General features: G+C 40.7%; 4 protein-coding genes across 4 annotated transcripts; all 4 read right to left on the minus strand.

Moving 5' to 3' along the window:
- Positions 1–12,909: 12,909 nt before the first annotated feature.
- On the minus strand, positions 12,910–38,682 carry CENPC (centromere protein C). Its single transcript, XM_030450321.1, has 19 exons — positions 38,608–38,682; positions 37,596–37,645; positions 36,404–36,462; positions 35,978–36,069; positions 34,878–34,947; positions 34,554–34,767; positions 33,530–33,733; positions 32,575–32,954; positions 31,195–32,035; positions 30,550–30,588; positions 29,943–30,016; positions 29,330–29,395; positions 28,046–28,150; positions 27,341–27,439; positions 25,922–26,017; positions 25,473–25,627; positions 24,895–24,985; positions 23,370–23,489; positions 12,910–13,122 (listed from the first exon to the last, which is right to left on the minus strand). Exons 1-18 carry the CDS (start codon positions 38,650–38,652, stop codon positions 23,413–23,415), a joined length of 2,757 nt encoding a protein of 918 aa, XP_030306181.1. The 5' UTR covers positions 38,653–38,682; the 3' UTR covers positions 12,910–13,122; positions 23,370–23,412.
- A 3,849-nt stretch (positions 38,683–42,531) lies between these two features.
- On the minus strand, positions 42,532–70,384 carry UBA6 (ubiquitin like modifier activating enzyme 6). Its single transcript, XM_030450120.1, has 34 exons — positions 70,263–70,384; positions 69,868–70,008; positions 67,395–67,457; positions 65,908–66,002; positions 65,038–65,066; positions 64,168–64,262; positions 63,571–63,682; positions 62,483–62,563; positions 61,754–61,876; positions 61,406–61,529; positions 60,077–60,180; positions 58,832–58,894; positions 57,828–57,904; positions 56,805–56,871; positions 56,229–56,372; positions 55,527–55,594; positions 55,167–55,245; positions 54,859–54,939; positions 54,416–54,493; positions 53,962–54,143; positions 53,273–53,378; positions 52,184–52,273; positions 51,999–52,079; positions 51,246–51,374; positions 50,283–50,334; positions 50,114–50,177; positions 49,364–49,433; positions 48,716–48,787; positions 48,167–48,284; positions 47,051–47,244; positions 46,284–46,411; positions 45,398–45,485; positions 45,023–45,117; positions 42,532–44,008 (listed from the first exon to the last, which is right to left on the minus strand). Exons 3-34 carry the CDS (start codon positions 67,433–67,435, stop codon positions 43,873–43,875), a joined length of 3,066 nt encoding a protein of 1,021 aa, XP_030305980.1. The 5' UTR covers positions 67,436–67,457; positions 69,868–70,008; positions 70,263–70,384; the 3' UTR covers positions 42,532–43,872.
- Positions 70,385–75,749: 5,365 nt separating this feature from the next.
- LOC103533726 (transmembrane protease serine 11E-like) lies at positions 75,750–113,223 on the minus strand. The gene is made up of 10 exons (XM_008499620.1): positions 113,060–113,223; positions 105,879–106,000; positions 105,081–105,199; positions 93,602–93,669; positions 90,184–90,347; positions 80,514–80,552; positions 79,257–79,452; positions 78,073–78,332; positions 77,188–77,330; positions 75,750–75,911 (listed from the first exon to the last, which is right to left on the minus strand). Exons 1-10 carry the CDS (start codon positions 113,221–113,223, stop codon positions 75,750–75,752), a joined length of 1,437 nt encoding a protein of 478 aa, XP_008497842.1.
- Positions 113,224–123,556: 10,333 nt separating this feature from the next.
- Positions 123,557–141,191, minus strand: LOC103533703 (transmembrane protease serine 11E-like). The gene is made up of 12 exons (XM_030449866.1): positions 141,099–141,191; positions 140,860–140,881; positions 140,713–140,759; positions 132,731–132,854; positions 130,651–130,766; positions 130,167–130,234; positions 128,812–128,975; positions 127,608–127,646; positions 125,715–125,895; positions 125,262–125,527; positions 124,117–124,259; positions 123,557–123,718 (listed from the first exon to the last, which is right to left on the minus strand). Exons 1-12 carry the CDS (start codon positions 141,189–141,191, stop codon positions 123,557–123,559), a joined length of 1,425 nt encoding a protein of 474 aa, XP_030305726.1.
- Between the last annotated feature and the right edge of the window lie 2,988 nt (positions 141,192–144,179).

Raw genomic sequence — 144,179 nt, forward strand, 5'->3', positions numbered from 1 at the left:
AACTTTTTTCTTTAATTTTTCTGCCTGCTAGAAGACAAAAGTCCTGTTTGCTTCTGTCATCCCCCATTTTGCATTACCCTTTGTCTGCACAGGAATAAGCAAAGGTGATGAGCATCACCTACCATTTGTAGTCTAAAAGCTTACCCAATAAGATAATGCTATTCTGCCAGTATCTGGCTCTGGTCATCATTTTCCAAATGCCAGGCAAAGTGTTGGCCATGAGCTGACACCCAGAACTGTTAAGTAGAAGGATGGAGTTTAAATAAGCATATGGAGTTTAAATAAGCATTTTCCATATGCCACAGAATTGTCACCAGGTAGAAACTTGTTTTCCCCATTTAATTAAAAACTTTAAAGCATGACCAGAAAAGAAGTCTTGTAATTTTTTTTACAACTTTCTGTTTGTACATCTCCTCCTTCAGCATTTCCTAGAATTGGGAGAGAGCTTACAAGGGGAATGGAGGCAGCCAGCATCCCAGGGAGAGGATGGTGATGCCATCCAGCCCTCAGCCCTGGAGGATCACACAGCAAATAGCTGAGTGCTGCTGCAAAAAGCTTACCTATTTTCCAGTAAAATGTCATTAAAACCTTTGAGGGTGTTTGGTTCCATTTGAGCCAAAGAAGCATTTAACCCGAAGGCAGGGAGGAATTTTACTGGAAAATTCACAGCTGGGTTTAGTGCTTCAGTAACACAACACTCCTCTCACCACAGAGCCACAGTTTGTTTGCTTTTCCAGACATGACTGTTTTCCCACCCCTTTTCCCTTACGTTCTCTCACATTCAATTTATCAGTTATGCTCAGAAATAAAACTGTTCTACAGAGAATCCCCTCATTAATGTGCTTTAAACACTCTTGACTTTAAAATGATCCACTCCAAAGCTCTAAAGGCATTTTCGAGATTAAAAGTATTATTCCCCTTTTAGTGCAAACAATGTGAAGTCACCAGGTAGAAGGCAGAGATAGGGGAATCCATTTCCAAAGCTGAAAGGGATTCAGGAGACTTATCTACAGCCTATCCAGCTTAAAATAAAGTTACAGCCCTGTCCTTTCCTAGGGGTCATGTCTCTGACAGCAGACATCATTAAAGCCATACAAAGAAACATTGCTGCTTGCTCTGAATCACTTAAAATTGAAAACCAAGAAAATAATGCCAGGTAATGTATCCTCCCAAATCCTTCAGTGGATTGAATCCTGCTAAAGGGAAGCAGTGCTGGAGGAGGAGATGGCTCTGGGCACTGGGTACACAACCAGGCAGTGTTGTCAAAATTAGAAGCTTGGTCTTGCTCTGAGGATTCAGGTAGTTTTTCTAAAGGTGCTAAATGTCATTTTAAGCTTTCAGGTGGTTTAGATCAAGTTCCTAACATGTACCAGAATCCTACCTCATCCACTTGCAATGAGCCTTAAACCTCCTTCTGTACCCAAACTGCCTTTGGCTTCAAGTTCAGCTTCCCCCTTACTAGAAAAAATAAGGTAAATAATTAATTTCTGCCTCAGACCACACAAGGTGACTTCCAGCTTTGTTGCATGAAAGCGTCCTTTCTTTTTCTGTTTGCAGAGGAAACCAGTCCATGGTCCTCCCTGCAAGCCAGCGTGCTCCAGCCTCACAGTAACTCACCTCCACTTCTCTGCAGCACTCAAAATACTGCACTTTTTAGAACCCCTCACATAAATGTTTCTGATGTTACCTCCGAGCAGGTGGGACCCAAATCAAAGGTCTCCAATCCCTCTGGCTTCTCCCTGCTCCCAGCCTGTGGTGTTGGCCATGTATCTTCAGAGCAGTGATGAAGCTGTCAGCTGCAAACAGCCTTTGAGGATTACAAATATACATTTTTTTCTTTTTTTTTATTCCTGCAAAGCCTCTGTTAAGGATGCCATTCCGTGATACATATTTAAGTCAGTATTTCACCACTGCCTGCGTGAAAGAAACTGAGAAACTATTACTGTGAAATTGCCTGCAGCTCTTGAGCACAGGAGGTAGCAACTGGCTAATAGTTTCCTAGACAGTCCTGGCAGATGTGTCAGGTTGCTTCACAACTGCACACCTCGTGGGAGAGCAATGCACAAAACCTCCCTCCTCCCAGTGTCCCCAGCTGTAATTAATCCATAGCATCATTTCTATGGTGTCAGCAGCACCATATGGACCAAGCACTCTTTTGCAGGACTAACCACAGAGGAGGAAGATGGCAATTATGTGCCTGATTATTCTCCAGGGCAGGCACAGGGCTGTTTTACAGAAGGCATTGAAAGTGGTGGCATTGCCACAGATCTGACAAAGAGGAGGATGACCAACAGAAGATGAAACAGCAGGAAAAAAAACCTGCCTCTCACCTTCTGTACTGCCACCATCTGACATGGCACTGCTTCCAGCCCCTCCTGCAACATAAATCCAAGAAGGGCAGCTCCAAAGTAAAGCATCTGTTTGGCATTCAACTCATCAGATTGCCCACTGCATGGTATCTGTTGGGTGAGCAGCTAAGAAGGGTGTGAGGACACATTAGTTTGATACCAACAGAACAACCTCTTCTTCCCAAAGCTTATAAAGGGCTCCAGGCAGTTCCCAATCCGAGCTGAGTGGCTGCTTTCCCACAGTGTATTTAAATCAATAGTAGCTATGAACTTCTACAGGCCTAGGTGCAAAATTCCTAATTGTCTTTGAAATCTAGACTAGAAAGAAATAAACCTTTTTAAAGACCAAACAGCCTCCCTAACCCTGTATTAAAATAAATCTGATGCCAATGCTATTATTTACCAATTATCTACTTAATTTATATGTCTATATTATATCCATAATTAGATCACACATAAGATGACTTACTCAAGGAGACAACTGAGAAAGATTAAACACTGTGTTTCCAAGTGGCATCAGCATTGCAAGAGCAAAACTCACTCCAGGACCCTACAGAAGAGCTCCTGGTGCTCCTATCAGCATCCCCAGACTGACCCCTCAAGGGGGAGTTGCTGCATTACCAAGTGGTTGCATTGGGCAATGCATGTCAGCTGCCTCCAAGGCAGCAAGAAAACTGTACCAAAACAAGCAAATGAGAACGATCCCTTCTTTCCTGCCTTCCTTCCTTTGATAGGTACCAGGAATGCTTTTGCCATCCATTCAACACAGGGGAAAAAAGAGGAGATACTCAAAAAATAATCACAATTGCATTTGTTTGAATGCACCTTATAGCAGCAGTTGAAATAAAGCAGTTATGATCTCTGTGACAGTCACTACTGCTAATGCAGATCATAAAAGCCAGTAAGGAGGCAGATAAGTTGATTTATCATGCATTGCTGCTCCCATATATCTACTTTCTAATAAAAATCTGTGGAATTATTGCTTACGCTGAGCTTCATGTGCCCGTATTTGTATCGCTAACCTCTCCTGGAAGATTTCAAAGCTTTATTTATGGGAGGCTTTTATCTACCCTAGGAAAAGCTCTTGCAACAGGAGCATGCCTTCTCCTGAGATTCAAACCCGTTAAGAGTAGAGATTTATGCCATCCCAGATTCCCCAGTGGGGAAACATGCTCTTTATCTAAACTCTCGATTAAAGAGAGCTCATGCTTGCTGGCACTGAGGGTTCTGCTGACTGGGGATTTTTATATCAGCTCCAGATAAGTCCTCCAGCACCAGCTCTTCAGGCACAACCACATGGATCACCTAAGATCAAGCCATTCTTCTAAAGCACTTCAGGTTTGTTTCACAAATTCCCCATTGCTTTGCTTTCCTACCTGCTTTTCAACCATATCATATAAAGATGTGGGGGTTTTTAGATACTATAATTTTTTGGTTGGTTGATTGGATTTTTTTGTGGGTTTTTTTTAGCTTTTACTACCTATACACAGGAGAGAAGTGATACGATATTTTGAGCCAAACTATGTTAAGTATATTCCTCAGGACAAAGTGGTTCCCTATCTTTTCTCTATGGTTCTTGTAGATTATAATGAATTTTTCCAGATTTAAGAACAAAAGAAAGTGCTCTGTAGCTGTTAAAGCTATGAAGTAGTGAGATGAAAAACAAAAAGGTTGATGGTTTGGAGAAAAAAAAAAAGGTTCAGTATTTCACAGAGTCACAGAATTATCCTTTCTTGAAAAGACCTTCAAGATCATCCAGTCCAACCATAACCTAACCTCTACCAAGTCCAATGCTTAAATTATGTTCTCAAGCAATGCATTTCCCACTCATGAATTGCTTGAAGGTGGAGGTGGATTTAACAAGACTTAAATTTCTCTTTCCAGCAACAGTTTGGAGCTGTGTCCATCCTACCATGCCCCTCTCAAGCCACCAAATTGGGAGCACCTATGTCCATCTCCAACCTTGTCAATCGTGTGTGCTGAGCCAAAATGGCTTCATTTGGGACAACTATCCTGAACCAGAGCAACATCTCTGGACGTTTCTCTACACTGTTATTCTTCCCCAGCTTCAGGGCCCCACATCCTGTCCATGATTTTGCAAAATCTCAGTAAGAATTCATGCAATATGTTCCCCCAGGGGCAGAGCACAGAAGGGGACATGCAGAGGACAACATGCTTGATGCACAGCATTACTTACAGGGCAGATTTACACAGCACCCAGAGTTATCCTCTGAAAATCAACTGCTCCTCCATTTCTTGCCTGGAAACCAAACTGCAGCTTCCTGGTAGCTGTTTAATCACAGCCAAAAAGCAGAGATCACTATAAGCTGGGGATGAAGCACAGCTCTGACTCAAAAGTAATTAGCACTGGCTGATTAATCAAACAACCTATATGGGTGGATTTTCTAAACCACAGGTAACAAGTGGCCACAGAAAAGCAAATGCTGGTGGCCTTCTTGGCCACCTGAACTCACTGCTGGCTCATATTCAGCCATGTGTCATCCAACACCCCAAGGTTCTTTTCCTGTGGGCTGCTTTCCATCCACTATTCCCCAAACCTGTAGCATTTCCTGGTGTTGTTGTGACCAAAATGCAGGATCTAACACTTGGTCTTTTTGGACCTCATGCACTTGGCCTTAGCCCATCAATCCAGCTGCTCCAGATCCATCTCCAGAACCTTCCGGTCCTCAGGCAGATCAGGAGTCCCATTCAACCTGGTATCATCTGCAAACTTGCTGAGGAATCACTCAATCCTCTTGTCTAGATGATTGATAAAGATATTTAACAAGCCAGCCCCCAAAACTAAGCCTTGGGGAACACCAGTGGCTGCCAACTGGAGTTAATGGAGGAGCTATTTGGGTGGCAGCTGTTACAAATCTTTTGAGGAATGGGAAGGAAGAGCTGCTATTCCACAGCCTCTTCTCCACTGCTCTGCCCTGAAACACTGGCAGGATCACTGATTAGGTCCATTCAACTGGACCTGCAACCCTAGAGTAGAACAGAGCTGTGGGTACAGGCTGGGAGGGCTCAGACCTCTCCATGATCCCAGTGAGGCAATCAGAGGGAGGACTGGTACTAAACCAGTATCAGCCACACCAAGTGAAAGAGTGGGCACATAACTCCAGGTGAGATTCCCCATTTTGCACAGCTCTCTGGTCTGATGTAACATTTTGATGAGCAAGTGTGAAGAGGTGAACTAAGAGAAAGCACCCATCTTGGCTCTTTCCATGAAAAACTCAGAACTTGTAAGCAACTTCACACAGGAAAATATAAACCAAATAAATCTTGAGGAATGAGATGTTCTTGCTCAGTAATGCCAACAGCAGGATGTCCTGGCTTCCCTGAACAAAACATACCTTTTGCTATTGACTTCAATGAGATCCTGAGCTTTCTCATTATCATTTTATACACACTTTGCTGATGCTGGCTGCATCTCTTAAAGATTACAGTTAGGTAAGGAGTGAATTCTTGACAGTCTCCCCTGCTAAGAAAAAAAAAATAAATGGAAATTTTTACAAGAAGAATAACTTTATTCCACTTCATCTCTCCAAATCAAAATGAAAAACAGTTTGAATTCCAGGAAGTTTTATGTATTTGTCAAAAACACTTTTTACTTGGGGGGGAAAACAAAAATCAACCCAAAAGCAGAAAGAATCACCAACAGTTTCTCCCAGACAAATTTTCATTTTGATTAAATCAGCTTCTGATGTACTCGAGGATGAAACATATCAAGTCAAGGAAATAAGTGTGTGAGCAACTTCCAAGAATAATCAGGATTTACAGTGACCTTTTATTCAAGACAAGCAAAGGCAAGCAGTAGGATACAGGACAAAATTACTGAGAAACAAGGAAATTTGCATCCAGCAGCAGGGAAATGGGTCACTGAAATGTGCTCATTTTGCACAGAGAGCTGTGTTATTGCAGACAAATGAATTGCTTGTATTAAAAATGCACAATTTAATCAAGAGGAAGGCTGCTAATCAGATGACAATATGCAGAGTGATATTGTTTTTTAATATTAGTTTTATTAAATTCTGCTATAGTTTCTTGCAGAACCACAGAAAGGCAAATTAATATAAAGAAAAACAGTTAAGAAAACCCGATAGGACCTGATCAAACATTCCTGCCCATTTGTAAGCAATCTGATTATGTATGATATCAGAGATGGCATAAAAAGCTTAATATAAAATACTAGATATGCTAACTAATAGCATTTTCCCCCATCAGAGTAGCTAGAAATGAGCATCAGGCAGTTGTTGGTGCCAGGTAAATGGGAACTGAAGTTTGGTGCCAGTGTAATCCTCTGCCTTGGCCCAGTGCATAAACTGGGCATGGCCAGAGGGCAGAGCCCATGCTATGAGGAGAAGGAACTTATTTCCCAGACATAATCAGCCTCCAGAATTAATACCTGCCCTGAGAAAGCAGGGCTGAACATTAATTTAATACATTAAAAAGCTTTAGAAATAGCCTCCATTTGTGTATGCACAAGTGATGGGAGAGCCATTGCCTCTGCTCAGCATCTCTTGGGCTTTTGACACCTCTGCCCTTTCCTAGGGTTCTTCCAGCACTGGTGCCAAAATGCAAGGTTCCAATTTGCCCATTTTACCTGATGGCAAGAAAAGGGACTATTGCTTGCCAAGGAAAAGGCTTGGAAAAGACCAGACCACAGCTCTTTTTCTCATTTGAGCATTTCTGATGTGGCAAACCTCAAGAGAGAGAATAGTGCTTGGCTTGAAACTCCGTGAAGGAAGCTGGGGCTCACATTTCAGATGATGAGCCTGTCTCATCTGCTCAAGTTACAGCAAGAAAGTCACTCTTCAACACCATTCTTCCAGAAAATGAAGAATTATTAATATTGACTTATTCTACTAGAGTGGCGAGTGGCCTTGGCCCTACTGTTCCAAGCAATGTAGAAACATCAGAAAAATGACACTTTTTAATTTTTTCCCCTTGTCAATTAGAACATAAACATTAAATAAACATGGACAGAGATTCTTTTCATTTCCGCAGCGCCTTGTAGCACAAGGTCCTAATCTATTGGGCATATCTGAATACACGTGAAGAGGATCAAAACAGGTACTGAGTATTGAACACTAACACCAATTCCCACTGACACTTTATTTGCTATCCATGAGAGAAAGAGGAGATGCACAGTGAGAAAGCAAGGAAAATTAAACAGCACGTGTGACTGGTAAGACAAAAAATTGATTATTTTTCAAAAATAGCTTTAGTCTCTTTTAGATTAGAAGGTGATATGTTAGCCTCACTTCTTTTTTTTTTTAACTGCTATTTACAGTATGAGTGTTTGTGATGCTACTCGCACCAGTGGCTAAATAAACCCAAGCCAGATTCTCTCTGTTTCCTTTTTTTCCCCCATTTTTCCTGCCTGGTACCTCCCACTGATTGCAGGACCCCCATGTGCCTGTAACTCAGCATCACTGCACACATGGAACCAGCAGCAGCATCAGGTAACAGCCAGGAATTCCCTGTTATGTTACACCAGTGTTAATGAGGAGTAGATAATAATAATAATAATGAATCACCTTTCTCCAACTGACAGTAATGCATTCAGTATTTGCTGAAGTTACTGGCAGTTCAGGGTCAGTTTCCAGAGGCCTATCAAACTACAGTACTGCTAACACCAAATATTCTGGAAATGTAACCCTGGTATAAACTTCAGGGCACCCTGTCCTGCCAGATTAGGAAATCCTTTGCAGATGGCAAAGATGAATGAAGCTGGAGGGGATCCTTACATACAGTTACACACAGCCTGAGCCTGAGCTTGGTGTCACTTGTTAAACCAAAGAAATGCTGCAGCATGGCCCTTCTGGGTGTGTCAGGACCTTGCAGATGGAGCTGAATCCTCGGGGAGTCATGGGCACCCCAGCTAAAAGGGTTGCATTAAGCCATGCCCCACACCATAAAAGCTGTCTCCAGCCAAATCCATGTGAGTTGCAATCCCACCTCAGTTTTGCTTCCCACCACAGCAGCAAATCCTCCAAAAGGAGAACCCCAGCTCCCTCTGAAGCCAGGTTCCCCACAGCCATCAGAGAATTCTCACAGATTTGGGAGCAGCCAAAGCACAGCGCCAGAACCAGAGCCAGCAGTGTGACAACAGGGGAGGTGACACACGTGCTGCTCACACAAGACCCCTGCTAGACAGCAGCAAATTCCTAAAAAATCTTCCAAGCTAATGCACTGCACAGTGCCTTTGTCTTGCTGTGAACATTCCTGCCCTTAACCAACATTTTAGGCCAAGTTATTCCTCACAGATTTGAGCCACGAAGCATGGGGTAGTTCCCAGTCCAACAAGCCTTGTCCCAGGTGGTTTCTCCTCTCTCTGTGACACAGAGGACTTCTGCTGTCCTGACCCTAGTCTTAGCTGTGCAATAGAGTGACACTGCTATCCAGCACTGAGACCTGAGCCAAGGTGGTAAAAGCACTCAGGCAGACTGACAAGGGTACAGACAGGACCCAACCTCTTCAGCTGGAATCAGGTGTCATTGGCTTGGTCACTGGTAAGCACAAAATTTAGGAAAGTCCCCAGTAAAATGCAGCAGCTAAAGGCATTTCCTGAAACTCTTAAAAGACCAAAGCACTCGTATTACCCACTCTGTTCACATCACCTTTTTGATGTCCCCTTTATTCCGTGGAGCCTGCTACACAGTTAAGAGCCAGGAATTGAAAACGTGGAAGGAATAAGTATGAGCAAATCAAGAGGGTAATTCTTTAACTCCTTGAAGGCTTTTGGGGGAAAAAAACACTGGAAGTAAGACCTGGCAATTGAATTCCACTTCACTGGAGGGAGAACCATTTCTAAAAGAAGAAATAATCATCGAGATGGAAATACCACAGCTGAGCAACAGGTTTTGGAGGGGAAAAAAGATGGGGCTTTTTGCTGAAAGCCTTGCAGCACCTTTCTCCTACACTTTATTGACCTCTAGTGGAAAACAGAAGCTATGTCTTGCAATCACAAAACTTCATTCACAGTGCACAGGGGGAAATATACCCCTCTCTGGCTCATGTCACATGCAAGCCAAGTAACTCAATATCACGCCAGCAACAGGGCCTCAGTATAACCAACAAGCATCTTTGCTGGGTTCTGGGCAACTGAATAACCTGGCTCCTCCTGCTGTGCAGTGGGAGGAAACCAGCTGATTGGGATAATTTTTAAGACCAGGACTTTGATTTTTATGCACTATCATAAAAAAAATAAAAAAAAAATAATAAAAAAAAATATTGAATTCTTTTACACATGAGAAATTCAGGCTCAGCCTTTGTTGTGCCCCTTATGAGATGTGCCCCTAACTGTTTATCTTACAACTCCTGAAACTTTTCAGACCTTCCTTTGACACAGCAAACTTGAAATACTGCATCTATGAACACTGTAGGAACACCATCAACCCTGCCTAAAAAAAAACAAAAAAAAAAAAAAGAAGAAATGATACAAAGATACAAGATAAAGAAGAAGCTCCTTGATTCCTAGAAGTTGATTTTGGGTCATCATCCAGAGTTACTGGAACTGCCCACCTTCTGTGAAGTTATGAGCCTAATTGGCACAGGAAGGGCACATGTTCTGCTTCTTTCAGGTTAAGGCAGGTTAAAGAAAAAGCTGTATTAACGATCTTCCTGCTGGTCAAAAATACAGTACGTGATATATGTGGTTATTGCTCAGTTTCTGTCTAGTGCATTGATTTGATCCAATTAACAAGAAACTGTGATGGACCACTCTGGATGAAAGCATCTCCAAAACTCTGCAGTAAAGAAAAGCAGTAACAATTCCTCATGTCAGACTGCAAGCACAAGAGAGCATGACCCCATCTGAACAGTCAGGATGAAGAAAGAGAGTCCCCAGGTCCACATCCTGCTGCAGGGATTAATCCTACAAAGCAACCTGCCTCAGCAGCTGACCAGAACAGAACAGAGCTCAGGTCAAGCCAGTTTTGGGGAGGATGCAGCTCCAGGTGCCCATTCCTGTTTGCCACAGCCGAGGAACAGCTATGTTGTGGATGCCATACACGTACCCAGAAGGCAGAAGAAGCAGCAGATGAGTGTTAGTTCTCCACTGCTTTATTTAATGGTAAATACTTACTGGAATTGAGACAGGGCTTCAAGAACCATGAGAACTGCAGGTTGGAAGCCTGCACTTCAGCAAGGTTCTCACCAGTAAAATGCCAACAAGTGCTGCTTGGGAAGGGATGAGGGGAGTGAATGAGATAAACGGAGTTTAAAGAACCTTCCAGGAGTGAAAAACTCCTCTTTCTCCCTTCACTGAAACATTAAATAACTTAGTTCACTATCATTCATTGCACAGCACAGTGTTGTTCAGGAGAAGATGTTCCCTCACCATTTCACCTTCAAAAATAACTTCAATTCTATAATTGTTTTAAAACCAATACAGGCCCCCAAGTTTTAAATCTGGACAGCACTTAACTTACAACAAAAACAGTGAGTTTGCAGAGGCAAAGATACTCTAAAAAAAGACAATCACCACCAAAAAGAAACCCACACCAACCTGGAACGGTGTGTAGTATACCTGAATCCAATTTGGATTTTAAATCATTCCTAGGGAGACCTACTTTTACTACTCACATTAAAGATTTTTTTAGAAAATGAACTCATTGCTGTAGAATCAATAATAAATCCATGAAGACTGATATTCCCAGAAGGGGAAAAGGAAAAATATTAAAGCCAGATACTCCTGGTGAATGAAAAACTAATGGACCATAATTTCCTAAAGGGGTGGGAGGTGCTTTGATATTATTTCACTCTAATGACTATGTGAGGCTGGCTGTAATAGGTAACTTGCAGGGAGAATCATGAGATTCTCTTGTGTGGCAGGGATGGGGCCTGGGGAAACTGCTCTGGTGTCCTTTGCAAGGCTTTTCATGGGGCAGAGCCCAGCTGGGGGGTGACCATCAGGGCAGCTAGGGCAGGCTGGGCACCCCACTATGTTGCAGAGCTGTCTCCAGCTCTGCAGCCCCTTTAATCCTGTGGACACCAGCACCCAAATGTTTCCCCACAACAGCCCTTGGCTCCCATCCATGTAGTGCTCCCAAACACTGCCCTTGCTCCCTCCCACCTCCCTCAGCCCCTCTCCTCCTATCCCCCAGTTCCAGGCAGCCCCTGCTCCTCTCCCCAAGCCCCGTGCTCCCTCCCACCCATCACCTCTTTTCTCCAACCTCCTCCAGGGCATGGCTGTGGCAATCACTCTTCTCCTCCTGGACATCGAGCATGGGCTGAAGCACAAGCAGGAGACTGATGTGACCATGGCCAAGAGGATGCAGCAGCATGAGGAGTATCTGTGTTAGGAGACGACTTGGTTGCTGCAAGAGATGGAGCAGAGCAGGGAAGCCATGCTGCTCACTATCTTGCACCAGTTTCCCTTTTGGATTGCTGCTGGAGTCATGGTCCTGCTTGCTGTGCTTTGCTGTCTGGCCAGAAAAGAGCAGCTTTCCTCTGACAGCTGCAGTCACAGCTCCAGCAGTGAGGTAGACGAGGACAAGTTTTGTTGTCAGGTCTTGGGCTGTGTCCACCCCATTGCCAGTGCAGGATTTTTCTGACACAGGCAAGGCCATAGTCATGGAGCTGATGGGTGACCTCCCTGGTGCTTTGATAGAGGATTTTAATGCCTCAGGTGCACCCAGCCAATGGATGGACAACACCTCTGAATTCTGAAGTGTCCAGAACACCATCACCTACCCCCTGCCTGTGTTCCTGGGCACTCCTTCAGCTGGACATTCACCACTGTTGGTGACACAAGTGTTACTGGGGGGGACAGTATGATAGTGGCTTTATATCTCTTTGTGTATAGTTTGTTATTTTCCTTTTCATCATTACCATTTCTTAAAGCTGCGCAGCTGTTTCCAGCCCATGAGCCTCTCTCCTTTATTCTCCTTTTCCTACACGGGAGAGGAGAGGGGTTAATAGAGTCATTAGTTCATTAGTTTCATTGCCAGCCCAGCACTAAATCATGACACAGGCTTTTCCACCCATGCCTGTGAGATCTTGCTTTCCTCTGACACTGGTGGGGTCGGGGCCACAATTTCAGACACCAGCACTGAGAATCTGCTCTTCCCAGAGGCTGCCTGGGAATCCTGCACAGATCTGAGTAAACAAGGCATGGAGAAGAACCTGGGCAGGACCCTGCACTTGGTCTTGTTGAACCTCATGAGATTCACCTGGGAGATGGGAATCAGAACAAAGTCCTATAGTCCAGGGGTGACTTGGCACTGTGAGGGTTCTATTTGTGCTTTATGATCTAAAAGTTCTTTTTTCAACCTGATTCTACAATTCTATTCTATGAGAAATATTTTCATTTCAAACTCTTTTTAAGCAGTTCAACAACTCCAGCTGTCAGTTAAGGGACTTCGCTGTTGGTGACATCCTTGAAGCCACTCAAGGTAACTTGCATTATTTATAAATATTTACACAAACTCATGCAATTAATCTGCATTTTCAAATCCCCATGGACTACTAGAAAATTAATTCCTAAAGGAAAGAAAAGAAACCAAATAAATCAAAACTGATTTGCATTATTTAATATTTACTGATACAAAAGAAAAACCACTTTGTAACAGACCATGTATTTACAATTTATACTGGAGAAAGATCTTTTGAGATCAGTGAAACAACATGTCCTGAAGACTGGGGTGTACTTCCAGTGGGATGGCAGTTACAGTGTCCTTTAGAACTCCTTGGCATTAGATCATCTTCAATTTGCCCACAAAGTTATGGGGAATAGGTCTCCAACAATATGCTTCATGCTTTTGATCTGAATTATAAGAAGAGCAGAGATTAGTTCAAAATAACAGTTTTAAAAAGGGGCATCTCACTGTGCCTTATTAGGGAGTTACTAGACCAAAAAGTGGCAGAACTTCCACTTGTACTCACAGGAGCAAGGACATCAGAGCATTAACCTACTGCAGCAACAAATCAGGAACAATATGAATGTGATTTCAATTATGCTCAAAAGAGTACATTAGCCTAACTTAATTAGCAGTGGTGTCTGACAAATGTGTTCCTCTGTGTAAAGTTTGGAGTCATGAAAGCTGCATCTGGTTGTGACACTGACACTTGCTCTGCATCTGTTTTCGTAGAATCACAGAATAATTTGGGTTGGAAGGGAGCTCTAAAGCTCATCCTGTCCAACCCCCCTGCAGTCAGCAGGGACACACTCAGCTAGATCAGGTTGCTGAGAACCTCCTTAAGCCTTACCTTGAATATCTCCAGGGATGAGGCCTCAACCACCTCCCTGGGCAACCAGTTCCTTTTTTCCACTACCTTAATGGTAAAGAGCTTTTTCTAACATCCATCCAATCTAAATCCAATATTCTCCAATTTAAAACCATTGCCCCTTGTCCTATCACTCCAGGTCTTTCCAAACAGTTCCTCTCCAGCCTTCCATGTACTGGAAGGTCACTATTAGGTCTCCCCAGAGCCTTCTTTTCCCTAACCTCTCTCAGTCTGTCTTTACAGGAGAGGTGTTCCAGCCTCCTGACCATTTCTGTAGCCCTGCTCAGGACCTGCTCCATCAGGTCCATGTCCTTCCTGTGTTGAGGGCTGCAGAGCTGGATGCAGTGGATGCAGTACTCCAGGTGAGGTCTTAATGCAGCAGAGTAAAATGGCAGAATCACCTCTCTCAACCTGCTGGCCAGCAGATGCAGCACCCAGCCAATCCCTTATCCCTTGAAAAGTCCACCCATGAAATACATATCTCTCCAACTTGGTATGATGCTCCGGGGGGCCATGTCAAAGGCCTTGCAGAAGTCCAGACAGATCACATCAATAGGTCATCCCTTGTCCACTGATGTAGTTACCCTACTGTAGAAAGCCACTGGATTCATCAGGCAGGATTTGTCCCAGCTGTGCTGGCTGTCTTAGATCACCTTCCAGTTCTCCATGTGGTTTATCAGTCCTAGGAGAATCTGCTCCATGATCTTCCCAGGCACAGAGGTGAGGATGACAGGATGCTAGTTCCCAGGGTCCTCCTTGCTACCCTTTTTAAAAATGGGTGTAATGTGTCCCTTCTTCCAGGGACTTCACTTGACTGCCATTACTTTTCAAATATGATGGAGAGTGGCTTGGTGACTACATCTGCCAATTCTTTCAGACTCTGGGATGTATTTCCTCAGGTCCCACAGACTTATCTATGTTCAGGTTCCTCAGCTGGTCACAAACCTGATCTTCACAAAGTGAGAGGGACTCTGCTGCCCTCGTCCCCTCCTTGTGGTTTTTTAACTTGGTAGGTGCTGGAAGAGAGGTTGCCTGTAAAGACTGAGGGAAAAAAAGTTGTTGAGGACTTCAGCCTTTTCATCTGTTGTTACTAGCTCACCAGACTTCAGAGGTTCACTTCAGGGGGTTATGTTTTCTTTAACCTTCCTTTTTTCATTAATGTACCTGTAGAATCACTTCTTATTATTCTTCACATCCCTTGCCAAGTTCAGCTCCAACTGTGCCCTGGTATTTCTGACCTTGTCTTTGCACAGTATGAAATGCTGCATTTTGTGCAGGACTAAGAGGTCTCAGCAGTTAAAGTGTATGTGAGTTTCATGCTATTTTTGTAAAAATCTAGTGTGTATGCAAGTCACCAACTCAAGTGACAGCTGAGGACTATTACTCCAGATACAGAATTTTGTGGAAATAGCAGCCTGGATACAGACTGAAGGCTGCTCTTAAGATTTGCAACTGAAAATAACAGCTCACTATCAAAATTTCTAAATTAAAATGTTTTGGGTTTTATCTGCAGGAAATTGATAGCCAGTTCCCCAAAACTGATCAGTGGGCTTCTCATCAAACCCAGGTCTGTGTCTTTCTCAGAGCAAAATTAAAGCTGACAGTTCTAATATAACTTAGTATGCACATTTCATCTTTTACCATAGAGAAAGGGAGAACAGTGGCTGTTCACCAGTGGCCAAGCACTGTGGCACACTTTACACTTTTCTGGTTGGTTTACCCATGGCCTGCTGTGTGACATGGGAGAGGCCCTCCACTTGAGTTGTACAACATCAAGAGCCCTCCCAACTAAAGCCTGAGCTAAACTTACAGGAGAGCAGCTTCTGTAGCATGGGAGTCTCTGATTCCACAGAACAGCTGAGGCTGGAAGAAACCTCTGAAAGTCATCTGGTCCAATGCCCCTGCTCAAGCAGAACCACCTAAAGCTGTTTGCCCTGGATTCAGATAACCTTTTTCCCACATACAACCTCTTCTCTCCTGCTTTCTTCTATAATTCTTGACTTCTCCACAGCAACTGCAGTGGTAACCATGATGCCAAGCATGTACACAAACCACTCCTTTGCAAACACACACTCCCACCCACTGGCAGTAAGTAGGGTAGAATGGAAATAGCAGATTCTGAATTGTGTGGGCAGAGCTGCTCCACACAGAAGCAAAATTAGTTTGGTCAGGCCTCAGCTCTGTCTCTAAGAGAAATGCATGAAGGTCATCCTGAAGGGCCACCCAGTTCTTCGAGATTATTCAGTCCAGACTCCTCTGTTGACACCACAGAAGCATCAAAACCCAGGAAGATTTTTTTCTCCTAATATTTTCTAGAAAAGTCAGGCAGCAACAAGGTGTGAGTGGGCATATACATCCACATCTGTAGCTGCAGCAATGAGCACACACTGCCACACCAGATCTCTAGGCCAAACCCATCTGGTTTGCCAAGCAGCATTCCCACTGGCAAGAGGAATGAAGAATCTAAGCACAGGTGAATGCAACAGAAAATCAGAAAATATGGAGTGGTGCCTAAGTGATGGCAGAGCCATGGCAAGAGTGTGTCAAGGCAAAGGAAGTCAACAGCACACTGCACAGAAGCAAAAAGCACAGTGCCATGATCCCTGGGATACGTCTGTCCAGAGGGAATGGTGCTGGGATGGATTCTCTTGGCACTGCAGAGCCAGCCTCAACAGATGGATGAGACTCAAGGTCAACCATGCAGGCATGAAGCAGGCTCTGTTCTGCTTCTGTGGTCTGGAATACAGCAGATGATGACAAGAACAAATGCCTCACCAGTGACATCCTAAACTGACCTTCTCAGGATTAAATCTACACAAAAGTCTTTCAAAGAATGGAGGCCAAAGGACACTTTGCATCACTTTTCTCTGCAAGCAAACTGGGAGCTTTGCCAGGCCCTGTAATGTTCAGGCACAAGAACAACTTTGAAATAATTAAAATACCTGTAACTGACTTTGAAAAATGATACAATGCTGGCGAGCAGCACAAAAAGGAAACTTCAGAAGAGAAATGCAAGAAAGGCAAGAAATTAGTTTAGGCAGCAAGAAAATGAAGGAGCAGCTGAAACAGTGGTAAGTGAATGTCATCCTGCAGCCTGCTCCCAAGGGAAAGAAAACCAAAAGAAAAGCCAAAAGCACACTTTTGACAGATATTTCAAAATGCTAACTTGCATAGCAGGACACTGGCAGCACATGCACAGGACAGTTCATGAAGAAAATTAAGGTTTTTTAATGTGAGAAGACCCCTTCTTTGTTACTTCTGAAATAAATTAAGTTCCAGAAAAGGGCACAAAATATAAAGGTGGACATCTAAGCAAATTTTTAGCCCATGTATGAGTCCAATTAAGACAGGTTTTGTATTTTATCAGCACCACAGTTCCATTGAAAGAGGAAAAGAGAGGCACAGAAGGACTGGGGAATGCACTTCATTTGCAGTCCTCAGCATCTCAACAGAGATGATATTTGCAAGCTTGAGAACTTCAGAAGAGGAGCTGAATTATTTTAGTTGCCCCCCCCTCTCTCTCTCTTTTTTTTTTTTTTTACCATTAAGCAACAAGTATGTCATGCTGCATGGGGTGCAGAATGTAACAAGAGACCATTTCAAGACAAGGTAATGATTTCTGTGAACTTTAGTGGGGTTAGCAACTGAACAAAATGAAGCTATTAAAAATACTGCTAAAATAATTCACTGAATGTAATTTGTTTAAAAGGTTAAAATAGGATGCTAAGATGGATTTGGTATAGCACAAAATGAAGAGGCAAACAAAGCAAACATTTAGAGTTGTCTTTAAAACACAGTTGGGCTTTTTTGCTAGCTAAAATACTGTGAAAGTCTGGCAACTAATTTACCCCTGCAGCAACCCCTGTGCTTTACCTATAAATTACCTTAAAAGTGCACAGTAAAGCTTAGTTGCTCACAAGGCAAATATCTGCTTCTACTAATATGGAGAAAATTAGCCATAATAAAAGTCAGAGAGCATTTGCTAGATGCAAAAAGGCCTCTGAAATTATCATTTAATTGTCCTTCATGGGCCAATACTGAGAGTCTCATGATTTCCCCTCAAGGCTGATCCCTCCTTCAGCACTTTTTCTTAACTGGCTACTTAATTAGTCTTCTTTTCTGGGCTTAATTGTAAATTTGTTTTGATTCATTAACCTCAGAGCTGACTTGGCACTAACTGAAATAAAGAAGTGCTTAATTTCTTTAGCATATAGGCTACTTCTTCCTAGGGGAGGCCCCTCTTTGTCAGCAATAATATTTCAAGTTCATATTGTGTTTGGGAAAAAAAACCCAACTTCATAATTAATTTTCATTTATTGTAATTGCCCCCCTGTACTACTACACAAAAGTTGTGATAACAGAAAGGATAAAATTCAGTAAGCTTTGGCTTCTTGCTCTGTGAATTATACAGCATGTTCATTAGGTGAAACCTGCAGTTTCAGATAAGATGGCTCTTAAATGGAAGTGATCATAGCTCTACTAGAACTCAAAACCAAAAGTCTGTGTGTTCTCACAGTTGTGTTCTCAAGGCAATGACAAAGAAAAGGCTTCCCTTTGGAATAGTCAGGTTCTCTTCTTCCAAAAGTTACTGAATTTGAAAACCCTTTGCCCAAGGTAGACAATCCAGTTTGCAACACCTTTGGACACTATAGCTGCTCTTTGTTATGTTTACACCTCATATAATTCCTTTCCTCTCCCTCTTTACAGCACATTGATCCCAGAAGACATCCACACAGCACTGCCATGCAGCTGTCATCTTGATCTATTCTCATTTCAGCTGTTACTGAAGATACAGGAAAAGGCAACTTCAAACACCATGATCATAGAAGAATTTAATAAGCAAACCAGAACAATGTTTGTGAACAGCTATAGTACCCATATAATAAACTTCCTAAACAGCTGTCAAAAGTATTGCAACTCTTCATTTTTCAAATTTAAAAGTCTTTGAGCTGCAAAGAGAAGTTCTTGCTAGGGACATGAATATATTTCTGTGAACACTGTTACAACTCAACTGAACAGCCAGACTGAGAAAGTAAACATTTTGCTTCTTTCAGTTCTTTGTTTCAATTATTGCTGCTTTTGTGCACCAAACAAGAAAGGATTGCAGAAGTGCAAAGTAATTGTGGTTTTATGGCCTTCTGTGTGTGCCTTTACTTGGCCACAGGAGTTTAAATGAAGCAAACCACAACTAGAGCTTTGTGGGTGGCCTTAAGATCAGAGCAGGGACTCCTTTTAACATTAATTCCCAAGTAATCTGCAGCTAACTGTTTTGACACTGTTCAACTAACTGTTCAACACCAGTTTTCATCTTAGAACTGGACCACAGGAATCACCTGTGTTGTCAAATCCTAAGTGAAGCTTTTCCATGCAACCTGAGAAACACTTGGCTCTGCAATTTCTTCTGACTACATTTGTGAACATCCATGGAGTGACACTGTATTCCAAAGGAAAAACATGCCAGCTTGGAAAGACTAAGATATTCAGTTAAACAGCTGTCAATACCATTAAAGAGGCACATTCCATACTCTCCATATAGATGTGTTATCTGCAAACTATCACCACTTAAAGTAAACTGTGTGTTACAAAAGATACCATGCAACAGAGTCTATGTATCAGTAGAAACGTAGGGTGCCTTCCTTCATGCTTAGATGCCTTTTCAGCTGTTATGAAATGAGGAAATAGCTCTTTAGGTTTATTGCATTCTCCAAATGTTAATTTAAAATCACCTGCAGATCACCAATTCAGCTGTGTACTCAAATAACAGAAGAAATTGTACGTGCGCCTCAGGTGTTTTTATTGGCGCTGTTTATTTTTTCATAATTACTCAGCTTACATTCTCCAATTTTATGCTCAGAAAGTTGTACAAAGATGGATGTGTACATATATGACAGCTTTGCAATCATTCTTCTGTTGCTTTAAACTGTAAAAAAGCTTTGTTTACTAAAACAGGAACAGCTTTCTAACCAAATGAAACTACAACACTTCCAAAGAACCAGTTAACAGGTAATTTTTCTTGGAGGGATCTAAAGCCTTCACAAATCTTTTTGTTGTGATGGGATAATGTCAGTTAAACTCCTTAAAACATGCCTCTAGTTGCTAACACAGTACCTACCACAGAACATATGTACCTACTAACATGAAGCTGATGGAAAAAAAAAGCCAAGTCACATTCTCCAGCTCTCCCAGTTACTGTTGACAGAAAACAATCCATTAATACGCTATTAATACAGTGATATTCTCCACGAATGTGTAACACACAAACAACAGAAAAGTCCATATCTCTTTCACAACAATGATCCCAGCTTCACTCCTCAGCAGCTAACACTGGAACTGACTTGGGCCCAGCTTAGAACAAACCTGGCTCAGATCTCTACTATTAGAGGTGATGTTCTGTGTGTATGTAAAAATTTGTGCTGTCTGAGCTGAATATATAAGGGGTTGTCTAGGAAAAAATCTAAAAGCTATAAAAGGCAAATAACATTATAGAAACCATAGAAATTTTGCTATGTATCTGTTTGAAACCATCACAATAGTCAATGGAAGCTAGATTACTCAACAGAATAGAAAATATGCTGACAAAAAGAATTGCACATATGTATGAAGAATGTTAACTTCTCACATTTCAGAGAAGGCACTTTTTTTCCTCTCCAATATCCCATTTGGAAAAGACAAAAAAAAAAAAAACCAGACCAAAGGTACTCACAACTAACAGTAGCATGATACACACAAAGATTTAGGAAGCATGAGTCAAAGCAAGACCAGGTGAAAACATCAGCTGCTGCTTCTGACTAATGACAAATTCTCATTTGCCACACTGCACAACTCAGCATCCATAGGAGTCCTGGAACTCAGAGCATTCTCCTGCACTCCTCAAACTATAGACAGGCTAATGACATGGAAACTAGTTTTTTAACAAGTGTCAAGTTGAAGAAAGAAATTTAAATGCAATCCAGAGAAACAGTAAACAACCTGGCTCAACTCAACTCTTACTGTCCACTGAAATGTCAATAAACAATTTGGAACAAGTGGCTGCAACTAGTACAACATACATGCTAACAGAATTAACTTAGTAAAGTTCAGTGTCAAATATAAATGTTAATGGCAACTGATTTAGATGTCCTTGCAACAGAATTCAACCAAATTTATCTCTATCTGTAACACACCCTTCTTCCTTCCTTTCAAAAACCAAATCCTACTGAAAACAGAAGCCATTAAGGGCAAGCAGCTGTGCTTGAAGCTCCATCTAGTGAAAAATAGTAGAATCGTTAGTAAAGTAGCATCCTTGATAAACCAGCACACCTGGCACAATTGTTTTTGCTACTTAAAAGCAACACAACAAACCCACAAAGATTTTCTGATATAGTCCAACAAAAAAATGCTCTCTACAAACTATATAGGATTTTTTTTTCTCAAGGAACTTGCTACTCAGGAAGCAACAAAACCACCCAACCTAAAAACCTGTATATTTGACCAATTCTACCCCAACCTGTTGACACTCCTAACCACAGAATTAGGAAAATACAGACAGGAATTCTCAGCATCCTGACCCTGAATCTACACTTGAACACCTACCCCTTTCCAGACTGTGAGGAAAAGGTCTCCACACTTGTTTTTTCTGCTTAGTGAAGCATCCTGAAGCATGGATTTCTCAAAGTTTACTCATGACCCAAAAGAAAATTAACTCAAAACCATGCTGCCAAGTTGCAGTATAGTGCAGCAGGGAAGACCCAGTGGTGCCCCATGTAACACACACAATGTATCACCTCTCATCTGAACCCCTCATCCACAACACATTCCTGGAAAGCAACAGGCTGCCTTCAGCTCTGTTACAACTATTTCCACCAGAGATACGAGCTCCATGGTCCACATATTCCAATGAGCTTCCCTTAAGGAAGAATCTTTCTGCTACCTAACCTGCAGACAGGTAATGCAGAAGAAAATTCACAGGGTATCTTCCTTCTGAACTCCTTGGCCTGTCAGACAACTCAAAAGTAGTCTTGTTCTGACTTTCAGGTGGAACTAAAGAGCTGCTGGGCTCAGACATCCATGGCCTGACCACTGGGACACATGCCTGGGAGAGAATCAGAGACTCTTTGGTCTAATATGAGCTCTGTACAGTTTTCAGGTGGCAAATTTCCAGAGCTCTGCAGGCCTGAGGAGTTGAAAGACTTACAAACTGAACATTTTAGTCAGTGGGATGCCCTCAAGCAGTGAAGACACTATGTGTGCCCATCTGAGAGCTGGCATGACTCCAGCACAGAAGGGACAATATTTGAATCTCACTGACCTTGGAGAGACCAAGCCCAAAATTTAGAAAAGCTGCCAACATCAAATTATTATAATCTGTAAATTACTTTTTTTTTTTTAATTTTAACTCCTTACAAAAGTGAAGGCTGAGGAAAAAAAAGAAAAAGCTGTTCTGTGTAACCTAAACTTTGAAGAGAAAATAGTTCAGATCCAGACAGAGGAAAAACTAAATGGTCATAGGCATGTTCCAGTGTTTTATTTTCTCAGTTAACCATGACCTATCCATGAATTCAAAGATGTCACAACTTCTACCATGTCAGTCTATACATGCAATAATTGTAGGAACTACTGCTTAAACACCATTTATTTAAATAATTTAAGTTAAATTATTTTTAAAATATCATCTCAAGTTCCCCAATCTAAACAGTATTTCACAGATACATGGTGATGTTGGTGTCAAAGTCCTTTCACAGACACACAAAGTTAGCTGAAAATTTAAAGGGAAGCACTGAGGGCAAATCATCTTTCCTAGTTTAAGTTATACTCTGTATTCAACATGGTCAAGACTATTTATCAGGTCAATACTGAATCTTCAAGCCCTGAATATACCTTATAACATCCAATAATAGCCTTATAACTCCAATTCAATTTTTCCCATCTCCTTCTCTTCTAGAATAGCTGTGACCACAGAGAGAAAGCACTCTGCCAGAATAGCTGTAGTTTACCCTGATCTTGAGGGAGAAGAAACCTTTAAGAGCTTGGGAGATAAATGCTATGTATACCATCTGCTGTCTAGACTTGGCTTCTGGAGTATACAGTATAATTACAGCTTTCCCAAAGGTCCTCATTATAATCCAGGAACACAGCAAGCAAACCAAAAGGAGGTATTAAAGTAATAAATTTGGCAATGACCTATTGCTGTTACACAAAATAAAGCTATCCACAATGTTTGGAGCCAATCATGCCATAGCTTCCATAGAAAAGATCCAACAGAAAAGCTCCTACTCAAGAGCTCCCTTTTTACAATTTCAGGTTCTAATCATTTATCTGCTAGACATTAACACAGAAGTCATTAACACAGAAGGCTGGACCCCAGCACACAAGCATTCCCACAGCCCATCTCCTAGACAACCATTACTGGAATGAGATCAGCAAGGCCCTACATTTAAACAGAGCTTATTCTAAAACAGTTTGTACCAGGCAGACATTAAGACTATCAGATGTTAGCTGAAGAGGACAACATTTCAAGTACTATGCATCTTTAGGGAGATCTGGTATATAAACACAATTTGGAACAACATTGTGCTTAACCCACAACTTTTACATATATATCTGTATTTGCACACTGCAAGAACCATAAGTGATGTACAGTGAGGCCCTTCAGTGTGGCATTTCAGTTTGACAGCAAGCTACTGACCATTTTTTGGTTTCATTTTTAACTCTTCTTATGTTGAGTTTCAACTGCTCTGTATTAATTTGTAACATCAAGCTGGGCACATGCAAACACTTTTTGTATATAAAAAGAACTTGAAAACATACAAAAGGTTGAAGTGTTTCAGCCAACTTTTCTGAAGGAAGTTCTTCAGGTGCATCTTTTGAGTTGTGTGAAGAGAAGAACACTTTCTTCGTTCACTAGATTATATAAGTTATATACATTTCCTACAAAGAAAAACAGAAAATTTTCTTTAGAAGCAACTAGCAATTTTTGAAGTCCTGTCTTCAACCAAGTGTATATTTATGTCAGATATATTAACTGAAGGGATGTTAGCTCATAATCTAGGATGCCACTCTTACAAAGGCACATCATTGCAATTTGGAGAGGTAACAAGAACACAGCTATTGTTTATTTTAGCCTGTGGTCAGAAGAACTTATTTCTTTGCTGAGAAGACTTTTACTGAAAAGAATGTAAAGGCTTGAGCTCTCTGGCCTTATATTCCAGTGGAAAACTTGAAGGTGACTAAAACTACTTTAATTTATTCCTATAGAAAAATCTCAATAAAAATTGCACATGGAAACTTACCTGCAGATCTCCACTTGTGGTCATACAAACATGACTATAACATGTAAAAGGCACTGAATGTCAGGAATAAGCAATAATACAACCACACTTGATGAATGACAGACAACCCACCACAACCACTGTACTGCCCATCCAGGCATACTCAGGCAATCAAGAAGCAGGGAAGAATGGAAAAGAAGTACAGATCCTTATGGCCATACTGAACTTCCAGGAGTTTATATAATCTGCTTTCTGAAAAAGCAAACACCAAAGTTGTCTCTGCAGACCCCTAAACTTTTCAAGGTTAAAACACAAGAACCCCACCAACTTCAGAGTATCAAGCATTAACTGCATGATGACTGTTCAGTCAGGACATTGTGGTAGAAAGTCAACAGAAAAATAAGAGGGAGATTGTTATTGCATCAACATGAGCCTCTTCACAAGAACGTGGTACAAAGGTTCTCTACAGCTTCATGAACAGCCTGTTTTAGTTACTACAAACTGTCCTGACTAATGTCTTAGCCACTGAAGGACAGCTTCCCATATGGAATTCATTCCACTTTTACCTCAGAAGGCCAAAATTAGAGGTGTCTAAATTCTCAACAACCCACTCAAAGTTACAACCTGCTTTCAACAAGACATTCTGCACTTTCATGTATCAAATATGAGCTGCAAAATAAGGTGAACTTCTCCAAATGGAATTTTGTAATTTTATGTAGAAAAGTAACAGCAAACATGGTGACTAAAACAACTGTATTAACTACCACTACATTATTATTAGGGACAGAACCAGAATACCAAAAGAAATTCACTCTTAGAACAGGCAGTGTCATGAAAAAACTTTGAGGCCAACTCACATAAGCAAGAAAGTGTTTCTAACACTGCACTCAAAGGTTATCAACCCACATCCAATATTGGGTCAGCCTCCTTTCTTCATAACCCTATACTTTCCCACTCTCTACTCAAACTTCTCTCTTCCCATCATTCAGCTTGGTTTTGCTTCCTAGCATTCTAATTCAGGCTCATCCTTCCCCAACAAATTCATTTTAAAAACATTTATTTACCTGCTGGAACATAGAAGAAGTCCCCTGTAGCCAGACAGTAGGATGTCTTATGTAAGGTAACAATAATTTTGCCATGAATAACATAAAAAGCCTGAATGAAAGAGAAAGGGTTCTAAGTTTAACAATGTTTCCTTTGTAAACATTTAGCCAAGTTATCTAAGAAAACATACTCTTTGTTTTACACAGGTGTTTTAATAAAGATAAAACCCCCCAAATAAGCAAGTAGAGCTGCGATCCCTTTTTCCCCACCATTCTGAAAAATCAGATGCACATTTAAAAGGGGGGTAGGGGCCAATTTTATTTATTTATTTGGTACTCCTATCTTGCTTGCAAGATCCAGACACTAAGTGTACAGGGGCACAGAGATTTAATGTGAAGCAAACCAGGGCAACATGCATGCAAAGCACCACTAGGAAGTTTCCTTGGTTATAACTGATTTAACATCTGGAATATATTTATTTGCATTATACGGGAAAAAAACCTGGCAAACTTGTCAACTTGCTATATGGCTTCTAATCATTCTAAGATTTTCTCTTTACATAGACTATTTTATAAAAGCAGAAAAAAAGCATACTTACTATTGTATCCATGTGGACAAACTGGTATCCCTTTTCTTTCAATGGCTTCAAAACCAATGTACCAGTGGCAAAATCTGATGTATTCAAATTTTTATATATTTCTACTGCTTCATCTCTGAAGAAGCATGAGTGTCGGCTTTCAGTGTTAACACATTCTACAAAAATAGCCCAGGAGATTAACATTAATGCTAACACAGTCTTGCTTGCTCACTATCTACTTATTAAACCACATGCATAACATTGTTTCACTTTTACACCCCCAAAAGCAAGACTCAATATTTAGATGAAAAATCAGGACACTTATTCTATCTCTCCCACAGTTTTCTCCAGAAGAGCAATGAATATTTCAATAGCTCATCTTTTTATACCTGATATGGCATGAAGAATTTTTTTTGTTATCACTTGCTACATAACTCAGAAAGCCCCTTGATTATAGTCCCTCAACTCACTTAGGAGTATCTCCTCATTTGTTTCTATATCCACTATTAGGGCCGGCTTAGAACTGTCAACCAGTGTATCATCCAATTTTTCAGGTATTCCACCTTCTGAGGAGACACAAAAAAAAGGAACAAACTAGAAAAACAAATACTCTACATTTAAAAAAACTTAATTATTTAACTATAACTTTTCTATAGTTTTAGATTTCACACAGAGGCATTTACATTTAAGTAACTAAACAGAGCGAATGCACTTTCTACATGTAAAAGGAAAACATCATTAAAGAATTCTTTGAAAGTTTAATTTTTGTTGGAACTATTTCTATATGAAATAGATAAAGGGATTCTAAATCCTTAAGAATGTGAGGGGAACACCACCTATTTATCCTATGCTATTTGTGACAGTATTTACTCAAAAGTATGTGTTTTAAGAAACGTGCTTTTCTAGCAACAGATGCTGAGAGGTTATTACTAAAACATACATGAAGTATGAAGAACAAGTTTTTTCCTTTACCTACTGCTGACGGGCATCAGGAGACTTAAGAGAAAGTATTTAAAAAAATAAGCACGTTAGGTTTTCCTTTTCTCAAGAAAAATCTCACTGTAAGCTGTAAATCAGAGAACTATTTCTACAACAGAAAGGACTTTTCCACAGAATGAAATAGCCTAAGAATTGATGACAACCTTATGCTTTTCAAACAGAATAGAGATGCTGGAGAACATTCACAACAGCTCTCTTGTAGAACTCTATTAAGCAGACAATTTTAGCTTCACAGTGCACAGGAAAATTTCTTTAAATGCAGTCAGAACAAGGATGTTGAAGCAAGTTATAGCACTTAATAGGCACTTGGGGCTGCTTAAGTACTTCTACGCCAAGAGAGTCAGGAGTAGGAAGAAAGTCACTGTGTTTGAAATAGCTTTGTTGCAACATAACTCTCTGTAAAGAGAAGCTGGAACAGGTGGAACTATACCTGTAAGAGAAATTTTATAGTATCAATAACATTTAGGACTTTGTTCTAGAAATTCTGCTCTGATGATGGTCCTAATTTGCATGACTTAGACCTACAAGTGAATATGACAAGGATGCTAGCAAAAGATTCTCTAAGGATCAATATCTATTAAAGAAGAAATGCATCACAGTTTAAATGCACCTAAAGCAACCAATAATACTTTTAAAATACAGTACAGTCACTACCAGCTCAGGTTTACATGGACAGCAAATGACATATAAGCTGCACTTAAAACAAAGGTTGATCTAGACCAGGATCCTGTCTCCTATCAATGGCCAAAAGCCGTTCCATCCCCCAAAATGCTTTCACCTAGAGAGACAATCAGGTTTCTACAGGAGAAAAATCTTACAGAAATAGAGTACTTCACTATAGACTTCTTTTGTGTGTTAGGAATTAAAAAAACAAAGGTCTGTATTCATACTTGTTTTGTGACTTTTTTCTTTGTGACCATCTTTCCTCTGTTTTAACTTCCCCTGAGTTTTCATTTCAGGACACACTATTTCACTCATCACAAGCTGTCCTGAAAGAAAAGAAAGTTGAACAAAGTTTACTAACTTATAATAATTTACAAGATACGAAGTTCAATTTTTAAGACAAAATACCAATTTTAGGGACACAAATATTATTTTCAAGCACATTAGTTAACTAGGAAAGGATCACGTTAGGCTGAACTGTCAGAAAAATATCCTTCCAGAACAAGATATATTCTATCACTTAGGCAATTTAACACAGACTGGATAAACTACTATAGCATTTGGTCTAGAGAACAATCCCCCCCACAAAGAAATGCTCCAATGCATGATCTAGCAGATGATCTCCTTTTCTGGTATCATATTGAATCGTTGATGTAAAAACATATGAGTACAGAGAAAATGTTTTGTTCTACCCTAAACATCTACCTAAACAGTTAAAGCAAGTGAATGTAAGACTGTTGTGCTGATACTGTTTCTAGCTGACACAAGGTGCACAGAAGACAACACATGGAAAGATGACAAAATAGCTGATTTTTTTTTTTATATTACCAAATTGTAAGCATCTCAAAGCTGTCATGGCACAAGAACCCATAGATTTTTCTTTACAGCCCAACCAGGAGAAAGCAAGCCAATAGGTATTTTGGAACCAATACCTGAAGGCAGCATGGTGTAATTCACACGCTCGCCTCGCCAGTATTCCAGAGGCTTCAGTCGTATCCTTTTTGTCCGACGAACGTTGGGTGTGTTGGAAGGCATTACTAACATAAAGAATGAAATCATTTGTGTTAGTTACAAAAGGAAAATTCAGACATGGAAAACACTAAATAAACTTTCCTGTTGATACGTATTAGGGGGTCAGCACTTCCCAGCTGGTGGCCAGTAGGTCAAGGGAGGTCATTCTCCCCCTCTATTCTGCCTGGTGAGGCCACAGCTGGAATACTGCATCCAGATCTGGGCTCCCCAGTTCAAGAGAGACAGAAAACCACTGGAGAGAGTCCAGTGGAGGGCAGCAAAGATAACTGGGGGATTGGAGCATCTCCTCTGAGGAAAGGCTGAGAGAGCTGGGGAAGAGAAGGCTGAGGGGAGACCTTGTTAATGTCTACAAGTATCTAAAGGGTGGGTGCAAGGAAGATGGAGCCAGATTCTTCTCAGGAGTTCCCAGTGACAGGACGAGGGGCAATGGGTACAAGCTGGACATAGAATGTTCCATCTAAACATAAAAAAACCCCTTTACTATGAGGGGGACAAGGCACTGGAACAGGCTGCCCAGGGAGGTTGCAGAGTCCCCTTTTCTGGAAATATTTAACACCTGCCCAGATGCAGTCCTGTGCAATGTGCTTTAGGTGATCCTGCTCCAGTGGGAGAGTTGGACTGGGTGATCTCTAGAGGACCCTTCCAACTCTGACAATTCTGTGATTTATATCACATTGCTATCCTGACAGGAAAAGGGAACATATTATTGCCAAAAGTCTTCTTTTCTATACATCAGTATGTCAGCCCCGTTTTTCTTAGTCATCGTGCTGACTTTACATTAAATGTCTTTATATATATCTTAGTAAATTATTTAGATACAGACATTTTGGGCTCAAGCACAAGGACCAGGAAACTTGCTACAGCTGTGAAGACAAAGTTCTTGTCAGAGACTAAGTACCCTGTCCAAATCTGAGCAGTTAATATTAAACGAAAAAAAGGAAGTGTGACAGTTATAGTTATTGAATATAGTAATAAAAAAGAAACAACAGAAGTGTTAAAAGCAGCTTACAAATTAGAGCACTGTTATAGTACCTTGAAGAACTAACAAGCCTCATGTGTAAACACTTTTCAACACAGGAACGTATTTTTAGGTGCTCTCCTCTGCCTCCTTCAGCAGTCAGCATCCAGACAGAAATACATTTGTATTTATGCACTTACATTAAGATATATTTAAATAATCTTACCTATTTTATGCTTTGGCATGCTGTTTAAGAACACATCTCTTGCATGAGTCAGGTCTTCAGAATTATCTAAAAATACATTAAAAAGTCACCACAATAGCCATTTACTCTTCCTGACTTTGTCTGCCCACTAAATGCAACCAAAGGTCTCACAAGCAGATGTCCCACTGTTAGTGTTCCCTCTTTTTTCTTTAACATATATGAAATCCAGGGCTCATATTAATTATGATAGTAAGTACAACTTGTGTAGGGAAAAAAAACAGAAAGTATTTCTACATGAACAGGCCACAGTTCCATAAAGCTGTAAAATTTGGTCTAGGGTGGCCTGAAGTGATCATCTATGCTACAATCATATGAGAACACAAACTGAGTCTGAAGAACTTGTTCAAAGTATTCTGGAATAATAATGTCATCCTGGTAAGCTTGATGCCAAGTCACATAGATGTCCCTCCAAAGCTAACACAATGTAAAGCTGGCATACTCTATAATGTCTGGGCAGAAATGGGATCAATACAATCTGAATTTCTTATTCTGGACCAGCAGAATACAACAGAAAATACCATACTATCAATTACAGTTTAGTAAAATGCAAGAAAATACCAACTTTAAACATTACCTGAAGACATACTATTTTGTTCACAATACTTTCTCCTGGAAGCACATTCGTCACAGTGTTCTAGAACAGGTCCACTTCAAAGAAAAAAAAAAATAGATCTGCTTGACTATGTTAAGAGAACAACAGAACATTACAGCAGTACCAAGAATAGCAAATTTAAGTCTTTTTCAGATCATGTGGGGTGGTTTTTGTTGTTTGTTTTGCTGTTGTGTTTTTTTTTCTTTCTAAACATCTGTCTGTGCCAACAACACTGAAGCAAATGACTCCTAGTTAGGAATCAAGAGATATGAAATTCACCAATTGCTCCCCAACTTGGTCATCAGGCAGTCACTAATACGGAAGCCAAGCCTCAACAGGGAAAAAAAAGTAAGTATCTCCAAAGACAGGAAAGTTACTATGAACCCTTATTCATGTCAGAAAAAAAATCTGTGTTAGTTTATTAACTGTGTTAGCATGGTATATAAACACTTCAGTCATTAATCACCCTTTTCTACTAGGTTCTTTCCTAGGAGTACACAGAACAGAGTAGTAGTACCAAACTGGAGCTCTGTCTTCATAGGGCAGAAGTGGAATTAAATGCAAGGTTTACAGACAAATCAAGAATTACCTTTCATGAGTCCTAGTCTCCTGGGCTGCAAAGGAATCTCTAGAAGAGAAAGCATAATCAATCATTATTATTGTTGTTGTTATTATGTTTACTATTAAGTCACTTTTACTTACTGAAAGGAACCTGTAGGTCATTCATTTTATGTAGAATTATGTAAAACCACAAGAAAGATACTTTAAAAAATTAAAACACAATGCAAATAACGGATTAAAACCTCAATTTGACTGGTTAAAGGAATTTCCTCTTCTGATTACCTATCATTAGTAAAGTTACTCCCACATAAATAAATACAGCTGAAGAATTAAACACCCTTTTCTCAATCTATAAGCACAGTAACAAACCTGACAGTGAAAGTGGTTTACAAGTGGTGGGGTTGTATCTTCATTTTGTTTGTTTTCAAACTGGATCTGCTACTCAAGTATCAAAAGAACACTTGAAAAATTCCAGCACAAGTTTCCTATGTAAAAGCACATACTAGATCTGGCCTTCACCTTTCATAATAGGATTACACCTCTTGGTTTCTGTAACAGCCATTCCATCAGTCTGAAACTGTCACACATGTTGATTGGGCCAATAAAATTTAAAATGTTTTTAATTATTTACCACGTTATACCCCAGTTATAAGGAATTACATAAAAAGCTTACTGTAGTCCATGTTGTGTGTTACATTTTCTTTTTTTACTTTTTATTTTTGCATCTGGTAACTTCTGTTTTTTTCTTGCTGTGTCCTGTTGAGAAGTGATGAGAGAATCCACTCGAGGCTCACTGTCCTCAGGGTCTGAGCAAACACCTTTACTGGTTCTGTGATTAACCTTGTTGGGTATCTTCTCTGAAGATTTAGCTGACAATTGTTTCCTTTCAGATTTCTTCACACCATCTGTGAGATGCTGCAGTGCTTTTACAGGAGTTCTGTTATTTGCAACACCAAGTGATTCCAATGTGTGCAATGAATTTTTAGGCTTTTCAGACTTTGACATCTTGTGATTCACAGGAGTCTGCAATTTCTGCTGCAGCAGTGAGTTAAACCCTTCATTTGAGTTTCCAGGCTCTCTTTCAAGATCTTTATCAGGTTCACTGTCAGAACTCTCCAATCTCTGTAACCGAGGCCTTTTATTACTACTTTTCTTGCCAGATTTTTTAAGTTTCTTCCTCGGACTTTTTACCTCTCTCTTAGCTACTGTATCTTTTGGAAGTTTCTGCTGAGCAATTTCTTTCTTGTTAACTAAATGCTGAGGAGTTGTTGAAACTGACTGCCTGGAAGAATTAAGATTCTTTTTTTGAGACACAGTCTGCTCTTGCAGATGCCCAGCTGACAAGTCAGGCAAATCCTCACTTGGCTTCATCATAGTTTCATGTTGTTGTGTATCAGATAGTTTTGTTTCCAAATCAGACCACGACAACATCAGTTCTGCAGCTTTTGGTTTCCAGGATGTGTCCTTTTTCTGGTTGGGAGAGCATTGCTTAAGTGCCTCCTTTTTAGTCTTTCCTAACAACACAAAAAACACTTGGACATCAACTTTCTTTTCACATTAAGCCTGAAGAGACACAGTGACATCTGAATCCATAAACATAAATTTAAGAATTAAATAGTAATGTTACATTCAGTCTGCTTTCCATTTCCAATGCTTCCTGACACAAGACCATTCTCAAATAATTCCTAAAAGCTTATGCTGTCCAGTTCAAAGAATGGATCTTAAACTTTCTACATAGAGAGAAGCAACAGCTTGTGGGTAACTACCTTCTTCATCTGTCCATAAGAAAAGGCAACACTGCTAACTTAATTTTTAATGTCCTAACAGTAAGGCTAAAGGAAGAGAAAAAAAGAGAGGCAAAACAGAGTTAAGACCTGTCTTAAGACTCACTACCTTACATACACCCAAACCTAACTGCACAACTGATACATCAATTAGGAATCCATTAGTGTCTCTCATTTATTTTATCCTTATTTTCCAATGAACAACCACAAAAGAAAAAAAATTGAATAATATGACCTAAAGCAGCCTGAAGACCTGTCAAATAACTTACCCATACGAGTACTGCCTTGCCTCTGAGACTTACGGATCTTTCCTTCATGGTCAGAGGCTGAATCCAATTCTGATGCTTCACTGAAGTCAAGTAATCTGACATGCAAATCATCCATTTTCTGTTTAGTAAGTGCTTCACCCTGCATTTTTGTTTTCTTCCTTTTCTTACTGCCTGTCTTCTCCTTTCCAGAGGGCTGAGATTTAGGAACAGGAGTTGGAGAGCCCTCTTTTTTTGACTTTTTGTTCTTACTGGGTATTGAAAACCAAGAATTAAAAGGTTGACTATCTGATTCATCAATTAAAAATTCACAGTAATTTTCTACTTCTATATCTTGATTTTTCAAAGGAGGAAGTGATGGCAGTGATGTTGAGGCTGAGTACCTAAAGAAAGGAGGGAGAAAATATAAACATAACTTTGTAAGGGAGGAATTTCAGTCTTGCAAATCTAGTGGTGACTCTAGGGGACCTGAACACACTACAGGACATTCCTCAGAATTATCATAAAGTTCATCATTCATTGCAACTAGGGTTCCAAAAAGAACACAAGGCCTGTTTCTCTTTGCTTTGGCCTTATCATTATTTCTCAGATGCTAAATGTCAACTTCCTATCCTGTGAACTGTGAAAGACTGCTTGATTATTGTTAACTTCAGAATCACACAAGGCTTTCCTGAATCCTCCAAACTACTTATGAAAACGTTTTGGGCTCAACACAAAACTATTAATCAGCTATACACTATTCTACTGGAGGACAAAAGCAGCAGCACTGTTAAGCCCTAACAGCGCAAACCTTAGAAACAACTACTCAAACCCTTTCTCAAGTGGCTTTTTTCAGTAACAATGGACTATCTGAAAACAAAAAAAGACCAGGTTCACAGATAAAAGGATGTTGCTGCAGTACTCAGGATTGGGTTATTTCACTAGCAAATTATGTTCCATATTAAGCCTCAAAACAAACCTTTTCCCAAGTGCTCCTGTTGCTACAGCTTCTAAGACAACTGAAGAGAAAGACTTTTCTCTCTGTACAGAAGATGGAGCAGCCTGTTCTGTTCTTTGCCCAAGAACAACCTGCTCATCTCTCCCAGTCTGAGGTCCTTCCAAATTTTCAACTTCCACAGGGCTCTTCGCTGCAGGAGGAGTATTTTGGTCATCCAAAAGGAATCTACATATGAAAACAGCATTCAGATATGATGCTATTAATCCTGAGTGCACATTAAAGTGTAGTGCAGATGGACAGATGCTCTCATTTTCTCCTGCTGACAGTGTCTCACTTCTTATGAATAATTACCAAATTGAAGCTCAGGAAACACAGGTTTTGTTACTACTTCCCAGCACAGTAGCAAGTGTCCAAATCAGAGGCAACATGGGGTCACCTTGTGACTCTTGATCAAAGTGAAGGCTGCTCAGCAAGACAAAAGTCCTAATTTTAGGAGAATATGCTTGAGAAATTGTCAGATTTCTTAGGGCCTAGGTGCATTGTCTGCACAATCTGACCTATCAAATGGAATCAGTTAGATTGGCATCAGCCCCTGGTCTATCATCCACCCTGGAAAGCAGAACTGTCACACTGGACACTATTGCAGCTCAGCTTCAAATTTTCCAAAGAAAAGATAACAATCACAACTGAAGTTGTTCAGAAGAACAAATACTGCTCATCTCTTCTTTAACAAATTGTTAACTTTTAAGTCAAAATGACTCAAAAATTCTAGACTACCTGAGAAGCTGGCACTTCCCTGAGAAAAAGGAGTTCAGATTTATTCTGACAGGCTTCCTGCATTTGGATACTGCACTTCTACAAATTAATCCTTATCACCAGAATATTTAATAAAATACAATTCTGCCTTTTCAAAACCCAGATATGGAAATTTTTTAAAGAGCTTGGAATTATGGGTTTGCAATCCAAACTCATAAATTACTGAAACTACCATTTGTCCTAAGGGTGGGGAGGACACAACAACATTGCCACATTCAGCTCAACTTACACATGTACAGAATCATTCATTTCCTCCACAAGAGGTGATCCAACTGACTTGTGATCATCCTCACAATCTGAAAACACAGGAGGAGTTTTGCATAGTGCTTCGACATGTTTTAATATATTATTTATTTTCCTTTCACACACAGGAGACTTTGTTTTTTCAGAATCAGCTACGCAGTCATTTATTGCAGGCTTCTTGGGTGATTCATGGGACGATCCTGCCAGATATGCAGAATAGGTTTAATTCTTCTATTCAAAAACCTTTAAAAATCCCCAAAAAAGTTACCCCCCTCAAAAAAAAAAAAAAATCTGTATTAGTGATACCAACCTTTGGTGCTCTCTGGTTTTAGTGGTGATATAGGTAAAGACTCTCTAGAATCTCTTTTTGCTGCCTTGAGCTGTCACAGTCAATGATGAAGACAAAGTAAAGTAAAGACAAAGTAAAATATTTGAAAAAGCAACAGTATTTTGAAAGGAATACAAATTTCTAGAAACATGACATACTTTCCTTCTCTTATTACCCACTGGAAGCACAGTTCTATTTTAACTAAACACCTCAATTACCTATCATGTAAGCCTAAATCGAACTGTACATCTTAAAAAGCAGGTAAAACAGTGTGCATAATAAAACTCAGTTTGAACAGACATCTTGCTAGTCCATGGGCATGCTATTTTCTCTTTCACTAGAATGGATTAATTTAAACAATTTAATTCACCCTGACCAACTCAGGCTGGGATTTTGCAAGAATTACTCTAAGACTATACAATACTCTAACATCAGACTAAAGGAACCAAACACCACTATAAAGCATGCCTGTTCCCAACACTACAACTTTTACAAAAAAATAAAGTCAAAATATTAAATTAAATAAAGATTATTGGCATCATTCTCTCAGAAACCACATTGACAAGTCCTTTGATTTGTTTCCATTCTTCAAAGTTACAGATATACAAAGCTATTGTACAGATAACTGTTTGTCAAGAATTGAGAAGCTGCTTCTATACAAGAATCATCTTCCAATTTTACTGTCCATCAGAAAGCTCAGAAATAGGTCTATATATTTGGCAAAGCAATTGCAGTCAACACCAATGGAGTCCAAGACAGCCACATCCACCACCACTTATAAGGACACATACTTCAAGCTGAGACCATGAGAAATATAACTGTCCTGGACAAAAATCTAAAAAATCAGCAAAAACTCAAGAAAATAAGCTATTTAATAAATCTAGTTACAGAATATTTACTACTAGAGCACAAAAAACTGGAAAAAAACTTTACCAACAACTGTTACAAAGTGCTAAATTATAGGCTGTGTACCAACTCACGGGACATATGGAGTTTATTCATTCAACAGGCACACAGAACTACATCTTCCAGAATGAAACTTGTACCAATACCACACTGTGACACTGCCATAGCTAATTTACCCTTTGCACTGAGGCCTTCTGATAACTTCTGACAAAAGGAGTTGAGCAACAGGTTGTACTTGGAGAGTTTATTGTAAGATCATTGCCATAGCCTATAGAAAAAAATATGTATATATAAATTAGGAATTCTTGCAGTTTTCCAGGTTGCATTTATTTTAACAAGTTGCTAAGATTCGTTAAGGTCAGGTAAATCCAAAAAAGAAAGGAACTGGAAAGATTACCTTCAAAAGACAGCAAAGACACAGTTTTAAGTAGTTTTAAGATTGGGAAGGGAGTGCTTTTAAAGACTGTGAGAAAGAATTTATTTTTATCCATTTTATATCTATTTTTTAATTTCTATTTAATTACCACTAAATATAATACAAGGAAGAAATTCATCTTTTTCTATAACCAGCAGATTAAGGAAAACAACAAATACAAGCTTGCCTTCAAAACAATCCTGTACGACTTTCAGTATATTTTGACCTGGCTGTACATCAATCTTACTTCTAGAAAGAAGGGGGAAAATATTTCAGTTAAAAACAGTAAATGTTCCTATCTCAGCAACATAAAAGTAGTTAAGGTCTTATGACTTTATGTACTATTCACTAGTCACAATTCCAGTATGTTTGACCTATCTTTTCCATGCACTGATATAAGCAAAGAAACTTTCCTGAATAAGGATTCCAAGAGAAAAAGCCTCACTGTCACCACATGTGATGAGAATGAAATCTCCCAACATGGAAGAAAATATACAGCTATTGCAATAGTCTCAGGTAAAAGAGCTTTGGGATGAAGAAATACTTCAAATAAATTCTTAAAAAAAAATCAGTACTCAATGCTGCCTGCACAGTGATCCAGTCCCAGAAGACCCAGAAATGAAATGTGTAGGTTGGACATCTACCCCTTCACACCAGGAGTCACCCTCTACTTCTGCTTTGACAACTTTATCCAGTTATTCTGTGCATCTGCAAAAGTTCCATCAGCAAGAACAGGCTTAAGACACCAAATATCCATAAGTAAGTAAACAGCTCAGCTGCTTGGATTAGTATTTCAAATCTCCCCAGAAGAAATGAAAATGGCAGAAGTGATAAACTAGCCAGATGATGTTAAACAAAAGAAAAGCCACAGAGAATTTCTCCCATAATGATTTCTGTATGATTTTAAAACCAGGTAATTTGTTAGATTTGGTGAGTTAAAGAAATGCATGTCTAAAAACTGATCCCAGTAATAAAAAGCTGATGGACTTCTGACATGCCTTTGAAAAAAGCTACAGCACTGTGAATACCTCATCTGCATTTACCAGCAAGGGCCAAATAAGCTAGAACTCTGCATAATTTCTTCTACCTCTTGAAAAGCACAATGTTTGCATGGATGACTCCTTTCCTACTCAGGTAGCCTAGTTAGGCAAGACTTAGGTATGGTTACACCATAGTCTGCTGCCTCAGCAAAGGAATACAGAGGAAATCAAATCCTTGGTGCTTTGCCACCCACCACTAAGAAACAGAAGTACAGGAAACACCATAGGATCAGTTTAATAAGATACATCCAATAGTTTTGATATTAAGTTCTCCGACAAAAACGAACACAAGTTTTCCAGACAATTGTACCTAAGAGTAAAATGTTAAACATAAATTACCCTCCTCCTCCCTGGCAGAATCTTGCTCTGTAGTTCTTTTTAAGATGATTCTGTGAAAAAAATAAATTTTTACTAAGCATAGTGATACTGTACTGGAAAGCAAATGAGAAACCAACCTCCTGACACTCACATAAGCAAGTCCTAGGGATTCTCAACCCATCTCAAACTAGTGGGAAGTTACTGCACCCATGTTTTTCTTAGAATGCACCAGTAATTACAAGTCTTGTAACAACTGCCAGAAGTTAAACTTCTCTCAAAAATTACCAAGCATTTGTTGCATTTAAAGTCAGAGGCCCTTGCAGAAGCCTTACATGGCAGAAATCACTTCTTCATTTGTGCAATCTGGAATAAAGTATGCATGCATAATACTGAGATTACCTAACACAACAGAATTCTGCACATTTTTTGTATCTTTGGCATATTGACATTACTTCCACGTGCTTTCTCTTTGGCTGTTACTTCTAGTAATAAAAATAACCAAAACAAGATTTATTGCATTGCAAATTTTTAGCAGACGCTTATAAAGGCAGGAAGAAGCTCTTAGTTCACACGGGAAAACGACTGACCAAAAGTCATCCCTTCAGAAACAGAGCAAAAACCACACTCCACAGCAAATCTGTTGCTCAGGCTTAAACTTTAAAACTCCCTATAACCGAAGAGGGGAGGAGGAAGATGAGCACGTCTTTGACAAGAGTCACTGCTTCTCACACTAACGTGTTTAAGGAAGTTCTCCAGAGACAACCCACAGACGCAGCTCCGGACAGCCTAAGGGAAGGGGTCTCCCGGAAGACCACCCAAAACTAGCAAAAATGTTGATGCCAGCCACCGGGGGGAAGAGCCCGGACAGATTACTAACATTGGCCCAATTTATATCAGGGGGGAAGCGAGGGACCAACCCCCCCTCAGCCCCCCCCCCGAGGCCCAACGCGCCGTGAGGGGCGGAAGGACAGCCCCGCCTCAGCAACCCCCAACAAACCCCCGCCTCCGCGCCGCTTCCCTCCCGCTCACTTACTAACGTCCCCGCCACCCGGGACCCCCGAGGAGAAGACAAAGACATCGCGGTTCCGGGTGGGTTCGGTGCGGTTCCGGGTGGGTTCGGTGCGGTTCGGGTGGGTTCAGTCCCCCCGTCCCAGCTCCGAGCGCCGCTTTTCAAGCTTTGGGCGCCTTTCTCGCCGCGCGCGCCAGCCACGCCCCCTCGGCCCCGCTCCATTGGTCGGCGGCCGCCGCGCGCCGCCCAAGGCGGTTGGTTCGTGCGCGCGACCGGCGGCGGCCGTTGCGGCGGCTGCGCAGCAGTGGAAGGCTCCGTCCTCCCCCTTCACCTTCCCCCGGCCACTCCCTCTTCCCCCTTCACCTTCCCCGGCGGATTCCTCCTCCCCTTTCACCTTCAGCTGATTCTTCCTTCCCCTTCACCTTTCCCGTTGGTTTCCCTCTTACCCCTTGACCTTCCCCGACCGCTCCACCGCCTGGGAGCAGGTTTCCTTCCCTCAGTCATCCCCTCAGGAGAGGTGCGTCTCTTCCCTCAGGGGTTTCCGAACGCTGCCTTCAGTCACAGCGCAGGAGGCTGCAACTTCTTGAAAACTTCGCTGAAGGATTCAACAAGGAGCTGAAACAAATGCTTGAGGACATAGCGCCGCAGTACAAGCAAAGGACAGCCCCAAGACGATTTAAAATGACGCTTTTGAACCACACGCTGGCAAACAGTGGACTGAGGACCGACTCGGCAGCAGTAGAGGCAAAAAATGCAGGTACCCGTGTTCATTAGCAACATTTCACAGCAAAGTCGAATTCTGCCATTTAAACGATCAACAGAGAACATGTACTGAAATCTGCAAATCTAGCAAAAAATAAACATACCTGACTGCAGCCGTGTTTAGAGATGACACAGGGAATTTACTTCTATCTGTAGAGCTGAACATCTCCTTTGCTAGTTGGTGGCTTTTATCCATCACAGGTCACCTTCCTGGCTCATTATGTACCCGACCTACACCTACAGACAGCTAAGAAACAGGAAAGGCAGACCAAGAACAAGCCTTTTAAAATTATTATTATTATTATTATATGTAATGTTTGCATTTAGGAGCAGTGAGCACTGAACCACATCTTTTCATTCCTATTATTTCTGGATGCAAAGGTCAGAAAATACATTATACATAGTTCTGTGAAATTGATGACAATTTCACCACTCATTTCATCAGGACCAGCATTTTGTTCCTGAACTACCATATCCTGTCAGAATTTCTTTAAAAGCTTTGGTGTATTTAGCTCTTTCACAATTAAAAGTCTTCAACGTGAAGGAGTCTCCTTGACAGTTACAACTGTAGGTAGATTTATTTCCAGTATTACTTTTAGTGTCTTGGAGTCAGTCCCTCTAGCCATTTGCTAAAGCAAGTTCAATTCTGATAGTCTCAAAGCTAAACCACACTCCCAGTGAAAACTTTAAATATTATTTCAGGGGCATGAGAGAGCAGTTTCCCCTCTGGGAGCAGTCCATGCACAGTCCATGTAAGCCACCGTGACCTCCAGGTGACAACCTTGACAGGAATTACACACTTTTGTACCACTGTGCTCATCATTTTGATGTCTCCCTTGAGATAACCAAGGAAATCCTTTTAATCTGTTTCCCCCAAAGTCACATGGTAAGCAAAGAGTTGGTGGCATGTGCTTACCTAAAAGCAAGTGCAGAGACTTCCTCTTTGAGGTGCTGCTTTTTCCTCCTCTGGGTGAAGGTGATAATGAGCAGACTGAGAACAGGAGAGGTGTGTGTGCATGGGGGGTGGGAAAAGCACAGCAACAGAGGTTATCCAAATGGTCTCACATCCTGTGGAGGTACCCAAAGTATGCTGAGAGGCATTAGGGATCAGCCTCAAGTAACTCCTCAGCCAGCCCCATGGCAAATATGTCAGGAGAGGCAGAGGATGACAGGTCTGCCTTTGTACTTCCAAGGTTTCCTGTCTGTCTGTCCGGCACCCAAGAGGCCAGGTAAGCCATGGAGGCCTGGGAAATGGATGTGTTGAAATATTTCTTCAAATATGTATTGCTGGGAAATACAGGTCTGTGTGGGGGAAATGATTCTGAGCACTTAATGACACAATGCATGCACTGAAATAAGATACTTAGTTATTTCTGTTCATATTGCTTGGGAAAAGGGGAATTAAAATAAATTGTGTGACATAACCATGAATATCTCCAAGATCCCACTATAATTTACTATTACATACTGAAATGTGTGTTGAATTTGACCGATTTCATAGCTAACACCCTGGTGAAAAGTCAATGCAGTGTTTTTAATACCAAGAGCAGTGTTTGATATGGCATTATTGCTCTGATGCATCCTGTATTTACATGGCATCCATCCTGAAGTCTTCAGGAACATGCCACCTCAAGTATATATATATATATATATATATGTATATATTTATATGTGAGATTCTCTACATCTTTTATTTTCTTGTTAGTAAGGCTGATGATTCAACACACGTGGACTAACTGGGAAAATGAGAGTAATTTTTTTGACTCGAGGTACTATTTAAGTCACAAATCTGAAAAGGCTTAGTTGCTTGTGTATGTTATAATAATATCATTTATGTTCAAAGCAAGTCCCTTATCAAGCTGATTGCCCTTTTTTAGCACTTGAGTGACACTCCCCATAGTAAGGGTTACAAAATAATTTTTACCTTACCTACACTCACACCTCTGTAGATGCAGAAGCCCAGACAGAGTAAAGAAAATTAGTCATGCAGTGCTAGAGGTAGATATAATCAAAAGACCATGGTAGTTGACAAACACAGGAACAATCAGGTACCATGGAAAACAGGAACTGCAAGAAACAAAAAGTCTGCTAATAATCCTTCTGCAGAACTAGAAATTCAAATACACACATTGCTTTGTTGTATCTAGCAGGAAAACACCTGTGAGTTTAATAAAGCTCTCTGTTACATTCCTCTCTTTATAACATCTTATGTATAACTTTTCCTTTTTTTTTTTTTTCCCCCTGAACAATCCCTTCTGCTGAAATTCAGTAAATACCATACTGGAATAACAAAAGCTAACAGGGCCAAACAATAACATGCAGCCCATCTGACTGGACAAGGGGAAAACATATTAATGGCTGTGAAACAGTACAAGTCCTCCTGGGCAACTACTGTTAATACATTTCTATAGAGCAGAAAGCTGAAGTCATCTGTATAGAGATACAGCCATGTATATAAATTCTGGCACAAATCCTTTCCAACCTCAACCTGGACTTCTTGACAAGGGCTAATAAAGCTCTGTGTATTGTCATTATTAAAATCCAGACCATTAATTATACCTGAAAATTTACTTTAAACCCTGAGGATCATCAAATAATATTCTAGCTAATTACTTTACTACTTTTATATTCTACACTGCTTGAAAAGCATAAGCATGATTTTAACACAACACTGAAGTACCAGAGCATACTTAAAGTTTCATTTGTTTCCAATCTCCAACCATGAGAGGTGATGGCTTTCAACTTGACCTAAATCTTTAATGATCCTTAGCACTAATTAGTGATTTTGATTAAGAGCTCAGATTCTAATCCTGTCATAGTGAAAGACATTTCAGTTATTACTAAAAAGTGGAAACTTACTGTCTGCCTGCACATTCTCTGCACTCTAAATGTAGTAATTTTTAATCTTCTCAAAAAGCTTCTCTAAAAGAAGTTCTTAAAAAATGAAATAAGTTAGGCAGTTTAAAAAAGAGTACTATTCATTTGGAAAATTAAATCTATAAGCTAGACTGACTTTAAAACTATATACACCTTCCAGAAGACATCCCACATGTTAGACTAGATCCCGAATATTGGAATAATTGTGTTGTTTCCAGCTCTTCAGTTCCATACATTGTGGTGTTCAAGTTCCCAGCTTAATAGCTGTTTTTCCTCACTACAAGTAACCAAGAAGAAGAAAAAGGAGATACAATTCCTGATCAGTAATGTTCATTAAATGTGAAGATATCCCTAAAGCTTAATAATTAATGACTGAGGTTAAACGACTTTGCAACAGCTGCAGGACATACCGTGCAATCACAATCTCTAAAGTTTAAACACATTACGAGCTTTTCCAGTTCATAGGTTTTTATTCTAAACTCACTTCACTCCATCATCATTGGGAGAAAAAAAAAAAAAGTACCAGCTCAACTATCCAGTACTTAAATGACAGAGAAAATGAGGTAGTGTCACAGATGTTTCTGTAACACACCTCTGCCTCACCACAGCAGCAAAGCTACTCCTGCATTATTTCCATTAAGCAGATTTATATTTAGATATCCTAATAACTGACTGATGATGAAAAAACTTGTGCAACTTGTGCTGTGGACAGGTGTGCAGCATAACCATTTTCTATAAGGAAATAGTACCAAAAGGAGCAGCTGAGGAAACAGTGTTTGCTATGACATACAGAGCCATTTGCCTTTCTCCTTTCAAAGTCATCATTTGCTACAGCATTTTTAATTTGGGGAGGGCAGAGAGGCTCAACCACACCATTTTCTTGAAGCCAGTTTTATTGGAAGTGCTAACTCAGCTCTCCTATAGGCTTCCACTTACCCCATATTGCAGTATTCCCTGAAGAACAGTCATAGTGAAGATAACAATTCCAGCTCTCCTGACTTCAGGTGAGCTGTGACAATTTACACCTACTCAAGACCTGCCTCCCCATGTTTCCATGTTGAGACTGACATAAGATAGCTGCATCACTAGCTGTTCAGAAGAGAGCACCAACAATACAATAAATCAGTGAATTTGCTTTTAGGTGGGAGTTTAAACCTTTTGGATTAATTAAATCTTGCCTTTAGATGGCAAGAATGAAATTCTTGTTTGAGAATTAAGTAACATATGAAATGGATCCGAGATTTTCTTAGAACACCTGGAGTATCATAAAAAGGCATTTTCCTCATTTTTTGCACTCTTCTCTAAGCAGAACTTAATTTGCACATGTGAACTGTCTGTTAGGTTCACCATTCTTCTTGCTTTCTTCAGCTCCCCACAAATTAATACAAAACTTGTCTCTCACTTATGGGCTGTATTGGATATTCCATCTCATGGAGTTACCAATCCTCTCTTGGAGCAAAAAGGTCTGAAGAAAATGGGAGCAGATGTAACATAAATCCAGTCTGTCTTCAGTGCAAAGCCACTTCTTTCATCATTTGTTTTAATTAAGGCTTCACCAAAAAGAAATATATAGTACCATCTTTAATAGTTGAAAATTAGCACACTCCTTTCAAAATAAATGGTCCAGGAGTGACTTTTGTGTCTTTACCATCAATTGTCTTCCTGAACAAAGTAGTATCTCACTGGTGGCCCTGGCAAGTCTTCCTCTCCATCAGTCTCTGGAGCAAATGATACTGTCAAATCCACATACTTCTTGTCAGCTGATGGTTTTACAAGCTTTTGCATCCTACAAGGAAATGAAGAACAGTTTGTTAACATTACAGAAGGAGGATTTACAACGGGAATTCAGAGCCAGACTAGGATGAATTTCACTGCCAGCAATGAAGCCCAACATATTAGAAGCCACATTAAAATGGAGAACAAGCTGCCTCTTAATTTTGGCACTAAAGCTGTTACTCTGAGGTACAGCAAACAGTATTCCATTTTCTTGATAGATTTAGCCCATTAGTGAGTTACTACACTGTTCACTAACAAATGCTCTGTACAAAAAATCAAGGACAAAATGGCCTGTTTCAGATGAGATGCATTACCAGCATTTCACAGAATCACAGAATTGTCACAGTTGGAAAGGGCCTCTAAAATCACCACATCCAACTATCAACATTTGCCCCCCCCAAATAAAATGTTTCTCATTATCTGTATTACCCACTAGAGCAAGTCCTGAAGTGCATCATCTACACTGTTTTGAAATACTTCCAGGCATGATGATTCCACCACTTCCATGGGCAGCCCATTCCAGTGCCTAACTGCTCTCAGTAAACAAATTCTTCCTCAATCCTTGATTCCCTTCTCTGAACTCACTCAAATTACAACAAACTGAACAGACTTCTAGAAATCTCCATCTGTAAGAAATACATTAACTCCTTCCTGGATAAGTATTCTCATTTTTTCAGAGCTAAGATGCAAAATACCAGTAGTAGTTTTAAGCCAGTTGAAAAACACTCGATGAGTCTTGTTCTGCTTGAACAAAAAGTATGTTCTTTCCCCTCAAAAAATCTTACTGTCAGACTTCTTCAGGTTTCTCATTCTGGCATCAGATTGAGTAGCATTTTGTAATTCACTTTCTTCTTCTTCTTCTTTTGTCTTTTTTAAGAAATTACCTTTCTTTCTTTTCCAAATATTAGTGACTAGCAACCACTTAGAGATGACACTGCTGTCAGACATGTCCTTGTGATACAACCAATGAACAAAATTTATATGTGCACTCACATCCCTCAGTCCATTTTCCAGTTATACTTACGTCAGCTTTAATCTTTTAATATGACCTGGCATGACAGGAACGTACAGCATTTTGACTCCCTGCACAACCATAGTTGGTTCAATTCCATATTTCTCCTGGAATACACAGATTAGAATTTATTAAAAACTAGAAGAGCTTCACAAGCCAGCAGATACTACTACTGCTAATACTACAACTACTTATGCAAAACCATAGGATCCAAACCAGAAAACTTCCTAGCGCACAGATGCTGACAGAAGTTTTATTAAGATACATTTGAGCCAACTGAATTAACAGCAAATTTGAAAACAGGCTTGGAAGCTTTTTCTTAAAGAGACATTCCCATTGACATTAGTTCTGTCTTGAATTAACCCAGTATAATAGATGGTAACTTACTCTGACAGCATTTATGAAATCCAATAGAGTAAAATCCTCTTTCCCATAAATTGTCCACCTGTCCCAGATTGTAAATGATATCCCATTTCTGTTTTTAAAAGAAGAAAGGTTGCTTTTTACTTTAGAATGTGAATTCAGGCACTTCCTTAAAATGTGTATTGAAGGACTGCTATCTCTTCTAGAGACTTACTAATTTATCTTGAGCAAAAAAATCTCTTTCCTCTCTGCTGCCATTTCTCCATCCCTTTGACCTGGCTAAGCACAAGACACAGTAAGAACTCTGAGTAAACATGGTATCTGGCAATGAACTTACTGAGTGTTCAGACCTAATGAAAAATTGTATTGACTAAGATGCAGAAGTGTGTCCAGTCTGTGCAGACAGGATATTTATTAATAACCAGGCCACACATCTAACTCATCTTAATTTTTAAAGCCTAACTAGCAACAGCTTCCACTAAAAACAAAACTAGACCTGTAACACAACTGTTTTTAAAATTAAAAAGGAAAGAAATGTATGTGCTGCATTTTCCAAACACTGACTTATTGAGCAATATATTATGGGACACCCTTGGCAATACTAAAAATATCACATCTTCAGCAGTATGTAGTAAATGGATAGTAGAGTTTGACAGCAAGCAGTAAATGATTCATGATCTTCCAAGTTTAAATTACAACAAAAAATAACCCTGAATATCTATAAGATTTAACTGAAGTATGACCATAGTCTGTGGTACCCTTACAGTTCTGCTGTGTGAGAACACAAGACCTTTATCTCATCATCTGGATTTAATAACTATACAAACTTCACACTTGCTGTAACGTCTCACCAGGTTTTAAGCATCAATTCCCAAATTTGCACATACTGGATTTGCATTGTCCTTCCTACCTGATTTCTGTTCTTCTTACTTCAGCAGTTTCTGTAAAGACCATTATGGGGATGGCTAGGTTCAGAAAACAGTTCTTGTATGCACCAGCTGAGTAGCCACCAACAACTTTGATGAGTTCCAGTGCAACCTGCAGTAAATAATCCCATACTAACATGAGACCAAACACAGGTTTTTAGGTACTGTGTTATCAACACCAGTTTAGTTAAGAGGTCAGCAACTGCAAGGGAACTTCTCAATGCAATCAACTCTTGTCCAACTGGCAGAGCTTGTCATATCTGCATATGCAGCCCAATATGCCACAGAAATCAATCCTGCTGCTAATATAAATATTTATAATGTTCAAAAGTGTTCCTAATTAGAACTCTTCCAAAGTTATTTAATTCAAGACATCTCCACAAAACATGCAGTTCTGTCGAGGTGCATGGATATGAACTACGACTCCACAAGAATGGATCCTCTCCACTCCTGGCAGTGGCACTCTGATGGAAGTGAGTATTATTGCAAGAATGAAACCAAAATGCTGATCTCCAACTCCTCTTTCCAGTCAGCAAATCAGAATAAAAGCACAAAGGGCTTATGAAACCTAAAACCAAGAGCAACTTTTTGTATTACAGGATAAAAAAAAGACTTAAGTTTCAAATAAACCCCTTTCTTTGTCAAGGTTCTGCCAGGGTAGTGTTAATCAACATCCAGACAACAGTGGACTTAGGCAAGGAAGAGTAAAAGAAAGAAATCTGCATTTATGTATTTTAAAAAGCATACTCACCAGCCCTGACACTGCAGCAGTAGCTGTTGCAATTGCAGGAATAATCTTCCCAGCAATGCGTTTTGTTTTGAACCGATCTGCTGGCTCTATGTTGTACATCTTGGCTCTTAAGTTTGATGCTGCTGTAATGAAATCTATATGGCCATTACTATCATCATCTTTTTCAAAGGAGATGGGCTTCATTCGCAAGTCACCTGCTCATGAGGGAAAAAAAGAGCAAAAATTCTTATTGGAAAATTGGAGCCATTCTAAATAGAAGTTATTGATTAGCCAGTTGAAATGTCACATTCTGGAACATGATAAATCAACTTTCTTTCCCATGATAGAAGTAGAAATGCCCCTATCAATACCAGTAGTTAAAAGTGAGTAATGAAAGAAGTATCAGCAGAGCTCCAAAATCTTATTTTCCTTGCAACATGAGGAATAGATTTTAGACAGCCCTACGGATGTTTCTTATACCATAGCTCCATCCTGTGAGAATTCCCTCTATAAGCTTTGTTCATCTGTAGCCATTTCGCTCTGGACTTTGAAGCACAGGAGACAGAGGTTAGAGTTGGCACCCCATGGGATGGGTTAGAGCTAACCAAATCTTTCTCCCTTGTGCTCACAGGCTAAAAATGCATGCATGTATTTACTGTTGCCTAGTGACTTCTCCATGTGGCCAGACACAAAAAAAGGGATTTGAGCATCCTCATTTTAGCACATTAAAAGATGCTGAAGAAGACTCTAATTGCCTGCACAAAATAGGATCATTTCTGATTGAGTCCTCAACCTTCTCATACCCATATCACTTTCAGACCATTTAGGATCCAGCTGTCACCTTTCTACTCCTTACAGTTTCATTCCTAGCTGCCTGCTTGCTGTCATTAGGGTTGTATTTAAATGCAACCATAACAGAGAACCCTAAAACTTGTTGGAATCTCAAGCACAGAAGCATAGTGTAATATCAAGCAACAAGGACAGCACTTCAGAAAACTTCAGACATCAGGTATCTGCTTTCAGAATTACAGAACTGCATTATTCCAAGACACGAACGTCATGCTACCAGCAGTGCAATTGCAAGATGTTACCAAGCTATGAAACTACTCAGTTCACTGCCCACTACTAACTACTCACTTTCCAGAGCTTCATTGGATAGTATAGACTTCTCCAGCTGGAAAATAGCATTTCTTTCATCTTCACTGCTGACTGGAATATGATCTGGTTTTCTTGCAGTTTCATCAGTCTGTACAACCTGCAAGGGTGTGAAGTCCTTGAGTAATAAAATACATGAGCTGTGTACAGTGCAATGTACTAGATTTCTTGTCTTTCCTCCCCAGTTCAAGAAAGATGTCACACTTACTGGAGTAAGTCCAGCCAAGGGACACAAAGATCATTAAAGGACTGAAGCACTTCTCATACAATGAAAAACTGAATGCTGGGACAGTTCAGCCTGGAGAAGAGAAGGCTCAGTGGGATCTTATCAATGTGCATAAGTATCTTCACTAGTGCCCACTGACAGGACAAGGGGGTATTGACACAAACTGAACTGCACAGAATTCCACAGGAAACATTAAAAAAACCCCAAACTTTAAAGCAAAAAGAAGCAGAAATGCAAGAATTACTTGGAGATGTAGGACACTGCTTCTGGATTATTTTTTTCTTTAAACTAACTACCACACTTACTTTGTTTGAAGGTCTGAACTCTGGTACCTTCACAGCTGAAACAATCTTCAAAATAGTCTCCTCTGACAGATCCTGTTACAGTTTTAAAGAAAATTAATTTAAATTCACATCTAATCTAAAGGGTCCCCAACAAAAAGACTGTATATACAGTAGCACAGAGTGGTGTGAAGTGCCTAGCACTTGGAAACTGAACAGAGCTTAAGTATAAACATGCTTTACAAGAAGATCCAGTTAGAAAGAAAAGGGGTAACAAGAAAACCAATGAATAAGTAGCACAGAGACTGTGAATAGTAAAAAGTAAACTCCCAGATCATAGCTAAGACACTTAATTAAAGAAATGCCTTACAAAGGTGTTCTTTCAGCTCAGCTATTATATTGCACAGGCAATAGGTCCATCAAAATAAGAATTCCCCAAGTTCAGTGCTAACTGAAAATACCCAATACACTGTTCACTCATGTCTGCCTTAGGCTAGAGATTTAAATAAAGGCTACACATAAGCAGTTGCTGAACAGCCAGTGCTGAATGACAGATTACCTTAAGAATCACCTTTATCAATTCTTGGAAAGAATTAGCAACTGCACATCAGGCCAAAACTGAACAGGTACATCCAAGTTATACGATGGGAACATTGTTGCAGTATGGATTACCTTTTCTGTGAAAGGAACACAGTATACTGTTGCAAAGAGTTTTGCTGCGCTCACAATGAAACCATAGTGCCTGAAGAAAAGAGGAAGATCAGTTATTTGTTTTTTCACTTGCCTGAAGGTTTGCAATCATATTCAAAGACCTTTTGAAAACACACAGAGAGAAACAGAATTTCCACCTGCCAGAGTACACAGTCCAAAACAGATAATAGATTGAGGGACACAGAAGTGAAGAGTTATTTAATGGAAATCATATTTCCTTAACGTCTGTAGTCAAGAAAATGACTAGTCACAAAACATCAGTATGATAATAAAACCTCAGAAATACTTTGTTATTTGCCATGATCTCAGTTTTCACCCAAACTAAAAATAGCACTCCAGAGTTTCTCAAAACAGGTGTAGATATGCTTCAGATAAAAGCTTTTTAATACTTCAACCACATCAAATTTTTAAGTTATCTAATATCCAAGCCAGATCAGTCCCAAACTGTGAAGAAGAAAAGGGTTGCCTCCACATGGTCATCTTATGTAGTAAACTTAATTTGGCACATCCTGCATTTCCAGAGAGAGTCAAATTAACTGCAGTGAAAGTATGAGACAGCTCATCAGATATGCTACAGTGTAAGACTATGCACTAGTACCTATCAAGTACCAGTCCAACTGCTAGTGCTATGAAGCCATTTCCTTGCACTTTCTGCTCTAGATGAGTTTTATAGGATGCTATAAAATACAAAAGTGGCAGTAACAAACTTACAAAGGATCATTAAGTTCAAACTTCACTGGGAAAGGTGGCCTCTTGGGTGACTGCCAAAACAAACCTGGTAAGAAGACAGACTTAAGATGAAATCCTACAGAATCAGGAACAGCAATGCATGATGTATGCTGTGAATTCACAAGAGGCCCAGAGGAGCATTTGTACTTACTTCCATCTTTTAATCGTGTATCAAGGGGAAATGAATGAAGAAGCTGAAGAGCCTAGAGGAAAATCCAGACCAGCTTTAACAAGTTGTCATGAAAAGATGGACATGACTACACTAAATCAAGCTTTTTTAGTAATGATGTCAATTATTTATAAAGATTTAAAGACACTTCAGTACATAGTTAAAGTGATATAAAGAGTTAAGAAAATCTAAGTCACCTGTGTCAAGATGGAGAGCTTGAAAACACAAGAACTGTTAGAGTGACTTGCCCATTTATACACAAGACAAAGATGACAATGTCACCACACCTCTCCTAAGCCCAAGCAAGACATTTAATCCATCAAGCAAAGTGTTCCCCCCAACCCTGTTGTCACTTTAGGTTTCTTGCATAACAATTCACAGTTGGGAATGCAATGTTTTCTTAATGTGTCTGCTACCACCAGGGCTTTCGTACACACAGATATGTGTTATGTTCATTAATATGCAACCTCATGATTACATCTTTCCTAAAAAATTACACACACTCAAAATTAAAGCAACACTGTGGACAAGATTCTCAGAATGACTGGCTCTTATTTCAGCCAAACTTTCTGTGACATCTTCAGAAAAATCAGGGATATGAAGATTAGTTCAGTAACAAAGTTCACTGAGGGAAAAAAACAAAAGCCACATCTGCTAATGCTGCTGCTCTGGAAAAACACAATACCTGGCAGCTTTACAGTTGATCAAGAAAACTGCATGGACACTACTGAACAGAGCCATTTGGAGTGAGTTAATAAACCAGACTTTAAAAGTGCTACAGTAGAAAGAGGAAAGGATGCAGCATTTAATAAGTTTCAAGTACAGTTTATTTATAAAGAAGGGATGGAAGTGAATGCAAAGACTTGGGATTTTATTCATTAGGGCAATCAAGTTTTCTATAATCCTTATCAGTCTAGAGCCACCTAATTTCCTGGTCTTACCTACCTTATGGCTAAAATATTTCTCAAATTTTACTCTTGCTAGTTCCACACACTGAGTCCAACTTCGGGGTCTTCTACTGAGTGTTTTAATTACATGAAAACAGCCTTCTAAGCTCTCCCCTGCTTTTATTCTCTAGATAGAGAAGAAAATATGAAAATATTAAAATATTAAAACAGACAAGATTCCTCCCAATCAATAATAGTATGTACATTTTTAGAAAGTTATAGGCAAAAGGAAACCAAGGGTCATTTTGTGAAACCCTATCCATTAAGTGATCTTCAGTGGGCTTTTGCCCAGGTGCTGTGGCCTACTCTATTAATTTCTACCCAGTCCTATAGGCCAGAAGCCACCATAGACTGACAAGAAAAGGTATTAAAAAATTGAATCTAATTTATTACACAGCTGAATTCACTAGAAAATAAGTATTGCCTTCGTATTTCCCAGCTGACTGCAGATCAGTGTGACATCTACTGTACAATCACTGGCAGTACCTCAGTATTTCTGGTATTTCTACATCATGTACAGTGCACAAATGAGCTAGAGAAGCAAACCATGCATAAGACTGGCCTTTAATTATGAGGCAAAACAAAAATAGAGTGTGCCCATAAAAGATCAGCTAATGACTTGGCCAAATAAGCCTTCAGGTTTTCTGAATAAAATCAGAAAAAAACCCAAATATCACTGAACTTAAATAGAATTAAAATCCATAAAGCATGAGTTTAAACTCTGTATTTTACCCTGTCAGCATTCCCCTACCTGTAAAACTTCTTCTGCAGATGGATAGATTTGCCAGAATTTGTTAAACAATGAAGGCTTGTGAGAAAATGAGCTTTCAAACTAGAAAATAAAAAGAACAAATATGGTATTTTGCAAGAAGTATATCAGATCCTTTCCAAAACCACATTAAGTTATGCTGAACACTTGTAAGCTTATTACCTTACCTTATCTCTTGCCCACTGTATGGTATGCTCAATGGCAGCTGGGAAAGACTTCAAGGTGCAAAAAGGTATTTCTTCTTCTGGTGGATCCCTCTGTAATTACAGAGTTATTTGTAAAAGCAAGCTTATTATAGTATATTGCTAGTAACAGCACCAAGAATTTCTAGATTATGTAAATTTAAAACTCTATAAAATACAAGGTAGCTTATTTATGTTTAGAACACAATTTGTTTTATGAACCCTAACATACCACTTCCTCTTTATGAAGAATAGCCTAAACTCAGCACTGGAAAGCAAAACCAAGCTAACAAATAACAGAGTAAATTGCCAGGCAGCTTTTCCAGGAAGTGTAGTTTGCATTCACATACACTCTCAACATGAAATACTTCACTTGAGGCCAGAAAGACTTCTTTCTGGACCTGAGCAAGACTGATAGGATGCTCAGAATCATCTGTATCCACATGCCACCATTTCATGGTGTTCTCAACCACCAAGTTCCTATCTTGCAATGGCAGTTTCCCAAACACTTAACCAAGGGATACTGCAAGGAGTTTGAACATTAATTTCCCCCTTCCCCATTCAAACAGAATTGTCATGAATGCCTGTAGAAACTGGCAGAGTAATTCCTACTATAGAGGCTTGTTTCTCCTACCTGCCTGAGGAGGTGGCAGTCACCAACAACAGAATGAACAGGCAGAAAGCAGTTCTAAGGAAGAAACTTTCAAGTACAAAACAGTTTCCAATGCAATTGTGGGATGAGATTCTTATTTGTAAAGGAAGTTTCAAGAGAGAAGGAAAGCCAGTCCCTTGGAAACACCTCGAAATTGAGACTTTTTCCAAAGCCTTTGTTTCAGGATTTGTATGGTTTGGTTTTAATTACTGGCCTAGATGTAATCATCAGCTAGGGAGCAGACATTATGTATAACTCCAGTCTGCTCAGATTTTATTTCCCATGAACTTTTCCTCAGAAATCAAGAAGGAAATTCTTCCCTAAGAGTTCAGATCTTCAGCAACTCAAAACAATTCAAACAACTGAAGAAACAGAGGGCACAATGTGACTGGATACAGAAGTGGTGGTCCTAAAACACTTACATGACTATTATAGGACTCTGTCAGATGGGGCACAATAACTTCTGTATGTCCTTTTGTTCCCATAGTTCCAGAGTCGATAAGAGGCCGCAGGTTTGCTACACAACGACTGACATGGAAAGAATACACATTAGAATGCAGTGTGATCGCAATACTCTTGCCTTGCAGACATTGCCAGAGTGCAACCAGAACTGACTGACTTTAGGCAGTTTCAGAAAAGTGGAAGCTTACACCAAACTCAGGAAAAGAAGAGCTTAAACAAGAGCAGCTACTTCACATTAGATCAGGATACCATAAGCCTGAGCCTACCTGGATTAGGAGCATTAGTGATTATTTTTACATGTAAACGTCCCTACTTATAAATGTAAAGCATATTCTTATGCATAAATAATTCAACCTGAAGACTGCAACAGTATTCTCTCCCTTCTCAGACTCTGGCAGCAATTAATTTCCAAAAACTCACTCCAAGGCTCTCTGCCACGTAAACAGTAGTAAGTGGGCAACAGCATTTCCACCACAAGTATAAACCCCTTCCTCCTTCCCCAGCCAGTATCCCTATAAAGGAGCAAAATAAATCTGAATAACTTGCTACCAGGTCTTAAAAGCAGCTGCAAATCAGGAAGATTATAAATAACAAAGCAGAGTTCACAAAAGAACATGAAAAGAAGTCCCTGCTTTGTTTCCACACTTACCTATCAATGTATCTCCTTGCCTCAACATTGTCCAAAGCTGTCACAATCACATCTTGCTTGGTATAGAACTCATCACTGTAAGTGTTCTCAGTGGCTGGACAAACTTTATTGATATATGAGTCAATCTTTAAGCAAGGATTGATGCTCAGAGTTGCTTCTGCTGCAGTATAGCTTTTAGGTTTCTGAAAGTATAAATACATATAAATATATCAATAATATTCAGATAAGGAACACCTGGGACACACAAATATTGACATCATTTGATGATTAAACAACAATTCCCATTGAGGTACCAATGTAGTTTTAGGTATTGTTTTAGAAGACACTGGACTTCATTACTCCCTTAAAGTCTTTTCTGGCCAAAAGTACACACACTCAGTTCATCTACTGGTGAAAACACAGGACAGGGAAACACAACAATAGCCCAGGAAGTTTATTGAGCAAGAAATCCTACCTGAATGTGATGAGGTCGAAAAAGAAACTGCCTGTTCAGGTTGGATTTCTCTATCAAGTCTGGATCTGTAATTGTAACCTAAGTCAGAAGGGGCAAAAGGAACATCTGAAGTTACAACTTAAGTGTAGTATTGAGCAATTATCTTGATTAAATCTCTACAGAAACTTGTCAAAACAAAGCACTCCTGTTGGCATCCATTCTGGTTAACAGCTCTGTCTGACTGATTAAATTTAGTTTAAAAATCAAAATATAGCAAGACTGCTCCAGGTGTGCTCAGCTTCTAATCTCCCTCTGCTTCTACTATGTACTAAAGCCATTTTACTCTCCACATAGAGAATGACCTTGAAAAAATGCTTAAGAATTTTCACATTATAAGTAGTCTAATAATTTAATTATTTCTTGTCCTGTTACTTTTTAATACTGAAAGTGAAGAGGTGAGTTACCAATCCTTTGTCTTGTCCAGTACCGACACCAAGAAGTGCAAAGTTCTTTAGCATTTCACAGCCTATTGCCCCACAGCCAACCTAAACAAAAATGATATTTTGAGAGTTAGAAATGTAAGAGAAAACCATGAAATCACTTCACTATAAGTGAAAACCACAAATGTAATAGACAAGTCCCGTTACAGTTTTGGACTATTTATTCTGCAGTGGCCCACATCCTCAGGGCAGCTCTCATTTTTAACACAGTGGATGTTTACTGTATTAACAAAGCATTTGCAAGAAGTGTTAACAGTGTCAGTCCAACTCACCAAGAAAACATTCAAATCACGCAGCTTCTGGCACAGAGTTTCTCCAATGCAAGCCCTCAAGGCATCATATCTATCTCCCCTATGCAGACACAGGTGACAAAAACAGAAAATTACTATGTTGCCATTTATCACACCAGTATCAGTGATGCCCAACTGCACTTTGACATAACTGAGGAAATCAGACTGAGCCTGCTATAATTCCTATTCCCCCCATGCTCAAACAGGACACACACACTCAAGCCCAAACCCATCCCTTCAGCAAACAGCATTGAACTGACTTTGAAAGACATTTTCTGTGTCTCTCACACTGAGACTCAGATGTGACCAGCACATAAACCAGGAGATTGTAGTTATATTTACCGTGGAAGAAATTCTTCAGAGCTCATCTTTTCTAGAGGTGTTAAAATGTCTAACATATCTATATAGAGCTGCAAAAAAACCCAAACCAAACCAATTAAAAAAATCTGTGAAAAACATTGTCATTTTGCTTAAAAAACTAAAGTATTTTCAATGTATAATGTAGAAATTTAGAAGCACAAAGTTTCTACTGTCAGTGGAAGACTACAGCATTCAGTTCCCTACAGTTCACAATTTCAGTTGACAAGAAAAAGCACTTAGATGAAGAAGGGAAAAAAGCTCACTGAAACGTGAGCTGCAAGGTTTCAACTTCTTCCCAGCAGATTACTCCTCCAAATTAGGCTGTGAAGTTTTTAAATCCAACTTTATTCTGACACTTACTCCAAGAGCCTGAAAACACTGCTCTTATGTACAGTAGCTTAAGTTGACATCTGCCCTATATCCCCCATTTGCAGTCATGCACTGACAGGCCAATGCTCTCTTTGCTTGTGGGGAAAAAAGAATGTGTTGTCTAAACCCTAAATATGAAAATTTTAACTAAAATCAGCTATTCCACACATAAAAATCTTTTTTTTCCTAAATTCAGTCTCAAATATATAACACAGGGGTTGCTCAGGTTATTTTCATCATAGAGCATATACACACAACCATACAACATACATATCACTGTACAAAATGAAGATCCAAAAGCAAAAACAGCCTTACCCACTGCTGCAGTGGAGAAAACTTTCCTGTTACTGCTTTCAAGACTTCCTGGCTAGCAACACCACCCACTGCTGCAGCCAGAGGAGCCAGAAATCCCTGAGCAGTCCTAGACAGCCATTTCACTACATCTCCATTCACCTGAGGCTGAAAAATAAGATGTAGTAACAACAGGTTTATGCTTTCAATTGAGCAAGTCAGTGCTTGACAGTGTCATGCATGTTTGTTCTTCAGTAAAACACAAATTATTTCATTCTGATGAGCAAAAATATTTCCAGCTATTACAGACCACTGCAATACCCTGTATTTGTAATCAAGCATAAAAAGCAGATTCACATAGCCAGAGGATTCAGCCTTCATGTCAGGTGAGCATGTGGTTGAACCCATGCTGAAACACCATTCTGTTTCCTCACAAGACCTTCAGAAATCCACCTGATCCATCTAAAGATGGATACAAAGACCAGAACAAGGTCTTTGAACAAGGTCTTTAGAACAAGGGTGAGCAACTAAAGCACGACCTTTAGGCAAGTAAATCAAAGAATAAAAAATGACTCATAATTATGATGATTTCTTACTTACTTTGTTTTCCAATGTTTCACTTATAGACACAGCTATTTTCAGCATTTCCTCAGCATCTTGAATGCATCTAGACACCAGGGGACAAAAAATAATGATAACTTAAACATTTCAGAGTCCTTCTAGAAACACAATGCACAGAGAAGAATGCACTAGATACAGTAGGAAGAGTGTGAAAATTTATACTGGCTTTAAAAGTGAGCATTAAAGATGCATTTCTAAATGTTATGGTTAGGGCTCAAGCACAGGAGTCTCAGGGGACTAGCAACTCCAGTCATAAGATTTATACATTTTAAATAATATTTTTTCAGCTTTTCTCAGTGATGACCAGTGATAGGACAAGGGGTAATGGGTGTAAATTGGAGCACAGGAGGTTCAAGTTGAATATTCGAGGGAATTTTTTTACTGTAAGGGTGACAGAGCCCTGGAACAGGCTGCCCAGGGGGGTCGTGGAGTCTCCTTCACTGGAGACATTCAAAACCCGCTTGGACACGTTCCTGCACGATGTACTCTAGGTGGCCCTGCTCTGGCAGGGGGGGTTGGACTAGATGATCTTTCGAGGTCCCTTCTAACCCCTACCTAATTCTATGATTCTATGATTCTATGATTTTTTCTTGTTCAACTAAAACTTAGGTGAGAAAATTACAGCTGAAAAAAATACTAAAAATGAGAAACAAAGCCTTCAGATCATTAAATTTAATCAATAAGCTACAATAAAGTTCAGGAATCCCTGGAACAACTTTTCCTTATTAAGCTCACAATGTGGAAAAACTGGAACAGAGGAGGACTTCCTTCTGAAGGATTTTCTGTCTACCTGGGCTTGAAAAGTGCTACTGCTGTATTGGAAAAGCCTTATTCCCAACCTAGACATGAAGATGGTAACATTTTTCATCTGGATTTCAACTTTTCCTTTCTGTTAAGTACCAGACAAACCAGGTATAACCTGCAGCACATCAAACCACTAAGTACAGTAACAGGAGAGACCTCTCTGATTCAAGGCTTAGCAACACAAGGCTCCTGCATTACCCAATGTTCGGTCCACGACCAAAGCTCTCTTGGAAGTGGTTCAAGGCAAGCATGGCAACATGGATCTGCAAAGGTGCCTGTTAATGTAACAAGAGTTGTTGATGAGTTACAAACTCAAGAAAACTGAAGGAAACCAAAGAAACTATTTGAACTCTTCTGTTATCATTTCACTTCCTTAACTCTCTTAATCATAGAGCTGCAAAAAAGTATAAATAGCATTAAAAAGTGAATTTGAAATCCTTTCACTACAGTTTTGACAAAATGGGACTACTAAATATTATTCAGTTGTAACGCAATACCCTTCACACATCCAGTATCAACTTCAATAAAATTCAACTTAAAAGTCCTAAAAAGACTTTAATTCTAAAATTAAATGCTGTCATCTTCTTTTAACTGGACACTAAAATGCATTCCATTTTGTGAAGCATCAATAACAAAGCCCAGTATTAAGCATCAAAGGTAGAAAATTAAGCTTAATCAGGACCTTGCATTATCAAATAAACGTAACTAGGATTAACATGTTTTAGTTTCAGATTTTGACGAGCCAGTTTGACATGCCTCACATGTCCATAATACTTAACTAAAACTGTGTTAGAAATAAATACTGCCAGCTTCCTCTCAGATTTTAAAAATACCCCTGAAACATCTTTTCAAAGAAAAAAGAATTTATACTGTTAACTCTGTTAACTCCAGTTTCCAACCAATCTGTGATCAGCTTCCTGTGATTATCCCAGCTTTGATCCCAGTGTGATTTGTTTCAACCAAACAACATTAATTACAGGAAAAATCACTGCCTCACTTTCATAAATTAAATATTTATCAAACCCTGAGATTTTAAACAGCAGGATGAGCTATACATTTACAGTATACAGGTAAATGCTATTATTTCACACAGAGCACAGTTAGGAAATTATATTGTTCTCCACAGAAAGCTGCAGATTACATTCCATGTAGTTTAAACATGAAAGAATTAATGAATGCCCAAATCCCCACATCCCAATTACCTCAGGCTTGCTAAAATCCGCAACAAGGCAAAGTGGATTTTTTATCTGCTTCTCCAACCGTTCCTGGAAAATTAGAATTCCTTATAAAAACACACCCACTTAAGAACAGTCACTGCTACCTGACAAAACAATACTCTTCCTGGAGAGATTAAGAACCAAATAGCTTTTCTTAACAGCACTGCTATTACTCTCTACCTTACCAATGCCACAAAAGATGCATAAAATAATAATCTGCTGCAAGTTTTGTCAATCAAAAATGGTCAGGGAGATGTTTTACATCCTAGTGGTGAGACCCATCTCAGACTGCCTTGAGGTTAGAGAACAAGTCCTATAGGAGAGGCTGAGGGAACTGGGATTTAGTTTGGAGTACAGAAGGCTGAGGGCAGACTTTGTTGCTCTCTACAACCACCTGAAAAGAAGTTGCAGCGAGGTGGGTGCTGACCTCTTCTCCCAGGTCCTAACAATAGGACTAGAGGAAATGCCCTGAAGTTATACCAGGGGAGGTTTAGACTAGGAAGAATATTAGGAGGGTTTTCTTCACTGAAAGAGTAGTCAGGCACTGGAATGGGCTGCCCAGGGAGGCGGTGGAATCACCATCTCTAGACATATTCATGAAATGTGTAGATGAGGCACTTGAGGACAGGGTCTAGTGGGCATTGTGGATTCTGTGATCTTAGAGAACTTTTCCAACCGTGACAACTCTGTGATCCTGTGAGGATGGCTGCTGGAGATATTACAGGCAATTGGCTCTTTGCTTGTAAAACTTCCTCACTCAGGAAGACCAGGAAGCTATGGCTTCACAGAGACAAAATACTGCACTGTGCATTCTCAGATCAGAAGCAGCTGAGCCTCACACAGTTTTTTAGAAGAACGTTTGAGGGCAGACAGGGTCTATTTTCTGCAGGCCCAAAAAAGGCACACAGTACCATGAAACTTTCACCCCTTCTTACACAAACTCATCCAATTGTTTCTTTTCAGAGGCCACCAAGAAACCTCATATTCATAGGACTTCATGGTGTCCCCAGCAGATATGCTGCCTATATTTTTTTTTCCTTTACACTGGCAGGTAACTTTAAAGTATTTCCTAGTCTTTATGGTTTAGTAAAGCAGTATCACTATTCTTCCCCAATAAAAGTAGTGTAAACCAAAATTGCAGGTAACCAAATCACTTATCTGATGAACTTTTTTTTCCAGTACTCAGACCATTAACATTCAAGAACTTCATAATTGCAAGCACACACTTACAAAGTAAAATATTTTGGGTGTCTTCACTTGGACAGCTATGCCTCCATGTAAGTAAGGCTCCATATGTGATGTATCACCAATGCTGAAGGAATAAGGTGACACCACTGAAAAAGACAAACAGTGACTTGCAATTAAAAGTGTCATTAGATAATATAATTCTATATACAATAAAGTGGGGTATTGCTGATGTTTTTTATGCTGCACTTCTGACTGTGCAAACTTGCTTTAAAAATATAAACATAACTGATCCTCCTCACTAAAAGGATTGTCCCTCTCTGCCAGTTTCTGGGCCAAAGTATTAGTTCCACATGATCTGTTACAAAATAAACTTTTTAAAGAGGCAGCAGATTTAATAAGAATTCTGATGACCACAGCTCTGTAGCAAAAATTAAATCACTCTCAGTTTTGTTTTGACTGTGTCCAGTATACTGCTCAGAGCAGGATTTTAACCCTGTGAGTAGAGCACAGGCAAACAAAAAGAGCAGCTGGAGCACTGCTGTCACATCTCTGCTCTCATACCACTGCAGCATAATTCAAATAGAATAAAAAGGCACAAAAAATGTTAACTCATGGAAAACTGAAACAAAAAGGTAGATCATGATTGAGAGGAATGAACCAAACACAGCACCAATATTAGCAAAACATCAGGGTCCAGAGAAAACACCATGTTTCAACCACGTTTCAAAGGTGCTGTTTTTGTCTCAGGCTACAAGATAGTTCAAACCAAACAGCCAACCCCCAACCTCCCTCTCTCTTCTGCTGCAGACAAACAGGTATTCAGATCTGGGAATGGGGCAACTTCCCAGCATCCAAAAGGAACCAAATAGTATGCCTTGAGACATGCACAATGCAGACCAAAGCAGGATAAACATAAACATGAGAATCACTTCAAAAGCATGCTTAGAAACAAAGTGATGTCAGTTCATCCCTGTACACTTAAAACCCAAAAACCTAGAAGGCAAAACAGCAACACACAAAGTGGTGTTAATTTAGTCCAAAACTATGAAGGAAGCACAGGCATTACAGAGCCCTCCAAAAGGCAAAACAATTTAATCAGCAAACCAGTAACTAATCAGAGAGGCTTCCAAATAGTTTTCATCCACTGAGAGCTCCCACTGCTCCTCAAGCAGCAAGATGACTTTGGAAAAGACTTGACCAAATGGAAATGGAACCAGGAAGACCTTTGCACCAGAATGATTTTTTTCTGCAAGCTCACTGGAGGTCTGAACAACTCAGCACTCTCTCAGCTACAGTAAATGACACTGGAGTGAGCTAAAAAATAACAGGCCAAAAATTAAATACCTTGCAAATGAGTTAGAAACAGTCTACCTGTTATTTGGTGTGTGGATCCATTTAAGCATGACATTCCATTGACTTCCCGAAAGGTTAAGAACTGTCCTGTTTCAAGCCTGTGGGGATGATTTTCAAGGCAAGTGACAACACCAGGATTTGACTGAAAGCAAAAACTGCAAAGTTAGTGTAATGTCATGGAGACAGCAGTACATTGAAAATAAAAGATTGCCATTTAACTCCCCAGTTTGGCCCATAAGAAAACCAAACAGGAACACCTTCCACTAGATCAGAAGGCTCAAGACCCCAGCGTAGTCATGCTTTACCACAGACATAGTCATTATTAAAAAAAAAAAAAAAAAAAGCACAAAGATTTCTATCCCTTACTTGTGTTATATTTGAAATGAAGATCTCCTTTGGCTCCTCTCCTGTTGTATCCAGCACTTCAAATTCATCACCAAAGTCACAGAACAAACGTGAACATATTCCATACACATCTGCACTGATGAACTATGAGAGAGAGTAAAAATCATGAGCATCTCTAAAACACCACAAGCCCAAGGAATGATTCACCTCTTACTTTCAATCTTGTCCAGGCTTAACTTCTACAGTGGAAACTTGTCACATGTACCCAGACCACTGACCTATATAGCACAGCATTCAGGACAGACTTTGAACCTGCAAGAGCATTTCAGAATCCCTAGGCTAAAACCAGGAATTGCATCAAAACACAGGGGAGTGCAGCCATTTCCACCTAATTTACATTTGGTTTAAATATGTTCTTCTGAAACAGTTACAAGTTAATGGTGAAAACTGTTTGTTTAACAGAGCTTTTGCTTCTTTTTGTTTTGGTTTTTGGTGTTTGTTTGGTTTGTTGATTCTTTTGTTTGTTTTTTTAACAACCAAGCTATAGTTACCTGGGCTGGTATCCAGATAACACCAGACACAGGTAGAGAGTAGCAGCAGTGTACTCACAAAGCTCCTACTGCTCCATCAACATGCTGTGAGAACTACAGAACTACACAGAACTACATTCCTCATAACCATCTGTTTCTATTTCTGGGTAGAACATGTTGCTCACTGTACAGATCACTTTGTATTTAATTTTTCTCTTACCTTAATAGGTGGCTGCTGAGCATGACAGAAGTCATTAATCTTCTTCTGCAGCAACAGACTTACTTCAGTCAATATGACACACTGAACAAGAACAGAAATAAATCTTAAAGACACTGAAAGCAATGAAGAGGCTATGGAAAAAAGTACTAACAGTGAGTTACTCAAGTGTTCCATTCCTTTCCCACACACATAACAGAGAAAGCAGTCTTGAGCCAGTTTTCTCATTGCACATTAGAACAGATGGGTGACTGCTCCACAAATACTGGAAATAAGATGAGCAAGAGAAGAACAGCAAATCCCCATTCTTTTTTGTTGCTGTTGTTTGGCTGGGTTTTTTTTAAAACAATTATGAATCATCTCATGGAAAATGTTGATCTTGAATTTTAGATTAAAGTTATCAAAACAAACACACATGATACATATCAGTGTACACCAGAAAGTCTGCTCAAGCTTCAAGTACTGGTGATTATTATATTGCAGCCATACAATTTCTGCAAGAATCCTTTGATTAGGATACTACTAGGCTACAAGGCACTGTGTCCCACTCAGATACACATGGCATATTAGAGCTGACACATTCAGAAATTTGGTGAGCTTGGGTATAACTGATAAAAGTTCTCAGCTCAGACTGAGACACACACACACAGCCAGGAAACAGCTGACTAAACAACTGAAAACATTCTCACTCCATCAGAGGAGCTTATGTTTCATTAGGTAAATACATACACACATACATAAATGATAACTTTAATTATATAGCCTCACTTTCTAACTGCCACAGAACATCTGTGCTATGTAGCTGCAAAAAGTAGTCAGATTCACTTAAGAACGAAGAAAAAATAACAACCTGCCTGGTAATCTCAGCTATTTATTGTCACAGTAAACTCCTTAAGTATCTAGGAACACAAAACCACTGTTGCAGCCTTGCAAAAATACATAATAGTCCAAATACAAATCCTGCTGCTTTCTTTACATCATCTCACAATGCCCTTTAAAATCTTTTTTTAATTTTATTTACTGATCTAAAAAAGTCAAAGTTGTTTGCTCTGAGCAAAACTTCACACACAACTGCTTTAAGAGTGACATACCTGGTACTGCTTTAGAAAAGACAGATCTGTGGTTTCACAGAGTGGCACAGTTGATGCTGCTACATGGACATATGGATTGAGTTCTGCAATACGAGGAAGTGTGGCCTCAGCCCTGAAAGAACAGTGACCTTCATAATTTTATACCAAATTGTATTTTCAGTACAGAATTCCACACCACTCATGCCCTACAAAAGCTCCTCAGGCAATCTCCTGGCAACAATCACCAGCTCATTAATTCACACTTAAATTCCTAGCAGCTCTGAGATAAAACAGCTCTGTCCAATAAACAAGAGGATTCACTGATGGTCTGGGGCCATGGCTGTCTGGCACAGATGGCTGAGAAAGCCCAAGGAAGAAATACACCCTGGTGCCCATTTAAATTAAACTTACATTACAAGCTCCCAGCTGTGAGAAGCAAGATGTTTGACTGGGACAGGACTCCAGCTCCAAGATAGGGTTGTTAGATTCCAGAAGAAGGGCTTAACAAGTATTTGACATGAATTAGCATCTCTTGGACAGTGAGCTGTTATTGTTGCTGCTCATGAACTCGTTACTCCTAAAAGTTCAGTCCTCCCTCACTCCAAAGACTACACCAACCTGTTTCTTTGACTGGTAATATCATCCTCATGGATAAAGAAGTTGATCCCCAAATCCTGTTTCGTGCACTGCTTGGTGTCATGAACTGTAAGAGCCTAAGAAAGTTGGACAAAAAGCATTGGAAGAAGTGTACATGGTCAGAACATCCAAAAGGATAAAATGGAGGACTAGCACTGCAGAAGGTTAATTGTACCATGTATAAGAACAAGTTTCTCCAACCTCTTATCCAAGAAAATTCTTACTGCTTGAGAGACAGAATCAATCTGGAATATGCAGTGTATTAATATTTTCCTCCCAGTTTGCGCTGATGAAAGCATTTAAATATCAAAGATGATTTTTGCCACACTGCAATTAAGGGACAACTGCAATCTGCATATTGATGGACTCCCAAAACTATAAATTCTCTTTTTTCATTAGAAGAAAGAGTTTTAAAAGACTTCTCTCCAGTAAACTTAATCCCAGAACGAAAAAAAGCAGTTGTTGGATTAAAACACCCATCCATCCTAAAATCCACACAGAAGGACTCTGATGGATGACAGAACAGGTTAACATATTTTTAATAGCTTGCCTTTATAGAGTTTATACCACTCCATTTAGGAGAGGCCACTTTATACAAAAGGATTCAGTGTCTGATCAGCAGCTGGCTGAAGTATTATATGAGGTATTTCTGAGTGCAGTGGACATTAACTTAAGACTCAGACTGTATCACTAGAACATCAAGATTATAAAAGTTTTCACCTCCAGGTTCTAAAATGTTTTGCAGCCCTTCAATGAGAGAAGAGTTTCAGAAATTTAAGATTAACTATCAAGTAGTGTTTTCCCCTTCTCTCCAGCTCACACAAGAACACCCAACAAAACTGTTTTACATACCTTTACCCCAGCCAGAATGATATTTTTAGCTGAAAAAAAAAAGAGAAAGATACTGTTACAGATTTCTTGCAAATCTGTAATCGAATAGTTAGGTGGGTGGACAAGAACACCATTAAATTGCTAAGAACTTCACAGCTTAAGGGTTTGTTCTTTTTTAGGTTTGGCTGAAGAATTCTACACCACCACTGAAAGCAGAACAACATGGGCAAGGTTAAAAAAGCTCTCTGCATTTGTCATTTGTCAGCTGTTCATCCCACAAGTGTGATTACAGAGACAATAATGACAATATACTGCAAAACCCCATGACTCTGTTGTGGCATCTGGTGCTGGGTAGCATTAAAGCCAACTGAAAAGGAATTAACCCCAATAAGAACCAGCCAAGACAAGTGTTGCTCATAAAGAGCAACAGAAATTGTTAAGGAGTCTCTTGCACCAGAGTAGTTACTTATTTTTCACCAAATCCAACGTGCTCTTCTATCTCCCACCATGTCATTTGCTCCCTCTCACCCTGTCATTTCCTCCCTGAGGATAATTCAGGCTATCCCTGTTACTGTATTATATTCATTGATATTGATGCCTAAAGGAGTAACTTGGATGATCTACCCTCCCAAGACATGAGATTCTGGGTACAGGGATTGGGTCCTCAGAGGCACATTTTTCAGTCAACATTGTAATGTTGTTCTAAGAAAAAGCAAACCAGAGAAAAGTCCAGAATCTGTCCTGCATCTGCTGTGTTATTCATCTGCATCATGAACATGAAAATTCCCAGTTCAGGCATGGCTTTTATATGTAAATTAAGCTTTACAAGCATTCTGGGACAGTATGGTGGCATATACTTGTGTCTGCTTAAATAAATGCTACCTAACTTACCAATCTCCACACCAAGCCCACCCACACCACTCAGGAATACGTGGGACTGAGCCATCTTCTGCATTGCTGTGTCTCCCAGAACATACCTCTGACGACTGCAGAGAAGATAAATTCAGATCAAAACAACACAGAAATAAAGTCAAGAGCATAAGAAAGCAAGTCAAGAATTCCCAGTCACTTCCAAAAAAAGTACAAATACTTTCAGTTACTCTGTCATCCCAACCAGTTGCTAATTCAGTGTCAAACTGCACAGATGAGTGTGTCACTGGTGACACATGCACAGCCCTCTGTTTAACAAGCAACTGTACAGGGCTTTGGGAAATAAATATGTCTCAAAAGTTATATAGGCACTCACAGCCCAGACAGTGAAATGCATTTGATACAGAACTTTTCAGTGCTAAGTGTTAGAAAAGAGAAACAACTTCTAATTTTAAATCAGTGTAAAAGCTATTCAGTAGAGCAGGCTTTTAGAATTAACTGCTGAAGACAAGCAAGCCAAAGAATTTGCTATCAAAAAATCTTCAAACCAGAAGGTGCTGCAGCTTTGGTAGTGATATCCTGAGCTCTGAAAGACTCTTGGTTACCAACCATACAATTAAGCTATTCTAAATACCACCTTTTCCACCAAGGAAAAGTCTGACTTCCAGAAGATCCATGTCAAAAAGTAAAATGACACAACACAGGAAGCATAACACTGATTTAAAAAGAAGCCTTGTTTGCTCAGCCTTTCATCCCACCATGTTTTTCTAGGGATACCATTTGTGTCAGTACAGACTCTCTGAACTATTGCTGTGCCAAGTGATCTCAAGCTGCACCCAGCTAACAAATTAAATTAAAAATAATTTTGTAATCAACCAAAAAAAAAGTAAGACCCAATACTCTTAAGTCTGGAGGATAACAGAAATACTGATGATGTACATGAGGACAGAGAAGTATAGTAAAGATTGAGGAATAAATGAAATTATGGAGGAGATAAATTACCTAATGTCAAAGACAGAGGTGAAAAGACAGTGAAGGAGGATAAGGAACAAGAAAGACAAAAGTATCTACTTTGTCAAAGAGGAAACACGCTAAGGACAGGAAGAAAATTCAACATCTGCATTACAAATAAAAGGTATTATTTCTGTTTCCCAAAAAGCACACATTAGTGATGCCACTGGAACTTGGTAGAGCTTTTTTTACTGGTCAAATACTAATAATGGTCAGAAAATAGCTGTTCTGAGTCCAGTACAGGAACAGTTTTATAGAAAGAAGGACTATATCTTCAATTCACCCATTTTTCCAGCTGACTTTGCAAGAAGTGGGTTCTGTTTCACTTGCCAAACACTTTGCTTCTTTTGCCTTACAACAGGAGGGACACAGCAGCACAAGTACAGACATCTTTACCTAATCAGCAGTAGACAGTGCATAGTGTTTTCAAGTCTTGCCTTTCACAGTATATATAGTACTGAAAGGTCACAAGCAACACTTAAAAAACAGGTACTTACCTATACAAAGCATCATCAATTTCCATAGAGTCTGCTGCCATGATGCACTGTGATTTGTTTACACTACAAGGGTTACAGAAAGAAAATTCTGATTACATTGATTTCACAGTTGCCCCCCTACACCACCCCACTCAATTCTTCTGTTCAAGAACTGAAAACACAAAAGTGCTGTTACACATGAATTACTTTTAACATTAAGAAACCTACAGAATACCAGAGCATCTATGTAATTAAAATGCACAGAAGCCAGAAGAACCCACGAACCTTCAATAAATAATTGAAAATCATGGATAAACATACTGATTTCCCCACTGAGAAGATGCAAGACTTCTTGTATTTCCCACAGTTAAGATTTACTAAAAGTAGGATTTCATTTTATATTAACAGTTCCTAGCTGTTTACCTTGGATCTGCCTGACTGGTGATTTGCTTTGAAGACAGAAGATCCCTGAATGACTAGGAATAGTTATTAGTGCTGGATGATTTCTGTGTTAATTGGTAATCCTTAGGAAGCAAGTTACTGTTTTGGCTAGCTGAAGAAATCAGTACCCAAAGATCTGAAACACAACATTTAACTAAGACATCAAGTTAAACAGTTCATTGAGACTTTAAGAAAAAAGATCATTTGTGTTCTTAAGGCCTTCAGTCATTAGCAAAGAGTTTTTAATTGTTAAGTTACCTTAGTGATAAGTGAGCACAACGATAAGAAAAACTGGGTAGCTTTTTACTTAAGTTATACAGCTGGGAACTGGTGCTTCTTGAATGCCACCAAATACAGGATGAGGAAAACAGATCCCACGTTTGGCTAAGAACTTAGGCTCCTCTCACTGTTGGGAAGGTGCACATCTTACTTTAACTCTATACCCACAGTCTTGGACATCAGAGATGGCTGACAACCCTTTCTTCTACAAGACTAAAATATAAAGGCCCAAACATGGTAAGGAGTGTTTTCTCTGAGACCACAGGTATATCCTGAAAAAGCTTTCAAGGCAATCCTGAACAGAGGTTAACTCCTATTTACTATTCAGATGCTCTTGGAAAGCATTTTACCATTTCTGAAGTGTGGCATGTGCAGTCTGTCACTTGGAGACTACAACATTCTGACCTGAAATGTGTCCTTTGGATTGTTTATAGGAGGAATTAGAAAGTGCTGAATTAGTAATGGGCTGGTGTGGCACAGCAAGGGACACTGAAAGGCAGCCACAAACCTCACCAGTTAAGCTCTTTACACGGTGTGGATACCAACTCCTACGTGTAAGATATCACACAAGAAAGTCAACATGAGGCACCACCATCACAATCTACACCACCAGTGACTTCAGGGCAGCTCCCATGCCCATACACAACCAAGCAATACCAATATTAATGGATCAACCTAGGAAGCAGACCTCAGGCCAGAGAGCAACACACCTCATCTCATATGCACTGCCTTCAGTCTCTGCTTAGGTGAAAGCCTTGCTTTCAGCCACTGCCTGGGGCATCAGAATGGAAGTTCCTCTCAAAACAAGCCAGCACCCTCTCATAATGCCCCAGAGCAAACATCCTTTAACTGTCCCACTCCCCCACAAAAAGCAGAGGCACTCTTGGCTGCCCAATGTAAACAGATCATAGCACTAAGATGAGGAAGGTGATCCTCCCCTGCATAAAAACACCAAAAACACGCAGCTTCCTCTGCTGTGGTTGCTGACATCTTGATCATTGTGCCCTCCCGGACAGCCTCTTGTAAATGCAGATGTGTGATCAACGCACAAGAGAAGCTTCTCCACCTGTATTGTGCAGATCCATTTGGCAGTGGCTTTTCCGATATATTTATCAATTTCCAGTTCTCCTGAATTTTTTGTTACAACACTGAGCTGCTGTCAGTGTACCTATCAGGTACGGCAAAATCACAGAATCACAGAATGTTTATGTTGGAAGAGACCTCTGAGATCATCCAAGTCCAACCTTTGACTAACACCACAGTCAACTACTAAACCATCTCCTTAAAGACCAGGTCCAAACACTTTTTAAATGCCTGCAGGGATGGTGACTCCACCACTGTCCTGGGCCATTCCAATGCCTTCTAAATGGCTCCTTCCAGAAGGGCACTTAGTGGTACTAATATCAAGTGGCTCTAGGACAAAGTTTTCTCAATATATTCCTACATCCAAGCTGTATTTATCTTTTAATTTAACTGGTGCTGGATCTGCCTCAAAAATGGCACGTAATGGGGGAAGGAAGAAGCCATTCTAACATTATGTCCTAGTTCTTACCAGATACTCTACATTCACACACTTGCCCGTTTGCTTTTAAAAGCCAACTCCATCAGTTTTATGCCAGACTCTGTAAGAAACATCATTTCTCAAAGCCTCAGCTGCTGCTGGGACATAACGCAGGCACACAGTGAGAAGGTTACCAAGGGCCAAGATGCTCTGGAGGGCAGAGGAAAAGCAGAGGAGCTGGAGCTGTAAGGCCGTTTTAACAGCGTTTCTTACCTTCAAGTCAAGGCAGGCAGCAGAAGTATCAATTCCTTGTTTTTCAGCAGGCTGGGATGGCAGGGAGGCCTGGATGCATCCCACCTATCCAGGGTTTTCCAGAGGCGATCTCAGTCGGCGCAGTCTCTCCCCGTTCAGTCGCTGGAGAGAGAGAAGGCGCTCAGGCTCACAGCGGGGGATAATGGAGTCAGACCCACACCTCCCATCCAAAGAGGGACACCGAGACACAGCCGAAACCAAACCAACCCCGGTCCCAGCAGACCCAGAGCGCCCGGAACCCCCACCCATCTCGACGTCCCGGCTGCCGGGGTGCTGGGAACCGAACCGCCCTAACCCCGGACTCGGGGCCGCCCTTCTCGGGGGTCCCTTTCCTTGTCCCCGCTGCCCGCGCTCACCACGGCGGCGGCCTGGAACGGAGAATGGAGGCCCGGAGGCTGCCGGGGGAAGAGGCAGGAAGGGGATGGGAAACAGCAGCACCGGGGCCACGACACTTCCCCGCCTGCGCCGACATGAGGGGCCGGGCTAAGGCCGCCCGCCTCCGGAGGGGAGGGGTTGGGCAGCGACATGGCGGCGGGAGGCGTGCGTCTCCTTAGTGACCGGAGCGAGATGCATAAACCATTGAGAAAACGACCCCTTTCTGCCCCCAAAATAACACAGCACGGTGCTAAATAAGTAAATAAATGAATAAGAGGTTTTTTTTTAAAGTCCTTATGAGGGTCAAGCGTTACCAGGTTAAAGGAGCAAGCGCACGGTCCAGAGTCTTGCTCCTGAGGTCAATGCCCCCTTCCCCATCAGGCTGTTTGACCTTCCTTAAACATAAACCCTTCCTTCGACATAAACCCTGCCTTCCCTTTCGTGGCCACTGGGTGAGACGGAGTTTAAATATTAAATTTTAAAATAAGTAAATCTTTCTTAATACCATTAGCACATCTTGGACAAAATGGGAGGGATCTATGGTGCTGCGCAAGCAACAGCTGGAAAACGTCACAGCAGCCAGCGCAGGGGCAAGACCCAAGTTTTGACCTCTTCGTTTTGCATTTATCTCCAACTAACAGAGTTCTAACAACCCTGCACGCCTTCCTCAAGATTTACACCTCGGCCCAACTCACCATGCAGGTTTTTTACTGAATTAGTAATGAATTCTAAGAGAATCTGGACAACACTGTGCTCGTTCAAGCAAGGGCTGCTCTTTGATCAGGATAAAGGCATTTGCTGCACAGTTTTTTTGTGACACAGTAGACAGATGTAGGAAAGATCAAAGAACCAGTAGAGGTCACTAGAAGACTGAAAGATCTGAAGGATAGCATCAAGTGGATTCTTCCCAGTAAAGGAATTTATATTAAGACAGGTGTTTGCTTTGTATTTTCACTTAATACAGAAAAGGCAAGAATGAAATCGTTTTCTTATTTCAATAATTTCAAAGAGCGGTGCATATATCTTATAAAGAGGATTAACAGGAGTTCCAGCTATAAAGAGAAGGAAAAAAGAAAAAAAAGTTTAATGATAGAAAAATATACCAGCTTCATTTTTGTCTCATTGCAAATTTTTAGTTCTGTCAGTGATTTTCACCTTTAAGTTTTGTGGTTTCTTTCCATAAAAATGAATCTGATTAAAGTTTTTTCTTTTAAGGTTACACTAACAATTCTTATTATTTTTTTTTTTTTTAAAAAATCTGCTACATACCATATTCTTGTCCTGGTTATTGCATTTTTTAAGGTACCAGTCACTCTGATGTGCTGTCATCCTACACGAAACAGATTTTGCATAGTAACAGTGAATGCTGAAAAGCCATTTCCCTAAACAGAGAAACAGCAACATCCAGTTTATTCCCACTTAACAGTTTACCTGTAATTAAGCAAACAATAACCATCAGTGAAACCATGAATGTGGGCACTCTAAGATAAACTGGCAAATATAAATGTTTCTATTTAATCCAGAAGCCAAAGAAACTGGTTCCCAAATGCATCAATTATTAGGTGTACCCAGGAGCTCTTTAGGTTGATGGTACCAAACCAAAGCCTGCAAATTTTGAGAAGTTTGACTTTTCTTTTTCCCCATAGCCTCCCCTTTTAAAAATACACATAACCCAAAAAGCTTAGTGAATTTGGTTAAATTCAAAAGAAATCTCAACTCCTTAATCTTACCTTGTTAAAGTCAGGTACAGCTTTTGTGATTGGCAGAAGGGATGAAGGAAGGCTGTCAGTTTGCTGACTTACTGAATCAATGAGCAGCTGATTGCAGGAGAACAGCATCACCTCTGGACTTCTGAGTCTTTTCATGCCCAAGATCCCTGTGACCTCAGGCTATGTGCACTCCTGCAGATTCGTTCTGCACACAGGTGTTGAATACATCTTTAGAGCCAGTATTTTCAAAAGGAGCTGAAACTGAGACAGCTGCATATTTCCTTTCCATCTCCTGGGAAAGTCCTAGTTGCCTGCACTTTGGTTTTTTTCCCAGTGTATTAATTTCTCAATTTTCAGACATGATTTCACATTATTAAGGGGGACTCCAAAATGGGAATTTGGGGTTGGGCTCTGTGTGTACATTTGTTTACTTTTTACTTATTTTACTAATTTACTATTTACTTATTTACAATTTATTTACTTAATAAGGAAATTAGCAGACAAAACTACATCATTTTCTCACTAAAAATGTTATTTGAAAGCACTAAGGCCACTATAATTCATTTCAGTGCACAGGCCAGTGCAGAAATGGCTATAAATTCCACACCAATGCCCTTCAATGGGTGTCCAAACATTCTGCCATCAGCTCTTGCAGGAGCTGGCAAGGCTTTGTTTCCTCTTTTTGGCACAAGATGCAGTGCAGTTTTGCTGGCACGTTTAAAAGGACTCCCAGTGGGGAGATCCAAAGGAACTTCTTGTCACTTAAGGCTGCTCTATGAAGTGCCACCTTCCTAGAAATGACGTTAACAATGTTCTTAAAATCCTGGTCCAGATAAACAAGGGCACCAATTACCTGAGCTGATTTCACACTGAGATGCGGACGAATCCATTTCCAAAAGCAAGACTTGGCTTTTCCACACACAAGCAACCCTAACACAGGCTGTGATTTCCCAGATAAATACTCATTGGGTTTAATAATAACTTCTGGTTCTCAGCTTTTGGAAACTGTTAGCAGGATACAGAATTTCTGCAAGTTTTACTTACATAAGGAATCTCAGTGACAGATTAATGTTATCCAACCCGACCTTCCCACATGCTTAGGCCTTGTGCAATCAGCTTCTTATTTCTTTCCTGCTTGTGCTCCAGGCTGAAAATGAATATTAGGCAAACCTCAAACAACCCAATTTGAATCACCAGAAGTTTGGAACTTGTTTCTTGGTGCTTTAAATCTGCCTGGGAAACCTCAGGAGCAGCCAATTTCCAGGAATGTCACATTACCAGGATAAGCTTTTTCAAGGTCCCAAGAAAGGTGGTGGATTCTTGTATGAAGCTTCAAATCCATTCTCAAATTTGCATAGCATTTGCTGAACTGAAATTCACCTTTGAGTATTCTGGAAAAGCAGATATCCCACTTTGTCTTGGCTGAAAACATCTGTAAAGGTCCTGCCAAAGCTAAAGACAAACAATTCCTTGGATAGGGAATTAGCAGAGAGAGCTGCAGATTATTAGAATAATCTTTTCTCAAAATAAGGAGGATTAGTCTATCCTGAATCAATTGTCAGCTTGGTTATTATTAAGCAAAAAAAAAAAAAACCAAAAAAAGAGCAATTGTTTTTAAATACATTTAATGTTATGAAATACATTACCTTTACTCACTTAAATCCTTGCTAAATCTTAACATCAACAATAATAAAAGGCTTTTAAAAATATTTTATTTAATGACACAGTTCTAGGGCAGAAAACAGAGTCATCATAAATAAAACACTGACATGGACTATAAGACAAACCCAGGCCAGACAGTTTGTGAAAAAATTAGTGAAAAGTGCATCTGGCTGGCTCAGGACTCCCTGAGTAAGGTAGACATTCTCCCACACACCTCTTGGCTTTTTGGCCTCTCACAAGAAAATCTGAACTACAGGCTGCCTTCCCCATTTTTAAGGTATTGTATTTACATATCACTTGCAGTGTGAGGTAGGAACCAGTTTATAGGGGTTGTATCTAATTTGGGCCTCACCTCCTTCTTGTTGCCCCTCCATCTGATAGGCAAAAAGATAGTGCAAAAAAAGCCTCAGCTATCTGTGAAAATGAACTACTGTTTCCTTTCAATTGCAATCAATCAGTTGATTTTAAAGAACACTTGCCATGATTTTCACCATCAAAGACATAAGAGGCACAAAAAAATAGATTTTTTTTCCAAAGGATGCCTTCAAAAAAAGGGGACCTTAACACTAGAACAGTGTTTCCAGGTGACCTAATCCAAAACTCCATGAAGCTTCTGTTTTTGTAACTGAACACGGCCCAGAGTAAATTCTTAGTTGAAAAATAGCAGCAACTCAAAAGTGCATAAATTACAAACTTCATCAATAAATTAAGGAAACAAATTTGCTGCATCTAACTATCATTCTAACTGTCCCAAGATCCTTTTCATTTTAGAATGGACATGGAGAATCAGGACAAATATACAACTATTTCAAACACAGAAGTAATCTAAAACCTGCAATAGGTTTCTTTCTGAGATAAGGCATCTTGTCTTCTAGGAAATTCAAAAGAAAGACTGGAAGAAGCCTAATAATTGAACAATCCCCCTTCACCACCACCAAGGCTTAAACATAGGCTTTTACATCCATATGTAGACTTGCAATTTAGGGTGTGAGTTTTCAAGAAATGCTGAGCATCAGATTCCCAGGGTGCTGATTATTGGAGAGCTTGCACAGTAGCAAGGCTGAGGAGAGACCCAGTGCTAAGCTGAAGGGGAGGCAGGTGCTTCAGGGAAATTTTCAGCTGTAGCAGGTTCAGCTGTGGGGCTTTCAGCTTCTTTCATGTCTCTGGTACAGACATTTTGGATTTTCATAATGAAGGCCTGGATAGAAAAGTGCTTAAACTGTGTAAAAAGATGGAATTTACTCTGAAGTTCTTATCAGGACTGTTCTTACACAGGAATTACTCTTCAGCCTCCAGGATCGTATTCAGTCATGGCAGAGATGAACCCATCAGTGAAAAAAGACAGCATCACCAATTGCTTTCTGTGCAGTCAGATGGTTTCCACGAGCTGGCATGCCCTTGAAAAAGCACACTATTTGTTGAAAAAGGTAGTTCCCAGTTAATTTGTGATAAATATTTTTTCTTCTTTTAGCACTATCATAAATACTGAGTTTCCTTCCAGGGAGGTTGTTCACAGGACACACTTGTTTTAATAAATTTGGGTAGAGTTTGTGTTTCTGTGGCTTAAGCATATTGTGAGCTGAACACAGAGGAGATCTAGAAGGCAACTGGTACAGAGGTAGCAGCACAGTACTGTGATAAAGCACTTCCACAACAGTGCTTTCAAGTAACTTGAACTTCATAGAATTCACATAGAATTGGGGCATTTGCTTCACTGGAGGAAGAAGGTTCAGTTTCAGTCCTAGGCCATGGCTGAAGAAAAAAGTCTTCTTTTTTTCTTTTTTTTCCCTGGAAACTGCTTGTTTTTATTAAGCAGGTAAATGGGTAGCTTTTAAATGTTTAATTATGGCATGTCAAGATTTCTTAGAAGTGAGAATGTTTCAAGGCTGAAAGATGAGGCAGGCAATCTCATATATTTAGTATAAATTCACAAGGGGTTAGGATCTCTGACAGCAAAAATAGCCCTTCCTGCAGGCAAAGGTTGCTTCAACCAAATCTACATAGGAATAGATATACTAAGAAAGTAACCTTTTAGAATTATAGACAAGGATGAGTTACATGTGGTCCATGTAGCTGAATCTATTTTTGATTTTGGAACTAGATGTCAGTTTTTGAGGTAATCCAGTCACGGAAATAAGTCACTCGTGTGTAAACTCCAGGTTTATTTGGTTTAGCACATTCATCTCCCCAGCTCACTATTCCCACGAGGTACCACATCAGTCTGGAGTCTGGAGTAACTAATGGTCCCCCAGAGTCCCCCTGGAGAAAGAGGAGGGGGAAAAAGAGAAAGATTTAATTGATTAGAAGGGAAAATATAATTCCATGGATAGGAGGGTGTGTCCAACAAGAGAAGAAATATTCTTTTTCTTTTTACAATAACCACTATCTGTTCAACAAACTCTTCTAGTCACTTGCAACAATTACATTTCAAAAGGTTATCACTGGAAACTTGATCTACTAATTAGACAATATGTCCTTAAGATATGAGCCACTTTCAAATGCTGAATTCAGATAATAGCATGATATGGTGATCAGAAACAGGAAACCTTACAGGCTGAAAGGCAATCCTCACACAACAGTCCAATTCCCCATCTCCCACCAAAATGCTTTACTGAACTAAGCAGCAGCTCCACCCTTCTGTTCAGGTCTCTTCACTACTGAGCTAGACAGGAACAGAAGAATTGAGCCTCCCAGACTTACTCTGCAGAGAGTTTTGACCATAAATCTGGGATTCTGGAAAGGGTTTGTTTTGAAGCAGCACTAAGGTGCACATTCTTTGGTAATAATACAAGTAGAAATTACCTTTTTTAAAGTTATGGTTTTTTTAAACATAATCATTTCCTTGCAAAATTTGCAAACCAGCACCACACATGTATCCTTACCATTCCATTTAAACCTAGTTTCTTATAGTTTTTGCCTCAGACAGTTTTCCTTCCACTGATCCACATCTGTTAAGATCTTATCACAACAGATCTATCACAAAATGATCCAGAATTTAATGGCAATGAGTGACAGTGCAGTTTCTGCTGGCAACTTAATTGCTACTTTTTAAACTTCTTCCTTCCCAGCTGCACAGATGTCCCTTCTTGGCTACTTGACACATTTCATTCATAGCTCATATTTAGTATTTCAGGATTTAGTATCTCTGTTATGTCTTGTCAGATCACTTTGCAAGCAAATTGTTAGTTAGATTTCACACAGAAGGAATTATGAGAAGCAAATGGGCTCGCAGCAGCTATTTGGAGTTACAGAGTAAGAATTTAATTTCATGCTTTGAGAGGTTTAATTTCTGAATTATACTAATTTAGCTCTTAGTATGGGTTTTATGTGGTAAATTATGTATACTAAATATATAGTATGTATACTTAGTATGTATACTAAGCATTTTATAACATATTTAAGCATTTTATAACTTAAATCATGTTTGAATTGAGCCTATTTAAAGGACTAATTCACTGTCAGTTAAGATTTGATCAACCAGATACCAGAGTCAGCATTAAAATAGTTTTCACTGCTGATTTTCAGCTATGGTTACCTGACAAGCATCTACTCCTCCTTCCAAGTACCCAGCACACAACATTCTGGGTGTGATGTCCCCATCATACACTTCTTTTCTGTTGCAAGTGTTGGAGTCGATAAGTTTCACTGTCGCTTCCTGAAGAGCATTTGGAGTTGGACCTGAAAGAACAGAGTTTTGATGTTTATCAACAGAATTATTTTGCAGTAGTTAAGATGCAGGAAGAACATTTAATGTTCTCTTACAGAGTACCAGCTTGACTTGCTGGTCAAGATGCTTTGGGGTTTTTTGCTTGTTTTGCTTGTTGATTTTTTGCTTGTTGATCTGTCCAGGCTAAAGAATATGTAAATACTCATAGTCTCACTTAGGAACTGTACCATTAAGACAGAAATAAAAATTGCATGATACTATAGTGCCTTTAAGTGTAAAACCATATGTTTTATACATGTTCCACAGAATATACCTAGCATTTTGGGAGAGATTAGAAGAAATTAAGGCTCCACTGCTAAATCTTGTGGCCTGCTAAGAGTGTGAGCTTGGGTAAGTCACATTTACCTGAAAGCCCATAGAGTTATCTGTAGCTTCTGGCTAGCACTGGGAGAATGTTCCTTACGTGTTATATAAACACATGCATGGACGTGTTATGTGTTATAACCTGTCTTAAGAATTCACAATATGAAGTGGAAAGGCTGGAAAGAGAGAGTTTTCTGCTTCAGTGGATTGTAGCTCTTTGTCCAGCCTAATTTTAGAACAAGAAGCTGCTGCTTAAAATTAAACAAATCTACTGCCTATAGACACAGCATTACCGCCACACAACGTATAGATACAGAAGTATCAATGCAGTAGCAAACCAGAGACACTGTTTCTGTGACATACAGGTCACCCAGCACACTCAGGACTCACCATCGTTGGTGAGTGCTCCCCAGCCGGTGATCACGGCGTAAATATTGTATGGAAAAGTCTGGGATGGCTCCGGCAGACAAACGCGGTGAATGCTGCTTGAAAACTCCACTCGTTTAGAGAGCTGCACGAGTGCAATGTCATAGTCATGCTCTGGGTAGTGGTACTTCTCATGAATGATGATGGTCTTGACTGATCTTTTCAAGCTTGGTGGTTTCAAAAGAGCTCCAAAAGTAGCAGTCCACTTCTGAGGGTGACTCATGCTGAAAAAGTTGAGAGTGCTGTAAGGATTTAGCCAGAAATGTTTGGGATTTTAAACTTGATGAGCACCTGTATTGTAAAGCTCCTTCAAGCCAGCTCCCTACCAGATTCCTAGGGCACCCATCACTTCCCATAACACTATATCCCATGTAACTGTGGGATGCTGCTAGAGGAGAGTAATCCTGTGTTCCCTTCTCAACCACAGTCTCATACACCTCCCCTGCACCTTGTCCCTGATCTCACCATTCTGTGGCTGTAAAGTGTGACCAAATCACAAAGCTCTTCTGCTAGAAAACTCTTCAACTCCTTTACTCTTTTTACATCTGCTCAGTCAGCTGTCCCATCTTACAAGCCCTGCAGCTTCACAGATGGAAAAGCAGTCACAGCAACCTGAGCTGGTGGGAGGTGTCCCTGCCCATGCAGGGGGGTTGGAACTGGATGAGCTTTAAGGTCTCTTCCAACTCAAACCATTCTGTGAGTCTATGAAAGGCTATGATCAAAACAAAATGTAAAAAAAAAAAAAAAAAGTGCTGAATGAAGGGGTCAGAACATGGGATTGTAGCTTCTGGTAGCAGCCTGCTGGTGCAGCAACCTAACTGGGAGATGAAGGAGCACCTTGAGAAACAATCAGTGCAACAGGAAACAAATACTCTGTGATTTCAGTCACATTACATTTTCTGTACTTATTTGCTCAATGTGACTATTGACTTCCACTCATACAGTTGCCATTTCTGCTCCAAAGAGTCAATCCTTTAATTTCCCGTTTTTCCATCCAAGTGATGGATCTGCTTAACTCTGACTTTCCTCCTTCAAGGCAGAAAGTTGTTCCCCTGGAGCCAAGGGTGCAGTGCAAATCTAGAGAGCAGCACAACTGGATATCTACGAGGCACATTCTGCTGCAGACTCTCTCTAAAGTGGGAACTTACTCTCTGAAGCAGTGAGCTGCAGATACAAGCCACGTGTTGCTGATGAGTGTGGCACCACAACGATGGATATTGTTGTACTGCAGACTGGCTTGCCACGGCCAGTCCCCGGTCTCTGCAGAAGACAATCCACCAATTATTCTCAGGGATGATGATTTTGCCATGGACTTCACTGATCTGTTCTGCCGTAACCCACAGACTGTCAAAAAGGAGAAAGAGTGTATTAGCTATGCTTCTGTTTAGTAAATAAACCTGCCAACTGCTGTGGAAAACATATATGGAAAATTGCACCCCCCCAAATCAGAGATCCTCATGGACAACCCACTCTTAGAAACCCAAATGACTATTGTAGAAAGTCATGCTGGTCAGACACTCAGGTTTATCTCTGTGAGCAGCCCAAATCAGGAACCAAAACCTTAACCACACACCCCATTCTCAAATACAGGGATTGCCAACCTTAATATCCCAGGTAATTTGTTGTTAGGCTAAAAAAAACATAAACAAGGCAAAATCTGAGATGGGAATGACCCAAGCCATGGGGTTTTTACCATGCATGCATGCAAATCACATCAGCAAGGTATCACCTGGGAACAAGCAAGTGCATCACTGAAATGGGAGTCTGCAAGTGAACCTGGAGAGACACTTCAAGAGCATCACACTAATCCACTGGTATCAACAGCAGTTGGATCAGGGTAGGAAATAAACAAGTGTCCTGAGCATCATAGTGCTCAGCCCTCACTGGCTAGAACCTGCTTTCTAGATAGCAGGGTTTATGTTTAAGGTGCACCCTCCACTTTCAACACCAGCACTGCTGGAGGCAGAAGTGTGCCACAGACACTTGTGCAGCAGAATCTCCATTATTTCCTCTCTGCCCAATGCTGGAAATTTCTATAGGGCTCTCAGCACTTGCCCTTTTCTCACAGAACTGCTGATGCTTTTAGCATAAGGAACATCTCGCTGCAAAAAAACAAAACCAAAACAAACAAAATGATCAGGGAACTCAGCTGTGGGTGTAGAGTTTTCCTAGAAGGGATTTTCACACCATCACCATTATTTTCAAGCCAGCCTTCTAGATATACCAGAAGATTCCTGGCTGAGCAGGGGTTCTAAACACCCCACTCATCTGTGTGAAGCACAAGGTCACATTCATTAGGCAAGAGGATGAGAAAAGGCTTTCGAGGGCCAGGAAAAGTGCTCAGAGACCATAAATGCTGATTAAAACAATCAGAGATTTACCAGGCTTAAAAAGCCCTCACTTACTGTCATTGAAGAGGGCTTCTGCTCTTTTCGCCTCCATACCTGAAACAAACAAACAGTCAGGGTAAGGCAGGTTTCTTATCTGCTATTTGAGCACAGGGCACTGCAGAAGGTGTGGCTGAGGGGGGCTGCTAGAGAAGCCAGCATAGCTCATATGTAGTCACATCTTGTGCTGGCTACTGCACTCTTCTCTGCGATGCTTCTTGCTCTTCTCCAGCCAACATCCTCTGAGGACCAGGTACAGGGTCTCCCCCATCGTGCTGGACCCTGATGTGTCTGGAGAGGAGCACATACAAAACAAGCCCAGTATTACTCAAGATCCATAATTTTGCTGGGGAGAAATTTTTAGAGTGGAAAGTTTTTTATTTTTTTCTGTAAAAAATCAACTTGCCACATTTTACACCAGAATGAAGGCCAGAAGAGAGCTGGTACTCACTCTGTGCCCTCCTCAAGATCAGAAGCCACTGACTTCACTGCAGCAGTGCCAGATTAAAATAGCAGTAGCACCCTCTCCTTTCTCCTACATTATTAAGCAACAGGGTATCTGGTACATGATTAATACTAAAAAAGACAGCAGCAAGTTGTTTTATAGCACAGAAGGTTCTAGCAATTCCTTTCTTGAAAATGCATACACTGTGAGCATGCTGACAATAACAAGCATTAACTCAAGGTAGAAGTCTATTTCCTTTCTTCCAGAAGAGCATTTTCACCAGAGCTACTATTCTAGTTGCCAGTAGTAAAAAACAAACAAAAAAAAATATAAAAAAATTTAAATTAAAGAAAATTACACCTTCAATACAACGTTTAAGTTATATGGTAATTCTTGTACAGCATCCACAACTTCACCTTTTGTGGCTGTGTAGCCTTTCTCAACAGATCCCTGTTCTTATCAACTTACCTAATTTCTCTTTTATCTTTGCAGCTACACAAAACAATATTCTAGCTTTGATCAAACCACAGTAAGCCTGGAGGAGTCTCTTGATTGCAAAGGGCTCAGGCCCACACTTGTTGCCTACTTTGCTTCTATCACTTGTGTTTTGTTTGTGGGCTTGACACTTCCTGGCATGCAGGGTGAAGTGAATGTTTGCAATCAACCATTACTAGACATGTACTCATTCATTTTTAAATATAACATCAAGCAGACTATGACAGAAAAAAGGAAACAAATAGAACTCCAGTGCATGTACAGCTTGGCTGCAGAGAAAGTTACAAGGCAAAGGCAGTGTTAGGGCTGCCCCTGTACTCAGCCCTGGTGAGGCCACAGCTTGAGTCCTGTGTCCAGTTCTGGGCCCCTCAGCTCAGGAAGGAGATTGAGGTGCTGGAGCAGGTCCAGAGAAGAGCAAGGAGGCTGTGAAGGGATCCAGCACAAATCCTGTGAGGAAGGGCTGAGGGAGCTGGGGGTGTTCAGCCTGGAGAAGAGGAGGCTCAGGGGAGACCTCATCACTCTCTACAACTCCCTGAAAGGAGGTTGGAGCCAGGGGGGGGTTGGGCTCTTTTCCCAGGCAACTCTCAGCAAGACAAGAGGGCACGGTCTCAAGTTGTGCCAGGGGAGGTTTAGGTTGGAGATTAGAAAGAATTTCTTTATGGAGAGGGTGATCAGACATTGGAATGGGCTGCCCAGGGAAGTAGTGGATTCTCCATCCCTGGAGATATTTAAAAAGAGACTGGATGTGGCACTCAGTGCCATGGGATGGGAACTGCAGCAGTAGTGGATCAAGGGTTGGGCTTGATGATCTCTGAGGTCCCTTCCAACCCAGCCAGTTCTATGATTCTATGAAATGTGCATGAGGCCACTGCTTCTTTTTGGAAGTATGGGAGATAAATTATAATTTGACATATATATAGCAGCACAGACCTATTCAGTATAAATGGGAACTGTTCACATAATAAAGATAATTAAACTTTACTGGTGGGCAAGCAATAACTTGGAAGGTCTCCTTTCAGTAAAAATGCTGACTTGTACTTTTTCAGCTCCTGTGAAAGGAAGGCAAAAGGAGACCCTGAAGTGTAAGTACCTCTGCATTTCAGGAATGCTGGTTGTATTCTGTGAATTTCCATGGATAATATGGTTGGTTGTTGCCAAGATCCCTTAAATCAAAATGTAATAATACGAGACAGTTAAAAGCTAATCCAGCAGAAGGATTCAATGGTGATGTAAGTTTGATAAGTTAAAAGTGAGGAGGGGTGGGGGGAAAATCAATGCTCAGCTGTGCTAAGGATTTGGGTACTTCACCTATTATACTGGCAATAAATTCTTTGAAAAATCTGGCCCTATCTGTTTATTTGAACTATGATTAGCATCCAGTGTTTTCCTAGAGATTCATACAGCCCTCAGAACCAGCTCATCATTTGGGTCACACTAATATTTTGTAGCTGGAAACTGATAAGAGACAGACAAATATAATCAGCTAAGCCAGAGCACCTTTTGCCTTCAATTGCAATATTGATAATAATGTTTTTTTAGCTCCCTTCTGGGTGGAGAGATATTTACCTCCTAATGACTAATTATGAAGTCTGCACTCAATTATTAACACTTACATTATGTTGCAAAGCTTATCGAGAAGACAAAAGGAGCAACCAGCTTGTTCAAGAGCGGTGCCGGAAGCAATTCCATTGGCATGAACTGCACTGAGTTTTGCTGTGAGTCACTCAGCTGTCCTGCAAGGCACCTCTCTCTCTGTCTTTGTTTGCCTTTTTATAAGACACATAGAAAAAAAGTCCAAACCTCACATTGGCAAAAATTAACCCATTGCTTCTAGTGAGACCGAGGTGTTTAATTGGAGAAATAAGTCTCACACAAGCATGCTACAAGTCTTCACTAGGTTGTCTATACAGCTTTGAATTTTAGTGGATTTTATTATATATTGGGACTACTCTCCAACCCATCCACTGGATGGAAAAAGGCTGGTGACACCTGTCAGTAAATTAAAGGGTAGGAGCTCACCTTTGCTTTAGACTTTTGGCAGATACCTGACCATGTATTCCACACTGAGAGCTGCAACCCAAGGACTGAAAAAAATACCACAGCAAGGGAGGAAACCTCAAAGTAAAGGGAGTTTTTAAGAGGTGAAGGCAAGTGTGTCTGGCACCAGACCTGGGGACATATCATGCAGATCAGGGCAAGTGAAATGAAGGGCAGAATACCAAGGACTCAAATTCAAGATCCCAAACGTACATGTTTGGAATCATGAACTGACTCAGTTTTCAGATAAGCGGATCCCACAGTAAATCCCATGAAAATAGGGACCCTTTTGGGATTTGCTGAAAATCAGGTTGTTTGGGCTTGCTTTCATTTGTTGTTACTAGCTTGACATTTTTAGCCTGGTCAACAGCACAGCTGTTTGCTTTGTGCTACCAAGGTGTTGTAAGCCCTGCCTTGAAGCAATCACTCGCAAGGCACGAGAGACAATTTCGCTGCCCTGCTCATTTATTTGTTGCCCCAGTTGTTTGCACATCCAAGAAAAAGCATCAATTAGTAACAATTAAAGTGTCATATCTTGTCTCAACCACACAGAGCTGCAAAAATAGTTGTTTGTGTCACATTTAGGAAAACAGTGTTCAGTCTCCAGCTGTAAACAAGAACAAGTTCAACTTGAACATGCGTTGCCCAGCTGTAAAATGGAACTTGCTGTTTAATTAGAGCTTGCCTAACTTAAAAGAGAAAACTACTGTTTAAATTAAAATCCCAGCTTAAAACATGGTTTGAGATTCCATCTTTCAGAGAGGGCTTTGTTCTCCAACGAGACACCAATTTTGTTAATACAGTTATTTTACATATTTAGTAAGCACAATAACCTTAAACTACCCTTAAATTATTGGTCTTAGTTTTCTACCAATGAGAACAGTGACTTGCAGTCCCAATTTAAAATTAATATCTTGTCAGTAAACAACTTTTTTTTTACTCCTCAATAGATGTGTTTGAGCAAACATGGAAAGAAAAGAAGAGAAAGCAAGAGCATCTTTATTTTGGTATTTTTTTATATGCAATAGCCAGTAAAGGCCAGGATTTCTAAGAGAGCTCAGTGTCCAAAGCCCATGGATCTATCTGGCAGCCAGGTAAATGTTTGCAGAGTGAATGTGACCACTTATCTCTGAGGTATTTAGAGATTCTCAGACATATGTAGTTACCTTGCTACATCTCTAAATAATATTAGGACCATCAGAAGAATTCATCTGGTGTTCACTGCCTCATTTTAGTGTCAGTGTTTATATTAAGAAGCAAATAACCACTCTCAGTGATATAAATGGAGCAGATGTTGTAATGAAGTAGTTCAAGCAAGGCAAGCAGACACATTATTAGGGAATATTATGCGTTTTCAGTGTGGAAAAGATAAGAGATGGCTGCAAAATTATAGATGAGAAATCTCTTTTTAAAATCTTTACCCAATTACATATAGTTTCACAGATGTGGATTTCCACAAAAAAACTTGATTTTCTCTATAAGTTTTCTTCCATGATTTTCTGTATGTCATAATGTAACTGCTGACTTCAAAGGCAAACTGGGTGTTCCATCCTTTGTTACATCCAGTTCCCACATCTTGCTTGTGTAGGTTGTTTTTCCTCCAAGGTAGAGATTATCTCAAATGGGGTATGAAGGGAGGAGAGGATTGTAAATACTAAAAAAAAAAATAAGTACATTCTTCAGTAGTAACAGCACATATTTGGACACAATTGTGTTTGAGGCACAGCTCTGTGACGTGCAGAGGGAGCAGAGGAAGCATTTTTCCCACTGTCCTTTGTCACATTTAATAACAACTTCCTTGAAAAGAGAGAATTACAAAATTCTCAGGTGAGTCAGAAAGAGTGGGTTCACCTAAATCACTGTTATTTAGGGTAACAACAGTGCAGGCAGGCACAGAGAGGATCTCTGGCAAGTTCCAGTGCGTCAGCAACCTGAGCAGCCAAGAGTAAAGTCACCATGCATCTGTCCTGTAGTGCAGACAGAGGTGGAAGTAATAGCTCTGCCCTAATATTCTTTAATCACATTAAAGACCATGAAGGCCCTGAGGTCTTGCAGTGAAATGGGAATGAAAGGAGTGAGCAGCAGGTGCAGTCATGTTCCCAAGAAAAGTACCTGGAAGGAAATGCTGGAGCTTCCTGCAGGATGGCTTGGGGCTCAGCAGGAAATTCACCTCTTGTGTGGTGACACAGTGCACACAACCTAAAACGACTCCCTGTGAACTTTCCAACGTTCTCCCTGTTCCCTCAGTAGGAGTGAACTCCCTAGAGCTGTACACCCTCATAGAAGCAGCAAAACATGGCTTAGATACAGGTGATGCAATTCTCATTGCTTCAACAGGGGACAGTAACCTGGTGAAAACAAGACAAAGGCTTTGTACCTCTAATTGTCCCTGTCACCCAGCCTTTCCCTCCCCTTCAATGGACCTGTCCTCACATCCATGACTTCTTCCTCTCCTCCCCAACATCTTAAATCTGTCCATGAGGACAGACAGGTCCATGCCTCACAGCATATTTATATCAACTTCATCCCAAGGAGAGAGCTGCATGGGGAATTACCTGTTAGGTTTGTAGTGTGAAAGGTTTTTTAGTGATAAAGTTATTTAGCAGAGCCTGTACTCATGCTCTGGCTGCAATAAAGGTACCACTAGAGCAGGGGCAGACCAAAGCACGTGCACCCTCTGCATGCAAGGCAGAGAAAGAGAAAACTAAAATTGAATGAAGAAATTAATTAAATCAACTTATCCGGGTCATCTAATAAGTCAGGCCGGAATGATTTTCTGCTTAATTACTTTAACACAAGCATGTCTTTGCAAAATATTCATTTTAAAATACATTTCTGTGCCTCCCATTTCAGTCTGCCTCTCTGGAGTGTTGCAGACACTGCAACGTTCCACCTTGCACCAAGCTAATGGCATTCATATGGGGGAAAGTCAAATCTCCACTTTATTTCCCAATGTGCAGATCCATGTCCTGTTCCACTCCCCCAGTCTGCTGGTGAAGTACAAGAAACCAGACTGTTGCATAAATTGAGATGAAACATTCTTCAGTCATTGGGGTCAGACAGGCATCTGTGTGGCTCTCAAAGAACATTTGATAAAGAAGTGAGCATCTGGCTCTTGTGTTCTGTACTTTTTATTTGTTAAGGAGCTGTAGCAAGACCCAGATGGCAGATAAACAGAAATAATAACAGTTGACTTGTTGATCAAAACTGATTCATGACTCACTGTTCATGGTCAAAACTCTGGGCTGTGCAACAGGTGGGAATACTACCTACTCACTTTGAACAGTGCCAGTGATCTTCTGATCAGGTTTTTCTCTGACGTCAGAAGCACATTCCCAAAAATACATTTTGGGAGACTTCCAACCTACCTGACAAAGGGAAATAGTCTTGCAAACTGCTCTACACTTTGCTTAATAGTGATCCGAGCTATGAGGTGGTGGCTTTCCAACCAAGAAACCTTGGGGGGGAAAAAATCCAGCCTTGAAGGAAATTTCTTTGATGCCAGAACCATATAAAGGGCAAACTCTGACACATTCTTCCTTCAGTGCCATTGGAAGAGTGAGTCCTAACGTGGGTGTTTCCAAGTCACCCAACTTTGATATCTCATTTTGCTGGCCCTCACGCTGCTGCTCAGAGAACATAGGATTCAGGTTGCTTGATTCTCCACTGAAAAATCTCTGGGCTTCCCGTGGGGTTTGTACACAGGAGCAGAGATCTTTATCACCTCCCATTTTCCATCAAAGCTATAGTGGAAGTTTGGAGATGCTGCTGTCCTTGGCCAGTGGGCTTCTTTAGCCCTCTGTTTATTTAAGCTAACTAAGAAATCAGGGGCTTGAGTAATAACACATCTGAAGATGCCCCAATATTAATGTATTTTTACAGTCCTATGTCAAGAAAACCTACTATTTAGTGAAGTCAAGAACACCACTGGATAGATGATGCAAAGCACCGACAATATTATTTTTTTCCTTTAAGTTTTGTACATTTTTAATTTTTTTTCACACCTGTTGGATCAATCTTCTCTCTCTTTCTCAAAAAACCTGAACTAATAAAACATTGTCAGTTTAGATTTTAGCCCTGCTTTATTCCCAGTCCTCAGGAATGGAGAAGCAAAGGAAGTTTTACCCCTGGGCTGTCACACTGCTGAGTTTTGTCCTGCTGCCCTGAACTGCAGCTGAAGATCCCAAGCATTGCATCAAATTTGCAGAATTTTGTTCAAACTGATCTCCAAAGCAAATCCTTTGGAGTGAAGTGGAAGTTGAGACACAGTGTTGAACAACAAGATGATTAGATCCTGGGAGGAAGACTTAAGGAGGTTCTCCTTATCAGACCCTCCTCCTAGCATGCAATGTAAATAAGTGCCTGACCTGGATTTGTTCAACTAGCTAGCTATGCTTAGCTAAACTGAGCTGTATATTATGGCCCCCAAATTAGAATCTTTTGATAAAGTTATTACAATTAACAGGTTAATGATTTTTTTTTACAAGCCAATAAGAAAATATGCTGAGACTGCAGGATCCCAGTTGGGAAAAACCATCAAAGCTACAGTGAAGCAAAATTTAGAAAAGTACTGCAGAGCACAGAAATAAATGTGGGGCTTCTTATCTTCCCTTGGTTTAAATACTGATGTTGGACTGGATATTCCAGTAGGGGAGAGACAAGTGGGAAATGCAAAACCTGGATCCCTCTCTGGACTTCCAGGACCTGTTGAAAATTCCAGGGGTGAGGAAGAAGACAAGCTTTATAAATTGAGACCTTTCTCTCCTCTAAAAGCACAGGAGTTCTCTGTTCTGTACTCTTCACTCAATCTGGTTCTCTTAAACAGCAGCACCAACAAGAGCTTGCCTAAGCCTCAGAGCACTCCTGAAACCCTATTAGCAAAGTTCCAAATGGAACCTTTTATTGTCACCCCGTAGAAATGCCAAGGTATTGTTTATGTTTCTTTGTATCCCATGTAACAATTGCACAATCCTGGTTGTGTAGTGAGTAGCAGAGCTATGCAGTCAGTGTTTTATGGTTAGGCTGAGAGAGCCAAAAAAAGCAACATGAATGTTATCATACAGCTTCATCAAAGTAACACAGAGATGCCATCTTCTACTGGCACCAAATATTTAATGAAAACATTTTGATTCAGCTCATTTTTTTAAACTAGCAGCTACTGTATTACTGTAACAGACCTGATGCAGTTCAAGGTCAAATAACCGAGTTTTGAGTCACTTCCCACATTTACCAGACTGAACAAAAGCAGCTGATTACATTAACTCAATGAGAAGATCACAGCCCTTTTCTAACAAGTGTTTTTTGTACTCCTAATTTTATCCTTCATTTGAGGCACCACATTAAACTGAAGATTCAAAGTTCACCAAATCATGACCTGTCTTTGAAAAAAAAAATAAAACAACATACAAACAAAAACCAAAACAGAAAACAAAAACCCAACCCTCTTTAAACCTCTCTAGTTGATGCTCACACACTTTTTCTTTCTGGGACAAATTGTACGTGCATTTTGCTCAACAGGAACTACTGGTGTACAAGCAACACTGCAGAGAAATGGTGATTTCTTAGTTCAAAGGAATGTCACCTACCATCTTGTACCATTCCAACAGGGAAGACTTGTTGGCTCATCAAGAAACGATGGATGTGTGACAGCTCATGTTTGAGTTTCACTGCACTGCTGCAATGCAATGTGCATACTTGAAGCACCAAGAGGCAGAACAAGAGGTTACTCCTTGTCATTTCTGAGTGGGAGGAAGCCTGGATCCATTCAGCATGGAATCTGGCCCAGGTTTCTTGTTCTTTCAACACAGCTGTCTGGCCTCTGCAGGGCTCTCTGCTGGGTCAAGTAGCCCAGTGTGGAAAAGCAAGCAGCAAGAACCCACCCATGTGCTGTACTGTCACCCTTCTGCTAGGAGTAAGAAGTACAACCCTTTTGCAGAAGGTCTGCAAAAACAAATGGCCAAGCATCTCCCCTGCCTTTCAACTACCAACTCATTCTTGAAAAGTCTGGCAGCCAGAAGAATGTTGACCATATGTAACTAAAGCTAAGTCACAGACAAAGGTCTAAGCCTGCACAAAAATTCCCTAACAGATTAGAAGTGTAGATGAGGGGAGCAACCTGCCTTTCAGTGTCTGTTTGATAATTCCCTAAATAAAAAATAGTGTTGTTAATCCCCACATCCTGCAGATGTGGGTCTGCTCTGCAAAGGAGCTGAATCCTCAGCTGAGAAGTCACACAGATAAGAACATTTTCCTTTTCTTTTCCTTTCCCCTGGGGAATTTGCAAGGGTTTTCATAGCCCCACCAACTATGTTTTTCCAGTGCATTGTTTTTTCTCCTGCTGCCACTGAAGCACAGATGCTGCACTTTCAGGCTCTTCAGAGGAGCAAAGCCCAGGATGCATGTTTGTGTTGCTGTGTATTGAAGCACTGTGGAAAGGCTTCTACTCTTCACCCTGATGGTAGCATAAGGTTGGTACTGCAGTTTGGAGGCTGTACCTTCAAAGCCACAAAGCAACTGCTCCTGTTTATCTGTATTTAAGACATATTTTTAAAACTGAGGTAGAGTTTACACATTGCCACTGATTTTGTTCTAACTTAATAAGCAAGAAGGTCTGTCATCCAGGCTCAGTAACAATCAGCAGAAGGGAAAAATCAAATCCCAGCAATCAGAAAAGGGCAAGAACTATCGTGAGGAGAAATACAATATACTTACTGGAGATGGTAGAAGATCTGACATTTATTCTCAGGGGCCCTGTGTATTTTTTCAGACTCCTCCGTAAGATCCTTTCAACTCTTTGTCTCAAGGAATCTCTCGAATCCGTGGAGGAGAACCAGAAGGTGAGCAAAGCCTCTGCCATCACACCATCAGCTTCTGGGCTACAAATGAACAAAACACAGTTTGGTTACCTTCAGCCCATCTCTGCATTTCTTAGTTGTTATCTTGGCTCCTCTAGCAATGGAAATGTAACATCAAGGATGAGATAGTTTTGAACATTTTGTACGTTTTTGAGAGAAGGAATTGCCAAAATAAATCCAAGGAAATGCTGCATGTTCAAGTTTGTATTAGGCTAGAAGGCAGCATGATACATTCTATGAATAAATGTCCAGAAAAATCTTATAATGGAGACTAAAAGCAGTCACTGACTACATGTTTGGGACACAGGAGCTGGAGGGAATAAACTGGTTTGATTGCAATGAAAAGCACGATGCACAGCACTTCAGAGACAGCAGGTAGATGGTTAATGGCATCTAGACAGTTTTCCAGGACCTCACACATACAGAGAATAAAAATTTCCCATCATCATCATCAAAAAGAGACTTAAGCAAAGGGGAGAGACCACACAACCAATGCCTCTTGGGAGAACATGACTGAAAACCTCACCTTATGCAACAATAAATGAATCTCAGCAGCTTATCTACAACCTATTACAATCTATCTACAATCTATATCTATCTATCTATCTACTATCTATCACAGTTCAAGAGATGGGCCACAAAAGGATGCATCAGCATCCACACTGGGGAGATCAGAGGGGGGAAAAAGGAAAAAAAAAATCTTTTAACAGGTGGAATTCACCCAGTAGTAGTATTTAATTTTCCCTAAAGCCCCAGATACTGCAAGAGTCTGAATGCCAGACAAACAGCAGAGTCTAATCTGGTGTAGTGAATCTTGCTCTGTGCTTGCAGGTGGCTTATTCTTAGTCATTACACAGCAAAGATAAGCACGTGCACCAAGAATCCTCTTTCCTGTGCCTCCTCCTACCTAAGCCAAGAAGCAATGACATAACCTACAGCAGGTGGAATCACAGTTACTTCATACAGGAGGTGAGCTAAAAGCAGGTTGTTCTGTCTTAAGCATCATTCAGACAGGAAAGAGGAAGATAAGATCTTCCAGTTATATCTCACTATCTTGGTAATTTGTAATTATATAAAGTAAAAATAAGAAAATTAAAAATAGAAGGCAGGTGGCTTATATAGGAGTTAAGCAATCAGGCTATGATCTTTTAAAGGGACACACACCCAAAGGAAATAGACATCCCTCTTATGGCCAGTGAAGGGAAAATAAAAGGCCATGTGTTAGGAGCACACCAAGGCACACTGAGTGCTTTGTAGCTAAACACAGAGGTAGGTTCCTTGCCTCAAGGATCTCATAACTGAGACTGAGTAGCTCTACAAGGACTTCCCAACAAGGCTCTTTTTCCCTTTGTGCCAACTTCAGCCTGATTGCCACTCCATTTATTTTCCAGATACTATCTGGTCCAACTGTGGGTGTTGCTCTGCATTTCTGAGGTGTTCCCTCACCTCCCCCCCACTCCTATTCCTGTGCTGTGCCAAACTGGAATTACTGTATCAGCTCTTGCAAGCACCACACCTCTCGAAACCCTCGGGTTATTTCATCCCGCCTTGAATCACTCACTATATAGCAAAGATCCAGAGCCAAAGACACTCTGTCAAGATTTGTTTTGCCTTTGCCAGTGAGTAGGGGGCTTTATTATGTGTTGTTTATACTCACCCAAAACATTACACCTAGTACTTTCCAAAAAAATTCACAACAGTGACCCTGCTTGAGAGTCTGAGCACATACAGAGGCATCAAGCTTCTATATTTGAAAAAAAACCCCAAACAAACAACAGCCAATCGACCAAACAAAAAAACCCAAAATAAACCAAACAAAAAATAAACAAACCAAGTTTTGGCACATACAAACATCACAATAAATACCTCAGTCTGTCCTTGGAAATTAGGAAGTAATGAAAAATTTTACTTCTCCCTACAAATTGGACTCTCAGATCCTTCAGTCATCTTGTCTACACTTGCAGGACTCCAGTCAATATCAAAAAATATTCCTGAAGTTACATTCAAATAATAACTTGTGTGATTTGCCTAACTGGGGATTAAGCTAAAGGTAAAGCAGAAGGATGTCACAAACCTTAGACCAAGGAGAAGTCCTTCAAGATCTTATTTCTGTGAAAGGACATTAGTCTTGCAGCTTTAGCATTTGATTATTAAGATATTCAAGGTTTACTTGCAAAGTGATGGGCACTGTCATTCAGCAACAAGATTTTAGTATTAGAATGGACAGTTCTATAAAATTGTTATTTTCAGCACTCAATAGTGGTTTAAAAAACAAATTGAACAGTAAGTATCACTGGGAAATGAACAGAGAAAAAATCAGATATAAAAAAAAACATTCCTCATCATAATCCCAGCCACAGGCCTGACCCCTTGTTCTCAAAAAGCAGGGGGGACAGTAGACCTGAAAGAGATACGAAGCAAGGTGAAAAGGTGATTAAAAGTAGAGCTCATGGGGTACATGAAAGAGAAAGAGAAAAGGGATATGATGGCAGTGTCTGATACCACTAAATGCATAGAGAGGAGGCACAGAGGTCAACTTCTCATCACCTCATCCAGCAGAAGAAGTAAGGGCCAGTGAATGATCCAAAGAAGGTGCCTCTTCACAAGTACCCCCTTACTAAACAAGTAATCCTTACTAAAGGATTGAGGTGCACAGCTTCCAAGAGTCCAGAGGAGACTGGACAAGTCCTTCAAAAATAACTCAGCAGGGGCTGCTAAACAAACCACGACTCCTTCAGGAAATCCCAAGAGGAAGTAGCTGGAGGTAGGGAGCACACTAAGAAGCAGTTGCCATGCATGTTCTGTTGTGCTGCTACTGTTTGCATCCTGCTCCACACCTACTCGTGCCAATTCTTAGAGATGCAACTCTGATAAGTAGGACCTTCTGAACTAGCACAGCCAGGTTTGGGCTTTACTTGACAATCTCAGCACAGCAGGAGTGCTATTAATAAAGGACACCTGGATTATAGTGGAGGAAATAGTTTTGAAAAGTCTCTTTATTTTCAGATAGCTCAAATTATATGTTCTTTATTAGCTAAAGCTTCCTCAGGATCTGAACACAAACTTGTACAGAATTTGGACTTCACTGAAGTTTCTCTCCTGCATCAAGATCCAATGGAGGGCATGGTCCAGAATAAGATTAGGTTCATCTGGGGATTATGCTCTGGTATTATTTAAAATACACTTTACTGAATTAGATCAAATGGCTCTCTAGCTGGGCTTGGGTTACATTTTACTTTATCTCAGCTGCATGCATTTATTATAATCTCACATACCTCACTCTGATTAATCGTGAACTGATGTATTTTTTCCTTAAAATGGAATTGTTAAATGTCTTGTCGATCTGTTGAAAAAAGAAAAATATAAGATAACAACAAAAAAAGGAGGGAAACTGACATTGCTGCAAGGGGCATTTAGGAAACAAATTAACAGTTTACAGAGCAAAGAAACATAATCCAGCCCAGCCTCTAGATCACGTTTGTCACAGACTTTTCCTAACCATTTCCCACTTGGCCTCAAGTACATCAGAAATAGTTTTTTCTAAATATCCTGTGATTACAGCAGGATGCCACTATAGTCTTGTCCTGTTCACTCCCAGACATAAAGGGGGATATTTATAAACACACTTGAAACACCCTGCTGCAATCTCCAAAAGCACAACCCTCAAGAGATAACCTACAGAAAGGATACAGCATGCCACGCTCTGTCCTGCACCTCTTGCAGGGACCCTTCCTGATGCAGCACTTATCCTTGATCCTATAGAAATTTATAGCAAAACCATCAGTGATCTCAAATTACACCACTCCAAACATCTTTGTGATTTGCCACATGCTAAGGGAATTGCCAAGCAATCTCATCAGAAACTGGAAATCTAGGACTGGCAAGGAATCAATCCCCAAATGACAATTTTGCTGGTGCCTGCCTAACCACATCCTGCTGTAGGCTGAACATGGCCTCAGGATGGCAGGATCAGCCTGGGACCGTGCAGTGTGATATAACATGCCATGAAATTCTTCCTGGAATGGCTCAGGATCACTGAACCATTGAGAAACAGCAAAGTCACTGGGGAGTTATGCAGCTCCTCCTACCAGCAAGACCCAGTAAATCAAATGTATCCTGTAAATACCAAATGCATCACAGGAATAATTATATAGAAATGTTTTACAGAATCATGTTTGTCTTTTCTGTAATTTTTAGCCCATGAAGGATATCTGGCTCAGGCAAGACTCCAGATTTTCTGCCTTCTGAAAGAAAGCAAAAAGTAATGGTTCTTCAACTTCTGGTATGTTGAAATCTTTCAGATACAGAACCAAGCACATAAACATGAAACCTGGGGGCAGTTCCTCCCAAAGAACACAAAGCCCCTCTGTCCAACTTTGGCTCTCACGAGGTGATGTGACATGTCATTACTGAAGAATATTTTCAGGATAAAAAGGGCACATCTTTTATTATTTTAAAGTGATTTGAACTGTATATTAGTAAGGAATAAAATGAAAAGTTCTTGATTGTCCTGGTCTGAGTTGACCAATGTTGCTGATACTGGCATTTACCTGGAATTACTTTGGCATTTGAAACAGACAAAATAAATACACCAATTGTAACAAGATGCTGTGTATACGTAAAAATGTGTTTTATCCTGACACTTTGGAGACTGCCAGCTGTTACCACTGCATTTTGAGGCACAGAGTAAGAAATCAAGTCTTTTTTTTCCTATAACTCTGTACCCTGATCCTCCACAACCCCTTATTGGAAGTATCTGCCTTGAGACAAAAAAACCCCATTTTGGTTTGGTTTGAATTCTATCATTTGCTCGTTGTTTCTGTGGCAGTGTTAACTGCTTCACTGGTGGTTGTGTAAGCAGAAACACGCAGTAATGCAGCACTGCCAGCTTTGTGGCATGCAATGGCATGTGCTATCTTTGGCTACACTGCCTCTGAGAACTTCTGAGAACTTTGAGACCTTTGCAAACAAACAAAAAAAAAAAGAGCCTTGGGATGGGCTGAGGGAGACCTCAAGCTTCTAGGTTACTAAAGACTCAAGTTGAAAGCAGCCTGGCTTTAAGCTTAGGGATGAAGAGGGTAAGAATTGCAAGGGAGGGTTAAGTCAGTATGACATTCCTGAGTTCTTTGTCTCCTGGAAACTGTGTTTTGAAGCTCCCTGTACTGTCTCAGAGATTGCAAGTGGGTTTGCTGCATTTTCTACCTGCACTTCTGCAGCAGATACAGGGATCCTTAACTCTGTGTCTTTGCTACAGCCTGAGGAGCTGTATTGTTGGTTTTGTACTCCTGACATGTTTAGCTTTCTCCTTACCTCTTCACCTTGACCTCCTTCCAGCTGTTTTGTACAGTCTGATCAGGAACACCATGTGCTGCAGCACACGGAGTTCAAGTGATATCTGATAAAGCACAATTACACGCAGTGCTTTATGTGAAAAGGATCTAAGGAATCCAAATGCAGTTGAACTATCAGCAATAGACTTTGTTTTGAGAAAGTTCAAACCAAATGATATTTTTATGGAGATAACAACAAGGAAATTATTTTAAATTATACCAAAATTACTGGATTTGTATTATTCCATTCTCTTTTATAATTTCATATCTGAATAAGACAGTAGCCACTTTTCCTGTTACATACTGTCCCTACCTTTCCCCTCTCTAAGAGTTGCCTTAGTACTACATCACCAATAGATAAACAACTAGAGAGTGGTTCTGGTTCCAGTATTCTTTACTTATCTAATTTGCTGTATCTTATCAGGAAAGACCTTCCACCTGCTGATGGATTAGTTTGACAGATACAAATCCATCCCAAATCTCCTCTTCCCTTTAGTGAAAATTTTGGTAATACGAATTATTAACAGTAATCTTTATCTGCATACAGAGTTTATGCCAAAGATGTCACAAGATGCCTTCAGATAATAATTTTGAAAGATTAATGTTCTGTCTCATGTGGCAAAGCCTTTCACATCCAGGCAGTGAGTATTTCTCTCCAGTGTGCTTATAGCTCTTGTTTCAGCTTGAGTCACAACCCTGGAAGCAAAAGCATCTAGAACTTGGTCCAGTAACCAAGTGGGCACCAGTCCTGCCTGGGAGAAGGATCTACACTAATTTTAAGCATTTTGCTTTGATTACAGCCACTCAGAAGTGATGCTGTCATGACTAGATGCCTGAAATTCACTGCTGATTAAACTCACTTATTTTCCTGGCCCTTGTCTAGCAACTGCTCCATGGGGACAGCTGGTGCTGCAGACAAGGTCTCTCTATAAGCATTCTTAACCACGTGCTAAGTCCTACTCCATTCAGGTAAGCAGCACTTTCCTGGCAGCCTTTATTTTAGCATTGGTCAAAAAAATATTTTATTTGAATTCAAGTTTGCTTGCTAGTTTAGGTTAGTGCCATCTGGTATATCCTTGATTTGATTTTGTACCATCTGTCCTTTTTACAAAACTTCTTTACACACTGTAAAATCTTCTGAGACAAAATGGACTTCACTCCTGAACACAGGTCCATCTGTGTCACTATAGTAACTATTAGTGGGTAGTACTAAAGGTGAATTAAGAAGGCAGAACATTCCAATCTATGCCAGTGCAGCTACAAAGGAAATTCTTTCTTGTTTCTTGCAGTCAGAAGTTGCTTTACAACTTGCTGAACAAGACTTGTTTTCCTATCCTATCATGAATAATTCTGCATCTCACCATTATCCTGTTTTTTCAGCTCACACTGTGGCAAACTCTCACCTTGTGAGCAACCTATTAAAATCTTCATTATTCCAGAGTCACTCAATACACACGGCTTCCTTGGGACCAAAAACTCCCCCCAAGCACTGGAAATAGGTCACATAAAACAGGGATCACAGTGCTCCAGTATAGGACAGGGCTGACATGACATGAGCTGGGCTTGGCCAGATGCTTGGCTTGGTCTGGAAGTCACCAAGTAAGTTTCTCTGTGTCAGCCCTTCCTTTCTCCCACCACACACTGCTCTGCCACTTGCAGATTGATCAGAATGGTTATCTTAAATCTAGTCTGACAGAACTTTGCTCTGGAATATTTGCTGAACCCACTGAATTACTTGTGTGGGACGCTCAGAAGTATTCAGTAGGGTTGGGAGTACAAATCATCTTGTTGCTCAATGCTACTGCTCTTTTCCCTGCTGCCAATTGATTCCTTCAACAGCTACCCCCATACTGCATTCTTGCTCTTGCCTTACTAGCACTTCAAGATGTAAAGTTAGTAGTGATTTTCAAAGCTTTTTGGCCATAAATATAAATTGGAACATGGCAGCTGATTCGGTGATTCTCTCCAGTTTTATGGCAGTCATATAACATGAATTACTACTCCTCAGCTGTGTTAATTCTGTACCTAGCACTCAACTCACTGGCCAATTTGCATCCAGTTTACAGCTCTGCCTGCTGAGCCCCCATTCCTGGTTGTAATGCAAACCCAGCAGCACCTCCCTTAAGAACCTGACAGATCTCCTGCCCAGGTTTCAGCTGAGGGGCAGAGATGAGAGGGAGAGAAGGCAGGAGGAGAAACACAGAAAGAGACAGCAAAAACTGACCATGGCACAGTCCCAAACCAAGATGTGGACATCACCCTCCCCTTAGAAGCAGAGGTACCAATTACAACAGGTCTGCAGCCACAGTGCTTGCCTGAGGCAAAGAAAATGGACCTGAAAGAGAGCAAGTGTAATCATGTAGAAGCCTCAAGCAAACCAGAGGATCAGAAACTTTCCCATCAGGAACAACAAAGACACAAAGACAACATGGTGAGTGACAGGCAAGAGCAGAGTGAGCTCATGCATCTGCAAGTGGTATCACAAACCCTTCACAGAGTTGAAACTGGACTGCTAAAAAACTGGGAGGTGAGTAAGCACCACCTGACTGTGCACAGGATGGTTCCTGGAGGTGTCAGCTACAAAAGAGAAATAATTGACCTCGTACAGTAGTTGTTAAAAAGGCTGCTCTTTCAGAGAAAAGAAATTAAGAGGACTAACACATGGGATAATGTCAGGATTTGGAGTATCATGCTTATTCCTAGTGCAGCCAATTTCAAAGGCATGTAATGGCATGAGAGTTCATTATAGCCATTTAATAGTGACTGCTAGAATTAAGGTCACCTGAGTATTCCCATTCCCTGCTCCCTGCTTTCAATTGTCCATAATTAGCTGCCTAAAACTTTCACACTGCCCTTGAAATTTTGTCTGCTTAGGGAGGAGATTTTTCAGCTTTTAGAGAGAAAATCAAGTTTGGTGAGAGAACCAGTTAGGAAAACATTTAGAGAAGAGCTTTTGTTTGTGTGTATTGGTTTGGGGTTTGTTTTTGGTTTTCAGAAAGTATGCTTTTACCAGGAAAATGACTTTTTGCCCTCTGGTTTTTTAAACAATACTTTGAGGTAAGAAGCCAAAATAACTCTTAGGAAGAACACAGTTTTATGAAATCTAAGGAAGATCAATAGTGATGTATTCAGGTTACAAGTGCCTAAACAACCAACCAGGCAAGTCCCCCACTGAGTTGGGGTTCTCCCTTTTGACAATACCATGTTCTAAAAAACCACTCTCTTGGCAGGCCAGATTTTTATCTCAGTGACACCAGTTCACATCTTGAATCACTTCATTGATTTAATTACTTGCAAACAATGCAGTAATTCAGGATTGTGAGTCTATAATTAAGATAAGATTCTACCCTTAATCACACACACTATCAATAACTGCCCTTTATTTAATTTTGAGTGTTTCCAGCCCAGGTTCACATCCATTTTCCTGGTTTACGTTTTATAGCTTTTCTTACCACACACTGGATCTGAATTAAAATTTCTTATTTTAATGGCTTTGTATAAGCTTATTAGATTAACTTGATGAATCAAGGAAAAAATTAAAAAGAAAAATCAGCTTGTATTTCTATTACTTGAGAAAATTGCATTGTATTAATCAGTCAAATAATCAATGAAGTTAAAGGTTCATTGAATTTAAGTTTGAGAGAAAGTTGGATATTGGGTACATGGTTGATAACCAACCATTTTATGCTGTAAATTCATGCTGTTTAGGTAGAGAACACCAACAGTTTGAGATCTTACAGGTAAAGAACAACACCAAGCTACAGCTTCATACATAATACTCTGTCAGCTCACTAGGATTTTCCTCAATAGTCTTTTAGTTCCCTGTGCTGCTGTGACTTGTGGCAAGAGGAAAATCTGAAAACAAAGTTAAAGCAAGAAAAAAAATCACAGTTTTTAAACTGATGCAGTAAGGGGTCTTTTTCTTCTTTTAATTTCAGTAGGATTTCTGAAAACAAGCAACCAAAAGTGAGCTGCAAGTGCTTTCAGTGCCTGATTTCCTCTCTCAGTGCACAGCGTTTCAGCTGTTATCTTTCAGACCACACCTGTGTGTACCCATTCTGACAGCCGAGTGTGCTGTCAGCCTCTAATTGCTACATAACAAAGTCACCACACTGGCATCTTGGCCACTCTTCCACTGCTCTGTTTCCCAGCTGGCTGAATTCTGCTATAAAGACGCTTTCTGCTTTCTTTCCAGCCCCTGTCACCCATAGAGGGCACCCTCATCGTACTGTGCTAGTGCCTGGACATTGTCAAATAATGCTTTTAAAGCAGAAGGTGTCAAATGCCCTAAATTTATTTTACTATTTTATTCTCAGAATGCTCCTTAATCTTAAATATCTTTTTTCCATAGAGAAAAGATGGGGTTTTTTTCCCATTTCAAACCTTATTTTGCAGAACAAGAGGAAAGGGAATGTACCAATAAAGTCTCTAAAAGGCTTAATTTAAAAAGCTTCATTTTCATGGATTTTGTACTATAGATGCACTTATAAATTTCATTTCTCTCCATGAAAAACAAGCAAAAAAATTCAGGAACAGACTCCATTCTTTTCACCTCATATTATTGCTAAGCAAGTACCCAAGGGAGCATGTACAGAGCCTAGGAGTGCCTGGGTTTAAATAATGAATTCGGGTTTAAATGTGAAACTTAAAACAACCAGGAACATTCCTACTCAGTTTGTTCTGGTTGCTGCAAGACCCTGAAAAGCCATTGGAAAAATTTAGCTGTGGTGGCTCCCATAATTGCTCCCTTTGGGATCTGTCCAATGTATCTTCAATTTTCTTTTGTTTCAGGGGCTAAGAGAGGAACACGAGTGCTTTATGGGGGCTGGGGAGGGACCACACATCCAGCAAATGAAGCTACAGCAAATGACACTTAGAGATACTTTTACTTTTCAACTTGCTGTTAAAAACGAAGTCATGTTGGAGTCCCTCAAACTTCAGCACACTGAATACCGAATCTTGCACTTGACAGTGCTTGAGATCCTCACTCACCTTAGCAGCACAAAGAAGAGGAAATATGTGTGTGGGGAGGAGGTGCATGGCACCTTCCTGCCTCTCTGCTTGTCCTTGTAATGAAAGAGATATTAACAGCTTCTAAAATAATCATCTTCCAAGACAGAGAAATACCATCTTCCTTACCATCTCCATTAGAGGCTCATCAGTGAGTCCTTAAACTGACCAAGAACAGGCAAAGTCATCAGAATTCTGCAGCGTTTTCCTGTGGTGTTGCCAAAGTGCTTCTATAATACCCCAAGAGACACTACTTTAAATTAAACCCACACTAATTCAGTTCTCTCAGGACAAACTTCAACAAATGTTTTCATTAAAAACTTTCCCCAGCATCTGCACTTAAGCACACAGTAGATTCTCTTATCACTTGAAGTCAGTGAAATAAGATGTCAGTTTCTAAAAGGGATGTCCTGACACACATATACTGAGTGCAAAAATTGATTAAATTTGATTACTGCGATGGAAGTATTGGCACAGGCAGTAGTTTCCAAGGGGAAGTACCCAGGTGTCCTCTTATAACAAATCCCAGTCAGTTGGATGCAGGTGGTGGGAGGATGGGGGAGAGCCCAGGTATTTTAGAGATGCTGAGATGACAGGGAAAAATCCATGGCAGTCCATTCCATGGTTAAGGCATTCATGGAGAGAAAACTGAGACCTTACCTCTTCCCCAGCCACTCACCTGGTCAAGGGGAAGCCCCTCGACACTCACACTTGAGGAGAATCCATTCACCCAACCAATGGCCTGACTTACTATCCCATGGGATCAGGAGAGAGTAGGGAACAGTGGACAGGACACAGCCCCAGAAACAGGGGAGGGTGCTGTAAGTATTGCAAGAGTCAACAAGGACACATGGACTGGAAGAGGGAGAACAGCTCTGGGAACAGCTCTGGCCAGAGGAGAAGGAGATGAGAGAGATACTGGGTGCCTAGGAAGAAAGAAGGGTAGCAATAGGCTGTCCTTGAAGAGGGGAAAGACCACAACATCTAGAGGAAAGTATCAGAAAATGATTGTAGTGGTAAAAAGAGCAGACAGGTACATTTGGAAGTCACTGATGTGTAAGGTAAAAGGTAGTGTCCATTTCTATTGAGCAGCCAGCCATGGACTGAAGAAGTCTACTGAAGCAGACACTGCTGTGCAGCAACTTCTCTCTCACAGAGTGACACTTGGCAGCCTTCAGCTAAGAAAATTCTCATTAAGATGGGTTTGATGAGGTACTAATTCCCAGCTCTTCTGAATGCACACCTCCTTCCCTTAGGGTCAAAGATGACTTTCCACACTGGCTAAAACCCCTTCCACCCTCCTTCCTGAACACAGGACAGTTAGTGCTGCTGCCCAGAGTCAGAAACTGGGCATCCCAGGCACTGAGGTCCATCTAGAGCTGGCTGTCTCATCTCCCTTCACACCTGAGGGCTCCAGAGGGACTGAAGAAGTAAAGCTTAGGGCAGAGCCTTGAAAATTTCCCTCAGGATGCTGTTAGTAAGAGAGTAGATAGAGCCTCCAAGGACTTGTTGTGGAAAAAGAGAAGAAGTCCAAGTTTGGTGCAGGAGTTGGGTGAAACCAGTGGGTAAAAGTCGTGGAGATTAGCCAGACCTTAAGTGAACCCCATATAAAATAGAGACTCCTTGGGGAAGGAGCCATTAAGGCTGTGCCCTTTTTATCCAGTGCAAGAGCTGACAGTCTGATACAATGCACTGTTGCTTGGCGAGGGAAGAACGACTGATGCAGCTAGAAAAATGAGGAGGCTCAGGTGAATTGGAACATCTTTTCCCCCAGTGGCATCCAGTCAGATCTTCTTTTTCAAGACAGCACAAAGGGAACCCTCACAGGCACTTGCAGGAAGCCAGGCCAGGAGCAAAGACCTTTCATCATCTGTTCCTCAGTCCCCCCCAGCTCCACCCCACAAGACATTTTCCAGACTTTCCAGTCAGCCCTGAGGTGTTGACTGGTGCACCAGCTTCATCAGCTCTCTGGCATGATCTTGCTGCATTCCCTCCCACTTTTCAATGAGATAAGAGAGTCAGAATGCAGTTCACACAATGGGTGTTACTACTAAATTCTGGAAACCAAAGCAAACACCAGGACCTTTTTGCTGCCAGTCCCAAGGAAAGCATTGGGGTCATTTCACTATGGGAGCAAAGCCATTTCTCCAGGTGAAACATCAGCTCTGAAAAGAACTCCTCTCAGGGTTGTTCTGGGGACAAACAAAGGAAGCTTCATCAGGGAGGGATCAGAGAAGGGAGCATTTGGCAGGGAGTTGCAGTAACTCAGGTAATTTGAATGCTTCCGATTATCAGAGGTGATTCACTTCTGTTCACTTTGCACCAAGCGTTGTGAAAGACTTTGCATTTATCTGCATTGACTCATTGTTTCACAACATGACTTAAGGTATGGTGACAACTGTGAGGATGGAAAGGCTTGGCTATCCAAAAGCACCTGGGGAAAGACTACAAAGGATTTTGGTAAATCCAGACAAATGAGGAAATGTGATTAAAAAGTTAATTCTCTCCTCTATTAAGGAGATGGTGTGAAAACCCTGAGAATAACAATGCAGATGTTCTGAGACAGCTGTCTGTCAAAAAGTCAAGAGGACACGTCTGTCTCTGGAAAGATTGCTTTGATTTTTATCACCACAAGCTGAGTTTTGCTTGTAGAGATTCAGACTTACAAGGAACGTACTGTTGTTAGCAATTAGTGCGTGGAGTCACTTCAAATAAGTTTCTGGATAACTCTCAGTCTCATATATCTTTGTTAGATGGAACACTTGGAGTTAAAAACCAAAAGTCAAAACTTATTTTAAGGACCATTTAGAGCAGCTGATCTAAAATTAAAGAACTCATTAAATTTGAGACAGGTAGAAGTTAATGGCTGAATTAAAGAAAGCTCTTAGAAAAAGTCACAGGAATGAAGGAAAGGCAACACAGCTCTTTGTGTGTTTGTTAGGGTGTTAAACTTACCAGGTACAACTAACATGCTCTGAAATAATGGTTCTTACTGCTCAATTAGCATTGGTATTTATTGTCAATACTGCCAGAAGTGCTCCATGGGTTTTTAGAGCAGTGGCTTTCAAACACCTAACATCTTCAAACATTTAAATTAAAAACCATGTTCCAAGGAACTGACTGCACTTTCAGACACTGCCTGAAAGAACACTTTAGCTAACACGTTTCTTTGCCAAAGGACCCACAGTTTTTAAAAAATGAAGAGGGAATGGAGTGGAAGAAAGGGATACAGTTTTACTCAGTCAGGCTTTATTCCTCAGACCTCTTCCCAGCCCTTGCCTTCATCCTGCCTCAGGAATACACGATGCCTTCTTGGCAGGGAGCACATCCCCTCTCCAAGGTCCTATATCACATATCACAAGGTTAAAAGCCTGCAATTACTAAGTAATAGTTGTAAAGTGGTATCACCTCAGTAAATGCAGCTTATGTAAGTCTCTATACAAACAGATTTGCACCAGCAGCGGATCTTGAGAAATGTGATATAGGTTCCCAATAGGCAAAGGGGACAGAAAACAGGACAGCTTGACTAAGATCTCCAAAGTCTTAAGCAGTGGAGCTGGGAAGGGATGAAAACTCTGCCAAATCTCTTTACAGCACCCCACTTCTACAGAACAATGTTCACCATAGCTGACATTTTGTTGTGGACAAGTGGCAAAGCCCTGGAATAAATGACAGTAGGGAGCAAAGCATTGATTGTCCTATTAACTCAATATCTGTGCAAGGTTGCTGAACAGGAGGTGAGAGATATGCATCAGACTCTGATGAATGAAACACAAAAAGATACAAGCACAATCACAGGCTTATTGCTGTAAAGACCTGAACTCTGTAATTATCATCTGTGGGCAAGTGTCTCAAAGAGACAACAAGAAAGGAAATAGCAATGTGTCTATTTATTCCCATAGCTGCTGTATGACTGAGAGCCACTCAGCAACCTCTGCTATTTGAAGGAGGGTTTCTCAACAAAACATAACAAAGGTGCAGGAAAAGGGCTTGTTCACTGTTTTCTCAACACACAGCAACAGACTTATAGGTAGAGTTCCCCACTCCATAAGAGAAAAGGTCTAAAATCCTGCTTTCCTTAGAGACCGTAGAGTTTAAATCACAAAGCCAGGCTCAGCACAGGAAAAGACACACACAAATGATTAGTGATACAGGGGGAAGCTGAGAACACTGTCAGTATCTACTTTACCATTGCAGAGGCAGAGAGAGGTGATGTGCTAGAACAAGCAAACTGGCAAGAGCCTGGCCTGCCAGGTTATGATCGTGACTCTCAGGTTATCTGTTTCCCAGGTCTGCTAACCATGGGGGCTCAGGGGACACCAAACACTGTGGTCTGAGTGTGCCATTCACATTAATGTCTCTTTTATCATCACACAGTCCTTAATAATAGAAAACCATAACAGTTCAAACTTACCAGTCTCTCAACCCTCTCACTCAGGTCTCTAAACCTTCCTGAGGTCTGTCTGGACAATTCATCATTATACCTGATGTTGGTGATTTTTAAGTTGCCACTGTAATAGAACAGCTTCTGATCTGTAAAGGAAAGGAGAACAGGTAAAATACTCAAAGTAGCAAGATGGATAAACTTTAGAGAATCAGCTGACTCATGCCCAGACATACAGGTGAGTGGATGAGCCTTCACCTGTATCCAACCCATTCAAATATAACTTCCAAAAGATAGGAAGAGAGGAGCAAGAACTCAGTTGAGTTGGATGATCTGAGTTTAGTGACAAAAAGCCTGGTTTCCCCAAGCCACATTTATGGCCAAGCAACAGCACTTTGGGCTCACACAGGATCACAACCTGCAGCTTGTTGGCCTGGATGCACAGACAATGTCAAAGCCTGGGAGGCAGCTGCTGCAAGGGAACAGAGAAACACCACAGGTAGAGAGAAATGAAAGGCTCTGGTGTAAGGGAGATCAGAGAGTTGTGTGTTGACCCTGTTACAAAGGTATACCATGAGAAAGATGAGAAAGGAGTGCAAGCAAGTGAAAGCCAAGAGGAATGACTCTAAATCACCCTATACAGAAGGAAATATTCTCAAGAGATCTGCAAAGAAGCTAAATGAGGAAGGAGAGTCCTAGAGAAGCTGATGGTTTTTCCCCTGTGAGTTTTAGACAGACTGATGAAAAGTAAACTCTCAGTATTTTGTGGCACAAGTACAAAAGAAAATCAATAAACGTAGGATCAGCAATTTGTCATATAAAACTTACCATATGCCAGAAAATAAACTAGGAGGCCAATGGTGATAGCTGCTACTACTGCTGTTCCAATAACAATTAGAGCAATTTTCCAGGGCTCTAGATGTCTTATTTTGATGGCTGGTTGATGAATTCTGGGTGAAAATAAGAAGAAAAAAGGGAGAAGAATAATAAGAAAGCCTTTTCTGTTTAAAACAAAACAAGATAAAACAAAAACGAAGCTAAAGTTTTCTCTCTCAACATCAGCTGATTATTGCCAGGAGTATTAATTGACTTCTCATCCCACACCCATGAAAATGAAACCATAACTCAAGACTATTTTGAAATAGATGTTGGGATGTGCTAGAACTCATGGAACACAGAGTTTGAGGTTTGTTTTTTTTTTTATTACTAGAGCCAAATTAAATAGGAATCCCACTACCTTATGTGACCCTCAACTGGAAATTTGCAAGAAAACTTGATTTTCAGTGAGGTGAGCTTTCATACAGCAATGTAGACAGCTTTCAATTGGTTAAATAAATCAGACACACTGGCACCTTTGCCCTCAAAACTGCTTAGTGCAATGAAATTGGCAAAAAGCATTCAGTGCTTAGTATAGCACATATCTATACATTATCCAAGTTGCTTGGTCCATTTCAGCCTGCAAAGAAGGCATAGAGAAAAAGAAAAAGATTTCAGAGGGCCAGACTGTGCTTCTTGTTTTATTCAGACTAAATCTAAAAGCAAAATGCAAGCACTGCTTTAAGCAGTATTTGCTGGTGATGGAGGGAGGGGGAAGGACAAAGGAGTAGACCAGGGCCAAGCTCTTCCTCACACAGGTGTTAACCCAAATTAACTCAAGGGAAGGGAAGAGTCAGTAGGTCAGAACTATAGTAAGACAAAAAAAAAAACTGCCTGAAGAAGGTTACTTGCACATATTCTGCCTTTGGCTATAAACTCAAAGACATCTGAAGATCCTTAAAGCCATTTTTCATTTATGTTATCAGCCATTACAAAAGACTGGAAGCCAGAATTTTTGGCAAAGAGTCCTTCATTATATAGTCAACTACCTCACTCATGCAAACATGCACACCTTCAGGTTAAGGTGAAGCCTCCCCCAGGAAAGCAGCTTGGAGAGATTCTCTCCTGAGGGTATGGGGTGTCTCAGCAAGTTCCCACAATCATAACAAAGAACATACAGTCCCCCTCCAGGACATATAACTCATGAGCCATAAATTGAAATATATTAAAAGAAGTTGGAAATGACTGCAAACAACCACTGCAGCTTTGTGCAGGGATGAGGGGACCAGCACTCTGTTTATGATACATAAATATTGAATCATGTTCTTGTATTTCATCCTAATGGAGTTGTAAAGCCTTACAATTAAAGCCTCATTACTTCAACTTGGAAAACAACTGACTCAGGCTAAATATCATGACATTTGATTGAAAATGGAAATACCCATCTGTCACTCCTGTATGTTCTGACTTGTCCTGGATCTCCTAGCTAGTGATTACTTCAGTCTTGCTGTCCTGTAAGCCAGCTGTCTGTTAACATCTCATCTCATTTGATTGCTTCAAAATGCAGAGGGGAAAAAAACCAACAAAAAACAACAAACAAAAAATTCCAACTGTATGGAAGTTGCCTTAAAATTTTAACTGCAGGGATGAAAAATACACAGAAATAAATAGTCAGGACTCTACCTCATTAAGAAGAACATTTCTAAATAGTGGGTCTTCAGAGAAACCATCAAGTCATTGGTGAGTTCAGCTCTGTCATGGGGATTTGTTGTCTTTCCCCCACCACCACTCCATTTAGCAGTCCTTTTTGTGGCTTGTATGTTTTGCAAATATTTCTACTCTGTTTGAAGTGGGCCTAAGTTACAAGAAAAGCCAACAAGCCAAACAAAACCCACATTTAACTTGACACAACCTACTCAGATTCATTTTTGTAGATTTTCTCATTCCAAAAACTGTTGTCTTGATTAAGTTGCATGGAAAGAAAAATACTCAGATCTTTAAGCTATAATGATGCTGGGATAACCCCAAATTGAAATGCTGGGTTTGAAAAGCCCATTTGGATGGCTGAATGCCACCTCTACACCCCAGCAAATGAGTGTGAAGAAATTACTGCTATCATATCAGTGAAAGAGCAGTTTCAGACCAGAGGTAGCATGGTTGGGACATGGTTAAATATCAAGTGCTATGTAAGTTTAAACCTTTTCAGGATTCTTTTGCACATAGTATAACAATTTTTGTAACTCTTATTCTTTATTTTTTCTCTTCCAAGTGCCATATCATCATTTAGCAAAAAAAGAAAAAAAGAAAAGAAAAAAAAAAAAAGAAATGCCTGTCCACAACAGTTACTTATAGGTGTGGTTTTACTTACACATATGACTTTAATTTAATTCATGAAATGTGTTTGAGAGCATCATTTCAAAGAGGTCCTGAGGTAACTCAGCATCAACTTCTAAACTGGATTTTCCCAGACAAGAAGCTGTCTGATAAATGCATACTATGGAGTCACTTAGTAGAAGGGAAAGACATTTTGGGACTTGGTAAATCTTTTTTTAATTTCTTTTTTTTCTTCCATTTTTTTCTGCATAAGCTTTCCCCCTTCTTTTATATAACAACATGATATAAGTGCTAAGGTTTAGTCTGTACTCCTAATTTGTTTTAAAGACAAAAACTGATTTTAAAAGCAAAAGGTATTTTTGAGTAGAATGTCCTTGGGTAGGCTGTGCCATCTGATACCTCCCCATTTGAATAGAAGGGCAGACTGAGCACTGAAGGAAGATTTCAAATGCAGTCTTCCAAAGATATCTGTGAGACAAAAAGAAACCCAAAGATTGCTGGGCTGATACTTTTCCATTCCCATTAACTTTGAGCTTTATTGCTGCTTGGCTATGTCACCTGAGCTTCATTCCTCAAAGATCAATTATTTCATCTGACAACATGTCCCATTTTGTAAAGCTGAACAGTAATTACAGGGATTCAATACACACAAGAGAAATAACTACCCCACAACTGAAACAGTTTCAATACATATGGTGAATACTGTGCAGGAAGATGATAAAATTCACCAAAGAGAATTTATTTTCTCAGATCAGGAGTCAAGGAGTCTTATGAATTCCTTGGGAACAATCCATTCAGGAGAGGGGGAATAAAGAGCATAACCTAGAATGCACAGCAGGATTAAAAACACTCCAGCTGAGAAGGTCACTGAAATCCTCCAGAGTTGAAATGGACATTTTAGGTTTGAAATATCAGCTGAAAACCTCCCACAGACCTCAGTGGGCTTTCTGTCATGGTCTTTCCCTCTACCCCAGAGACTCTGCATTTTCCTAGACAACCATGCCTGTACAGTAATCACCAATACACTGCAATACACTGCTTTTACTTGCAGGAATTTAGATCCATTCCTTGCAAAAAGCAGAATTAAGACTGCCTTCTGTAAGTCAAGCAGCCTGCTTCAGAGGAAAAGCCTCAAAACTCTTCTTCAGCAGAGCAGAATGAATGCTCTGACACCTGTGGGAACTCCTCCATTACCTGCAGTGACTTCATGTCAGAGACAGAGTGTGTTTAGCTAAGTCAGCACACACCATGAAAGAGAATACATGCTCTGCTCTGGCAAGCAAGCACTGACATCGTCTGCTCTAGAAAGGTGCTGACAGTACAGACAAACAGCCAAACCCAAAACAGTCACGTAGAGATGATCTCTTGTGGGCTATTAAATGTCCTTTGGTTTCAGTCCTGTAAGAGAGGTATGCTTAGACAGACAAATTTTCTCCACTATTTTAGAGTATGTGGGTTACTTCTCTCTTACTAAGGTACTCAGAGAAAAATATTGATAAAACCCATTGTATCAGCCTTACAAATAATTATAATGTATAAATACACACATAATAGGGCAGTGATGATTTTTTTAACCTGTTTACTGGCAAGAATCTGCTTACTGGTCTATGAAATGTCACTGTAAAACTCTTGAAGTGGTTCAAGAGTCTCTTATGAAGAGTTCTGAAAGCCTGGTACAACAGTTCTGCCTTCATGACAGTTTTTGTGCATATATATGTGTGCATGACAGCTTCTACACATTGAGAAACTGACCCAAAGTATCCACATTTTCCTGTAGTTTTGGAAGCTTACATTTCTGGGTAAAGAATAAGTTTTTCTGGATTATATAATTTATATATAATAAGTGATCACTGGGCTGGGTAGATAAGTGATGAGATGCTGTAATGTAGCCATGTGTTGTCATGGACAAGTTTTTTCATGGGACAAATGCTGCTGAAATTAAAGAAGGTTCCTTACACCAAAGGTTCATTCGAGGCTCTGAAACCCCAGACAATTCCCCAGTGGTAGAGAAACTGGACAGTTCTTGTGTTCAGTTCTGTATGAAATCTGTCTCTCTGTTATCACCAAATCTGTCCACAGATCACATTAAGTTTTCAGAGTGTCTTGTAGCAGAAGAATGTCAAATTAAGTCATCCCAAGCTCAGCTTCATTCAGAATCAAGATGTCCAGGTAACCAGAAACACAGACATGGAAGGACTATGTGATGGAAGCAGAATGACTTGATTTTAAAAGTTTAATCTGGCCCAAAATGTCCAATCAAAAAGCAGTCTGTGAAAAAAATAAGAAAGTGAAGCACCTGTGTAACACCCTCTAGAGGGTTTACACTGAGGCTTGCTCAGTTAATAGGAACAGCCAGACTTTAAGGAGATCCTTTCTTATGCTGGTTTTCCTGCCTAAGATGCTTAGAAAATGAGTGAAAGTGGCAAGGAAACACAGATGGTCCTGATTCCATATGAGCCAAATCAGGTATGGTATGTACCAAAATCAAAAGTATTTCTCAAGGGTTTCCTGGCATTAGAATCTACTCTAGGGCAAACTGAACAGAATACATTTCTGTTTGGTACCCTGCAGGAATCACCTCTGCCTCCTGCAATAATCAAGGTTAAATCCCACTAATACCAGTGGGACATGAGCATCCTTGCACTGGGGCTGGAATCCATTTCCTGCTATACCTCTGCAGTTTCTAATTTTCACTCATTTTTCCCCACCTACTGCATGACAGATTGGTGCAAGTGGCACTCTATTTCCACCTGCATATTCACTTTTAGACTACCATATACAACACCAGCTACTCTGAATCCCACCTTGACAGGACACAAGGTCTTCATAGGGAAGTTTCAGGTAGGACACTGCATGACAGAGGAGGGATAAGAGCAGTAAGGCTGTCTACTCCACCCACTTTTCCTTAGCAGTTTGTTTTCTGAAGGGTTTTATGGAGCACAATTTCCAGCTTAGCTTGAAACATTGTGAAAAGAGGCATCTGGGAACTGAATAAAGGCAGTATTGAAGCACTATGCTTATAAGGGAATAAGGCACAGCATGGTAAGCTCAAACAGAAAGGCTTACAGATCCATGCTTAGGTTTATATCCCTGCCCTGTAAAGAACTCTGGAACATATAGGAGGTTTCACAGAGTCTTTGATTAAGACCAAGCAATCTCCATTCCTTCCCAAATGTGTAAATATTTAATTATCCAGCACAGAGTTTCCCTACTATACTTTAGCTTTTATAATAAACTAAACAACTATTTAAACAACTCAATCTTAGCCTAACTAGGAGGCAAACAAACTGGACCACAGGTGTTGTTTAACTACCCTCTACAACACTGTTATTAAAATTATTTACACCTTTGTTAAACTCAACGAGACATGGCAACTAGATTTACATCTAACTAGAAAAAGGAATGGCTTTTAAGTTCTGCCAGGTAGAGAGCTCTCACTCAGTTTTCCTTCTTTATTTAAAATGCACAAACTGGTAATCACACCTGATGGGGATTTCTTTTTCACCTGACAAGTGTAGCTTTTTAAGGTATGGATCTTAAACAGGGCAGGGGATGTTTGGAGTACCATGAAGAGCATAAGGACCAAAAGCTGACCTCTGTCTTCTGGCAAAGTCACCACTGTATTGACTTAAATGATGCTGTCCTCACAAAAATGAGAAAAACACTTCAGTGGGCAGAAAGAGTAAGTTTTGTCAAACTAGAAACAATGCTTCTATTTAAGCATGCCCAGAAATAATATTTAAAATCACGTGTTTAAAACTACTGAGGGTAGAAAAATAACGAGTATCTTGCAATTATTCACGGACATTTGTCTCAAGCAATGTCAGAGAGGAGACTAATATTGGAGGTTTTAGCAATCACACACAAAAATTCACCCATCCAGCCAAATCAGGTGTTAAAAAAATATTCAGATTATTTTGGATTGTTACTGAGGTCATACTTTAAAGCTTCATCAGTCGCTGAGGCAAGAACACAAAACAAATTAAAGGGAGACTAAGAACGATTGCCACATGAATATGAGAGCCAGAACAATAAACAGAAACAACAAATTCCAGGAGGCTCACTGTAAATTTATGACCAGAACCCTGCTCTGACCCAAGGATCATATAGAGTGTCACAGCTGGGAGACTTATTTTTGTAAAAATACCCTGAAGTTTCCAGCACTGTCTTAAATATTGTTACAGTAAAATAAAACTAAGGGTATTCAGCATCTTTACACAAAATACTTCAAGGCACAAATCACTTTGTCATTATTGCCTAATCATGGCTTCTTCTTTATAAGTACTAGGGTCAAAACAGGCATTATGAACACCTATAGTGTCCTCCTTAGGTAGTCATGTTGCTATCACTGATTTAAATGGGACCTTTTAAGGGATGGAATCCAGGCTTGGGATGGAATATTGACACAAAAGAGTTTCTTGGAATCTGCACTGCTATAATAAAAGCCTGCTGAGAGTAGGGTAAGACAATCAGAGAGAGGAAAGGTAAATGTTACTTCAAGCAATCTCATCAGCTTTCAAAAGAGAAAGCAAGCCTTTGAGCTCCTGGCCATGCTGCCTTTCTCACTCCAGCCACATGTTATTCTTTCAATCCAGCCCACAACCTCCAAAACTTCCCTTTCATCTGCAATTTACCGTATGGCTTTCCCTCCATCTATTGCCCCTTTTCAGGCTGCAAATTTCAGACAGATCCATGAGGTACCCCTGATCTAAAAAGATGAAAGGGACAGAGAGAGATCCAAGAGAACAAACAGATTTCTGGATCTATGTTCTCGAAGTCCTAAAGCTGTCCTGTAGCTGTATCCTCTACCATCACTACACCTCCAAATGAGACTTGCTGAGTTAAAACACACCACCTACTTTTGAAGATCCCATGGTAGGTCTCTGTAGGTCTGGTAGCCCTTCTGACCACCAACAAAGGCTTGACTGAAGTCTGGACTGCGCAGGGAACGCTGCTGGAAAACGCAGGAGTCGCGTGGAGCAGTGTGACGGGAAGGGAAAGGTGCTGAATGAAGATCCTTCATTGAGGCACGGCTGGCGTAACACCCAGCACCCTGTGGGTTATTGCAAAACGGGGGAGCCAACTTCAGAATAAAAACAAACAGAGGTAAGCATGGAGTTGATAAGGAGACTGTAACCTTCAGATGAGTTCTGCATCAAAGAGCTCCCCAGGCAGAGATGGACAGAGCAGATAAACCGGCCCGGGTAAGATGACTCGTTCTTCACCACAGCAGAACAGGAAGTGTGTGAGGTTTCCCTCTTCCAGAACTCCCTTTCTGCCCAACTTGTATCCCTACAGCAGGCCTTCTCCCCAGTGGCAGCACCTTCTACTGTAAAACCCACATTGGGAGAGGCACCACACTGTCCGCAACGCTAAGCCACTTGCCTTCTGAGATGGTTGGCACAAAGGCCAAACATTAAAAGAATTAAAGACATAAATGCCTTGGTCAGCCAGGAATGATCTCCCTCTGTGCTCACTCTTCCACAGCTGTCCTGGAGTCCCTTGGCATCAGGGACATGACAACTATAAGTATCCAGCCTCCTAATTACATGTTAGTCACTTAATAGTTGGCATAACCCCGCCTGTGGAAAATGCTTACTCTGTGAGAGGGCTACCAATCTCCTGGGAATTCCCTTCTCCTCAAAAAACTATGATTCTTTAGAGCCAGCTGGGAAGAGGAAAAATAGATGTTCCTTAATGAGAAACTATGTATTTGCATCTAAAATTTTAAACCAAAACAAAAAATTACCAGAAGCCAAACATCTGGTTTCTGGTCTTTGGTGCACTTGGTTTTCTGCCAGAAAGACTGAAGCATTGGTTTTCCAATTAAGTGTCAAGAATTTACAGTCATTTTTATGGGAACACTTCCTACCTTCTAGAAAGAACCTCACTTAACAGAGGGTAAAATGAAACAGCATGAAGAAAATTTCACCAAGTCTGTTTTCATCTCTCCTCAAAGATGCTCATTCACAGGTACTTCAGTGGAATTATAGAAGAAACTGGAAGACCCTGTATTTAGGACAGTGGGAAAAACTTAGGACTGCTGCAGGACATCTCCTGTTTTTCTAATATTGATTTCTTCCTGCTTTTTTTGGCTTCTTGCTTGCTGTAGAAAGGGCATTGTTGCACTTATCTACCTTTCCTGGGGCTTTACTGACTGAATACATGGTTAGCTGTCAAGTACTAACATCCTCTGGCCATCCCTCCTCAGCCCTGTTATTTTCTTTTTCAAGAGCAGTAAAATTCAAAAAGTGTGCACTTGGGTCAGGTAGAAAACCCTCCAGCAGAACTAGGTTTTAGCAGACAGCTAGATTTTGGGACAAAAATTACTAAAGACCTTGGGCTCTGTAACAAGATTTCATGGAGAGGAAGAGCAATCATTGGGAGAACACCAGGTTGCAAAGTGTCTCAGGAGGTAGTGATAGAGGAATGGCCACGGACAACTGATGAGTGACTTTCTGATAACTTTCAGAGGACATTGTGACAGAACTTTCTGTTGTGATTCCTGACCAGGAAAAACAGAGGTATTCCAAAAACGTTATTTGATTTCCTTACAATCAAAATTTCTTTTGTGACCTGACTAATAGAAATTGAAGCAGGTGTTTTGTTTTTGAATTAATCATTAAAAGGAACTGTCCTGGAAAACATTGGAAAATAAGGAAATACAGTTGCCTGTGTTGGATTATGCAGAATCAATTTACACATACCTGTCCCCCCAGGAACACTGGTACAGACAGGCCAGGAAAAGCCAATCATTGAGGAACAATTTACCTCACACCCAACTAACAAGATGCAAAGTGCTTGGCATTATGGGGTTATTCAGTAACCTAAGGCAGTTGCTTACCTTTTTGGTTAATCCCAGGGAAGCAGTAGAGAAACCAGCTATCAAAGTGTGGGCTGGAAATTTGAGAATGTGGGTGCACAGGATTTAGTGAATGAAAGTGTAAAAAGATGTAATGACCATTCTCTCCTTTTAACCCTGCAAAGTCAGCTCAGCCAGTTGGACTGCTTGCCTAAGAATGGTAATAACAGGCTACCTTGGTTTATGTTTGCATACTTATAGAGGCTCCCTGGCTGTAGAGACTAAGAACACCCTTAGAGAAGACCATTGGCAGCCCCACAGCAATAATGTCTTTGGAATTCACAAAGATGTTTCACATAATTGTGTACCAGTTACACAACCTGGGCCACAAATTTTAGACCAAAGGCAGCTAGCTGTCAGCCATTACTTTGAAAACTGAGAAGTGAATGTTCTTGGCAGTGATATTTAACAGAACTGACAGAAGCACTGTTAAACATCATGGCCTTAAATAACCTGAAATAATGAGACTTGCTTTGAGTAGGGGGTTTGATGAAATTATATGTGTATATCCCTCCCAATCTAAATTACTCTGTGAGCATCTGGTAAGACCAAGCTGGCACACTGTGATGAAATCCTTCCTTAGGACAAGTCTACTCATTTGTTCATCAGCACACCTTGATGGCTCAGTTATGGCTTCAGGCTGCCCCCTCCTGAAAAATACACAGGCATCTTGCATTTGGCCTTCAAAATGCAGGGGAAGCTTTAAAATGAGCTGCATTTCTTTATGCTTTTTAGCTTGAGCTGTGGCCACGCTACACAACTTAATTTTTTTTATCAAGGAAAGGTCACCAAGCATTATTATCCCAATATATTATTATATTATTATCCCAAGCTTTCCTTTGTGATATGACATTCCCAGCTGTGGCTTTTAATAACTGACAAGCAGGTAAACAAAACCAGAAAATACGCTGAAAGTATAGAATGATTCTCCAGAGCTAATGTCAGGACTGGGAGAGAAGCCAGATACTTCATCTTGAGCTTTGAAAAGTCACTTGGGGACAGATTTTATTACATGCCTATGTACCTTTGAGATACTGAATGTGCAGAGGCTCTCAGATGCTATAGCAATGGCCTCAAGCTCTGCAGTATGCTGGATCCTGCCCTGGGTGGTTTCTAAATAGCCCCTCTTTCCAGGCTCTTATAACAGAAATTGCTACACCCATCTGAGTTGCAGCCATAAAGGCCAACCCAGAATACTGACAACATCCTTAAGACTAATGAAGTCCCTCATTGCCAGACTCATTAAAAAAGAATTCATAGCCTGTTGCCCCACTTGAGGCAAAAAAAAGGCAGCACACTCTACCTGTCCTCTGCAGCTGCTGAGCCAAAGCTGCTGCTTGGTACAGTGAAACAGGCCAGCCCACATTTTCTTCCAGGTGTTGCCCAGCAATCAGGCTAACAAGCCACTCACTCTCTACATCCACTGCACAAATGCTCCACTCCCAGTCAAGACACGCAGCATCTCCAAAGAGACAAGGAGATCCTCATGTGAATTGGACTAGACCTGCAAAGAAACCCATTAAGATAGAAGTAAATTCTTTACAGGCAACTTAAGCAAACCAGCAGCATTGTTTCACACATCAGAAGTGCTAAAGGGACTTACCAGGAGCAGTAACACACAGCTCTGCAGAAGACAACACACTCAGACCAAGACTTTTTCTACATTTCTACATCCCTAGAAAATTATAACTTGAATTTCATTTTATAGCCTTTGTTAGCAGCTAGATGAAAGCTCTGATGTTAGCTCTGATGAAAGCCAGAGTCTGGCTCTCTGAAGTGCTTTCTGCCACAGCTATTATCTGTTCCAGTTTGCTCTGCAGCCATATGCAAGATCCTACATGTGATGCTTGTGAGCCTGATTTATCACTCACTGCATTACCCTTTAAGACTTCATAGACTAAATCAGACAAAGTGTAAATCAAGTCCAAGACCTCCATCCTGCAGCCATTTCAACTCTGGCTATTTCTTTCAACCTCAGTTCAGGAAACTGAGTCATTCTGGCAGTTAAAATGTTTCAGAAAGGACTGCTCAGTACCAAATGGTGGTCCCACTTTTTGGTGGTCCAGGTTTGCTGCCTCCTTGTGAGACCCTGAGGCTGAGCTCACTCAGGTAATCTGCTTTCTACCCAGCTGCCACAGGATGGACTGTTTTCCCTTCTGTGCCTTGGTATTTTCATTGATAAATGGCAACAGTGCCAGACAAGTTGAAGCTGTGTACTGCATCTAAAGCCCAAGCATGCAGATGATCTATTGTCAGACTTCTTTAAGTCATTTACCAGAACACTGACCTGCCACAGAAACAGCTGAGGGGCAGTGAGCTCATATGAGACCCACCAATTAACCATGACCTTGTGCCTTTCCCTGAAAGGCAATTTGGGAGAACAGAATGGCAGAGAAGCTGTGGTGAGAAGGAAACTGGAGATGGTGTATCCCAAAATCCCTGCTCCAAACAAGGGCAGTGGAACCAGCGTGCTCAGGATCATCTCTAATTGTGTTTTTCATATCTCTAAGGATGGAGACCCCATAACTTCTTCTGACAACTTTTTTTAATGTTTAAGCACTCAGTTACTTGTATTTTCTTATGGTCTCATAATTCTTTAATAAGAGAGACATAATTTCCTAGTACAGTTCCATCTGGTCTCTCCATTGGGGAAGGAATAATAGCAGAAATGACTCCCCTTGGTATGCAGGTCATCTCTGCTGGCCTTGAGATGCCAGACTGTCTGGGTCATGACTCCATAGCTGCAGACAGCAGGTGACCCCAAGAATCTGGGGAAGGCCAGAGATGTCTGGTCTCTTAATTGGAAAGATAGGGATTTGATGGGATGGGCCATTTGGTGGATAAGGAATTGACTGTATGGGTGCATTCAAATGGTAGTGGTCAAAGGCTTGGTGTTCAGATGGAGACCAGTGATGAGCAGAGTATCTCAGGGGTCAGTATTTGGATTAGTGATGTTTAACTTCTTTGTTGGAGACATGGACAGTGGAGTTGAGTGCAGCCTCTGCAAGTTTGCTGACAACAGCAAACTGTGTGGTGTGGTGAACACACTGGAGGGAAGGGATCCCATCCTGAGGGACCTTGACAGGCTGGAGAAGTGGGCCCGTGCAAACTGCATGAAGTTCAACAAGGCCAAGTGCAAGTTCTGGTTCCTGGGTCATGGCAATTCCATACAAAAATACAGAGTGGGCAGAGAATAGATTGAGAACAGCCTTGTGGAGTAGGACTTGAGAGTGCTGGTTGATGGGAAGCTCAACATGAGCCATCAACGTGAGCTCGCAGCCCAGAAAGCCAACTGTATCCTGAGCTGCATCAAAAGAAGTGTGGCCAGCAGAGAAAGGGAGGTGATCTTCACCCTCTACTCCACTCTTGTTAGACCCCACCTGGAGTACTGTGTCCATTGTGGAGCTCCCAACACAAGAATAACACGGAGCTCTCGAAGTGTTCAGGATAAGGTTGGATGGGGCTTTGAGCAACCTGATCTGGTGAGAGGTGTCCCTGCCCATAGCAGGGGGGTTGGAATAAGATGATCTCTTAGGTCCCTTCCAACCCATTCTGTAACACTGTGTGTGAAAATAGTAAGCAGCTGACTGTACTGACCTACAAGGAATGACCTGTGGTAAAAACAGGATATGGATGTGAGGCTGATGGTAAGATCTTCCTTAAAGAAAGGACTGCTCAGTGGCACAACTGGAAGATGAAAAGCACAGAAGGTAAGGGGACAAACACCATATGGCAAGCACAACCTTTCATGTTTGCTGGAAGGAGGAAGGAATTCTGTAGTTAATACAGTGAATCAGTGACATGCAATCTATGTCTTGGACCTATTTGAGCTAATATAGAAGAAAATAATTGCATTTTTTGGATAACAAGTTCTCAACAGCCTTTTCCAAAATAATTTATTTGCCCCTGAGAAAATGCCACCAGCAACGAATGGCAAGTGAAATATTTTTCAAAGAAAGTGTCACTTAAGAACAGGTTCAAGTAAAAATAAGTTTACCCTTATGAAACAGATTAACTGCTATGTGCTGTATTTGTTTAACTCTTCTATTCAGATGAGTTTGAAACATTTTCTTCACAGCAATAATGATTAAAAGATTCCAAGCAAGAGGAATTATAGACAGCTATATTTTAAAAAAGAATCCTGGTTCAACCACATGTAGAGATGAATATGAGACTTATTATTCTGTTCAGTTCTTCACACACCCTTCAACAGAAACTGCTCACACAGCTCCTCCAGCTGGAGACAACCACACAATCTGGACGTAAACTTGGGTCATGACACAGTTACCAGCAACTGAATGCTCATAAATGCTTTAAGTGCCACATATCCAGCATGTGCTCAAAAACTCAACACAAAGCAGTTTTCTCTAAGCCATAAAAAAAATGAAAACCAAAGATTTGTTCAAGTGATGTATTTTCAGAAGTCTGTCTCTAAGACTCCATTTATTGCACTTAACCCAGTAAAATGTGACAAAAGGGCTACTGTTCTTCCAAAGAGGCACCTTCCCACCCATTCCCAACCTGCATGTCCTGTAATACCATAATAAAACTATTGCACACTTTTTTATTCTCTTAGATAATCTCAAATTCCAAGATCATCCTTCAGGTGTTAGGTATTATAGACCAAGATCAACAACCTCCAGAACTTTTCATTCATCGAGAGTTTGCTGTTTCTAGATCAGGATATGGTTCATTTTGTACCAAGTTTCCTATTCCGATGGGAAAGGGACAAGATGAAATCTGGTGTCTTCAATCTACAAGAATCATCAGGAGTCATCAAAATGGAAGGTCAAAGCAAACAAAAGCCGTGTGCCTCTGCAAACCTCCTATCAAAATTCTCAAAATTACTGCTGCTCTTTCCTATCTTGTTTGCAAGAAGACTGACAAGCTTAGAAAATAGACCCATAACACCAACAGGACCTGACAATATTTCTTTCCAGTCTGCCTTTCCACAGGACAGAAGTTTTGCTATGGTGTGGCAGAGAAGACAAAAGCTGCCCAACCCCTTACTCAGAGCCATAGGACACTGTACTTAACATACTGAAAGGGGAATATCTGATTTCTGGCTTTCTAATGGAAGAAGAGACTGAAACTCACGGAGTGCTGGAGAATGCTAAAAGCTGAATGGCTGGAGTCTCCTCAAACTTTGCAAGACAATTGTGTAGCATCTTCAAGGCATCTTCAAGTGCCTTGTCCTCAAGAGCCTCTCTACTGAGCTGAAAGTTCCCAGTTTAAGGTTCTTATGCAATACAATGCTCCCTCTAGTGGCTTACACAAGACTTGTTTGCCTGCCAAAAAAATTGGGTAACCAGGTGAGCAAATTCTGTCAAAAGTCTGGATGGCATTTTGCTTTTCTAACAAGTCAGTAAAAATAGATGGCTAAGACTAAACAACAGCTTATACATAAATACATGGTATGGAATCAGTGTCACTCACAGAGGACTCCCCTTAAGAGTTGCTTACCATGACATAGAAAATTAACAAGTATGTGAAACAGAAGGCAATTTTTTAGCAGGTTTTATTAAAATTACATATAAATTATATTCCTCTGTTTCATGTATGATTGTGTAGTTAGATACATCCCAGCCTGCCACAAGTGAAGATGTTCATTCCTATGAAAACGTGGCAGAGAGTTGAAGCTTGTGGCTTCATAAATAGATGAGATTGCAGCTTAAAATAAATGGAAATCTGCTACACAACCTGAATGAAAGAAAATGTTTTGGCCACCAACGTTGCTTCAGGCATCCATAATTTCAGGAAAAGTCAGACAATGCTGACATCAGTATAGTTTTGCCACAAGTAAGGGATTCAGACCCACCACATCCATCTGCACCAACTTTCCCAGTGGATGAGGGGTGTTCTTTCAAGCTCTCCTATTGACAGTCCCTATTTAAACTTCTTTGCATTACCAAGAGGCCTCAAAGCATGTAAACTACATTTCATCCAGAACAAACTGGACCAGCAGACTGCTATCAGAAGAACTCCACAAGGCAGTCCAAAATGAAGGTTCCCAAAGAGATGCACCATGTAAATGTCAGCTCTTCTTCAGCATCACTCCTCCTGGCACTCAGCACTAAGGTGGATCAGGTACCTCTCAAGTAGATGTTCAGAACTGGTAGCTCCTTTAGGAAATTATGAGTTCTGTTTTTTCAGCCTTGTGTGCACCAGTTTGGAAAATTATCTTTACTGTAGCTTTTGCTATAGAGCAAAATGCTTAAGGCTTTCTGAATTTGCACCCAAAATAAGCACAGCTGTAAAGTTCAGACATGCAAAATAGTTTTGTGGGTTTTTTTTAACATCTACTTACCTGGTTTTGAGATAGCTGGCATTTGCAAGCCTATATTTTTCCTACTGTAAATTCCAAGTTACAGTGAAATCCAGATGGGTTGGGAAACCATTACACCCTTTGAAGACCCAAGCTTAAAGTGGTTTGGGAACTGGAAATCCATGGCATCTTGCAATGATGCTTTTCTTCATGAAGATCAAATTTTATTCACTGCCCCGGCAAGATGATTGTTATCAGCAACAACAAAAAATATCCTATATCCTCATCATACATCATTTTTAAGCTTCCATTAGAAGGAATATATTTCAAAGCATGTTTTGCTTAAGTGACTAAAATGAGACTTGTTAAGATCAACAGACATACAGAACCAGTCTGGCACTTTTTACTCCTTATTTTGAAACTAATCCACCAAGTTTTGTTTCTGAAGGTGACAACGTTCCACAAAGTTACCTTTAAGAAAAAAAATTCTTAAGTGACAGGTTTCCTGATATACACAAGCAGAGAACACATAAGAACTGCAGATCCTTATTTTCCATGTAGACTGTCCTTTGGGCATCCAAATATTCCCAGTACCTCAGCAAGCTGGATAATCCAGAGGGAATCCCCTGAACTGCCATTAATTATGTCAACTGACTTGGACTCAATTTAGACAACTCTTTGATCGTAAGAATATGACCACTTAGAGACTGTTTCTCCCAGATCTTACTATGAGCATGCTGGAATCCTGCTGTTTGTCTTTTCTAGTCTGGTATAAGATTCTTGGTTGCTTGCCACACTGAACCAGCTCCAGATCTCAGCAGTGTGGCTGGTATCTCCATTTTGCTGAGTTTTTTCTCTTGTGACCACAAAGGAAAAAGAGAACAACCAAATGTCTCATTATCTAGCAATCAAGATGATGGTACTTGCTGTTGTCAGGATCGGCATCCACACAAAGTGTCTGAAAGTCTGCAGACACAGCAAAGAAAGCATCCTCACCAAGAAGAGGCATGTTCTGCTGCTCAGGTGTACAAAGTGTTTGAGATCTGCTTGGCAGAGAGAAACATGGACTCCTGAAAACATGAAGCCAGAGAGAATATGGAGTTTGTGTTAGCTATGGTCTGGCAGTAAGACACAGGCAAGACTGTGCCAGAAGAAGAAGATCTTTACATGAAGATCTTTACGTAAGATTACTGGATCAGTCAGAAGTTCTGTCCTCATCTGAAGGAGACAGGTATTTCCACCATATATACAAATTATCATTTTTTTTAAGGATACACAAATTAGAAAGACTTGAGAACACCATTCACAAGAATAAGTAGTTTGAGAAGGGTTTTTTAGAAGGATCATGCTGAGATTGTTACAATCTTCCATCCAGCACAAAACCCCAAGGACTTTTATTCAGAGCAATACAATCTGTAAAGTTAAATATGGAAATTAAGTTAGCCAAATTCTCTGATATGACAACAGGCTGGTATGAACATTAAGTGGTGTTTAGTCTTAAGTCTAGCAATCACTCTCACAGCAAATGCTGTGATAGGGACCATTCATTTCAAGTGATGAGTGGGTGCACATACACTTCCTCAAAGAAGGTGGACAGAAGCTGGTGTTTTCCACTGATTCTTTTTCCAGGACAACACAGAAAGGAAAAGTTCTCTTTTCACTTAAGTAACAGTCTCTGCTGTATTTGATATTAGGAACCAGAACTTCTCTAAGCCATTTTCCATTCTTCATTAGAGTACACTCCCCGGAATGATGCAGGAAAAAGCTCAAGAAGGATTCCGAAGTGCAGCACCGTTGGAGTCAGGAGCTGGATTGTAGCTGATCTATGGATAGACGGGGCCTTGGGAGCACAGAGCAGGTGGGCCATGTTTCACTTAGAGCTTGTCTTGGATGCTGGAAAATGATTGTTTAGGCTCATATGCTTTGCTTTGATATATAAGTAGTAACCAACACATTTGGCCACGGAGAAAAAAGGGTCAGTATAGTGCACACAGACCAAGTTGTCCCTTTGACAGAGTACTTCCTGAACAAGCAGCTGTCATGTGAATTGAGTCTGTTCCTGTCCAGCTGTAGGCCAAACCAGTTTCAAGTCTCAGACTACTCCAAACTTGCTGGCACTTGATGCATGACCACAAGCTAAGCCAGCAGCTGTTTAGAGGGTAACCACAGAGCAGAATGTGTCAGAGGGATAGCTGTACACAGCCCACAAAACTTTACTCTCCACAGGTTTCAGATGCCCGTTTTGGATTTGATCCAGTTTTGATAGTAAGTCACTCGTGTGTACACTCCTGGTTTATTTTCCTTGCCACATTCGTCTCCCCAGCTCACTATTCCCACAAGATACCAGATTCCTCTGGAGTTCGCATGCACCAGTGGCCCACCAGAGTCGCCCTAAAGAGAGAAATGTCAACAGGCAGGAAGAAGGAAAGCAGTGGTCACCTCGCTAATGCAGCAAGCCTCAAATTGTTCTGACTGACAGATGTTTGTTTCTAGACCACAGCTGTCATTCAACCTCCACACAGTTTACTGAAAAGACAGAGACTGACAGCCTATGTCTAATTCGTTCTCTCCCACTCCACATCCTCACATCTCTATTCTCTCACACATGTATAAAGCCCAAGAACCTAAGTGCAGACTCCAGCCCATGAGCCATAAAACTCATTTCCATCTTTCGAGAAACTGAGCCTCGTAGACTTAATCAACATTCCTCAAAGTGTCTTTTATTTCCAGGAAAATTCATCTCCCACCCCACCTATTTCCTGTTTACTGTTAACTATGAAGAGACTTACCTGGCAGGCATCCACCTGCCCTTCCAAGTATCCAGCACACAACATTCCTGGTGTTATTGCTCCACCGTACACCTCTCTTCTATTACAAGTTTCAGTGCCTATAATTTTCACCTCTGCTTGCCGGAGTTGATTAACACCATAGCCTGGAAGGAGAAGTGGCATTAGAATTTCCAGACAGGGTATGCAACCTAAAGCACTCAAGTATTAGGAGTAGCTAGGTTTTCCTACAGCTTCTCTGCCATTACAGGCAATAATGGGACTACTTCTCAGGAGGAAGAGAGTCACCTGTCCCACCCCCTAAAGTCCTTCACTTGTTCCCTTCTCCATCTCCCATCCTCACCAGATGGTTCTTAAGCATACTGGGCAAAGGGATTTGTGGACATGTTTCAGTCTTGAATTCAGTTGTAGCATACAAGATATGTCCTTGCTGTCTTTGGAAAGACCCATTTGCTTAACTGCAATCTAGCTTTGGTCAACCACTACCCACCCTAAGGGTCTACCATGAAACACAACCTCTATGGCTTGATGGCCCATTTGTAGTTCCATAGTCTCTAGCCTCACTGACATGGACTAATCTGAGTGAAACTCACTGAAGTCATTGAATCAGCTGTATCTGGATTAATGACCAGTAAGAGGATAACTGATTAAAACTGCAGTGATATATCCATGACAAAGCTGAATGGTGAGAGAACTCATGTCAGAGCTAAACCCAGAGGGATTGGGCCAGTGGGAACAGAGAACACGATGCATTCAACCAGCACAATGCATGTAGCAACAACAAAAAGCTGCTTTTACTCCTGTAAGGCTTACCTGTAGGATATTTCCCCCATATATTCCAACCCATTGACCAAGCTAAAAAAATATACAGCAAACTAAGTCCATAAGTGTATTAGCACATGCATTTATCAAAAAAAAAGCTGCTTTTATTCCTGTAAGGCCAACCAATAGGGTACTTCCTCCATATTCCAACCCATTGACCAAGCTAAAAAAAAACCCAGCAAACTAAGCCCATAAGTGTATTAGCACATGCATTTATCAAACACCAGGTCTAAGGAACCCAAAATAAACAAAACACTCCCATAAAACTAACAGCAATCTTCTCAGACATGTGTGTGACAGGGCCCAGTAAGACAAGAGACACTCACCATCATTTTTCAGTGCTCCCCAACCTGTGACAAAACAGGAAGTGTTCTCTGGGAAATTGTAAGTTGCTTCAGGAAGACAGACACTGTGCACATCACTCGTGAACTCAATAGCAGAGGCAAGTTCCACAACAGCCACATCATACTCATGATCAAGGACGAAGTCGCTGTACCTTTCATGAATGATAATTCTCCGGACGAGTCTTTTCTGTTTTGGAGGTCTCAGCAGAATTCCAAAGCTGGCAGTCCACCTCCGAGGATCATTTCGTCTGTAAGATACTGGAGGTTATGTCACAGCTACACAAAACAAGATCCTCAAAGCTTTGCCTAATGCATAACAGAGAAGAGCCAAACTTTATGATGTTTCAGCAGATACAGACGTCAGCAATCCGCAAAAATCTCAGAGCACCCAGGAGTCCTAGGGCTTGTAGGATAAGAAACATGCTGATGACTTACCCTCTGAAGCAGTGGGCTGCTGTTACTAGCCATTTGTTGCTGATCACTGATGCACCACAGCGATGGATCCCATCAAGCTGAATACTTGCCTGCCATGGCCATTCCCCCTCCTGGGCACGCTGACCACCGACGATTCTCTCTACTCCTGCGAAGGAAAACGTCTGTCTGCGTATCCCACAGCCTGTCAAAGAAAAGGCAGCTCTGCTTCAGCTGGTTGAGGGAAATCAACATCTTGCTTTGTGAAAGGCCCACATGGCTTGCAGGCACAGGAATAACAGGGTGGTAGGGGTGTCAAGAGACAGTCTTTGCCTAAAGTAGTGCACCCGATAGCAGGGAAACAAAGTGTTGTGGTTAGGAGGATCTCAGGATATATGTGAGGTAAAAAAAAAAAAAAAAAAAAAAAAAAAAAAAAAAAAGAAGTTGGTTGAAGGGTCACCACTTTTTCATTAAGCCAGTTTTCAGACCACACAAGTCCCTGTGTACTCCCATGGGAACTGAAAGTTTCAAATTTGAGACACTCTTTATTTTCTCCAGTTGTAACTGTTTATCTAGTTAAAAATAATAATGAAAAAAGTGTCTCTACAAACTTAGTTTTGGTTGATATTTTACCAGAGCTGGTAAAGGGAGCATACATAACCATTGGTGTGTCTGTGCATTCAAGTACACTCACAGATTATTAGATGCAAAGACATGCACTGAAAATTAACCTAAACATTTACATTCATATATCTTCCACAATTATGGTATGTAAGTTTCATCTGAAGACTACTGTTTTCTTGGTACAGTATGAAAAAAAAATAATATTGTTCATTTGCTTTTGGTTTGGTTTGTTTCCTTCTAGGACTTCTTAAAAATCCAATATAAAAAGACTGAGGAACTCCCACATAAACAACAACCACACCAAGGGAGCTCTAAGCACACATTGCCACCAAAATATACACATCACTTGTGATCTTGTTGAAGGTAGTTTTCCCATTATTTGTAACACCCCACCTGTACATAGCAAAGGCAAGATGAACACAGTCAGCATAGCTTTTAGTGTCACAGAATTGCTGATGACTGGTTTGCAAAAAAAAAAAAAAAATTCACAAAACAAAACAAGAACCCCACCCACAAACTAAGCAAACAAAGGATTTTTTATGGTTACCACCAGGTCAGCCTTGACAACAGCAACAAAAAATAGTGTTCTCCTCCTCCTCCAACACTTTACTTATGGCCATTGTGTCAACAGTGAAAAAAGTTATATGCAAACCAGTTCATTCTCAGAGTCCATTTGAAGATGGAAAGTTAGCTCTCAAAGACTCCAAGACCATACAGGGGAATGATATAGCGCCCTGGCAGGAGAGTTGTGCTGTCTCCTTATTTCCAGAGGAGCTTTAAGACCTCATGGGGGAGCACAGATCAGGAGAGGGACTGAGAACCTCCCACTCTCCCAGGCTGTGTCACTGCCTGACTCTCACTTAGGAGAGCTCTTCTTCCTCTCCCACCCTCTGGCCTTTCCCTGTATATTGCAAGAAGCTCAAATCCAACAGCTATTGCCAAACCTTTCTGCAGGGAGGAGAGAGCAGGAGGGAAAATCCATTTGGAAGGATTCCAGCAATAATCTTGACCCACAGCAACAGCAATCCTTGTGCAAAGCTCACTAACAGCAGCTTACCCCACGTACCCCTCCTTCCCATAATCAACATTAAAGCACATGCTTCCCACCACCCAGTCAGAATGTCTGATTCTGCAAACACTAAAAAGCCAGCCTGACTGACAGAAAAGGAGATGAAGTCTTCCCTGGTTCATGCACATCCCTAGCTTCTGCATCTAAAAATCATAAGTATTTTGTAAAGACAGGACTTATAACACCATATCCCTGGACTGTTTATATAAAGCATTTGTACTTACAGTTGTTTAAAAGGTTATCTCCCTTTTCCCTATTCAACTCTGAAATGAAAAGCAAATGCCACAGTGAGTATCTCTTATACTGCTATGTGATCTAGCACAGACTCCCTCCCTGAACCCAGCAAACACAAATTAAATGGTTTGCACTGCTGCATCAGTGAAAGTATAGTAAAAGGAGTAATTTGCTCTGTTGAAGTGCAGTTAAGCCTCTGTTCCTCACTGAAAGTGTAAAGCAAAAGGATAGATAAGGATACACCTTTGTTGCCTTAGCTCAAAGATAACAGAAGCAGCAGATGAACACAAATAGGTCCAAGCAACATCTATATGTGCTGGCAGCTGTGCACGATACAAACACCTCCATTTGTTCAATTTCAGTATGGCAAGGTAGTCACAGAATCACAGAATCAAGACCTGGAAGATCATCCAGTCCAACCATTAACCTAACTCTGCCAGCCACTAACCTAACTCTACCAAGTCCAAGCTTAAACCATGCTCCTAAGCACCTCATCTGTTTTGAATCAAAACAGTCTTCATAAATCCTCAGTGCTGAGATTGACTGGACCTAAACTGTAATTTCACCAATTTCTTTCCTGCAAAAAGCCCTCTACAAGATTCTGATAGTAACCAGTAATAGATTCATGGAAGAGCATTGCTGCCCAGAGCACTGCCCAGTGTTTTGTTATGAACACTTGCCAGCGCTTAGCAGCAATCTGTTAAATAAGCAAAGGAAATGGCAGGGGGTGGTGAAGGAAGCTGTCTCAGTCTTGCATTTTTTCAATAGTTTGAGAGCTCCTGTCATTGTGTGATTCTGTGACTCTACATTTCAGTTCCTGGTGTTACAGGTTCTTGTCCAATTCACTGTGTGCCTTAAAGTAATCTGTGAAACGACGATTACAAAGTTGGACCTTTTTCTTTTTTGATGAATTGGGTGGCACTACCTCACTGAACAGAGCTAAGTCACACAAAGAGAGTCTCTGATGCAGTGGAGAGTTCACACTCATAGATCAGTGCTAGTATTCTTTAGTCCTTTTTCATGCTACTTCTTTCAAGTTCCCAGGCTGTGAGCCATAAAACAGAACTTTGAGAAGGAAAAACAAGAAAATGAGAAGAGCCCATACTCGCATACTAAAGTGAAGCTCATTACGCTGAGAACAGCAAAGCATGGGGAACAAATACAAAGCTAAGAACACAAACCTAAGGCACTTGCCTGTGAGTCTAAGGGTAGACTGGTCAACATTCAGGGACCTGGAGCTTGTTTGCAGCCTTCTGCGCAAGACGCGGTTGACGTGACCCCAGTTCGTTGCTTTGCTGTCAGCTGAGGCAAATCTAAATACCAAAAGAACAGATGCAAGCACTCCACCAGGATCTGGGCTGCAAACCAACAGAAACAAAATGGTATCATTCTCTCTTTGCTCACTAATCCTCTTTGTTCTGCTTTGCACCGTCTGCCTTCTCTATAGGAGAACAGGTCTGGTCTGCAGAGATGTACAGAACAAACAGCACAGCTGTGCACAAGGATGATGACAGCACGTCAGGAGGCAGCAAAAGGCTTGGTTCTTGCTGTAACAATGAGCAGAAGGAATTTTCTGGGAGCAGTTATAAGTAGGAGAGCTGAGAGGGAGAGGATGAATCACTCCCTATGGCCTTCAAGTGGCACAGGTGGCAGAAGCAAGAATACAGTAAAAACTGTTCAACAGATACATAGCAGGATAATCCTAACAGCCATTCAAAAGACCTCTTTTAGAGCCACAAAAGTTAAAGAGGTCTTCTGGCATTTCTTTCCATTTATTTCACTTGCCTGTTTACTGGCCAGTTAGCTCCATTGTATCTAGAGACAAAAATCTCAGTAATTTGAGTTATCAGGCCATGATCACTTACTATTAGTATAAAATATTGGGTCCAATATTTCAGGCTAACAGTCTAAAGGAAAACCAACTGCAGCCTAGAGGGAAAGACAGCAGAAGTGCCCAGTGCCTCGTTACACAAGGTGCAAACAAATGAAATTTAAAACAATTTCTTGGAAGAGATAGAGTTTGGTCAACCTAAAAGGTGAAAAGAGGTTGTTTGAAGTCTAGCTTCCAAGTTCTGTAATTTGAGTTGATAGATAGTACGGTGGGGCTTGTGGAAGCCTCAACTCTCTATCCAGAAATCTCACAGTGGAATCATATATTCCTTCAGACCTTTTCAGAGAGGGAGGAAAATAGTCACCCTCTGCTGTAGATAGTGCAGAGGATTCAACACCATCTTGAGCTTCCAAAGGAAGCCTTAAATGGAATAAAGAGCAGATTAGGTATGTCTCAAGATCTCTCATCATCTTAACTACTAGTGAAGACTGGGATCACCTAGTAATTCAGTTGCTGTATCACAGCCACAAACAACACAAAAAACAATAAGGCCAAATTCCTCTTTGTTGCTGACCTCTGAGTGACAATCAGCCAAGACTTTGTCATCCTGATGGTATAATTCAAGCATAAACAACCAGACACACTCCATATGGTCGAGGGGTAGGCAGAAAGGATATTCATCACATCCTTGCTTATTCTTAACTTTTACATTACTTACCTTAGACTGAAAACATGGGACCTGATGTACCTTTTACTTAGAAAGGACCCCTTGAATACTGAAGATAGCTGTTAAAGGAAAAGGGTGTGTTAAAATACACTTGTAATATATACATCCTCTCAAGAGAAAAATCTTGTGAGCCTCTGATACACAAGAAAGTGTCTTGAGACCTGAATCTGTACACCAAAGCTATTGCTAAATTTCTGTCAGAGGATGCAAAACCAAATTAAACAGCTGAGTTGGCCAATTTTGCTGTCCCTGTGGGTGTCTGTTCCAGGAGAGGGCTGTTGGAACAGGCAGTACTTGTGCTCACCATCTGCTTGCCCACACTCAGCAGTGCAACTTTAACCCACTACAGCAAGGTGTGGAAGGTAAGGCCAGCCACAGAAGGACAAGGCACAATTACCTCTGACTCTTTATTCCCACTCACACAATCACAGGACTCTTCCATCATAAGTCAGGCAGAGACAGAGAAATAGCTTACCATGGTTTCAATCTCTTCACTCAGGTCTCTGTACTCTTCTGTGGTTTGCCTGTTGTACTGAGGGTTATACTTGACATTGGTGATCAGGAAAGATGCATTGTAATATCGGTTCTGATCTACAGGGGAGAAAAGAGAAGGTGGATGATCTTCTTCAGAAGAATTCAGACATGCACAGCAATTCTCAGAGCATGGGGCATGTAAAGCTGTGACCTTGGCAGCTGTGTGAGTACAGATTTAGAAGTACTTTGAGAAAAAGGGGCTTTGGGCCATCTTGATGCTCCATGGACCAGCTAGGGACTTATTTCTACTTTGAGGACCATTCCAAGTAGCTCTAAATTACACCCACTACAACATTTTTCTGGGGACCATTTTCTCATCAGCCTGAGGTTGGCACATCATGAGACCACAAGCCCACATATGTCCCTTCTGACTCAGCAGACACATTCATTCCTCCCTGGCTGCACTTTGACATGCTTCTGCCCCTCTGAGAGACAGGAGGTCCAGAGCTCTTCACATCCATTCAGCAGTCAGATTAAGTTTAAAATCTAGCTCCTGGGTGAAGGGCAGAGAGGGGGCCTCATAATGCAGAGTTAGTAAAAAGCAAAGACAAGCTGTAGCTCTGCCAGTGCACTGTCTAGTGTCCCAATGCAAACCACAGATTTGTTGAGCTGTGACAGCAACACAATGAGGTCCATCACAGCAGGAAGGCTTTTCAAAACCCCACACACTGATATCTCATACACTGTAAAGGGAATGGATTAGCTTCGTTCCTCTGCTGAATCCATGGAAAGCAGGACTGACTCCTGGGCTCCAAAAAGCCTCTCTCTTACTGGAATATCCTCAGCTAGGGGTACCAAGTTCAGTTTCTGCAAAAATCCTGTTCAAGGCTGTCATTGTTTGAACATGAGGAATTAAAGAAGGGATTTTGGACTCTCAGAAGGGTGGAACACAAAGGGAGGGATCTATCTCCTCCCATTCCCAGCCCATACTCTATAAAGGTTGGGAAGGCCAGCAGCTCCTTCTCTTTCTTCCTGCTTGCTCCTGGCTCTGCTGCTGTTCCCCTGAGCTCCTTTAGTACCAACTCACCACGTGCTGTCCAGAACCCACATCTCATGGGTGCTGGGAAGAGCCATGAACCCCCCACCTCCTGAGTCAGCCTTGCTGGAAGGGGCCTTCAGGCACCTACCCCTGCTGGCATTGAGACCAGGCTGTGTGTATATATATATATATTTGTATATATTTCCAGTTTCACTTTATCCCTTCTGTTATTGTCTTTCCCTTTTCTAGTAAATCTGTCTCCAATTGTTTTCAGTTTCTAACTTAAAATCTCTGGTCTTTATTCCTATTTTATCTTCCCTTGTGTGTGGGGGTTGAGAATAGAGAGTAATTCTGTCCTTAGGTTTGTGGTCTGCCCAAACTGCTAAGCCATGACAGAATAATTGGTGCCCAGCGTGGGCTCAAATTTAAATTTTTCTTTTAACTGAAAAGATTGGAAAGTGGGAAACTGAAAAAGGAAAAATGGGTTTCAAATTGGCGTGGATGAAAGACTTGCTATATACTGTCCTTTTGAATTTACTCATCCATGTGTGTTGTTTTGTATTGTCCCATCTCCCAGCCATTTTCTCTGCTGCTAAAACAGTGACTTCTGTGGGAATGAGTTTGGTTGGGAATTTGACTGGGGAGTTTGGGGGCTCTTTGATGAATGCATTCCCTGTGCAAAATGATTCTGCTCCTTTCTGTGGCAAGCTTGACTGACCACAGTTTGGAGGCCTTAATGTTGGTTGGTGTTACTTGCTTTGGTTATTAAGTAAGTAAGACCAAGCTTACTATGCATGGCCTGAGTACTGGACATATGCCTGGCTTACACAGAAGACTGCTAACCTTTGGTTACCAGGGCAAGATGAGAAACAAAAAGAACCAAGTAAATATTTTTATTATTCTTGCAGGTTTTCTAACAAATTCTATAGCAGATTCTATACCAGGGATGAACTGTATGCCACAATAATCAGACAAGACCACAGGTGCAAGTGAAACACAGATTCCTGAAAACTATGGACAACAAGGAGAGGGATGCACTTACCACGGCACAAAAAAAATGTAACCAAGCCAATGATGAGGGCTAAGGCTACTATCACTGATATAACAATGGCTGCTATCTTCCATGGTTCCATACACTTTGTTTCTCTGGCCATCTGAAGCACCACCTATAATGAAGAAAACAACATTGAGAAATTCAACTCTAGTACATAGACAATAACTCAGATTGACCCAAATTATACGGCTTAGTTCTGCTGACAAACCTCAGAGTGAGGTAGGCTGGGGAGAACCTCTGGACCCTTCAGTTCTGAGATTCTGTTCAAACCAGGTCTCCCGACAGCAGGTTGTGCCAGGCTTTGCCCAGTTAAGTTGTTTTTGTATCTCCAAGGACAGAGATCCTCCAATCTCTCAGAAGTCCTGGACCGGTCTCTTACCACCCTTTTTCTTTATATTTAGTCAGAATTCCCTGTGTTCTTACTTGTCTCCATTGCCTCATATGCATCCCTGAGAAAAGCCTAGAGTGGTGCAGGTATTGCTATTAGAGACAATTTCCCATCAAGAAATATTACATGGATTTCAAGTGCAGGTGTCTGCCCACGCAGGTGCTTGGATATTTAGTGATTCATGACTGATGAAATAACTTCTGCACCAAGGATACTCTTGGCTACTGGAGATGCCACATAACACACAGCTTTGAGTTATTTTAGTTGGTATGAGTAGCAAGACTTATTGATTTCCTACAGGGTTTGGGTTTCATTACACCAAACCTGCACACATGTTGTAAGAGACCACATCCTGTCTCCTGCCAGACAATCTCTCAGAGATTGACAGGGAGAGAGAAATAGCTACTTGTGTGCAAACGTGATATGGAAACAAGATCCAGACTTAGTGACTCACTGAAAACCAACAGCAGACCTGTAAAAGGGTTGGGAACTTGACTCACCTATGGACAAAGGCACATAAGCCTTTCTCCTCCACTTATGTCCTGCTATGTAAAATTAAGCAAGAGAACATAAGGAAAACTCCATTTTTGCGCATGTCCCCAGTAGCTTTGTTGTAGGATGATGCAAAGCCTTAAGCACAATTATTTCAGATCCCCGGTAATTCCACAGTACACTATGTAGTAATTATTGTCATGCCATGTACTGAGTCTCTAAATCATGGTTGACATTCGTACAGGGTATCAGAAAAACACATGAGATAATCTCTTGAAGGTGCCTGGGGTGACAAATGGCAGTAGCCAGCTCTGGGGAGGACAGACTCAGCTGGCTACTCACCATGCTGCTTTACACCCACTGATTCATGTTTGTATTGCTGTGGATCAGACACACTAAATGGTTTTTTTTCCCCCTTTTTAGGCTTAGACCACAGCCATTTCTGAGCAACATCTGAGAAAATGGGGGCAGGAAGGGGTAGAAAGGAGGGCAGAAAGAATAAACTCTTGGTAAGTTTTCTGACAAGCGGGTGGCAAATAAGAAATCACAGTGAAATCAGAGCAAGATAGCAGGAAAGGCTCCATCTGAGGAAATGAGATGAGGTGGTGGATGAGCAGTGAAGGTGAGAGTATGATGAACAAATCCAACACAGCAAAGTGAAGTGGTGGGAAAGCAGAATGGAGTTATGCACTCTGCCCTGTGGACAAGAAAGCTGAACAAAGCTACAAGGAAGAGATGGTAAGAAAGGAAAACCAGAGAGAGGGAAAGGGTAGGAGGGAGAAAGAGGAGAGGAAAGGGGGGAGGAGCGGGGAGAGGAAAAAAAGAGAGATAAAAAAAAGAGAGGGAAAAAAGAGAGGGGAAAAAAGAGAGGGAAAAAGAGAGGGAAAAAGAGAGGGAAAAAGAGAGGGAAAAAGAGAGGGAAAAAGAGAGGGAAAAAGAGAGGGAAAAAGAGAGGGAAAAAGAGAGGGAAAAAGAGAGGGAAAAAGAGAGGGAAAAAGAGAGGGAAAAAGAGAGGGAAAAAGAGAGGGAAAAAGAGAGGGAAAAAGAGAGGGAAAAAGAGAGGGAAAAAGAGAGGGAAAAAGAGAGGGAAAAAGAGAGGAAAAAGAGAGGAAAAAAGAGAGGAAAAAAGAGAGGAAAAAGAGAGGGAAAAAGAGAGGGAAAAAGAGAGGGGAAAAAGAGAGGGAAAAAGAGAGGGAAAAAGAGAGGGAAAAGAGAGGGAAAAAGAGAGGGAAAAAGAGAGGGAAAAAGAGAGGGAAAAAGAGAGGGAAAAAGAGAGGGAAAAGAGAGGGAAAAAGAGAGGGAAAAAGAGAGGGAAAAAGAGAGGGAAAAAGAGAGGGAAAAGAGAGGAAAAAGAGAGGAAAAAAGAGAGGAAAAAAGAGAGGAAAAAAGAGAGGAAAAAAGAGAGGAAAAAAGAGAGGAAAAAAGGGAGAAAAAAAATAGAGAAAAAAAGAGAAAAAAAAAATAGAGAGAAAAAAAGAGAGAAAAAAGAGAAAAAACAGCCAAAGAGGAAACAGCTGAAAGATTTTCACACAGTGAAGTTGGGATTAGCAAATAACTGGGAAGTTGGAAGAAACTCAGAGTTTAATTTTCTCATACAAGAGCTTGGTTTTGCAGAGTGCTGGCAGGCACCCTAGTCCATTACTTAAGGAAAGCAGGCAACTTTCTACCCACTCAAACAGGTGGCATACTAGAAAGAAAAAGCTGAACAGTATAGCTTCAGCCAGCATCACAGCTGCAGGTGGATGAAAGCAGCAGCTTAGTGTTACCAAAATACACAAGACAGGTGACCAGAATTATGTTTCTTCTTCAGAGTCACCTGCTACAGAGCAGCTTAGCATCTCTCCTTCTTTTGTGCCTGCTTTACTGGGGCAAAGCTCTGTCCTGGCAGTGCTCTCCCACAGTATAGCTGTCTCCCCACTGTAGGAGTCTGAAAGTCCGGGCTGGCCAAGATTACTTTCTTTGGAAGCTGCAAGTTGCAATAAGCACATAATATACACACATTAGAGGTGTGGCTAGTTCTATGGAGGCCTTGACTTCTCTCCATTTAGACCTTCACCATCTGCATTACTACCCCTGAGGGTTTATCAGATGCAGAGATTCAGAGTAAAACCTAAGATGAGCAGGACTGCCCTGCCTCAGCTTCTTTAACATGCTGCAGCCTCCCATGAGACATTCCCATCCTCATCCCCCAGCTCATGGTCTTTCACTGACCTAACTCATGGAATTTCAGCATAACCTCATCATGGACAGCCAATTACTGCCCTTGAGAGCAGGCACCTTGGCTAATAAGAGCCCACTATAGTAATAGGTCTCTGTCCCTCCTTAGCTGACCACCTCTCCTGTTTTAAAGGTTTTTGTTTAGCATCTGACTTTCCTCTCCAGCCTGTACCCTCGCCATCAGTGTCAACCAGACTGGTTCCCTGTTCTTCAGCTGTCCTCACCCCAGTGCACTTCCAGATGAACAGCAAGCAGAGCAACCCCCCCCAACTCCACTCCCCACTGCTCTTGACACAGCCTGACAGCACATGGCAGGCTCTGCAGATACTGAAGCAACAGCCCTCCTGTTTCACAACCACTGGCTTTCCTGAACTGTACATAGACATATTTCCTCCAGACATGGCCTCATGCCTAAGCTACAAAAGCTTCAGACTCACTCTTGAAAAATGAGCGTCTTGCTGCCTGTGGAACTCGTGCTCCAACAAGTAGCACTGTGCTCAACTTCAATCTGTCTTTTTTTGTAAAAAAACCACCAGGTAAATTGACAAACACTGGGGACACAGAGCCCCTTCTCCTCCACTCTTTCAGACCTGCAACAGAAATGGATCCCTTAAGAAGTGCTGCAGTGCTGAGGGAAATGGAAACATGGCAGATGAGGAATAAAAACGACATCTACTTCTGATACTGATTTCACTTTAAATTCTTTTAAGAAAAGAGTTTAAAGGAAGCACTTCCATGTATCTCTACATTCATATAGGCAATTAATTTGTATGTAGGATATACAAATTAAGGTGGAAATACCTCTTCAAAACCCAATCAGTTTCCTCCTTTTAGCAGGATGCACTTGACTTCTATCTTGCTAAGATAAGTAACAGACCAGGAAAAAAATCTCTTGTGTAGTGGAAGCACCAAGTCTCACCACCTCCCAGAGTGTTCTGTATGAATCCTTCAGCTGAGATGCTGGTGTCCAAACTCTGCTCAGCAGCTCCCTTTTTTTTGGGGGGGGGGGTTGTCTATTTAATCAGCAGCCATGCAAGTCACCAGTGCAGAAGGCTCAGGAAAGAAAAACTCTCCTGATTTTAACTTTTTAGGAAATATCTAATCTTTTTCTACCCATTTCAGGAATCAGCATGAATGCAGGGAGCAGATGGCCTTGTTTGGCCCCAAATCAGCTATCCTTTACTCTCTGAAAGACAGCTCAAATGCAGGCATCACCAAATGTGTATTGCTTGGATTAGAGCACAACATATTTCCAGTAGTGCCTTCAACACTGCCATGCCAGGGTCTGTACTCATAAAACAAAACACTCCCAACTAGGTCTGGTTTTGAGCCTGACACCTACTAGGATGTTTAGTGAATGACAGTTCTTGCTCAGATTATGTCCACTCAATGCATTCAGTCATTTATCACACACATCACACCTTCAAATGCCTTCTTCACCCCCATGGCCTTTTTTTAGCTTTTTGATGTCATACCATGGAGGGCAGGATTGTCATGCTCTACCAGAATAACCGCCAGGGATTCCTGTGCCTGGGACACAGGAATGGTCCTCTCTGCACTCTAGTAACCAAGAAAACTCTACTCCACCCAGAAACACTGATCCTCTACAGTGCTGATTAATGCAGAGATGATCTCATCACCTTCAACCACAGATGCATTCTTGCTTTCTTCCTGTGGCAGAGACACTGCTCAATTCTCCTCAAAAGGCCCCCAATACCACAGCTCTCTGTGTAGATGCCTTCCATTCCTGACATTTCCTTCCAACCTGACATTTCTTGCTTCCTTACATGACACATTTTGATTTTTTTTTTACTGCTTAACCTCTAGTAAGCTGTGAATTAACTCCTAGGGAGACAGAGAAGGGAATCCAGGTAACACCAATGCATTCATTCCCCAGCACAGGTGAGGATAAATTTCATTCCTCAAGAGCAAACCTTAACAAGAGATCAGAAGCTAGAATCCACTGGGAGATCTTGAAGACTCCTCTCTGCTCTGAAAAACACCTCCTCATGGTCTGTGTATAGCAGCTTTTGGGCTGCAGTGAATTAGAAAGAAGTTCTAAAACCACGATCTTTTAGTTCTCTTCAAAAGTTCTTATCTTGGCAATACTATGGATGAACATTGGACCTCCTCCAACAATCCCTGTTCTCACTTAAAACATGTTTCATTCCCAGGCAGTCCAAGACAGCCCATAGATATAGCAGCATCTGATAGTTTAATATCACAATTCATTTGGGTCTGGCAATGCAAACTATTAAGTTTCCTAGTTTATACACCTTGGCTCTAAGCCATAGGATGTGTTTTGATCACTAAAAAGTTATTCCATACTGCAAAAAATCAATTCAAGTGAACTAGTTTGGAAATGGCTACATTTATATAGTTATTTTAAACACAAAGTTGTATTTATAGAGAGATATATTAAATCAAGCCTCAATACAGGATACTTTACTAAGTGAAATACAACTAGAAGTAAAGCTACATTAGTAGATGTTGGCACATTAGGAAGAAGAGTTTTACTGAAATTTGACAAGCCTAAAATTTGCCTTTCTTGGGAAACCACAAAGGAAACAAGCAGGATTTCAGGTTGGATTTCTGCTTAGCTTCAAATTAATTCTTTACTTCAAATTTGGAACAAAGGCAAAACAAACACAATACACGGGTGACAAGCTGGTTTTCCTCTCTCATCCTGTACCACAATCCCTAAAGGTTTCTGTATTCATTTACAATGCAAGTAGTAAAATGTTCAGCTCTCACCTCTGCCTGACAGGATTTGATTCACTATATTGACCTTATCCATCTCTTCTGGTTGAGCTACTGTGTTTTATCAAAACCTCAGTAAGAATAATACCAGAGAACTGATCAGAAAGTGCCTATCATTTTTGTCCTAAGAAAAGGCTCAATAGAGCTGCTGGATAAGCAGGGAACAGCTGCCCTATTTTGTTTTACAGATCTGCCCCTGACATTTTTTATTTCTTAAGCTAAGCTCTCATACCACCCTGACCTAGATTTAGTTTCAGATGAATCTAGACTGATTTTTGGCACCAACTGTTTACTGAAGGCTGCTTTGCCTCATTTTACACAGAAGAAAACATGCAGTCTCTTCTAATTTGCTGCTGTCTTCCTATAATAAATTTATTATATTTTTTTATTATTATATATTGATATTCCAATCCTCTTATAAGACCCAGTGGCAGAGCTTGGGTGGCACAACTGCTGATCAGGGTCTACCTACACTTACAGCCACAAGCAGTTTTTCCATTTGAAGATGGATTCAGGCACATCTCTACCATCTCTCTTTCTAGAAACAGGACCTTCCACGAGACAACAGATCTCCTGGCTTGGTGAATGCTATTTGAAAAATTGCTGTCTACCTGAAGCTATCTACCTTGGTGGGGTGGTTGGAAATGGCAGTGACTGAAATACATCTGGGCTTACCAAAAGCAAAGGGTAACAAAGCGAGGTTTACTAATTCCATTCCTACCTTTGCTACAAGCAGTCACACCAACCTAACACTTGTCCTCTCTTCTTCAGGCACACTCAGGACTAAGAGAATGGAACAACAACCTCTGCTACTTTGGATACTGAAACAGAAGCAGCTAGCACCTGCCTAAGCACTCCAAGGCCCTTGTTTACATGAGGCCAGGTACCTACCAACCTGTATCACTCATTTTTTGAATCTCCCAAAGCAATTCCAATACACCGAAAGCCTTCCAAACATTGAAGGGATCTGCTGAGAGAAACAAAATGTGTGTGTTCTTCTATGCGTCACGCTGAATCAGCTTGATCTCCCCACACCCTTGATCATCCCACAAAAACAGTAGGTGCTGCATGCCACCCCTCTGCAGTCAGATAAAGCATCACTAATGTTTTTGCTACTGACTAATTGAGCTCCTCCCCTTAACCATCGAATTCTACCAAGGTCTTGCTGTTTCCCAGAAGCACACTTCAGCCAGGCAAAGACAACAGCTCCAAATACTCTTCTGGTCATTTGCATCAAGATTCAAGGGCAGTATTCAGTCTTTAGGATGGGTTAACTCGGAGATTACCAGTAACTATATCCATGATGCTCATGAAGGTTTTCCTGATTACTTGATCACCTTTGAAATCAGCACAAAAGGTTTCTTGTTCCTTACTCTCTCATCTGTTTTGCTTATAGCTTTTGGGAAGTTACAAGCTCTTTCATTGTTGGGATAGAGCTGGCCTCCCATACTACTACAACAGACAACAGTGTGTGGGACATAACTGTAATGTTGACCACTGAAATATCCTGGATCAATAACACATCTTCCTACAGTTGACTGCCACAGTCAACATCTTGAGAAAGACTCCCTTGTTCTGAAACAAGCTTTAGTAGGACTAGGAGGGATACTAACTACATAAGTGTCTTACAATCTACAGGAACTTGTGAGAGGCCATCAGAATGTAAAGGAAATACCAGTTCCTGGCCATTTTTTGCAAGTTTAGGATAAGGTTCTGTGACTTCAACATCAATTTTATCTCTCAGATTTCCATTTTCAGCTGCATTGGCCATAGACCATATCTTATTCTTTTAGTTTGCAGTCACAGAATACCGCAGTAGATGTCTGCTTTTCAGACTATGAAAATAGCTCTGCCCTCTTTTCCTCCCTCCCTCCCTCCCTCCATCCCACTTTGACAGCTAGAAATCCATTCCAGAAGTGAGACAAAAACCAAGCAGTTACATCCTTTGTGAGTCTGCAGTTTTATTTTCATACCAAGGGTGAGTGAAAACGATTCGGTGCATTTCAAAGCTGATTCTGCTCAGATCAACACTTCACTGTCTGCATACAAAGCCAGTGAAAATAAACAAGAGCACAAAAAGCTACTTTTACCCACTTCACTCCACTCCACTGACTGTCTTGTGCCATGCTATTAGCTCAGCAGTTGTGACAGCAACACATCCTAGCCACAATAGCACAAACAGCTGATCAGAGTCAGGGCGCAGTGAAATGACCATCACATGCTCTTCACAACAGCCTTCAGTGGCCATAAGCTACCACACTGTGCTGTAGAGGAGCTGGAGACTTCTGAAAACAAAGGCATTTTAGGTGAGGAGAAAGGATGAAACACCAGAAGAATTTCTGATAGATGGAAGGCAGCTCAAGTCAGAAGTAAGCTCTCTGAGCTACTGCCATTCTCCCACACCCTTGGTCAAAGCTCAAACTGCCCAATAAATCCACGCAGGATACAGCCACGCTGCCCAAACTACCAAGGAGCAAGTCAGAAGGCTGTGGCACTTACCTCTAGATACCACAGAGAGGTCAGCAAGCAGCTCTTCTGCCTGGGAGATCCACTGTCCTGAACGCCACAATGCACTGTGCAGCATCTCAGCATAGACTTGGGGCTTTATCTCCCCAATTAGGAAAGAAAGGAGTCATAGGCAAGTCAAAACAAGTCCAGCAAGTCTCAGTGACAGAGGCTTATCCAGTAACATGATTACTCCCCTAAAACAATAACAATACACTTCTTTCATCACACCTTTCATCCAGGAATCCCAAAGCCTTTTCAGAGCATTAACTACACCCTGCAACACCCCAAATCAGAAGAGCCATGAAAATTTTGCAAGGACGCAGAGTTTATTTCCTTCTTTGGTATAATTAACAAATCAGAAATTATGGGCAGCACCAATGCAGAAAAATTTGCATGTTCTAAAAAGACAATGTTCAGTCCCAGGCTAGATATGGAACAGACATAAATTGATGAAGATTTGGTGGCATGTGGCTATTAACTCCCTTGAGCTTCTTTGAAACTGGTCATTTGGCCAGAAAAGGATTTGCCCCCATAACAACAGCTACATGGAAATTTGTCATTCTTCTTTAACTCATTAGATGTTCACTTTAATTGTGGCCACATAGCCACACACACATTTCTGTCCTTGAATAATTCTTCTAGGCTAAAAATATTTGCAGGCTGTCTGGATAAGCATGTCTACTTGTGCTAGTTACAGCAAGCTAATTGGCAAGTCAATTAACACAAGCACAAACTCTAAAGTAGAATTTCTCCATCTTTTCTTGGCAACCCTTTTTTCAGTTTTGACTTTTCTCAGTTCCATCAAACTTCACAGAAGATACATATCACCACACAGCCTTACACACAGATTTGGTTTAGAAGGCAAATACAGAAGACAGAACATCCCAACAAGATACATGTGTGGCACATATTTGCTTTGCTTCCATAAAATTTCTAACATCTAGGGACTCTCTTCCTCCACCTTAATGACCTTCATTTGACCTCTCTAACACCTTAGGGATCACCAGCTTAGTAACACACTGACGCAAATACATCTTGCATGGCTGCAGCTCTTTTTTCCTCTTTATATCAAGTGTATAGCCAAGGAGCAGGAAGACTGCCTTCCTGGAAACATCAGCTTCTTTTGAATGAAACACAGGCTAAAGATAAGACTCAGCTCCTCATAATTTGGATCCAGTTAATATCTCAGCATAATTTGTTATGAAACACAATTAATATGGTTGCTAATGATACACATAACTGCTTCTCACTGCTGGAAGCTGCATTGCCATCCCATATAGGAACACTTTTCCTGAGTCAGTCCAGATGTGCAAGAGAAACACAGTCAGAAGCCTACCTAGAGGGTGACACTTTCCAAGGGTAAAGTATCAAGTGTCATATGATTACCTGACCTACATGTAGGCGGTACAAAGACTTATTCACTCCAGGCAGCCCATGATCCTCAGAGACAGAGCTCTTTCTTGTGACTTGGCTGTGGCATAGGTAGGAGAATGTATGATGCAGAGGCTTCATGGCAATCTCTGTCTCACCTGCAGGCAAAAAATCCTACTGCTGCTTAAGAAAAAACCTGAAGTTGAGCAGGTTTTTTTAAGGCACTGAAAAGCTCTTCCAGCCCTAGTTTTGTGTCGGGGAGGGACCAAACTGATTAAGAATGTACTAATCCTAGCCAATGGTTCCCTTCCTGCAGAAGGTGTCTGTGTATCCTCTTGTACTGACAGTACTTCCCTGGTGCAGAAATGCCAGCTGAGAAAAAGGGATGGGGCAATAGCCATCAGTGGTTTAGTTACAGTACCTAACAGGTTTGGCTCCTGGTTCTTGCAAGTGCACTGATGTTCCTGTTGCTGCTGCACTGATATATTTCAAAAAAATAGGAGATAGAAGTTGTGGTGGACAGGTAGCACATAAAAGAAGGAAGAGAGATTTTGGAGGCAGAACATAGGATGACAAAGACCCAGGACCTTCATCATAACACAGCTGGAGAAGAGGCAAAGTCTCAACACAGAACTAAAACAATGCAACAAGGAAATGAAACGTAGATCCATCAAACACTGGGGAAACTTTTAGAGTAGATTAAGCCTAGCAAAGGATGATACTTCCACCTGAACTGACAGGGAAATAGGGTCTGCACTTCACTTTAGGAAGATCACACAGAAGTTCCAAACTGACAAGTAGGAGAAAGCAGAGTGGTGCACACAGGATCTGAAGGATGTTCTGGATCCTGTGGAACACACAGCAACATCAAGTAAAGAATAGGATGAGCTGACAAAGGTCAAATAGTAAAGAAATTAGTAAAAGTATTTCTCAAATGAACGGGATACAACAGAAAGACAAAAAAATGCTCTCAATGTTTCACAGAATTCTCTAAGAAGATAATGATGGCACAGACTCAGAATGCAAACCTTGAACAAGAACATGGGCAGAGCAGGTATAAAGGAAACATGGTGACAGGAAGGCAACAGAATGGTGAAATCTCAGGGTACTATTATTACTATTTCAAATTATTTTAATTACTCTGAAGTAAAATGTGAAACCTTTACATTGACCACTCAGGCATCACTAGATTTCTAGATGCTGTCTCAGGAAAAGGGAGACAGAAAACTCACAGAATGGGAAGCAACGCTTGATTCAGTCCTGAGCAGCACACACAATTGGTTTGTCGCAGTTCTGTCATGTACCTACACTGTATCAGCATCAGATTCAGCATCTCTGGAGACCTCCAAAGCCACAAGATAACTGCAGCCATGCTCAATTTCAAAGACAGGAACCACATAAAAGTAGAAAAATCATTGAACCTACAAGGAAGGGTTCAAGTTAAAGAACTGCATGTTTTCTGGAGACATGGAGGCATTACAAGACATCACATTAGTCTCAGAGCAAATGCTTGTCAAAGAAAAAAAAGCCTTGAAGAAGTTCAGGAAGGAGATTGAGACAGAGTCTCCTGTGAGCATATTTATTTGAGAGCAGTCAAAAATTGAGAGGAATGCAAGAAACTACCTAGAAAGAGAACAGAAAAGCAAGAAGGAAACCAACTCATATCACCATATTAATATGGATTAATATTATAATACTTGT

This window comes from Calypte anna, chromosome 4A (assembly GCF_003957555.1).
Source record: "Calypte anna isolate BGI_N300 chromosome 4A, bCalAnn1_v1.p, whole genome shotgun sequence".
In the NCBI taxonomy this organism is placed as follows: Eukaryota; Metazoa; Chordata; class Aves; order Apodiformes; family Trochilidae; genus Calypte; species Calypte anna.

What these genes read in the sequence shown, in the direction of transcription:
- LOC103533726 (XM_008499620.1), bottom strand. Translation starts at nt 113,223, where the DNA reads ATGAAGGATCTTCATTCAGCACCTTTCCCTTCCCGTCACACTGCTCCA. An exon ending in GTGAGAGGGTTGAGAGACTG is followed by an intron (nt 93,670 to 105,080) that starts GTAAGTTTGAAC and finishes TTTTTTCAACAG; the next exon opens with ATCGACAAGACATTTAACAA. An exon ending in CAGATCTTCTACCATCTCCA is followed by an intron (nt 80,553 to 90,183) that starts GTAAGTATATTG and finishes TGTTTGTTTCAG; the next exon opens with GTATGGAGGCGAAAAGAGCA.
- LOC103533703 (XM_030449866.1), bottom strand. Translation starts at nt 141,191, where the DNA reads ATGCTGAGATGCTGCACAGTGCATTGTGGCGTTCAGGACAGTGGATCT. An exon ending in TAATAGCATGGCACAAGACA is followed by an intron (nt 132,855 to 140,712) that starts GTCAGTGGAGTG and finishes TCTTCATTATAG; the next exon opens with GTGGTGCTTCAGATGGCCAG. An exon ending in GGGAGCACTGAAAAATGATG is followed by an intron (nt 124,260 to 125,261) that starts GTGAGTGTCTCT and finishes TTCTCCTTCCAG; the next exon opens with GCTATGGTGTTAATCAACTC.
- UBA6 (XM_030450120.1), bottom strand. Translation starts at nt 67,435, where the DNA reads ATGGCAGCAGACTCTATGGAAATTGATGATGCTTTGTATAG. An exon ending in ATCCACACACCAAATAACAG is followed by an intron (nt 60,181 to 61,405) that starts GTAGACTGTTTC and finishes TGTCTTTTTCAG; the next exon opens with TGGTGTCACCTTATTCCTTC. An exon ending in AGAAATATTTTAGCCATAAG is followed by an intron (nt 50,335 to 51,245) that starts GTAGGTAAGACC and finishes ATTTTCCTCTAG; the next exon opens with GCTCTTCAGCTTCTTCATTC.
- CENPC (XM_030450321.1), bottom strand. Translation starts at nt 38,652, where the DNA reads ATGTCTTTGTCTTCTCCTCGGGGGTCCCGGGTGGCGGGGACGTTA. An exon ending in GAGACTAGGACTCATGAAAG is followed by an intron (nt 30,017 to 30,549) that starts GTAATTCTTGAT and finishes TTTTCTTTGAAG; the next exon opens with TGGACCTGTTCTAGAACACT. An exon ending in AGAAAAAAGTCACAAAACAA is followed by an intron (nt 26,018 to 27,340) that starts GTATGAATACAG and finishes GTGTCTCCTCAG; the next exon opens with AAGGTGGAATACCTGAAAAA.